The sequence below is a fragment of the Cupressus sempervirens genome, chromosome 8 (genome assembly GCF_028749045.1).
Source record: "Cupressus sempervirens isolate cs-2001-9-10 chromosome 8, ASM2874904v1, whole genome shotgun sequence".
In the NCBI taxonomy this organism is placed as follows: domain Eukaryota; kingdom Viridiplantae; phylum Streptophyta; class Pinopsida; order Cupressales; family Cupressaceae; genus Cupressus; species Cupressus sempervirens.
Genome location: NC_143125.1, coordinates 845,347,399 through 845,491,577, shown reverse-complemented (window position 1 = coordinate 845,491,577; position 144,179 = coordinate 845,347,399). Strand labels below are relative to the sequence as shown.

The 144,179-nt window shown below is 33.4% G+C and overlaps 1 protein-coding gene and 1 pseudogene across 1 annotated transcript; both read right to left on the bottom strand.

The window, feature by feature from the left end:
* Positions 1-54,552: 54,552 nt before the first annotated feature.
* Positions 54,553-103,775, bottom strand: LOC149545063 (serine--tRNA ligase, chloroplastic/mitochondrial-like; annotated as a pseudogene).
* A 1,740-nt stretch (positions 103,776-105,515) lies between these two features.
* Positions 105,516-108,469, bottom strand: LOC149545062 (uncharacterized). Its single transcript, XM_089796493.1, has 4 exons — positions 108,230-108,469; positions 107,477-108,013; positions 107,052-107,273; positions 105,516-105,824 (listed from the first exon to the last, which is right to left on the bottom strand). Exons 1-4 carry the CDS (start codon positions 108,278-108,280, stop codon positions 105,561-105,563), a joined length of 1,074 nt encoding a protein of 357 aa, XP_089652619.1. The 5' UTR covers positions 108,281-108,469; the 3' UTR covers positions 105,516-105,560.
* Positions 108,470-144,179: the final 35,710 nt, after the last annotated feature.

The window sequence follows — 144,179 nt, the reverse complement described above, 5'->3', positions numbered from 1 at the left end:
CCATAGCCACCACCAAGCAATCCATGTGAACAAGCATGAATCCACACATCCCATGCCATGCTTCCAACCTTCACAAATGCTCCCTTGGCTAACTTGTCAAGCCTTATCTCGCTCGACTCTTGCCTTTTTCACTCTTTCTCTACAACAACTATGCTTGTGGCTACTTATACAGTAGAAAGTCCCACAAAACCACTAAGTGGTATTACATAAACCATGTGCTAAAACCATGTGCTACCTAACCCGCTGACCCCACATTTAATATTGGGTATTTAATTCTTTTTCACAATATTAAATAATTACATGAAATATTTTTCACAATGTTACAATGCAACTCATCAAGAATATTCCATGGGAATCTTTACATGTTGCATGTCCATCTAGGCACAACATTACATAATAAAATATAATAATAAAATATAACAATATTATGCAATGTGTGCAACACCCATTATCTCAACATACATGGATTCACTTCTTTGAGATGTTGTGAGTGGTTTGATTAAAGATTTGACCTTATCTTTCGCAGTGGAAGCTTTTTGGTATATATGTGGTAGGTATTGCTCTTGAGGCTTATGATTGCAGGTTACAAATTGGATATGTTGATGATGTGAAATTCACTTGGTATACCTTTGGAGGTATGGATAGTTGGATGGGTTTGGCACTTGTTGTGGGTGTTATTTCAGCTATGAATATTTTGATAACTATGGATACATGTGATTACCTTATGATCAGATTTTTGTGCTTGGCATTTCAGTTGGTACAAGATTTTATGATCTTCTAATGTGACAGGTTGGGTGGTTTTATCTTTGGATGACTTCTATGTATGTTCGGTGGCAGTAGCATAATAGCAGGTGAGATCATTCATGTTTGAGATGCTGGATACTTTGATTTTTTTGTGGGTACTAGGATGGAGCACATGGTGTACTTTGATCCATGATGGTGGATGTGCTAGGAGGGATTGTTCCATTGTTCATTTATGTGGCTACAATTTGACCCTATGTAATGTATACAACAAGTGGGAGATTGTTGAGATAATGGGTGTTGCACACATTGCATAATATTGTTATATTGTATTATTTTATTTTATTATATAATGTTGCACCTAGATGGATGTGCAAAATGTAAAAATTTCCATAGGATATACCTAATGAGTTGTATTGTAACATTGTGACAATATTTGATGTAATTATTTAATATTGGAGAAAAGAATTAAAATTTCAATATTAAATGTGGGGTCAATGGGTTAGGTAGCATATGGTTTTAGCACATGGCTTATGTAATACCACTTGGTAGTTTTGTGGGACTTGCTACTACAGAAGCAGCCACAAGGGTAGTTGTTGGTGTGACAAGAAAGAAGGTAAAAAGGGAAAGAGTCAAGCAGGACAAGGCTTGATAGTTTACCCAACGAAGCAGTTGTGAAGGTTGGAAGCGTGACATGGGATGTGTCGATTCATGCTTGTTCACATGGATTGCTTGGTTATGGCTATAGCTTTTAAGGCTTCCATGGTTGTATTGAAATGGTATTTTTGCTAAATAATACATGGTGATGGATGTTTTTGAAGGCTAGGTTTTTTCCCTCAATAAAGGTTTCCTAGGGTATATCTTGTGTCAAATTTTTGTGGATATGTTGTCTTTTCTCTTGTATGTGGATTTCAATTGCATATTCATTTCAGATCTATTATTGGTTATGTGGAAACATTTATATTCTTTGTTGCAAGTTTTCTTACAATTATGAGTTTTATTTGCTTTATTTTCATGTTTCTTTTCTTTGTTTTTTTGGGGAAACTATGAAGGGAGAGTGTTGGCATTACTCACCTTCAAATAGGGAAGAAGTGGCCATGTATGGGAGAAGGGCTTTAGTTGGACTCCAGGTCAATGCAAAGTCTCTTCTCATGTTGAGAGGGAGAAAGCAAGGTGTTATGGGCCCTTGTTTGTCAATGCAAAACTGAGTTTTTTTTAGGGAAATAGGGAGAGAAATAAATGGAAGTTTATGTGATTCGGTAGTCTTGGAAGAGACATATGATTTTTGTTCTTGACTGACCTCTCCTACCTGAAAAAATCCACCTTCTCCCTAGTCATAGGTTCATTTTGAAACTTGTTGTGCATACCTTGGATGGGAATTATATGTTGAGTTGTGTCATTGTGTTTAAATTTTGAATTTTTTACCTGGTCGTATTATTGGTTTTCCTAGATCAGTGGGTGGTCTTTCGAGGCCTAGGATTTGAAGTGAGTTCTCCATGGTCATTCTTTGTATTTTTTAGATTATCTAGATAGGTTCTCATGGTGGAGCAATCCTAGTTTTCTTGGGGCACTAATGTTGTTCTTGTTGTCATGCTATTGGAGGTTTCTCCATTGTAATACCACCTGTTGTATTGTATCTCCAAGTTAAGAATTATCATGAAAGAAATGGATTTAATGTTGTAATTTCAATATTGATAAACTAAAAATTTATTTATTGTGTGAAATAAGCAAGTTATGTGATCAAGTGTTATTAAATTTTAAATCATACCTTACTTTCAATTATATTGATTTACAAAAACTTTGAGTTGAAAACTCTCTATCTTCTCCATGAAATCTTTGCTTTAATTCATTGTATTTGAAAGTTCTTATTATAGAATATGGATATATGATTCATTTAATAGATAGATACAATAGGTCATCCTTTAGATCATGTGATAAAATCAATGTTCGATTTAGATACAATCATCTTAATTGCATCTTAAAACCTTAGCTTGTATAAATTTATTCAAATCAATGAATTTTACCTTATGTTTTAATATATATAAATCATCTAAACTCACTCCTAACTTGATATAAAATTTATATCAATATTGCATTTTCAAATCCACTCAATAATATGACTAAACATTATGACACTATGCCACTATTAAAATTCCTATGGGAAACCTAGCACTTTGAAGGATAAAAGAGAACTTATGAACTTTATCTCTTTAAGAGAACCAAAATGCTCTCCAGAAAAATTGTATGACAAAATCTTTTCAAAGAAAAAAATAGCAAAGATTAGTACTTAAAGATACTCTCTTAAATTCTTTTTAAAAATTCAAAGAAAAGAAAATTAAATACAAAAAAAAATATATAAAATAATAAAAATCAAATTTATTCTTCACTCATCTCTCTCACAACACACACCTATAAGTCTTTATAACATAACTACTCCCCAAATCCCTATGCATTGGACGCAACACTCCACTCACTATATCATCCCCCAAAACTCACACAGGCCTCCATGGGAAAGAGGCAAAGTCAACTTAAAACATTAATGGAGAACCAAGAAGATTTTGAATTGATCAAATTATGCCCCAAAATTTATGTATTAACTTACACATGAATAGGGATGAGTGGACTCCACCCCACCCATCCTTCCCTTCCATTCCCACTTCCCACATGAGCTAAAGTGTTGATCTGAAGAACATATTTGAATGTCTTACATGAGGGCAGGGAAAGTTAAATGTTACTTATTTTTAAAGAAAATTACTAATCCCCCTTTCCACCTCACTCAACCTCATGTGTACCTCACCCTTTTATGGGACAGGGAGACTTGGGTAATGTGCAGACTCCTTGGGTAAGCATGAGAATACCTTGGGGAACGCAAGGAGGGCTTAGGGTAGTGTGTAACAAGTAGGTGAAACCACTTGCCCACTTGGCAAGAAAGTAATGTTAGGGGTAGTTTAGGATTAGTTAGAATATTTAGATAGATTTTAGTTGTAATAAAGGTAAATGGTTTTAGTTAGTAGTTAAGTGGGTTTAGGTTCTAAATATTAAAGTTAGTAACGTTATTACAGGTTGTGAGATAAAAGAAAGAGATTATATTTAAAGAGTTTTGTTTATAGGATTATTTAGGTGTTAAATTTATATTTCTTATATTAGATTATTAAGCAAGTCATTTTATCAAGGAAGGTATATTATGTTAATTAGGTGAATAATTGTAGTATCTTATTTTATTTAATATTTTATAATGTTTAATTATGGTTTATTTAACTCGAATTGTTAAGATCATAGCAATCAAAAGCAAAATTAAGAGGCCTTAAGTAGGTGACCCGTTAGTGAAATAAGAAGGTTTCTTAGATATAAAATGAATGTCAAAAGTAATTAAATAGTGTATCAATAAGTTAAATTAAAGGATGAATCTAAACAAGAAGTTTCGAATCACCTCCTAGGAGGTGCATAACTAGATCACCTAAGGAAATTGTCTGACTTAACAAATGAACATGTGGAGTCATAACAAACCTAATGTATCTTATGTAATTAGTCAAACATATTAATTCAACTTTTAGGAACCATGGAACCCTAATGTTTTCTCAAATATGATGTCACACTTTAACTAGAGTTTTATCGAACCGAATTGTGTAACCTGAATTAGGTGTACCTGTAGCAACATAACCTAAGGTTTTGTCATGGTGCAGTAGGGTCAAAATGTTGACTCTACATCATGATGAATTACAACTGAAACTCACTTCTATCCCATTTAAAATTTCTGTAACGTATTCAAATTTGTATCAATTAAATATGGTGTTATTTAACTTTTAAAAAATAATTGTTGTTGTGTTTCTGCCCAGATTTTTGGGCATGACAAAGTTTAATTCACTTTTTACTAGAGATACATTGACAAATTTTTGGTTCCATGAAATAGAAAGACCCCCAAAGCAGCCAAAGAAGGTACATGTAAAGAGTTCCATCTCTACCATTTTGTGATTGGGCTAGTAAATGTTTGTTGTGACAATTTAGTCTTGCAATAAACCAACATCTGCTCCATTGACATCAAGTTGTTTCTTGGTGTGAGCACATTTTTCAAAGGTGTTAATGCCTCTGACATTCGAGGATATAACCTTCATTGCTTTTGAAAAGTGCAATTGGCGCTCCTCATCCTCTTGTTAATTGACATGATACTATCTAAAGTAGTTTGGATTATATTATAGACTAGAGACCATTTGAATTGAAAATAAAATGATCATTGTGTTTTTATGTTTCTTTATTATTATATTCTAGTTCCTATCATCTCGAGAGTAGGGTTGTTTGGAATTTTTTAGGGTTGTGGAAGTTGTCCCCTGCAATAATATATATGATTTGCTAAAAAGTACACAACATAATCATCATTACTAGTCCATTGCATTATCTATAATGCAATCTCCAAAAGAAGCCTATATATCCATTCTTTTTGTTGGTGTAAATAAGTATTTACTTATTACACTTACTTAAGTTTACTTAAGTTAATGCATTATTTAATTATTTTGCATTATTTTATTATTATTTGAGGTGAGACACTTAGGAGTTTGTGTACTCTCATTGAGTTACACAACTCTAATTATGCACATGTTGTCTACAACATAGGAGTATGCATCATTCACTCAATTCTCATGATAACAACACAGTTATCCGCACTCCTTATTTGGCACATGTTGTCTACACCACTAATTTGCATGCTACACCATTGTAGGCTTATCCTCACATCATCATACTTAATCTCGTGCTCAATGGAGGATAACCCATATCTGGTGGACATGTGCCTGGTTGTATGACTTATCATGTTGCTAACTTCTATGCATTCTAGAAGCTCTCCTGAGGCCTTTATATACAGGCACTCCTAGTGCACTCTCAAGTTGGATCTGTTGAATATTGATGAATATCATCATTCTGATCATACTCTATCTATTTTAGTCTACTGTTTGCTTGTATTGAGTTCCTTAGTTCTTGGGTGAATTCTAGCCTAAGCCAAATTCTTACACTTTCAACTACATATCTCCTTGGTGAGAAAACTTAGGTCATACCAATACACACCTTACTTTTTAGGTTTTCCATGTGTTCAATGATGGCTTTTCAACGTCATATTCATTTTATATTAGCTTTCTTTTATTATCGTAGAGACATAATTTGGTTCCATATTTATTTTTATCTTTATATGTTTTTGAAATTAAAAGCAACCAAAAAAAAAGGAACTGACCCATGAAGAACAAACCATCATTTATCTTTACATGTTAACAATTAGATTCATTATTTATATCTTGAATATTATTTTTTAGATTTGTTTCACTAACAAAGTATTGCTCGAACTTTTATTAACTTGATTTTTTTTTTAATTATGTCAAATTTAAAGAATTATTTTAGAAAGCATGTGATGTGTATACACAAATTAATGACCCAAAGCCCATTTGTGAACTCTATAATAGGTGTTCTCGTACACTCCTATTTTTCCTTAAGCTCACTCAAACAAGGATTATTTGCTTTCAATGACAAATAATTAAACCTAGTTTTCCAAATGATTTTTAAAAATTGCATTTTATTCTTAATTATTTCACATTAAACATGTTTTTGTCAAGAAAAAGTTTTGAAGTTCTTAGAGTTATCTTCTCCCAATCAAAGAGCTAAAAAATCTTGAAACTGTAATATCTAAGTTAGAAATGCTCAAAAATTAAGCACACGCAACCAAAAGGGTTGAAATGCTAAAAATTTGAAGCAGCAAAATCAAACTAATTTTGAATGTTTGAAAATTGAACACTCAAACAAAAGGATTGAAAATGTACTTAATTAATACTGCTCAAAACTCAAAGATTAAGTTTAATTGTAGATATGCATGTAAATTGTGAAGTGCAAACATGGCATGTAGATGTTTGTTGAAATGCTTGAGAGAAATGTAGGATTCTAGAAAAGCCGTGTACATGATTCATATGATTGCATTGAAGGGAACTCCATCTTATTTTTGGAAATGATTACAAGATATTCATTGAATGTATTAATGAAAAGGACTTGGAAATTTCTTGAGAGAATGCAATTACTAATAGAAAAGACAAATTCCACAATCTTCGCAAATATATTCATCATAACATATGCTCTTGCCTATTGTCTATTAGTGTAATTATAATTGTCACTATGCAAAACAAAGTAACTTTAGCAATGTTTTCAAAATTTTCAACAAACTCAATGGGCCCTTGGTTTGCTAGTGAAGTTGAATAGCTCACAAAGAGCTCACCAAGAATCAATTTTTAGTGACCCAAAGAAATGATTGGATAATAGTTGAAAACATTTAAATAATTATTATGTAATGTCATGACAAATGTGAAAGTAAATAAAAGATATAGAGCAGCACTACTTGACAAGCTTTCCTCAAGAGGCACTATCTCATGTAATGCTATGATTTTAGGATTCTCCAATTAAATTGCATATAAAATACAAATGGAGTATATCATCTCATGATATGCAATGATCACAGGAGTAGCACATGATAAAATTGTTAAAATGGCTCTTAAAACTGTCAAGGAAATGTTTTTTGTAGGTGTCAATTCAATCCCCACTACTTGTACTCTATATCCCTTTTGTTAAGTGTGTGAAGTCCACAACAGATACGGAACCATTACTCTTCTCCTTGCTCTTTCATTTGCTTGATGTCTCTTCATATTTGAAAAATAAAATGAATTTGTATAAGAGATGAAAAAAGACTATGCATCTGTTGTAATAGTTAACGAACAAAATTGGGCTATTTTTCTTATTGATATAGATATACAATGATGAACCACATAATATCTTCTGTGTATTCCATTATTTCTTAATTCTTGTTCAGTTTTATTGTTGTATTTGAATTGCTCCACACCTGTGATATGTAAAATTATTTGAAAACATCAATTGTGTTACATTTCTATTTCTGTGGTCGTACAATGGTGAACCACATAATTTCTTCTATATGTGTATTCCATTATTTCTTAATTGTTGTATTGGAATTGCTCAACACCTTTGACATGTAAAACTATGTGAAAGCATCAGCTATGTTACATATGTGATAACCAGAAGTAACAAGAATGTTGAAAATGCATATCAAAAAAAGGGATGAAACCAGGCACTACTATATTTTCTACAAAATTATGTATTAAGGCTTTCTTGTAAAATTGAGAACTGTCCCTCGCTAACTAGTAAATCCTCTTGAAGTTTCTCTACTCTCATTTTAAGCATTTCCACTTCACCAATTAGTTTCATGTTTTGATGAGAAAGTCGTTCTGCATCTTGCTGAAAGCCATCCCTTTCTTCTAAAACTTTGTACATTTCAACTCTTAACAATGTCAGTTCTTCGAGGCATTCTTTGTAAGTTAGCTTGTAAACATTTGATTGTATTCTCCTTCCCTCCAAGCTGTAGATAAAATAAATATCATAACATTAGTGCTTGTGTTTTGAAAGGAAATGGTAATGCAAAATCAAATTTAGAAGCCACAACACAAATAATATAATAAAGTTGTAGATAAAATATGATTTGAAAGAAAATCTTAATTAAAAAATTACGAAATCAAATCTATTGTAATGTGAAAACAAATGTTAATGCAAGAGTCATGAAATCAAATCTGGAAATATTAATCTAAAAATCATGAAATCAAATTCAAAAGTAACAACACTAATGAAATCAAATTCAAAAGTGACAACACTAATAATAGTCTATAGAATTAATTTTTTTAAACCTATGAATCAGAATGTAATTTCTTTTAGGATTTGACTCTGTATGATTATTTGTTCTAAGTTTCCAATTATACTAATGATCATCAATAGAAAGAATAGGGTAGGGGTCCCATGGGAAGGGCTTGGGCTCCATTTGAGCAGGTACTTCCATGATAATTTTCTGGAGGGGGCTAAAGGTTTAATTAGAATTATTTCTTACAAAATAGGAGCTTGGACTTTTTAGTCATTTCAATTTGAAAGGGTGAAAATGGGGTGGGGCTATTTCTAAACCAAATATTTTTTTGCCACATGTCAACAATCTATTAATTATTTTAATAATTTAATTATTATAGTAATATAAATAATGATATCATAAATTTAAATTCTTCAAATAATATTCTAACTAGCTTCCTCAAATTTAGGAGCTAGAATTTTTAAGCTCAAAAAAATTAAGAAAAACCATGAAACCATTCCCCTTTAAATATTCCTAAAATTCTGAATAGCTACCCGCTCTATTTTTAAGGAAGTGCCTTCCATAGGACTCTAGCTTAATATGAGAAATTAAGCCTTCTAAAAGATAGAATCAAAAGAAGAATCAACACAATTAAAAGAAAAACTAAAAATCATTCAAACAATGGAAAGAAGTTAAAAGGCAATGAGCCAATGAGAAGAGTTTCAAAATGATTTTTTTAATGCATTTTAGAACTTTTCATTTTCCCTCATTGGGATTCTTTTCTAAATTTTGATTTAAAAATTTTCCTTCATTGGGATTCTTTTCTAAATTTTGATTTAAAAAAATCATTTTTCTTTTATCTTGATTGCTTTTATTGAATTCTCCTTTATAAGACATAATCTGCAATTCAAATTTTTCTGATGAATCATTTACTGATACACAATGCAATCCCGAAAACAAAAAGTAAATGTCATCTTGAAACTGAACTTTGACCTCCTAAAATGTAAAAGATACATACCAAAAGCTCCAACTCTCTCTCTTTTAGGCTTGAGCTACTCAGCCTACCCTGTAGACTTTCAATGTTACTTGTCAAAACATCTTGACTCCTTACCAAATCTGCAACTTCTTCCTCAAGTTGTTCTAAATCAGCCTCACTAGATGTTAATTTATCTCGTAGAATCTTGACAAGTAAAGTTTCCGCTTTAAATTTTTGTTGCAGTTGTTTGAAATCCTCCTCACTCTGAAACAGCAATGCAGAATATTAGTTGATAACCAAAGCATGTAAATGCATACAGAAGATATTTCAATACGTATTTTTTCAGTTAAAAACTGTTGAATTTATATCATGCACTAAAAAATCTGTGAACTTCCAAATAAAAATGCAAATCGTCAAAATTTATAGCATCAGCAAGAGAAATAAATACGTTGTTGAGATTCCCTCACCTGAAATTTTACATGAATTTTCTGGTTATTTAGAGATGAAACTTCTCTTTGCAGTTCTACATTTTTCTTTGCAAGATCTCTGGCTCTCTCTCTCATTCTCCTCTCCTCAGACCTAATTTTCTCCAGCATAGACGCCCATTCATTCGACCGCCTGTCTATTTCCTTTTCTAATGCTTCCTGCAAAGTATACTTGCTCATACAATAATTGAGAAGAGGAAGAAACCTCATAAGAAATGAGAGAGGAGTGTCATCTCTTAAATAGAGATGAGAGAGAGAGGAGTTAGAATAAATATTTGTCCTCACATATTCCACCAGATGACAAAATAAGATGTAGTGGAAAAAGGACAAAAAAAGAAATATATTAGGATACCTTGGCTTATATCATAATATATTATAACAATAAAGAAAGGAGGTCTAACTTTGGTTTATAAACATACCAAGGAAAGATTACAACTTCTAACAATTCTTGGAGTTATCTTCTCCCAATCAAAGAGCTCAAAAATCTTGAAACTGTAATATCTAAGTTAGAAATGCTCAAAAATTGAGCACACACAACCAAAAGGGTTGAAATGCTAAAAATTTGAACCAGCAAAATCAAACTAATTTTGAATGTTCGAAAATTGAACACTCAAACAAAAGATTGAAAATGTACTTAATTAATACTGCTCAAAACTCAAAGATTAGGTTTAATTGTAGATATGCATGTAAATTGTGAAGTGCAAACATGGTGTGTAGATGTTTGTTGAAATGCTCGAGAGAAATGTAGGATTCTAGAAAAGATGTGTGCATGATTCATATGATTGGATTGAAGGGAACTCCATCTTATGTTTGGAAATGATTACAAGATATTCATTGAATGTATTAATGAAAAGGACTTAAAATTTCTTGAGAGAATACAATTACTAATAGAAAAGAAAAATTCCACAATCTTCGCAACAATATTCATCATAACATATGCTCTTGCCTATTGTCCATTAGTGTAATTATAATTGTCACTATGCAAAAAAAGCAACTTTAGCAATGTTTTCAAAATTTTCAACAAAATCAATGGGCCCTTGGTCTACTGGTGAAGTTGAATGGCTCACAAAGAACTCACCAAGAATCAAGTCTTAGTGACCCAAAGAAATGATTGGATAATAGTTGAAAACATTTAAATAACTATTATGTAATGTCATGACAAATGTGAAAGTAAATAAAAGATATAGAGTAGCACTATTTGACAAGCTTGCCTCAAGAGGCACTATCTCATGTAATGCTATGATTTTAGGATTCTCCAATTAAATTGCATATAAAATACAAATGGAGTATTTCATCTCATGATATACAATCATCACAGGAGCAGCACATGATAAAATTGTTAAAATGGCTTTTAAAACTGTCAAGGAAATGTTTTTTGTAGGTGTCAATTCAATCCCCACTACTTGTACTCTATATCCCTTTTGTTAAGTGTGTGAAGTCCACAATAGATACAGAACCATTACTCTTCTCCTTGCTCTTTCATTTACTTGATGTCTCTTCATATTTGAAAAATAAAATGCATTTGTATAAGAGATGAAAAAAGACTATGCATCTGTTGTAACACTTACTGAACAAAATCGGGCTATTTTTCTTATTGATATAGCCATACAATGATGAACCACATAATATCTTCTGTTTATTCCATTATTTCTTAATTCTTGTTCAGTTTTATTGTTATATTTGAATTGCTCCACACCTTTGATATGTAAAACTATTTGAAAACATCAATTGTGTTACATTTCTATTTCTGTGGTCGTACAATGGTGAACTACATAATTTCTTCTGTATGTGTATTCCATTATTTCTTAATTGTTGTATTGGAATTGCTCAACACCTTTGACATGTAAAACTATGTGAAAGCATCAGCTATGCTACATTTGTGATAAGGAGAAGTAACAGGAATGTTGAAAATGCATATCAAAAAAAGGGATGAAACCAGGCACTACTATATTTTCTACAAAATTATGTATTAAGGCTTTCCTGTAAAATTGATAACTGTCCCTCCCTAACTAGTAAATCCTCTTCAAGTTTCTCTGCTCTCATTTTAAGCATTTCCACTTCACCAATTAGTTTCATGTTTTGATGAGAAAGTCGTTTTGCATCTTGTTGAAAGCCATCCCTTTCTTCTAAAACTTTGGGCATTTCAACTCTTAACAATGTCAGTTCTTCGAGGCATTCTTGTAAGTCAGCTTGTAGACATCTGATTGTATTCTCCTTCCCTCCAAGCTGTAGATAAAATAAATATAATAACATTAGTGCTTGTGTTTTGAAAGGAAATGTTAATGCAAAATCAAATTTAGAAGCCACAACACAAATAATATAATAAAGTTGTAGATAAAATATGATTTGAAAGAAAATCTTAATTAAAAAATTACGAAATCAAATCTATTGTAATGTGAAAACAAATGTTAATGCAAGAGTCATGAAATCAAATCTGGAAATATTAATCTAAAAATCATGAAATCAAATTCAAAAGTAACAACACTAATGAAATCAAATTCAAAAGTGACAACACTAATAATAGTCTATAGAATTAATTTTTTTAAACCTATGAATCAGAATGTAATTTCTTTAAGGATTTGACTTTGTATGATTATTTGTTCTAAGTTTCCAATCATACTAATGATCATCAATAGAAAGAATAGAGCAAGGATCCCATGGGAAGGGCTTGGGCTCCATTTGAGCGGGTACTTCCATGATAATTTTTTGGAGGGGGCTAAAGGTTTAATTAGAATTATTTCTTACAAAATAGGAGCTTGGACTTTTTGCCCATTTCAATTTGAAATGGTGAAAATGGAGTGGGGCTATTTTTAAACCAAATATTTTTTTTTGCCACATGTCAACAATTTATTAATTATTCTAATAATTTAATTATTATAGCAATAAAATAATGATATCATAAATTTAAATTCTTCAAATAATATTCCAACTAGCTTCCTCAAATTTAGGAGCTAAAATTTTTAAGCTAAAAAAAGATTAAGAAAAAACATGAAACCATTCCCCTTTAATATTCCTAAAATTCTCAATAGCTACCCACTCTATTTTTAAGGAAGTGCCTTCCATAGGACTCCAGCTTAATATGAGAAATTAAGCCTTCTAAAAGATAGAATCAAAAGAAGAATCAACACAATTAAAAGAAAAACTAAAAATCATTCAAACAATGGAAATAAGTTAAAAGGCAATGAGCCAATGAGAAGAGTTTCAAAATGATTTTTTTATGCATTTTAGAACTCTTCATTTTTCCTCATTGGGATTCTTTTCTAAATTTTGATTTAAAAATTTTCCCTCATTGGGATTCTTTTCTAAATTTTGATTTTAAAAAATCATTTTTCTTTTATCTTGATTGCTTTTATTGAATTCTCTTTTATAAGACATAATCTGCAATTCGAATTTTTCTGATGAATCATTTACTGATACACAATGCAATCCGGAAAACAAAAAGTAAATGTCATCTTGCAACTGAACTTTGACCTCCTAAAATGTAAAAGATACATACCAGAAGCTCCAACTCTCTCTCTTTTAGGCTTGAGCTACTCAGCCTGCCCTGTAGACTTTCAATGTTAATTGTCAAAACATCTTGACTCCTTACCAAATCTGCAACTTCTTCCTCAAGTTGATCTAAATCAGCCTCACTAGAGGTTAATTTATCCCGTAGAATCTTGACAAGTAAAGTTTCGGCTTTAAATTCTTGTTGCATTTGTTTGAAATCCTCCTCACTCTGAAACAGCAATGCAGAATATTAGTTGATAACCAAAGCATGTAAATGCATACAGAAGATATTTCAATACGTATTTTTTCAGTTAAAAACTGTTGAATTTATATCATGCACTAAAAAATCTGTGAACTTCCAAATAAAAATGCAAATCGTCAAAATTTATAGCATCAGCAAGAGAAATAAATACGTTGTTGAGATTCCCTCACCTGAAATTTTACATGAATTTTCTGGTTATTTAGAGATGAAACTTCTCTTTGCAGTTCTACATTTTTCTTTGCAAGATCTCTGGCTCTCTCTCTCATTCTCCTCTCCTCAGACCTAATTTTCTCCAGCATAGACGCCCATTCATTCGACCGCCTGTCTATTTCCTTTTCTAATGCTTCCTGCAAAGTATACTTCTCGTTCTCCAACATCTCTATGCGAGATTCCATCTCTCCCCTGTTTAACCTTAAAGATCTTTCAGAAGAAACCCTAAGTGCTAAGTTCCCTGTTTCTTCAGATACCTTGCCCTGTGTAGAGACTGCTTTCAACGGAAATAACTTCCGCATCGCTGCAACACTACCAATCATCTGTAAAATAAATAAAAATTTGGTGTCATTTTCTAACATAAAATTAACAAACGTGTTACCCTGTATGATCTTCTTCAAGATTTATGCTAGGGCATGTAAATATGCGGCTTAAAATGGCTCAAAATGCAAATAATATGAAGCTAAAACCTAAGAACATAAAATTCCTTCTTTTTTTTTTGTTTGACAAATATAGTGAGTCCTACTTTACAGCTAACCAGTAAAATCCACAGAGCCGCGTCAAAATAATCCTGCAAAATATTCTCCATGATGAACCGGAAAGCTTCAACAATACTACGAATACAAAACAAAGACGCCTGAATTTTTTGGACTAGATTTAAAACAAATTGTAATTGTTTACTGAACCTGATCAAATTCAAATCGAACTTTAAAGCTATACATCTTTCCAAAAAAATTGACCGAAATGTTTCCAAAAAAATGTAGCCGTTTTCGGAACGAAAATAGAAATCGGCTGTGGAAATCAGAGCTGTCTCCCAAAAGAGCGCTCCGACTATAGAAGAAAAATCCGGAGCTAATAAATTTCAAAATGTTCCTCAAATTAACCATCTGTTTCCGCGGAAACTTCTCACATCGTTCAAAAGCTTACAGCATAATTGGTGCCGGAATAGTAGTACAGTAAATGTGAATTATTTGAATTTTTAAATTTGTAGATGACAATTTTCCAAAAATTTGAAAATATGTTACATAGTTTTATATAAAATTTGTATAAATTCATTTTTAGTAATTAAGTTATTGATTGTAATTTATATAATTTGTTGAAGGCAAGTAAGTTGTTTTAAAATAATTAGAGTTGGAGGATTGAACTATATAGCTAAAGCCAAAATTCATAATTAACTATTGTTAAGATTGTTAAAATATTTTAAGCATAAAAATATATTTTGAATCAATATGTTAAAAAAATTAATTGTATTTTAACATGACTAGTATTAATATAAGTTGTGTATTTTAAAAAGTAGATAATATTTGGGAATCCAACACTTTCACAACTACTAAATATTTCAAGACTTAATCATATGCATCCAAAAATAAATAAACTAAAAAGTAAGGTACGCGACAATAAAAAATTCATAACTCCATGATTTATTTTCCCTGGCCAAGAGAAAACTCTGGTAGGGATGGTACCTACAACAATGTAATCTGAAAGTTCTACGTTAGGAGATTTGACCCTCTTAGGAGTGTTTACATACATTTCATTGTTAAAGGATTAGACCTTGTTAGAGGTCTCAACCCTCTTAGGAGTTGTAATACAATGGACTTACTACTCTTACAAGGATATTAGATCTATACAACAAGCAATAGATACTATACCAAAATGATTGTACCGATGTCTTTTATATTTGATTAGTCATTTGTATATCTTGCATATGATTTTGCCGATGCAACAATTGATCACATCTGACCAATAAAATAGCATCATAGCATCATACATAAAGTTTGAATAACACATGCATACACACTTGACACTTTGCATCACCAAGTTGTCCTTATTATATACCCTTTTAGTTATGTTATTTAGTCGGCCTTAGAGATGAAAGGTGTAAACACTTATCCAAAACTTAATACCAAAACTTGCTAACTAAGGGTTAACATCTATGATGTCATCCCCACATTGCCAATCAATTTAATTGACAAGACAATTCAATTCCTTGGGCCAAAATGCTTGATCTCTATCTCATATCCTAAACTCTGCAATATAGACCTATCTTCACATTTATCAATCAAAACATAGCTAACTAATATATTAACTTCAAAAAACATAGTTGCATCATATACCAACTCCATTATATCAACATCCAAAATTAAATGGTGTTTTAAAGGAAAAATTCCAAATTGTAGAGAGAAAGGGTTTAACATGAGCCCTAGATTTTCCTAATGTATTCAAAATTGAGTGGATACAAATTGTGTTGAGCCAAATTCATGATGGTTCCTTATGGCTAGATGGAGGACCTATCAAAATATCCAAGAGAATAATTCATAGGGTTACTAGTTACCCAACCCTATATTGGCCAAAGACACTCAGAAGTGATTTCAAGGAAGTAATTGAGAAGCACACTAAAGCAAAATAGAATAAGAGAGGCATGACTATAGATACAATCACTGATCCATTGCTAGACTTTGTTATAAGGGTAATCTCACATAAATTCTATCAATCTAGCAGATTGAATAGTGTACCCTGTATAGTTATGGATGTTGGGTACAAGATTATAAAGAAAGATCATACATATGATCTGGTAGAGCTACAATTGCAACAATTGATGGAGAAGCTTGGAGCAATCAGGAAAAGGAAGAGTGCACAATGCAAGTTTGGTTCTATATTGGTTTGTATATTCTTTTATGTGCAAAACACATTGCCCTCATTTGATACTATAGGATGGAAGACCTATAGATCAATTGTAGTGCAGATCAATGAGTACATTGAGTAGATGGGAGAAAAATTTGAAACCTTGATGATAAATTACTTTGAAGATTTCAAGAAATCAATGAAGGAAAGAATGAGGATACCTATTTCTTTAGTTGAGAAACATTATAATGATATATATTTTCTTGTTGATGTTGATTACACTTTTGTGCAAGCTACCACACCAAGGGTAAGATGGTTGAGACCACTTGGGTATGAAATTAATGTAGATGAAGCATCAACAGCTATAACAACACTACTAGTAGAGGAAATAGATAAGATTGCAAAAGTTTTTGGAAACTATGAGATGGTAAAGCCAAAGATTACCATAGAAGTAAAAATTGTATTAGCTATTAAGAAGAAGGACAAGATAGTGAAGAAGCTTAAAGCCAAATTCTGAGAAGGTGCCAAGAAGGAAGAGGAAGAAGAAGAAGAGGATGAAGAGGAAGAAGAAACACAAACACAGGCACCTCTTCCATTGACTGAAGGCATGGGAGAAGGCAAGGAAGAGGATGAAACTGAAGGTGTCGAGGGAGAAGAAGTCGAGGAAGCACCTACTCCTGCCAAGCCAAAGAAAAGGAAGGCTAAGGCACAGCTAGTGGCAAGGGAAAAGAAGATTGTAAAATCTCACCCAGCCAAGCCCACTCTCCTACCACTAGAGCCAACACATGAGTAACTACTCATAAGGTCAAGGAAAAGAAAAAGATAACAGATCAAGGAGGCCAAGAACAAAAGAAACAAAGAAGGAAGTATGTGGCATAGCCAGATTTTGATGAACAGAAGATTGACTCAGATGACAATAGCCAATTCAAAGTGGTGAGTCATAATCCTTTCTTAGATCTTGAGAACAGTGGATGCCAGGTGATTCAAGAGCTGAGTAAACAATGGATGCCAAGAAGTGCAAGTGTCAAGTCAGAGCAAAAATAGAGTGCATGTCGAGCATCAAAGACTTCATATGCCAAGTGACACAGTTTGGACATATTTGTTTGTAATGGCACAAACAACTATGTAAACCATTTTTGAGTTGACTTAAGGATAAATTATGATCTTTTCGAGATAAGGACGAATCTCTATTTGGATTCCTTATGCAATTACATGCATCCAACTAGAAAATGGGAAGGTTTAAATGGCAATATGGATGATTCTCAATCTTATATTCATACCTAACCCTAAGTCTCCTAGTCTTCTTAAGGAGGAAAAAACCCTAAAATTCATATGAATTTTGAATGAGTGTGTAAGGAATTGAAGGGGAGTATAGAGAAGTTTGCATGCACAAATAGAGCATTCATGGAGACTTAGAAGTTATGAAGAAAGAGTGAATTGTAGAATTAGTTACAAAAGAACAGAGCATAGAGAGAAGGATACAACATTGAGACATCTAATCGAGAAGGATCAAGAAGATAAGTGTTTAGAGGTGATTTCTCATTAGGCAAGCAAGTGTCAATCACAGGATCTATGCTAAGACATTTTAACAGGTAATTTTAGTCAAATCTCTTAACAAAGTAGTCCTAGCAAGTTGTATGAAATCCTTTAACAGGGTGCTTACTTAGCTGTAAGTTGAAGTCCTCTAACAAGGAACACTTCCAATAGGGTGTTGAAATTCTCTAACAAGTTGAGACCTAACAGTCTTTGTAAGCCTTTAATAGGGCAGACCTTTCACAGGGTAGATCATGATTCATGGTCAAAACATTGTAACTTTAATTGGATACACTTTACAACTACACTAGTGAAGATTTGTGGGTGTCATCCCCACCCCAATTCTACCTTATCACTTGGAGGGTTTTTGGGTAATCATATCTGGTGTTATGTGTGTGATTGCTTATGTGTTTACATGATTTATATGTATGTGCTTTACATGTTATTTCAGTTTATCTATTGAATGCATGAGATGGATGTGTAGTTAAAGTTTTATGGGTTCAAGTTTTAACTGTTGATTCACCCCACACCACCCCACCCCCCCCTCTTAGAAGTTTACCTTTCCTATTGTAATTCCAATAGAATGTATGTATGTTTTCAATATTCATATGTTAATTTCATAGATCATGTGTTATTTTGTGCATGTGTTACAACATTTAATCAATAAATTTAATACATATTTAAGAACATAAAGAGTACTAGTAAAGAATACATGTGTTACAACATTTAATCAATATATTTAGTATATATTTAAGAAAATAAAGAGTACTAGTAAAGAATACATGTGTTACAAAATTTAATCATTAAATTTAATACATATAAGAACACAAAGAATACATATGAACATAAAGAATGTAATACATGCTATAGAATCTAATAAGAGTGCATTTAATCAGTAAAGGGGTTGTCCTAATGGGATGTCATAAGTGGTTGTCTTAAGGGAATGTCCTAAGGGGAAGTCCTAATGGGATGTCTTAAGGGGTTGTCTTAAGGGGAGGTCCTAAGGGGAAGTTCTAATGGGATTTCTTAAGGGGTTGTCTTAAGGGGAAGTCTTAAGGGGAGGTCCTAAGGGAAGTAATAATGGGATGTCTTAAGGGTTTGTCTTAAGGGGAAGTCCTAAGAGGTTGTCCTAGCAGAGCATGTACATAAAAACATTAAATATTAAAGCATAAATTTAACATCTTCCAAAATACATATATACATCAAACCATACACAAAATATAAATAACAATACATGTTCATAATTTCTACCATATATCCAAGATCCATGATCAAATGTATATAAATTTATAAAACATATATCCAAAATGATGTGTATGTAGTAAATATGAAAGTAAGAGAGACGTATAGAAAATAACTACAAATAGCTAAACTAGAGCCCCACAAACATTGTATTATTATGATTCTCTCTCTTTTTTATTATCTCTAGAATATTTTCATGTTCTTCAATAGACAATTTCCACTTTTGATTTCCACGATGTCCTCTTCTTTGTATTGCATCAAATTGAAACTTTGTTGCTATAACATGGTTACTATATTGTAAAACCTTTTCTCCAAGCATGTATTCAATAAATTCAATACCACTGTTGGTTATCCTATTTTGTTGATAATATGTTCCTTCAACAACAATTGATCCAATTTGATATGACTGTCCATCAACATCTATAGTTCCTTCTAGCAACTTGTGTTTTGATTTTGTGCATCTTAGAAGATAATAGTCTGCATTTTCTACATTATATACTAAGGCTTGGACAACAAAACTATCTCCTACATGTATATAAAAATAGACATCTTTATAAAGTAAAAAATTAAATATATATAACTTTACTTTAATGAATATACATGTGCGTCATATATATGTACATATGCCACAAACTTGCCATAACTAAATAAGAAACACACTCATAATTGGCTAAATATATAGGATCATGAATATCAATGTCAATGTCAGCATCTTCAAAAGGAGGCATTCTGACTATGTCTTTCAAATCCCAATGTGAAACATATCCATTCACAATATTTTCACATACACTCATTGGATTGTCCTTCATGCAATCATCACAAAAATATGATTTCTCTCGTACTTCAATCATTGGAGGTTTGTGGTGTCTTGTAGCCACCACTTGATGTAAACTTCTAAGACCAAAAATTGTTTGGCAATTGTAAGGATTAGATCGACCTATATCTGTTACAAATATGGATAATTTAATTAATGATCATGTTTCAAAATTAATATATAATTAAAAACTTGAATTATAAGAATGTACACATGTGTGTTATATCAAATATATATAATATTCACCTTTCACTTCCCAAAAATAACACTTATTGTATTTAGTATCTCAAGTAGCAAATGATCTTTGCACCATTCAATAATTTCATTCACACTTTCTATCCTATTACCTGAATGTGTAACATGAATGTATATATAATTTAAATTACACTAAATCTCTCATTGTGTGTGTGTGTGTGTGTGTGTGGATCTCTAGAGAGAATCTATACATATATATGTTATAAGTAGATCAAGAAGACACTAAATGTATGTACATATGTACCTGTAAGTTCATGTTGTCGAAGTGTGCACTTTATACATGCTCCTACTCCATCATGCTCTCCTTTTCCATGTCCACTTTCAAAGAAGTTCCACAAAAACCTAACATTGCTTCTAACATGTTGCATGGCTAACCAATTAAATGCTTTTACAGAATTAAATTGTCCTATGAGTTCATGAAATGAGATTAAAAATAATTATATACATCAAATTGAAATACGTGTACAAATAAATATAAGTATTAAATAAAGTTAAATAAAAATGTACACATGTACACTAACCTGCACAACCATCAGACTAGATCCATTGCTCTAAATCATTTATTCCACGATTTCTAAGATCTTTAGAGAACATTGTAAAAAAATGAGCGACATAGCTCCTATCATGAACTCTATCAACACTAATATAGAAGTGAACCTTCTTGATATAATGTGTTCATTTTCCACTAAACTTTCTATCTCATCCACCACAAATTGTGCATGTCTATAAGTCACTTGCACAAATATTGCAACTTGTTCAGAATGAAAATATTTCCCTTGAAGCTCTGCTTGAGGTGAAAATGTATAGTTCTCAGAGAAATCTACAACTAAAAGAATACAACCAGGTGGAAACCAATTTTTTGAATCATAAAATTGTTTAGCTTGTCATCGTGCACCATGATAATGTTGGATATGTGGATATATCAAAGGATAGAACTTGGTCATAAATTATGCTCTAACCTGAGTAGCATGGGACATGTGGAATCCCTTGTGAATCAAAAAGAACCCACCTTGCAAGGCTAAATACTCTTGGGTGACCGATAGAAAAATAGTACCATGAGGGAAAGGTGAAAAGAACCCCCAATGGGGATTGAAATAGAATATGAAACTGTAATGCTTTTAAGAAGTGGGAGGAGTTGACCTGCTTTGATTCCTTATTTGACAGAAACAACAAAATAAAAAATGAATGCACTTGTCTAGAAGAAACAATGAACATGAAATGTAGAAAATTGTTTTGTTTGACAGAAATCGAATCAAGCAGGAGCCGACCACATGCCTATTGAAGAATGAGCTGGAAACTTATAAGTAGTTGTTGGAAATATATGATAGGCTAAGTTACTGAGAGGGGAGGGGTCAATCAATAACCAATAAAACTTAATATTTATTTACCAATTAATCCTTCATGTGTATTCTGATATAATTGCATGCATAAAAAACTAGAAACATTAAAACATTCATGACACTTTGACACACAATATGCTGACCCAAAAACCTTCCAAATAGAAAGTAAAACTTGGGTGTTGATGATACCCACAAGTTTTAGTACTTTAGTGTAAAGTTGGCCTATTAAGGTTTACAATGACCACTTCTAATGATCTGCCCTATTAGGAGAAATAAGGACTGTTAGGTCCACCTTGGAAAAGGATTTACAAACATACAATGAAGTATGCACTTGGTAAAGAGATTTACAAAAGATTGTTAAGTCTACCTTGTGAAAGGATTTAACTATTCCACCTATTAGGATGAACCAATGGTTGATCATTGATCTACAATGAGACTCCTTTGAGTGTAATGATCACCTTGTTGTGATAGATAAATCTTTGTTGCTCCTTATACTGTTGTAGCCTTTTACTACACACTTTTTCTCTTTAGTGTGTCTTCTTAATACTTTATATGTTACTTTGGATGTGATACAATACATTACATATATACCAATCCAATTTACAGTTCATCATAATTGACTACAATACAAGAACTCAGGTTCTAAAGAAAAATTGAATGAGGTTGAGATACTTGACATCCATTGTCAATGCTCAACATTGTCATGCACTTGGTAGATGTAGAAGCTCAGTCCATACTAATCACTTCCAAGTAGTCTAAACCTTATCTGTACTAGTGACTTAGTGAATACTGAGAAACTTAGCATATAAACTGAATCACTTGATTCACACTACATAGCTCAATCAATGCTATCACTATGAGCTTAGTATAAACTAAATCACGTGGTTGATAATGTGTGGCTCGGTCAACATTGGATTCACATCACTGTAATTTTGAACTTGGTAACCACTGTAGAACTCGATTTGCACTGAGAAACTCAGTAAACACTTAGAAGCTCAATTTACACTGATAATCACCAACCTGGTAGAAGCTACTCGGTGCAAACTCAATGATTTTCCTTGAACTCAATAGCAACTGTAGAACTCAGTAGAGTCTGGATTACTTGGTTAACACTGTTAACTATACAATAAGCTTAGTAGCTACTTACTAGCTGAATAAGTGTGTGTGTGTCACTAATAAACAAACTTGACTATAATGTCAATAGTAGTGGCTTGATTAAGGGAACCCACCATAACCATAGCAAGAGCAGGTCTTCATAGGGCAATTGAATTGTCACTATTTATGGACCTGAACCTAGGTGATCTCTCCAAATGTCATGAAATTTTCAAAATTTATTTCCTGCTTGTTAGTTTTTACTAATGATTATTCATTCACCAGCAAACTCTCATATTTTCAAATGTTTCAAAGGGTATGATATCTCTGAACTCATCATACCACAATTCACTCTCCTTCGATACAATTTTTTTTTATTCAACTCTTGTCTTATTTTGGTATGTCTTATATTCATATCTCATCCATGAAATTGGTGTTGATTCATCAACATTCTCAAATTGTAGTAGAAATTTACATAAATCTCCACAATCTAGACATTGATTTATGATGCATTGTACTTTGAACTCATCTGAATCTTCTAATTTATCACATATTTTCACATTTGAGAATTCTTGCTTGAATGTTTGAAATAATTTACTTTGTGTTATATCTATAAAATGTTGTGGATATTCAATTTTTACCCCTGTCTCTTGATCTTTAATTTTTATAGTATCACATCTATTGGAAGAAACATGAGATGATGTGGTCCAAAATTCAATAACCTATCTTTTTACATCTTCATAAATTATATCTTTTTGAGGAACTTTGTAAATATTCACCCAATTATTCTCAATGTTTTCATCTAGCATATTTCTCCTCCTGACGTATCTTTGAACAATTCTTCTAGACATATGTAGTAAATCAAAAATTGCATGTACTTATTTTCTGTGTCAACTTTGTACTAGATATAGTAGTCATCAATGCTCTACGTCCAATGCTCAAGTCGCCTCCTTGAGTTGTGTTGTCAATTTTGTTAGAAACAGTTTGCAAATTTTCAAGTATTGTTTTATTAACATTATGCGCATGGTTTTTCCTATTATAAACACCCAACAACTCCAAAATAGGCCTCATGTCTTTTCTCCTAAATAACTTGACAAATAATTGTGCCTTTCCAAATATACTTTTTTTTTTGAAATATTCATCCCACATGTTTTGGCAATGCTTTTTCATAGTATTCTCTTTTACCATTTGTGTAGATGGAATTTGACTAAAAAGTAGGTCCTCATCCAATTCCATCAAATTTCTTACACCTAATAATATGTTTCTATCATTAGAACTACCAATTTGTTCATCTTCTTGAATCTCACCCTCTTCATGAATCTCGTCCTCTTCATGAATCTCATCTTCTTCATTAACTTTAGTAGATTATTTATTTTTCAGTTTATTCAAATATCCATGTTTTATGATTATAAAAGATATCCATAGTTGGAAAAAATTTGTGAAATATTGATTCACCCCCCTTCCCCCCAGTGTTTCCTATTTCTAACATTAACATGCCATGACTTCAACTAAGTCACCATACTCGTCTTAACTAGTACACTATTCTACTAGTGGTTGCACTTACTTGTAACATATTCATCTTCTACAACTGATTGTATATCAATGACAACACTCAAAGTCTTATTCAAAATACTTGTGATGTTAAGCATTAGTCATTGCCATTTTCTGGTTCACGTGCCAATGTGACTACATAAATAAAAAAAATCCCTGATCTGATTTGTCCATGTAAAGGAAGTATTTTTAGGAGGAATATCAAACAATGCATGATTATTTGTAAAGTCCACAGAATATGTCATAGTTTTAGGGGGCAGAAGAATACCTCCATGCTTCTCACTAGGAGATCGAATGGCCTTAAAATCCCTTGCTAAAAGGAATTTGTTTTTAGTTACCAAAAATATTATTGAGGATAAAGAATCCCATAGAGTTTCCTTGTCATTGCTTGAACATGAACCACAGACATTAAGCAAATAGAAGTTGAGATCATAACTAGATAGTTTACTTGTTTCCAATTCAATTCACTTTTTACTACAAATATTGGCAGATTTTGGATTCCATAAAATGGAAAGACCTCCTAAAGCACCCAAAGAAGGTACATGTAAAGAGTTCCATCTCTACCATTTTGCAATTGGGCTAGTAAATGATTGTTGTGATAATTTAGTCTCTTGCAATAAAACCACATGTGCTCCACTCACATCAAGTTGTTTCTTGATGTAAGCACATTTTCCAAAGGCATTAATGCCTATGACATTTTAGGATATAACCTTCATTTCTTTTGATGAGTGCAATTGGCACTCCTCGTCCTCTTGTTAATTGGCATGTTACTATCTAAATTAGTTTGGATTACATTATAGACTAGGGACCATTTGAATTGAAAATAAAATGATCGTTGTGTTTTTATGTTATTTATTATGTTTCATTATTATTAATCATCATTACTAGACAATTGCATTAGCTATAGCACAATCTCCAAAACAAGCCTATGTATTCATTCTTTCAACTACATATATCCTTGGTGAACAAACTTAGGTCATACCACTACACACCTTACCTTTTACATTTTCATGTGTTCAATGATGATCTTTCAACATCATATTAATTTTCTATTAGCTTTCTTGTATTATTGTAGAGCCATAATCTGGGTCCATATTTAACTTTATCTTTATTTTACATGTTATTGAAATTAAAAGCAACCAAAACAAACAAACTAATCCATGAAGAACAAACCATTATTTATCTTCACATGTTAAAAATTAGATTCATTATTTGTATCTTGAATATTATTTTTTAGAATTTTTTCACTAACAAAGTATTGCCCAAACTTTTATTAATTCGAATTTTAAAAAATTATGCCAAATTCAAAGCCTTATTTTAGAAAGCATGTGATGTGTGTACACATGTTAATGACCTGAAGCCCATTTGTGAACTCTATCATAGATGTTTTCATACATTCCTAATTTTCCTTTAAGCTCACTCGAACAAAGATTATTTGTTTTTAATGGCAAATAACCAAAACTAATTTTCCAAATTATTTTAATATTTTTACATATTATTTTTAATTATTTCACATTAAACATGTTTTTTTTTGGCAAGAAAATATTTTAAAGTTCCTCGAGTTATCTTCTTCCAATCAAAGTGCTCAAAAATCTTAAAACTTTAACATCTAGAAGTTAGAAATGCTCAAAAATTGAGTACACAGCCAAAAGGGTTGAAAATGCTAAAATATTGAACAACCAAAATCGAACTTAAAATTTTGAATGTTCAAAAATTGAACACTTAAAAAAAAGGATTGAAAATGTACGTAATTAATAATGCTCAGAACTCAAAGATCAAGTTTAATGCTAGATATACATCTAAATTGTGAAGTGCAAACATGACATGTAGATGTTTGTTGAAATGCTTGAAAGAAATGTGGGAGTCTAGAAAAAAATTGTGCATAATTCATATGATTGCATTGAAGGGAACTCAATCTTATGGGTTGAAATGACTACAGAATATTCATTGAATGTATTAATGAAAAGGGCTTGGAAATTTTTTGAGAGAATGCATTCATTAAGAGAAAATACAAATTCCACAATCTTTGCTATCGTCCTTCCCACCTACATTCAAGATGGAAGGCTTGGAACAATGCAACAATATTCATCATAACATATGCTATTGTCTATTTCATGTAATGCTATGATTTTAGGATTCTCCAATTGATATGCATATAAAATACAAATGGAGTATTTCATCTCGTGATGTGCAATGATCGTAGGAGCAGCACATGATAAAATTGTTAAAATGGCTTTTAAAACTGTCAAGAAAATGTCTTTTGTAGGTGTAAATTCAATCCCCACTACTTGTACTATATATCCCTTTTGTTAAGTGTGTGAAGTCCACAAAAGATAAGGAATCATTACTCTCCTCCTTGCCTCTTTCGTTTACCTGATGTCTCTTCATATTTAAAAAATAAAATGCATTTGTATAAGAGATGAAAAAATACTATGCATCTGTTGTAACAATTAATAAACAATATTACCCTATTTTTCTTGTTGATATAGCCATAAAAAGATGAACCACCTAATATCTTCTATGTATTCCATTATTTATTAATACTTTTTTATGTTTGTTGTTGTATTTGAAATACTCCACACCTTTGACAGGTAAAGCTATTTGAAAATATCAGCTGTGTTACATTTCTATTTCTATAGCCGTACAATGGTGAACCACATAATTTCTTCTGTATGTGTATTCCATTATTTCTTAATTGTTGTATTGGAATTGGAATTGCTCAACACCTTTGCAATGTAAAACTATGTGAATGAATCAGCTATGTTACATTTGGGATAAGCAGAAGCAACAGGAATGTTGAAAATGTATATCATCAGAAAAAGGGATGAAAATAGACACTAGTACTATTTTTACAAAACTATGTATTTAGGCTTTCCTGTGAAATTGATAACTGTCCCTCCCTAACTAGTAAATCCTCTTGAAGTTTCTTTGCTCTCATTTTAAGCGCTTCCATTTCATCGATTAGTTTCATGTTTTGGTCAGAAAGTTGTTCTGCATCTTGTTGAAAGCCATCCCTTTCTTCTGAAACTTTGGGCATTTCAAATCTTAACAATTTTAGTTCTTCGAGCCATTTTTGTAAGTTAGCTTGTAAACATATGTTTGTATTCTCCTTCCCTCCAAGCTGTAGATATATGCAAAGCCAAATTTAGAAGCCACAACACAAATAATATAATAAAGTTGTAGATAAAATATGATTTGAAAGAAAATGTTAATGAAAATATTACGAAATCAACTCTGTTATAATGTGAAAACAAATATTAATGCAAAAGTCATGAAATCAAATCTGGAAATGTTAATTTAAGGGTCAGCCCCTAGTTTTGGCTGCTTTTAATTCAAAAACAACACTAATGAAATCAAATTCAAAAGTAACAACATTAATAATAGTCCATAGAATTAATTTTTGTAAACCTATGAATCAGAATGTAATTCCTTTTAGGATTTGATTGTGTATGATTATTTGCTCCAAGTTTTACAACCATACTAGTGATCATCAACAGAAAGAATAGGGTAGGGGTCTTATTGGAGAGGCTTGGGCTCTATTTTTATGAAGCAAGTACTCTGTGGTAATTTTTTGGAGGGGGCTGAAGGTTTAATTAGAATTATTTCTTACAAAATAGGAGCTTGGACTTTTTAGCTCTTTCAATTTGAAAGGTGAAAATGGGGTGGGATTGTTTTTAAACCAATTTATTTTTGCCACATGTCAACAATCTATCAATTATTTTAATAATTTAGTTATTATAGTAATAAAATAATGATATCATAAATTTAAATTCTTCAAATAATATACTGTTAACCAAACATACACCAAGAATGGATGTACCAAAGTAGAGCAAAATGTTAACCAAAATACACCAACATACACCAAGAATGGATGTACCAAAGTAGAGCAACCGTGTGATTGTTGCTAGAAAGGATTGATAGAAGTGGAATAAAGGGAAGAGTGTACAATTTGATAACTTGGAGGATATGTATGTGATCAACCAATTTGGAATGTTGTGTTGAATTCCACAAGATGTTCTTCAAACCTCTAAGAACATCTTGTCACACCTGGGGTGAGTAAAGTAGGAGCATCCTAGGGAAGTTTGAAATCTTGCATGATGGAATTTTTTTGACCTTGGAGTTTGATGACATGATCATAGGAGAGGTGATGCTATATCATTATTGGGTAGTTCTTGGATGCAGTATTGATCGAGGAGCTTAATCATTGAAGAAGATCGATTGCTAAAGTTTCTCTATTAACTGAGGGAGATTAGAAAATATTTTTTTCTCATCTTATTCTACATTTTTTGGCTTGTGTTACATGCTTAGCATGTATTATTTCTCGATGATGGTTGGATTTTTCCTAATTCTTGGTAGTCTAGCACATCGTATAGAGTTCTTGCAAATTGGATTGGCCGACTTGTTGCATTTAATATGTACAGTGTGTGATCATGATGTGGATCAAGCATTAGGATGTGTGTGGACCTATTTGGATCTTGTTTATTTTTCCTTTGTGTATTTAATGATTGATGTAAGCCAACTTCTAGAATTTTATGTTTAGTTTGGTTCTAGAGTGTTCTATTTACAACAAACCAACTTGTGGTCATGCAAGTATTTAAGGAGGGTGTGGGTAGAGCTGTAGGCATTTAATCAATGGTATAGGAGAAGAGATTCATATTTTGGATTTGAAGTTGCAAATTTTTTAGTAGAGCTAGTAGTTGGGTCTTGTGAAATGAGGAGATTTCTTACTAGCTTGTGAGCACAAGCTTAGATCTTGTTGGAGATTTCTACCAAAATGTTGTTGTGTTATAGATTTGGGCTAGCTAGGGTTTAGCATTAGATCTAGAGGGATCTTGCAGAACTATTACTTTCTTTGTATTCGGTAATGACTGCGAAGGCCTTACAGCCCAACACATTACATGTAATTAGTTATTTTATGAATAAATAATTGAGATTGGTATGAAATATTTTGTTGTGTTTCTAATGTATGGCTATTTTATGGAGGTTAGGACATCTCCTTTGTGGATTCTCCTATCTTGCACTACATCAAAATGAAAGCCCTAGGCCCTATATGAAGAGATTCTTTCTTAAATGTGTGCTATTTATGGTGACACAATTTTGAAGAGATTGGTGGAGAGTGTATAGAGTAGATAATGTGGCTATTATATTCTATTTCTAATAATGTGTCTAAATTGGAAAACATGGTTGAAGGCTAGAATAGTATATTAGACTAGATGCATGACTAGCAGACTATAAGGTTGGCACTATGAAAGATGAAAAATAAGAGTTATAAGTAGTTGTTGACAAATTTGTCTGGAGCCAAACTTGATAAGATTAATGAATGGATATAAAGATAGGCACCAAGAGAAAGAAGATGGTTGAGATATTTTTAGAAATCCAAAATGTTGGAGAGAGGGAAATCAATAAAATTGTTGAGGTCAATATATTTCTTAGCAGAGAAAGTCTAGAGATTTTCGGTAATGACTCTAGAAGAGACTTATTTCTAGTCACAATGATGGTGCAACAATTTTGTGCCTTAAGGGAGATTGTATTTACTAAGAATGACTTAAGAAAAGTATTTAAGGTTGAGGAAGCACTAAAGAAAATGGATAACAAAATAGAGAGTTTTGAGGAGACTCGTAACAAAGTCTAAGCATTCCATCATAAAGTGGAGCAAGAACTGAAGCCACTTGACATGTTGGATAACTTTGATGTCATGGAAATTTTTGAAAGGTTCAAATCAACATACCTAAGAATAATTTTGAAATAATATGCAACAAATCCCAAATCTTCATTTCTTTGAAGTTTGACTTAGAAGTGTTTTTGCAATTTTGGCCTAGTCAACTATGTAGGTGCACAACTTTGAAGTCAATCCACAGGCCCAAAAATTGTCACTTTTCAACTTGGTAAATGTGCATCCTTTTTGAATCATGTGCCAACATCCAACGATTCTAGACTTTTTCATGAATTTGCATGATTCCACTATTAGATCCAAAATTAGAGACTTTATTAGTGTGATTTCATGTTTTTTGAGTTTGTTGGGAATTAATCACATGATGCCACCAAAGTGAAGGAAGATTATATTTTAAGAGGCTTTTGGAGAGAAATGTTTAAGTCCACTTTATTATAATACCTTCTTCTTCTCCTCTTCTTCTTAGTTTAGAGGTTTCACAACCTGTAAAGGTCCATGCACATTATATTAATGAAAAATAAAAGTGTTGACCTACTTAACATCATATTAGGACTTAGTTTTCCATATAATAAGGTAGAAATACATATTTTTACACACTTTTTTCATTGGAAAAACCCTACCTCTAAAAAATTTATTTTGAATAGGGTTTCCTATATAAACCATATAGTAACATACATTATGGGTTGATATTTTATGAAATAAAGTGTATTCAATTTAGTGCTCTTATTTTCTATCTATTTAATACTTATTGAATATCCATCTTCATGAATTTTTTGTGTGAATTATAATAGAGCTTCTTTTTTTTTATTGTACTAAATATTTGTACAATCTTTAGAAGTATTGGAGTTTGTCACAAATAGTTGCATAACACCTCTATTTTGACAAATCAAAAAGAAGAATTTCTATGACATGTCCGTAGCATTTTTTCTTATGTGTCTACACATCGGTGTTGAAAATAGATAAATACAACTATGATAAATGTGTTTTAATCATTTTTTTGTCACTAATGTCAAACCTACTACTTGTTGGTAAGACAATTGCTTATATGATTTAAGTACTATCATTTGTTTGATTGATGAAGAGGATTTGATAAAATGAGGTAACAATAGCACCTAGAGGAAAGGTTGAGTTGTGATATGGAAAAGGAGTACAAGAATAAGTTAAGACAATGATATTATAGTGGCTAAATAATCTACTTATGGTTGCAAAGGTTGGATACACTGATTAAGTTTAGAAGAATAAGTTAAACAAAGTTTGCCTGCCAAGCTTGACGATTTGCACAGTAGGTGTTGAACAAAGCTAGTGTGAGCTGAGTAGAACATTAATTGGAGCTGACCAAAGTCCATTTTAGTGTAAGCCAAGTAAAGTTTAGTTGATGTTGAGCACTAGTAAACTTTAGTTCGTGTTGAGTGATTTGATAGTGGATGTCATGGAATGTAGTATTTGTCGAGCTTCAGAAGAAAATTAATGGTGTCAACATTATGAGAAAGATCAAGAATTTCATGAATCTGAGCTGACAAGTTTGATTTCTTGGATTGTGTGAACCGTGTGGAAGATAAGGTTGATGAGTTGGTGGCATAGAATTCATGATGAACCATTTTGAGGAAAATTCAAAGAGTATTGAAGGAGAAGTTTATAGAAGGAAATGAAATGAAATAAAGGGGTAGATTCATTGAATCCTACATAATCTAACCTAACCGTAAAATGGAAGTTGGAGGATGAATGGTAAAATAACTTAATTCTCTATTTATAGAGATGGCTGGTCAAAAGCAAGTGTTGTCATGTGTGAGAACCTTATGAAGACAAGGAGTCTAGGGAATTGCTTCATTCAATGAACTAAGAGAAGAGACTACATTGGAAAGAAAAACAAGAAGGCTTAAGGGTAAGAAAGCTATTAGAGCTAAATTGTGTGAAATCCAAGTAGAATGGAGGACCAAAACATAGATTTTTAATCTATAAGTGTGTTGTAAGTTGTTACCAGATCAAGCCTTGTTGTTACTTTCTAATCATTGTATCAATCTACAGTAAACAGTTTGGATTAAGGTTGACCTAACAGTCATTTTTAAATCCTTTAACTAGGTGAAATTCCAAGTGAATGATCTGAACTCCTCTAACAAGGCTCACTCCTAATAAGGTGATTGAAATCCTTTAACTAGGTCACATTTAATAGTGTGTATTGTAACATTTAACAGGGTTGGCCTTTCATAGGGCATCACTTCAGAAGAGTGAGAATGAATAGCATGTTACTGGTGTTTTTTCCCAATTTAGGTTTCCACATTAAATCATTTTGTCAAATGTGTCATTGAATCTGTTATGTTTCATGTTTACATTTCTATAAATTGGTTTGATAGTAACCTACAAGTTTAAGTTATTGCATAATATAATAGATGCATGCATGATGAAAATGTTTTTATGGATATGGGTTCACTAAGTTCTGAAAAAATTTAATTGTACATCTGGACCTTGGATAACTAATTCAACCCCCCCCCCGGCCAATTATGCTAAAGGAATTCCAACAATTGGTATCAGAGCCATTTGCTTAAGAGGGCTAGTTTGAAGGTACTAGAAGCAACAAGATCAATATGTCAAAAAGAGAGGTGCCCAAGCCCAATAGAGATACCTTTCTTCATGGAAAAGTATGATGAAGCTACACCTAGGAGGACTTAGAGATCATGCACAATCTACCATTATTGTTGAGTGGGTTGATCCTACTAGAGCCCTAACTATTTAAGAATTGAAAAAGAAGAAAGAACACAACCAAACAATGTTGGATATTGTCTCTACCCTAAGTTATGTCAAGTTTGATGATATCAAAGATTGTGATAGTGCAAAGAAAATGTGAGATGCTCTACACACCATCTATGGAGGTGACAAGAATATTCTAAGAGCCAAACTTGAAAGTCTTAGAGGTAACTTTGATGATATGAGAATGAAAGAAAGTGAGAATGTTGTTCAATATTTTTCTAGGATAAAATATGTTGTTAATGTAATAAGAGAAGCTACTAGTAAAATAGATGATGATATTGTACTAAGAAAAGTTTTGAGAACATTGTTGCCCATCTATGCTATTAGATTTTTTGCAATACAAGAACTAAGATGTATGCCTGGGAATGATGTCACTCTTAAAGGTCTAGTAGGTACTATCATTTCTTTTGAGCTATTTAATTTTGATAATTACAAACTGGAAAATATTGAATCTGCTTTCAAAGCTAAGATATCATTGAAGGAACCTAATAAGAAGAAGAAAAAAAAGTTAAAATATGTGTCTAGTGACAGTGATACAAATGAGGAAGATGTAGATCAACTTGAAGCACTAATAGCAAGGAATTTTAGAAAAGATAAAGGCAAGTTAAAAGGTAATTTACCCATCATGTGTTTCAATTGCAATTAGGTTGGTCATATTGTTGCTAGATGTCTAGAGAAGAAGAACTGCAAAGGTGATGACAAGTACAAAAGTAGAAGAGACGAAGACAGCAAAGATTACGAAGATAAAGGCAAGAAGTCTTGCTACATTGTTGAAGAGGAAACAAAAGGTGAATCTGATGATCATGATGATGAAGTGGTGTATGTTGCAATGTAGGATAAATCTGATGAGGATAAGGCAACTGCACTAGTGTCTTGTGTGAACAAGAATGAAAAATGGATAATTGACAATGGGTGTTCACATCACATGAATGGAGATAAAAGTAAGTTCATTACCTTGAATTGTTATGATGGAAATAGTGTAAGGTTTGGTAATGAAGCACCATGTCTGATAAAAGGAAAAGGTTCTATCAAGCTCACATAAAAGATTTCATGTAACAATGCTTATTATGTGGAAGGACTTAACTATAATTTGTTGAGTATGTCACAACTAAATAATTCAAGATGTAAGGTTGAGTTTAAGAACAAAATTTCTAAGATATATGATACTAATGGAAAACTAATTGGAAAACGTGATAAAACTAGAGGTAATGTATTCTACCTTGATATAGAGGATGCTACTTGTCTAATTCTAGAATTTGATGATGTATGGCTATGTCACAAGAGGTTATGTCATGTTAATTTTGATAACTTGGTTAGTATCAATAACATGAGAAGAGTTAGAGGTTTGCCTAAGTTGAAGAAACTTGACAATATAATTTTCAAATAATGTCAATTAGGCAAAATGATAAAGTCAAGTTTTAAGAGTAAGACTCATACCTCTAAAGGAATACTTGAGATTGTTTAGACTGACTTGTGTAGACCAAATGAAGTGCAAAGCTACAAAGGAGATAAGTACATTATGTTATTTTTTGATGATTATTCTAGAATGATGATAGTTATGTTTCTAAAATAGAAATTTGATGTTTTTAAAACGTTTAAGTGGTACTTAGAAAGAGTTAAGAAAGAAGTAGGTAAAAGTTTGAAATGTTTGAGATCTAACAGAGGAAGATAATTTAAATCTAATGAGTTTGAGATGTTTTGTAATGATAGAGAAATCAAAAAATAGACATCTGCTCCCAAAACCCTCCAAAAAATGGAATTGTTGAAAGGAGGAACAAGTTTGTAATGGACTATGCTAGGACACTAGTGATGGAGAAGAATGTTGCTTTGAAATACTGGAGAAGTTGTAAGTATAGTTGTCTATACCTTGAACCATGTGCAAGTCAAGAAAGGTACTCATTCAACACCTTCTGAACTATGGTATGGATACTTAACCAATGAAAAATATTTAAAGGTATTTGGAAGAAAATGTTATATTCCCAAAGATTTTAGGAATGGTAAAAAGTGAAGAAGGTATATTCCTTGATTATTTTACAAGAAGTAAATCTTATAAGTGTTTAAATACTAACACTAACAAAGTTGTGGAAGGTACAAATGTGAAATTTGATGAATATACAAAAGTATATGAGGCTGAACCTATAAAGGAACTAGAAGAATAAAGATCATTTGTATACTTTTATGAAGGTATGCCTACTGAAGAAGATGTTGTAAATCAAGTTGCAAACCAACAACAAGTTTTACTGACTGTCAAGTCACATACTATGAATGTCAAGTTGCATTCAAGAACCAAGCTATATTCAAGTGTCGAGTTACAGAATGAAGTTGAGACACATTATGATTCTCAGATGTACATGAAAGAGATGTTAAACTACCTAATAGAGATGCACATGGTGATTTAGAAGTTAAAAGACCAAATGAAGAAAATAGAACAGAACCAAGATTGTCTAAGTATGTCAAGAGACATCACCCTGCTGCACAAATCATTGGAGATAAAGATTTTAGACCAATGACAATGAACAAGTTGAGAAATGATACATATTTTTTGAGCACGCAAGAACCCAAAATAGTGAAAGATACCTTAGAATATGTGAACTAGAGAAAAGCCATGGAATAAGAGATTGGACAAATTGAGAAAAATACAACATAAACTCTAGTTCCTAGACCAAAAGAAAAAAATGTGATTGGTACCAAGTGGGTATACAGAAACAAGTTAGATAAAAATGGTGAAGTCACAAGGAATAAGACAAGATTAGTTTGTAAAGGATATGCACAGGAAGAAGGGATTGACTATGGAGAAACAATTTCCCCTATTGCAACATTGGAAGGAGTAAGAACTCTTCTTGCTTACTCGGCATATAAAGGCTTCAAAGTTTATCAAATGGATGTTAAGTTTGCACTTCTAAATGGTATATTGGAGGAAGAGGTTTATATTGAACAACCAGAAAGATTTGTTGATGCTAACAAAAAAAGCATGGTATGTATACTACACAAAGTTTTATATGGTTTGAAGCAAGCACCAAGAGCATGGTATGAGAGGCTTCATAATTATCTTGTGAAGATTGGATTTGAGAGGATCAGTGATAAAAACAATCTATACTTGAAGATAGAGAAAGGCAAAGGTATTTTTTTATCAAAAATTTTTGTTGATGATATCATATTTGGAGGTCAAGATACTTTATTTAAGGCTTTTGCAAATGAAATGAAGCAAGAATTTGAGATGTCTATGTTTGGAGAGATCAAGTTCTTTGTGGGTTTGTAGGTACATTAGATGAAATATGGTATATACATAACTCAGTCAAGGTATGTTAAGGAGATACTAAAAACTTTTGGATTGGAGGATTTCAAGCCAGTAAGTACACCTATGGTGATAGGACATAAATTGTCAAAGAATGATGATTTAGTTGAGGTGAATCAAACATTATGTAGGTCTATGATTGGAAAAATGAAATATGCAGTACACAGTAGACTTGAAATTGCATTATCTGTAGGGATAGTTGCAAGATTCTCTACTAATCCTAGGGAGAATCATTTGATGTATGTTAAGATCATAATGAGATATCTAAAAGGAACAGAGGAATATGGTCTATACTACAAGAAAAATGAGAAATTTGAATTGAGAGCTTATATTGATGCTAATTGGGTTGCAAATATTAATGATAAAAAGAGCTCTAGTGGAGGAGCATTTTTCTTAGGCAAAAGGCTGGTTACATGGACTAGAAAGAAACAAAACTAAATTTCTCAATCTACTATTGAAACTGAATATGTTGTTGCTGAAGTAAATTGTACAAACATTGTATGGATCAAACAGCTACTCAAAGGTATGAAGGAAGAAATTAGAGAACCTATGATACTTTATTGTGATAATACAAGTGCTATAAATATATCAAATAATCTTGTGATGCATACAAAGACTAAGTAGATTGCAATTAAGTATAATTAGAGAATTAGTTCAAGATAAAGAGGTGAAGATGGAATATGTTAACACCAAAAAGAAAATTTATGATATATTTACAAAAGCACTACCTAAGGATGCTTATGAGTATCTAAGAGGTGAAATAGGGGTGATACCCCTATCAAAGGCTATCTAAGAATCATGAGGAGTGGCATGCATCAAACAAGCTTGATTGACATATGTTACACATTGATGCAGTGGATCTTACTTTAGGAGCGACCTAAAGTAATCAAAGACCTGGAACTACAAATCAATCACAATCAAGGTGATAGAGGGAGAAAATGAAAATATTAATATTTGCATATGAATATGGTATGTCTTTGGCATTGTTGTCAAAGAGGGAGAAAGTGTATTGAGTTTCATGAAAGTTGAGGGAGGTGAAGGAGAAATCTTGATTTGCCTAATCCTAACTGTTGAGGGAGAAAGTGTACCTTCTCATTACATCTACCTAGTAAGAGGGAGATAATTTTCTGGGAGATACAAGAAGTGATCAAGAGGGAGTCATAAGGATGAGTTGATTGTATGTTGATTATAACAAAATTTTGTAACCTATTCAAAGGATGAAAGTTGTTGATAAAGGGAGAGATTTCAATACAAGGAATTATTTTCTTTTTTTGGTATTTTGTTGATTATACTGATTAAGTTTGGTTAGTTTGTTTTGTCATCAATGCCAAAGAGGGAGATTGTTGAAAATAGATTAATACAAGTATGATAAATGTGTTTTAATAATTGTTTTGTCACTAATGTCAAACCTGCTACTTGTTGGTAAGACAATTGCTTATATGATTTAAGTAATATCATTTGTTTGATTAATGAAGATGATTTAATCAAATGAGGTAACAATAGCACATAGAGGAAAGGTTGAGTTATGATATGGAAAAGGAATACATAGGAGTATTTAATATTTTATAATGTTTAATTATGGGTTATTTAACTCAAAATGCTAAGATCATAGGAATCAGAAGCAAAATGGAGAGGTCTTAGGTAGGTGACCCATTAGTGAAATAGAAAGGTGTCGTAGATATAAAATGAATGTTGAAAGTAATTAAATAATGAATCAATTTGTTAAATTAAAGTATGAATCAAAACGAGATTGAGCATTTACATTCTGGATCACCATGAAACCCTATTTTTTTCTCAAATATGATGTCACACTTTAACTAGAGTTTTATCGAACTGAATTATGTAACCTAAATTAGGTGTACTTGAAGCAACCTAAATTTGCATCATGATGAATTACAACTGAAACTCACTTCTATCTGATTTAAACTTTCCATAACTTATACAAATTTGTATATGTTAAACGTGGTGTTATTTAACTTTTTCTTTAAAAAATTTGTTTTTGTGTTTTTGTCCCAATTTTTGGGCATGACAGTTTGTTATCAGAGTGTAGTTTCAACACTAGGAACCTAAAACCATTATATTTCAACATATTCAAACTTTAAACTTTTATGTAGGATGCCTCCTATTACAAGAAATGTTGACAAGGTAGAGGTCATAGAGTTGCAGGTGTTGGGGCAAAATAGGGGAAAGGACCACCACCTCCACCACCACCACCATAGAATCCTAATTAGGATATTTTTGATGCCCTTCAAACCCTGATTGGATTAGTCCAATAAAGGCTACCACCCATAGTATATCCCAAGTGGAAAATTCCTAAAGGGGAAGCATAGGTACCAAGAGGAGGTGGGGCTGATGATAGAGAGAGGAGTAGGAGTCCCCCACCAAGGTAGGTTGAGGGATGGGACAATCATGAGGGTGATTCAATGCATTAGTTAGAGCCATTACCCAATAGACCTCCTAGATATATAGGAGATGAGATCAGGGAGGTTATATGAGTCCAGCCACCATTATTTTTGGGTTCCATACATGGGGTAGTAGCAGAGGCTTGGTTATAGAGTCTGCAACGATGCTTTGGATTATGTCCTTATGGGAGCACTCTAAAGGGATAACTTATAGTCCATCTACTATGGGAGAATGCCTCCAACTAGTGGCAGTAGGAAGAGTCCATAGGAAGAGTGAGGATTGACACCCTCACATGGGAGACATTTTTTGTCAGATTCCATGAGAGGTATCTTTTTGAGCACTTTAAATAGAAGCAGATAGATAAATTTCATTATCTACAACACAAGGGCCTCACAATAGACTAATATAAGATTTAGTTTCTTGAGATCCTTCCTTATGTTGAATACATGAAGGAAGAGAAACTATGGATCCACTATTTCATTATGGGTCTTAATTTCTCTCTTTAGGGTGTAGTCTAGTTGGCATTCCCTACTACTTTCAAATGGGTAGTTGAACTAGCACTAGTTGCTTAGGATACTTGAGGTAGATGGGAGTCTGAGGATCAATCTCAAAATTGAAACTCTACCCATTAGTCGGGACAACAAAGACCCTCTTGGAAAGGGAATTAGAACAACTCAGCAGGGTCCTCAAGGACCAATAGTTTCAACAATAGTCTTGGAAGAAACTATCATAGGGATATCAGGGCTCTAAGCTCAAGCAATCGCAGTCATAGGGTCCTAAACAAGATCAAAGGATGTAGGCCCCATAGTCATAGCTAGAGAAGACTCTATAGTCCTCTAGGAGTGATTATAGTGGATCTAATAGAACTAAAGGTCCATAATAGTCTAGATTTTAGGGTGTACAAGCTTATACCCAGGGACTATGATACACTTGTGGTGGCATGGGTCACCTATATAGAGAGTGTCTATAGGGAGAGTCATTCGGTGGTCAGAGAGTGGCTACCTCAGAGCCTACAGTTGGTGATATCAGTAGATCCGACAGAGTGTTTGTAGTGGTTGATAACCACCACGCTGAGCATCAAGCCATAGTTATTGAGACCATAGGGATTATAAGAGGCAGTATGATTACTATTTTATTTTATTTTGAAGATACTAACTCCTTTATCTTTCCATCTCTAGCAGAGCATTGTAGTCTAGTGGCAGATAGACAAGATGTCAGTTAGGAGGTAGAGCCAATGTCAGGAGCTAGGGTTTCAGTTAGTTCCATGGTACAAAATTGTCAGATCTAGATTGGAGACATGTCCATGATGTTTGATCTCCACATTACCCCTCTAGGTTCATATGATGTTCTCCTTGGCATGGATTAGATTTATTCCCATAGTACCAAGATGGATTATCAACAAAAGAGGGTAGAATGTGTGGATGAGCATGAGATTTCTCAAGTGACCTTTAGAGTTAAGAGACCAATATCTCTTCATATAATTTTTGTTGTGCATCTTAGATGGTGCATGCAAAAGGGATGTTAGTTGTTTGCTATCACCATTAATGACAAAGAGGAGGATTTAGAGGGGGAGAAATCACTTAATGATTTTCCTATTATATAGGAGTTTGCATATTTTCCTTGAGAGCTCCCTGGTATGCCTCCACCTAGAGTAGTGGATTTTCACATAGATCTTATGCCAAGATTCAAGCCATTATTGAGAGAACCATATAGGATGATTACCCATGAGCTTAGTGTGCTAAAGACCTAGCTGGAGATATTCTTCGAGAAAGGGCATATTCAACCTAGTGTGTCACCTTGGGGTGCACCAGTAATCTTCGTGAAGAAGGATGGACCACTTAGGTTGTGCATTGATTATCGGGAATTGAACAAAGTAACCGTTAAGAACAAATACTCGCTTCCTAGGATTGATGATTTCTTTGATCAGTTATAGGGTGTTTGAGTATTCTTGAAGATAGATTTGAAGTTGGATTATCATCAGTTGAGGATTATGGAGAGTGATATCCATAAGATGATATTCCATATGGGGTATGGTCACGACGAGTTCACTATCGTACCATTTGGCCTAATGAATGCTCCATCTGTATTCATGAGCCTCATGAATGGAGTTTTTCATACCTTTTTGGATAAGTTTGTGTTGGAATTCTTTAGAATAAGTTGGGAGGGGGGGGAGAATTAGTTATCCAAGGTCCAGATGTATAAATAAAACTTTTCACATCTTAGCAAACTCATAAAACATTTATCATCATACATGCATCCATAAGATTATGCAATCTCTTAAAACTTGTAAGTTACTGTCAAATCAATTTACAAAAATGTAAATCTGAAACATGATAGATTCAACAACATACTCGACACAATGATTTACATGGAAACCCAATTTGGAAAAAACCACCAATGACATGCTACTCTTTTTCACTCTTCTAAAGTGATGCCTTGTGAAAGGCCAGCCCTGTTAAAGGTTACAATACACACAATTAAATGTGACCCTACTAAAGGATTTCAGTCACCTTGTTAGGAGTGAGCCTTGTTATAAGACTTTAGACCATTCACTTGGAATGTCACCCGATTAAAGGATTTACAAATGACTTTTAGTTCAACCTTAATCCAAAGGATTTACCCTAGACTAATACAATTATTAGAGAGTAATAAGAAGGCTTGATCTGATAAAAACTTACAACTCCATTTATAGATTATAGATCTTTGTTTTAGTCCTCCATTATGCTTGGTTTTCACACATTTAAACTTTGACAACTTGTTCACCCTTCAAGCATCCATACCCTTAAGCCTTATTGCTTAACATGCCAATGTAGACTCTCAATTAGGTCATTGAATGAAGCAATACTCTTGAATGATTATCTTCCTTAGGTTCTCGCACATGACAACCCTTGCTTCTAACCAGCCTTCCCTATAAATAGAGAATTAAGATCTTTTGTCATTCATTCTTCATCATCCAATTGAGGTTTAAGACAAATTAGGTAAGATTAAATGAATCTACCCCTCATTCCATATCACTTCTCCTTCAATCCTCTTTGAATTCACCTCAAAATGATTTACCATGAATTATGTGCCACTGGCTCATTTTTATATTATCTTCCACCTAGTTCGTACAATCCAAGAAAACAAACTTGTTAGCTTAGATTCATCAAATTCATGATCTTTCTAATAATGCTGGCACTCAGCATTAATTTTCTTCTGATGCTCAGCACATACTCCATTGCTCAACATCCTTTGTAAAATCACTTGGCATGAACTAAAGTTTACTCAAAATCCACTATTTTTCTCAGATACACTAAAATAGAATTTTACTTGGCTCCAATTAATTTTTTTCTCGGCTTGCACTAACTTTTCTTGGCACCTACTATCCATTTTATCAAGCTCGGTAGACAAACTTTGTTTAACTTGTTCTTCTAAACTTGCTTAGTGTAACCAACCTTTGCAACCTTAAGTAGATTATCAATGCACTATGATATCATTGTCTTAGTTAATTCTTATACTCTTTTTTTATATCATAACTCAAGATTTCCTCTAGGTGCTATTGTTACATCTTTTGATCAAATCCTCCTCATCAATCAAATAAGTGATAGTACTTAAATCATATAAGTTGTTGTCTTACCAGAAAAAAGAAAGTTTGACATTAGTGACAAAATAATGATTGAAATGCATTTATCATACTTGTATCAATCTATTTTAACAATCTCCTTGTCAATAGTTTGTAGTCATATTCCTAGATGATATTTTGATATATTCTCATGATGAGGAGCATAAGGAGCACCTAAGACAAGTGTTGTGGAAGTTGAGAGAAACTAGTTATATGGTAGCTTGTTGAAGTGTGCATTTTTTAGATTTAAAATACATTATTTAGGTCATGTTATATTAGGTGATGGAGTCTTAGTAGATCCATCAAATATTAGACCCATCATGGATTTCCCAACACCCACCAGTATCACTGAGGTGAGGAGTTTTATGGGACTAGTAGGATATTATTGATGCTTTATTGCAAGATTCTCTAGATTGCTACACCTAATCACATATCTTAAAAGAAAGGGGAAGAAGTATGAGTGGATAGAGAAGTGTGTGAGAGCTTTCCAAGAGCTCAAGAGAGCCCTCACAAGTGCACCAATCCTTGTAGTGTTTGATCCTTCTGTAAATTTTTTGGTGTGCACAGATGCATCTTTCGATGGTATAGGGGCATTACTTATATAGAATGGACAACCTATTTTCTTAGAGTCTAGGAAGTTGTAGACTCATGAAATTAATTACTCTATGCATGATCTAGAGCTGGTAGTAGTGGTACATGCTTTAGTGAGGTGGTGACACTTCCTTCTCGATGATAGATTCTAGCTTCATTCTGACTATTAGAGCTTGCAGTACATATTCACATGACCAAACCTTAATGCTAGGAAAATAAGGTGGATGGAGTTCCTTTGTGAGTATGATTTTGATGTTCATTACATCAAGGAAACTCAGAATGTGGTTGTAGATGTCTTAAGTAGAACGCGTCATGAGCTTTCATCTATGACTACTTTCACCAATCTGAGAGAGTGTATCCTACATCATTTTCTAGAAGATGAGCTATATGAAAAAGTTAGTTGGTGCATTCTTAGAGACCCTTAAAAGGGAAGTACTTAGAGTATTCATTGGGTGTTTGTGTAAGCTCATTGTACTTGAGGCTCAGAAAGCACCTTATGTAGTGCACCTCGATGTTAAGAAGCTACATACAGACCTAAGTCAATTATATCATTAGCCAGGCATGAGAGTGTAGGTTGCTAGTATTTTTGTGAGATGCCTCAAATTCTAGAGGATAAAGGCAAAAAACTATCATCCTGGTGGGCTTCTTCAACCTCATGAGATCCCATAGTGGAAGTGGCACACTATTTCTATGGATTTTATTGTTCATTGTCCCATATCTTTTCACTTCCATGATTCCATTTTGGTGATGGTTGACATGTTGACCAAGGTTTCCCACCCATGTGTACTACTTTCACAGCATGAGACATAGCTCAAGTTTTCTTACAATACATTAACAAACTTCATGGAATTCCCCATAAGATCATCTTAGATAGAGACTCATTGTTCACATCATCCTTTTAGAGAGAGCTGCAAGCAACATTGGGCACTAGGCTCAATTTTAGTACAGCATACCATCCTCAGATCGATGGTTAGACTGAGAGAGTGAATGAGGTATTAGTTAATCCAAGACTTGTTAATTAGTAACCTAAATTAGTTCCCCTTAATTAGGATTTAGTGAAAAGGTTACATCCTTAGGCCACTTGTAAAGGTCATAAATTGACCCTAGAAGCCAAATTTAATGTAATTACAGGTCCCAAGTGGTATGTGTATGGGTTAGGAACCTTTTCCACCCTTCTAGAACTTCCTAGCAACATTTATGACCCCTAAAATATCTCAATTTCCCTTTGTTGCGAAAATGGATCATCTCCAAAAAAATGGATCATCTCCATGAGGTTACTCAAGTTTTTACTCTTTCCAAAGGTTGTCTTGATGATGGGGACAAGTGGGAAGACCATAGGAGGGTTAAAGTCAAATTTGGAGTTACTGTTATTTTGGGTAGGTAAGTTTTGAGGCTATTTAGAGTCCCTTTGAAGAGTTGAAGGTTGTTCACTCATTCTCTACATTTAGAGAAGTAAAGTTTAGAATTAGAAGGAAGGTAGGTTCTCTATTTCCATGTTTATGTTCTTCTTTATTGCTTGTATGTGTTAAATTATTGCATAGTGTAGCATCCATGTGTTTGTATCATGTGAGGGATGGCTATTATTGTTGAGATAATGGGTGTTGCATGCATTGCATAATATTGTTATATTGTATTATTTTATTTTATTATGTAATGTTGCACCTAGATGGATGTGCAACATGTTAAGATTCCCATGGGATATACATGATGAGTTGTATTGTAAGATTGTGATCATATTTCATGTAGTTATTTACTATTGGAGAAAAGAATTAAAATTCAAATATTAAATGTGGGGTCAATGGGTTAGGTAGCACATGGTTTATGTAATACCACTTGGTGGTTTTGTGGGACATGCTACTATATAAGAAGCCACAATGGTAGTTGTTGGTGTGACAAGAAAGAAGGGAAAAAGGGAAAGCGTCAAGTACGACAAGGCTTGATAGGTTAGCCAAGGGAGCATTTGTGAAGGTTGGAAGCATGGCATGGGATGTGTGGATTCATGCTTGTTCACATGGATTTCTTAGTTGTGGTTATGGATTTGAAGGCTTCCATGGTTGTATTGAAATGGTATTTTTGCTAAATAATACATGGCGATGGAAGCTTTTGCAGGCTAGGATTTTTCCCTCAATGAGGGTTTCCAAAGGTATATCTTGTGTAACATTTTTGTGATTATGTTGTCTTTTCTCTTGCATGTGTATTTCAATTGCATATTTATTTTAGATCTATTATGAGTTATGTGGAAATAGTTATATTCTTTGTTTCAAGTTTCCTTACAAGGGGTATCAGAGCTATGGTTGTGTTATTGTAACACTAGATTGAATCCATTAGAATGCATGAGAGGATAAAAGAAAGGGCAAGATATATGAGTTAATTATTGCAAATTTGAAAGTTTTGGGTTTGATGTTATGATGAGATGTTGGTAGATTTTGGGCATGTTAAATTGTTGGACAAAAGGGTTTTTTGGATGTTTCATTTAAATGAGGGTTTTAGGGGAGCTTGCAAAAATGACCTCCTGGGTAAAAACATACCTCACCATTGGATCTAGGTCAATATTTCCATAAATTTTAATATATAATATGCCCTAGTTTGGCCATGTTCTGAGGAAATGAAAAAGGTTATTAGTTTCAGCTTATGATGGCCATCAAATTTAATCTCATCATAATTTTCATCACAAAAAAATAAAATTAAAAAAATCACAGTGAAAATGGTAAAAAGACTATTTTAGTAAAATAGCCATAACTTTCTCTCAAGATATCAAATTCCAAACTTCTTATAGGCATTGGAAAGCTAATTCAAAGCACTACAACTTGGTGTACATTTGGTTTTTTAATTTTGAAATTTTGTTAGGTTTTAAGAGTTTGAAAGTTAGATGTTGTTTATTTTGAGAACAAATTAAGGCATAACTTGGGCATACGGAGTCAAATTTTGGACTTCGCATAGTCAACAAAAAGCTATTGCAGAGCTCTACACATTGGTTTAGATTTGGTGAAGGTTTGGTATGTTTTATTTAGTGATATATTAATTTGAATAGTTTATGATATATTTTGACTATGCTAGCATTGTGAGTTTAGGACATTGTATATTTTGGAGATTTGAATTTGATGTCATTGTATACTCAATTCATATTTCAGATTAGTCTCATGATGATATGGTTATCAGTGTTTGATTTGGATATGTATGATGACTTGTTGGTACTACAAGTTGTGCAGTGTTATAAGCGGTCTATACTTACAAGTTGCATTTATGGCTTGGATATGGGTTGTCTTTGCCCATTAATCTTTTATTTTTGATGCATATTTAGATTAGTGGCTTGGATTTGGGTTGTCTCTTCCCTAAGTCACATGGTTTGCTGATTTTTTCTTCATGTAGAAGGGATTAGATGTTATTACCAGGTATAGTCATGGTGGAGGACTGTTGACTATTTTATGCTAATAGGTTGGACATATTGAGAGTCAGATGTCTGGTTCATGGATGTGATCATGGTGCCATGAATTTTGGCATGACATGAATGGATATACAGGTACATCCTTGATGTTTATTGGCTTGGAATCTTGATTTGGTTATGGTGGTATATTTTCTTGGTTGAGGATCGTGGTTATTTTGTTTCTTTTGAGGAGCTCATGATGTGCACTTTGAGTTCTTTGATGGTTTGATGTCATTGCTTGATTCTTATGGTTGGAAATAGTTTTTCATAATGATGTCATGGATAGCTTGGATACACAATTTAGTGGGAGCTTGTTATGATAGTAGTGAGGTGATAGTGCAAGATTAGTTCCTAGTTTGGTTTGTATCTTCTTGGTTTTGGAGATCTTGGTTTCACTTGTTGCTGACATTTTGGTTGTGTAAGTGTAGACCTAGAGGATATATTTATTGAGTGTTTGTAGATGTTGGAGATTTTTCTTAGATCCTGTTGCTACAGAAGCATCTTTGACATTTGCATGGTGCATTTGTTATCTTCATGGTGTGTGAAGATGGTTAGATCTTGAGGACTCATGGGGTTCTTGGTTATCTTCATGGTGTGTGGAGATTGTTCTTCATGATATGTGGAGATAGTTTTTTTTATGGTGTGTGGAGATGGTTACATCTTGAGGACTAATGGAGTTCTTGGTAAAGGTGTGGTTTATGCTTTCATTTGACATGTTATCCTTGGTGTAAGGATGGTTTCATAATTATGTCATTGTATACTCTTGATACATATTTAGAGTTTTGACATGTTATAGTATGTTCATATGGAGCATGTTATCTCTTTGGTTAAGATGATTTAGATCATGTTGTCATGTTTATGTTCTTGAGGCCATGGTTGGAATTTTGGCATTGATCTTAGTTTAGTTTCTTGGTATTGAGTACATTGATCATAAGATGGATACTTCATGATATTGTTATGTTGCATTTGGAGTTCGCATGGATTGATTGGTTACAAGTTCTTATTGATATTGAGATATGGTGGTGATGTTATTTTCTCTTGGATTAGAGAAGTATTTGCTGGGACGGTTGATGGTTTCAGCAGGAGAGTATGAGGGGCATTCACTTGATATGGACTTGAGAGGAGATTGTTCTTAGATGAGTCTTGGTTGGAGACTTGGATATCTTGATGAGCATTCTCATTCCCCACTCTTGGTCTACTTGGTGGTTTGATACTTGAGAGGTATAGTGCATTGTTTCTCTTAGGTGCATTATGTTTATGCTTATCTTTCATGGATATGGATCTTGAGCTATGGTACATGAGTTAGTTCTGGAGGGTTCATTTGACAGACAATTTAGCATTGGTTATCTCCATTGGCATATGTTGGTGTTATGCTGGTTGATTTTGGAAGATGGTTTTCTATTGGGCATATTCCTTGGTTTAGGAATGGTTATTCCTTGGATTAGAAATGGGTTTATGAGTTTGACCTTCTTGTGAGAGGCTTACATCCATGATTAGTTATTATGGTTTGGGTGTTGTTGTGTCTTCTTGTTGGGGTTTTATGGAGGAGATCATACTTGCATAGTTTACATCTAGAGGTGTGTGTAGACGAACATGATATAGGTTATGATTTTCATGGTTTCTCTTTGCTCTCGGTTATCTTCCTAGATGTTTGGTTTCACTTACATTAGATTTGAGATTGGTTAGAGATTGTGATTAGTGGTTTGTGCTCATTTATGTCATGTGAGAGATGACATGGTTATTCCTTTATCTCTTTCCTCTATTAACTTGGAGATTTATTTTTTTCTAAGAGTTGTTCTTGCAGGTTATTGGTTTATGTGTTGCGGATGTCCTTGAGACTACATTGTAAGGAAACTTGACAACACAGAATATAACAGTTTCCACATAACCCATCTCATAGATTTAAAATAAATATGGAATTAAAATCCACATGCAAGAGAATAGACAACATACTCACAAAATTGTGACACAAGATACACCCTGGGAAACCCTCATTGAGGGAAAAAACTCAGCCTCCAAAAGAATCCATCACCATGTATTATTCAGCAAAAAACACCATTGCAATACAACCACTAGTACATTTTAGATCAAATTTTGACCTTTATTTTTGACGTAGCTCTTAAAATGCTTGATGAATTAAAAAAATTCATTTTAATGCCTGAGCTGGTCAAAACTTCGACCAACTCAGGTTCACATAACTCATTTTTATGCTCGAGTTGGTCAAAATTTCTACCAACTCGGGTTCACATAACAAAAAATAAAAATGTTTTCGTCATTTTGCCACCAGATGAAGGAGGGTTTATCTACATGTGCACCACACACGAGAGATCTTTGAGGTGAGGTAAGTCCATGTTGTTACCTCTGGTAGCATATACATTGTTTTTTAAAGTGATAGGCTACATTGTTTAGTAAAACCCTCAATATTTTCATGCTTTGGAGATATAGCACTGGCCATTGGGGAACATTTTGAAAAATGTTTAGGTTATGTGATGCCTATGCTTCAGAGAGCAACAAAGTTGTCTATGCATTCTATTGATCAAGAGGATGAACTGATTTTAGTATACAAATCAGCTGTGTAATGGAATTCTAGAAGCATATTCAGGCATTTTTCAAGGTTTCAAAAGCTCCTCTAGAAAAGAGTTACTGATTCATTATGCAGGTCATATTTTGCAATTTCTTGAGCGTATCTACCAAGACAAAGATAGGGACAAAGTTGTCACAAAAGTTACAATGACTAAATAATATAATATATTCCAAGATAGAGTGAGTATATGGTTCTTTGTTATTATTTTGTGATCCAATCCATTTTTATTAACTGCAGGCCTACTAATCATTGTGTTGGTAGGATTGGAAACTATAAATGCTTATTATTTGAGGATGCTTGGACGGGTTAAGAATTCAAGCCAGGTCAACATACATGAATTGCCCTCCAACCAAGCTTAAGGTAATAAAAATTATGTTAATACAACAATACATATATTGTAAAACAAACAGGTTGTTGCAAAAAAAATAGCACAAGAGTCAAAATTTGTAATCCATATCACTTAGTCTGATTCGATTGCTCTGGAAATTCTGAAGTAATAGGTGGCTTCTATCCTCAAATTTTTCTTTAGATTGTTTTATAAACTTTTTTTACAATACAACTCTTTATCTATTTGAATATTTATCTAGATATGGTAATTGTTGTTATTGCCCTTAAGCTTACATACAGAGAACAAATAGAAATAGAATACCAATAGATTGATTACCTATCAAAATTACATAGCAAAAGCAAAGTGTGAAGTATACTAACAGATATGATGAGTCTTGTATCCAAGGCCTTCATGGTGCATATATCTCTTGAAAAATTGATTGAGTCAATTTTTGATTAGTTAATGTTATTGAACCCTCTAAAAAATTATCAGGCATCCCACTTAATAATTTCTCTATTGCAGCTTATTTTGAAATTAGAATCATTGCATGAGTGCAACTCAAACTGTTGTGCTACATAGCAAATATTGTAGATTCTAGTGGTTCTATTGCTCGAAAAAAAACTTGGACTAGGATGAGCGAGCACCAATAGCATTGATTTATGGTACAGAAGTGAATATAGTAAACTGTCTAGGAAGAATTCATTAAGTTTTACTTTCAACTCTAGGGGAATTAATTTGTAAGCCCTTTGATATTTGAAGATGAGGAAAATGCTTTTGACAATTGGATATGTAATCAAAGCTTTAGTTCTTTTTGTTTGTCTTAGAAATAATTTTCAATTTAAGAGAATGGCAATGAGGGAAGGTGAAGCATGAAGCATGTTTATGTCAAAAACTTTGATTGTGGATTTCTTCAACTTTTATATTTTGATTTTCTATAACTTTTGGAGCACGCTTTTTATTCTTATGCTTGAATTTGCAATTCTTCTATGGAGAAATTTTGCATCTCCAAGCATTTTTTGCCAAATACCAAGTTACACATAACTAGAAGAGGAATCAATCCATCCTTGTGACACCTAAAAGTCACATCTCTAAGTAAACAACAATAGGATTTGCGACACCTAATTAGGCAACATTTTGATGTAAAACTTGGCCTGAACCATATCATACTCTTTAGTGTCTTTTTAATTAATTTTCCTATATCTTGGGAAAGAATGATGTCACCAATAAATTACACTTATATATAGCTACTAGGAGATGTTAGTAAACCCTGAACCCAATTGTCTTGGTGGCTATTTGATACCACATTCTTTAGCAATGAGTAATTATTATTGTTGTCTTGATCTTATCCATTATTGTATACTAGGTGTGTTTTTTTGGTAGAAGGGTGCTATTGTAACTCTGTTTCTTTTTCTCTGCTTCATTTTACTAAACATTACCTATCAAAAAAATATTGATTGTGTTTCAATATTAAAATGTACGAGGGTATGTGAAGACTTTTCTTGATATCCATAGAAATTGTTTGAGAAGCACATGAAGTTTTGACAACTCATGCACCCTGTCCTCCTCAACTAGTTTTATTTTCAAGTAACAGGTAAAAAAATTTATCTCATTCTCATTGTGCTTTATATCCATGGTAGAGGTGTATTTCACTAGTCGAGCACAAATTGGATGTAGCATAAATGCTTTGTCTTTTATTCTAGACAAAGTGGGTTGCATGATGGCAACTCACATTGGTTCCTATAAGGGCACTAACTCTGTCTTCACAAAAAATTATAGGATATCCAAATTTAAGAAAGGATACTAATTTAGAAAAGAAAAATTGTGTTGTTTTCATTAATAAAAGAAAAACATGTGATTCAATGTGGTAATAATTGGTGAACATTATCTTCAGCAATTAGTAGCCGATAGTTGTTTTCTAACTTCAAACATACCTGACTATAAGATTTATTGTGTGCACTAGAAAAATCATGTGCATTTGCACCATTTTTCTGAAAATCATCTTCAAATCCTCTATTAGTATCTTTTAGGTCTATGTTAATTAATTAGACATATCTTTTGTCTTCATCTTTTTTGGATCTAGATTGCTTTGCATATAATATTGATCTGTGTGATTTAAATATTTTCTTTGAAAAGTGTCATAGTTTGTATCATGTTCAGACCTCATATATGATGCTTTTGCTTGGCAATCCACATAATCTATTTGAGAAACACGTAAAAATTTAACAAGCCTTGCACCCTTGCCTGCTGAAATGATTTTATTTTCAGCTAACAGGTAATAAAATTTCTCCCAATCAAGGTTGTGCCATTCTTTCATTTTTAGGTGAATTACAAAACAAGCTCAACACAAATTGGATGCACCACTAATGCTTTCCTTTTCCTTCTAGACAACATGGATCTGCATGATAGCACCTTAGAATGATTCTAGTTAGGGTGCTAATCTTTTTTCTGTAAATTAGTAACTAGCCATTCAACTTCATAAAAGAATGCTAGTTTAGAAAGAAAAACTTGCATTGCTTTGGCCCCCCATTAATAAAATCTAAACTTTTTTTTAATTTTGTAGTAATTGGTGAACATGATCTCTGGTAGGGAGTAGCTAATAGTTGTTTTCTAGAATCAAGTGGACCTGAGATGAAGAATTCTAGTGCAAATTGGCAAAATTGTGGGTGTTCGCACTATTTTTCTTAGTAGCATCCTCAACTCCTTCTTGATGATCTTTTAGGACTGCATTTTTATTTAGGCACATATTTCCTCTTCATCCTTTTTGAATCTAGATTACTCAAGATGCAATGTAAATCTTTGTTATTTAACTCATGTCTATTTTATCTTTTCTTTTTAAAAGTAACCTACTTTGTTTTATGTATAGACCTAATCTATGACCTATTTTTCCTTCAAACTACCATTTCAGACAACCTAAGATCTAGTTTTAAGTGTAGCACTAGAGTATTCCTTATTAAAATCTCATATTGTTTTAAAGTGTAGTGGCACTAGTACATTTGCATCCATTTTTCTACCAAAATTTTTTTTAAATGCTATGAATCCTCTTTATTTTTTGTTTTATCATTCCCACATTGGTCGCAAAAAAAAAATTCCCCCCCTTTGGTCAAAATTTTGACCAACATCAAATTACACAAAGTCGATGCAAAGACTATAAATGCCAAATATTTGCCCGTGTTTTCTAAACTTTGGTGAGTGCATGCCAAATGTGTTTGCCCACATTTTTTGATCTTGGATATGGTTGGGAAGGCAGGATGAAATTGTGTCTTTTTTGCTCATGTTTTCTAGAGTTTGGTGAGTGCAGATATCAGATTGGCATTTCTCATAGGGTTTTCCCATGAAAAATTTTTCTTACAGGTGCCCTATGTCAACTTGGCCCAGTGTGGAATCATTCTTTCAATACTAGCTATGACCGACTGGTGAGAGTGAATAGCATTCGGGTGGTTGACCATAGCCTACGTCAGATACTTATTTATCATTCTCATCAACATAGCACACATGAGATTAGGATAACTGGTCCTCAAGCTGCAATGCATTTGCTTCTGAATGAGAATGAATTAGGCCATTGGGCATTCTTTTCTCATATAGAGGCCCTTGCCTATCTGCATACAAGAGTATTGCATCTGCTTTCGCTTTTATTAAAAGGTAAAATAGTGTAGTTGTTGTGTTTAAATCATCCATTTAATGTGAAAACTCCTTGTTTGGAAGAAGTCTATTTAGCTTAAAGAAGTTCTGACATAAACTCTTCCAATATTGTATATAAAGCTGGATAAGTTGCTTCAAGATAGTTCAAAGAGTATAAACATAATTCATAAAGTTGATTTGGTCAAAAAGTTCTTGAATTAGATGCAAACAAACAAGATTGTTTTCCTAAATTAGAAGTAGCAATCTAGAACAGTAGTTGAAGAGAGCTTAACTTAATGGGTGTTTGTAAATTGATTATTATAGGGTTTACCAGGTGATATTGAAAAGTGGGTCCTTTGTCTTAAAGGAGAAATTTTGCATTTTTACGGCACATCACTCTTACTAACCTAGTTAAGCATTCGTGAGCCATCAAAGATGATTATTCAACATAAAACAAGTGAGGCTTTGGCATGGGCTTGTTGGATAAGGTATGCATAGTTGGAAGACAAGGAGCTCTTTTTATACTTTCTAATTTATGATTCCCTTCAGTCATCCATATTAATTAAAACTACATAATCAAGTGAACATACCATCCTACAACATATTTTGTAAATATACTTTTTTATACATTTCCTAAACACTAGCATAATACCAAACAGTTGTTAGTTGCTTTTATCAATGTTTTAAATATGTATCTAGCTCATTTCAAACATATTCTTATCATATTGTTCTTTTAGACCCTCTGATAACATGTGTTGGTATTGATAATCACCTTTTCTGCAATTAGAAAACATGAAAGCAATTAACTATTAAGGTCACTCAATAGTCACTCTTTGAACATTTAACAAGAAATGGACTTTTCATAAGCTTCCTTGATAAATAACTTGACTAGTTCTTGAGAATAGTGCATACTAAATAGAGAATGAGTAGTCCAATCTCTTGAACTCCATTGTTAAAAATTACTATCAAGATCACAAATAAAATCCTAACCATTCCAATGTGAATTTAACATATGTGCACCTACATTATTCTTGCAAATATAGTGTTATTCACAGGATTGCCTCTTATTCCAAGAGCAATTTTCTGTTTTGATTTGACATTATTTGATTGTACCTTTGGACATTTTGTTGTTTTTCACTGCCATCATTTTGACATCATTAGGATTCTTGGCATTTTCATGAGACTCTTTAACAAAAATACTACCAACTCTCCCTTGATCTTGTTTCAAATTATTTTGTCTCAAACTATAATTATTTCTTACCGAACAAACAACTATTACAGTAAAATGGCCTCCTCAAAGTATTTTGCCTTCCATATAAATCAAGAATATTTATGGAAGCAGTATGTTGACTTTCTTCACATAGGCTTGAAGTCATGGGTCACCCTCATGGTCTTGAGTTTGATTCCACCTCCGGGTTCAAATGGTGAGAGTGGCTTGCCTACGGCTACCCTACACCTATGGGGGGCTAGTCTCACCCTAAGCTCACACCGATCACTAGTCATCATTGGGCTAAGGTCACGAGGACACCCCCATGTAAAAAAAAATAAAAAAATAAATGAGAACTTGCTACTGTTAAATATCCTCATGTTGTTTGTGCGATCTGCTATATCATTATCAATATGATCTTTTGAAGAAGAATGCCCTCTCTTTTCAAAGTGTGATCTAGTACACAGCATATTGTATTTACATCTTCTCTTATTTATAGTTTGTAGTATTGGGATAATCTCCCCTCTAAATTTCATTTGAACAAAATGAATGTTGAAAGAACACCATTTTACACCTTTTTGGATCTATAAGTTACCAACAGATCAAGTAAGCAATGCAGAAATGTATTTAAGACACCTACCTACAACTTATCCCAATAAATGTATAGTCAACCTACCATTTGAGGATTACTAAGGTCAAGAAAGATGAGTACTAAAATGTATGAGGTGGAAAACATTTCATACACTCAGTAGCTAAATCTGAGGTCCTGCTCAGAAACAATGGTTCAAAAACCTATCACAAAATTATCTTCACTTCTAGGAAATTGCTTTATTGTTTCGACTTTGCATATATGACTTCAACACCACCCATGAATGGTTTCAAAAAATTTGGAACAATTACAGACCCATCTTCCTGCTAAAAATTTTCAAGTATGGATATAATCATTCTAGGTACAACACAAGGTGTTGCATTTAATGTATGTACGAACTGCAATGGTGGCAATGGGGTTTTCCCTTTCTTGGGCTTGATAGCCACTAAAAGAGTTGATTTTGCACTTATAGGTTGAAACCGAATATTAAGTCGATGACTTTGGTAACCTGTGTAGTTTGATGCACTGGATATCTGAAAATAAGAAAATTTGTATAATTATTATGGATATTTGTAGAGGCATTTTTTTTTCCTATCTACCAATCAAATATTGTCCTTGTTGAATGGCATTACAGTTTAGGGTATACCTCACCATACCACCCTAGACTTGGCATCCATGCCTCCACATCATACTTGCTGTATGCTGGTGCACCTAAGTCTTCAAAAGGCATGTCTAGAGTCCTGCTTAAAATAAAAAATTGTAAAAAAAAAAAAAAAAAAAATTATGCTGTATAATCAATTAAATAGCCAAAGATTTCCAACTCACTTGAAGTGTAATCCAAGTGAAGAAAAGAGATCTTCCTCAATGCTAATTAGCTCCTCAAGGAATAATTTACTTTCCTCTGGATGACATATCACAAACATTTCAACCTTACTAAACTAATGGACATGGTACAAACCCCTACCCAACAACCCAAAAAAAATAGCTATACTTTAGGCAATAGAAATTCAAAAAAAACTCAGTTCACTAATCACTCACTAGAAGGAGCTGAGAAATCTATATAACATAGATCTATTAATTTTAGTTATGAATCATTTCAAACAACAAAGCAGTACGCAACCATGGTATCTTTTCATCATTATGGCTTGGAGTCTCAATCATCTATCACCAATATTCTATTTGTGGATAGTGGGCACAACTTAGTATATAAAGAAATAAGAATGAAGGCATAAAACATAGTATGTCTAATTACAAAAATAATTGTTTTCCCTAAAATTGAATGACTCATATATCCAGACAGGTTAAGGGAAAGTGATGAATGAAGAAATCATCTTGCACTTTTAACAAGTTATAATTGCAAGAGAGGATCAGGCTCAAACTCAATGAATGCACGTGCCATGTAACTATAAGAGATTTGGAACACATTGGCGCTCTCCTCCAAGCACTACTATTTTAGTCTACTGGAGTAGAGGCAAGTGAATGGAATCATGAAGTTTCACTTCACAGGCTAAGAATCCATTTCCATTGCCTTTGTCCACACATTAAAGAAGCTATGGTGGAACTATGTATGGGGGATGAGCTCACAATGACATGCACACAATGATGTAACCATAAAAAATCCTACCCCACTAGAAGATAATAAGTCATGGTAGAAAAAAAAGAATAACAATTCAGACCAAAATGATTGCATTAGTATATAACAAATAATGCCTTATTCCAGAGGTTTCCATTTACAATGCAAGTGATATAGGGAGTGTCTTTCATAAATGTTCCCTTTTTGTGATAGCATTAGTGCCATTTTAAGGACCAATAGTTGTCAATTTAAACCTAACTATTGCATTTAAAGATGTATAGTCATCTGATAAAATACCTTAGCCAACAATTAAAATAATAAAAATAGTCAGAACAACATGTATTAACATAACAAAGGTCACTCTTGAAATTGAGTGAATATATTTGACAACCTTAATGACTAATGAAATACACACATTACAGGGATATACTCCCCAAATAATGAGCTCAAATCTTAACATGAAAAAAAATATTATTGACACTCATCCAAAAGTACTACCAACCTCCATTAAAGTATACATGTAAGGGTTCATGAAGAGGGAATCAAGTCCCTTACAAGAACTAGGGACCTCAACCTATCCTACCAAGAGAGATCAGACCTTCAGCCAAGGAGGTTTATTGACATTTACTAACTTGAAAGCATGTTCTATTTTCCAATATGAAATATAGTTTCCTTTGAGCATGCATTTCTTTTCAACTTGACATAGTTGCAAGATATTAGTAGAATATAAGCTGACCATACATTTTATGTGGTATTATACATATCAAAGTACTCAAGAAATTGTTGATTCTACATGTTCAATGGTCTCCATTATGTAGATAATAGTGACTTTACCAAACATTTTGGACACCATTCCACATAGCGTTATCAATCCTAAACAGCATTAATCAGTATCTTGTAATATACTGAATCTAAACATTGGCTCTTTCAAGAACCTCAAACCACATTTATTATTAGAATAGAGTGCATACAAGTTACACACATTTTGTTTAGTTGAATAGTTTTTTCATATTTCAAGAAATGCGTGTTGGATGGAATAGATTACCTTTTATTTAATGCAATCATAGTTTCCAACGTTGATGTAATGCAATAAAAACTAATATAGCAAAAAACATGTGCACTTCCATTTACTCAAGAGAGTGACACTTCCATAAAAAAAATGCAATCATACCTTGTTGCATAGCCTCCAGCACCAGCCTCTGTGTGAAAGCAATGTGAAAAAGCAACATGTTTTATCGACAAGAGTGTGTCAGCTACAATGAGATCCATGTACATTCCCCCTATTGGGATCTCTAAGGTTCCTGCTAAATAATGGTTTGTTCCATATATAGAATATACTTGCTCAAAACAAAATTAGTATATCTATATCATGGTGGTTCAAATTTTCAAATGCACCATCTTATCTTTAAACCTTTGATCTTCTTGTAACTCCAATGATTTATGACTTGAAACTTGGAACATATAAAAAGGACAACTAAGAAAATAAATTATTAATGATAGAAATTGTTCTATCAATCAAATTTTGTATCATAAAAGGATTTAACACATGGGTATTCTCTGCCCAGGGTTGAAAGCCACACTTTTCAAGAACAAATGCCCAAACAATATCAAGGGTACTCAAAGGCACATATCCTATTCTTGTGAGTTCTGACAGAGCCCAATTAATGAGTCCCATCTCCAATAAAATAGCCTCATTTTTTAGGTAATAGAACTTTGAGCCACTAACCTGCACCATAAATACATGGTCAACAAAAGTTCCATTTTCTTTCTGAGCTATTGCTAGATATTTGAGGGATCTAAAAATTACAAGCATAAAAACCCACCTACTTGTTAATGAATGATCTGAAAAACTCTATAATCAATGTTTTATAGGACCCAACACTTTATGAAGGTTTTGCAAATGAGGTAACAAGCTAAGTTGGCTTGTTAATTGCACTTGAATTAGAGTATTACTGTCATAGTTGAGCTCTCAAGAAGTCATAATGTTTCATTTCTGTGAGCATCACCTAGATGTAGTGAGTGTGAAGTAGATTATTTAGGCTTGTGAGAGATGGGTATTCTTAACCACTCCTATTCGAAACTACATGATTAAAAATCTTGATAAGGAACAAAAATTTTAGACCAAAATTTTTGACCATCTATTAAAATATTTTAGATTGGTCAAAATTTGCAAGGAGAAATAGCTTCTTTTTTTTAAATCCATGCTTGTGTTGGTCGAAATTTTGACCAACACAGGCTTCATATGTTAAAATGTAAAAAGGTCAATTTTGTGCCCTACTTCATTATTATGAGAAACTTCTACAAAAATGTGAGAGGGACACTCAAGAATTGGGAATCTACTATGTATGGTCATTGTGGATGAGCCAAAATATGGTAAGGGTAGAGATGATGGTTTTCTTTGCTAATTTTGGGATCTCTTCTAGTTGTTTCAGTGCTAATTTTTGTGGCTATACTGGACATTGTTGTTCCATCTCTTTTTCTTAGGGTTTTCAAATCATTCCATGGATTGGAGGTGGATTGGAATACCTATAGTTTTGTTCTTCTTTGGTTGACATTCCTTTCATTTCTCTGATTTAGTCCATCATTATAATCTGCAAGTTTGTCTCTGTATTTCTCCTACAAGTCCTCACAACTAATTTCTTTTTGTATTCTACTAAAAAAACCTGAACATTTTGGAGCCCATTTTTGGGCTACAAAAGGCTTTAGATTTAATTTGCTAAAAATTTGGGAAAAATAGTTTTTGGACAAGGTTTAATGATTATTGAGATACTCTAAATGATTTATAGCTTCATCGAAGGGCTTGACTTCTTGAAAAATTCAGATACAAATAACAAAGTGCCGACTTTGGATTCCAAAAACTTCCAAATTCCTTTCAAGATTCAACATTTTGTATATTATCAGAATAGGGTTACAACAATATCAAGATCTAAACATCAAAAATAGTCATGCCCAAAGATAAAGTAAGGGGTTATACACATTAAAAAAAACCTACTTTGGAGATGTAAAACATATCCATTGACAATTCTACCATAATCATAGGCATCATTGGTCATTTAAATATGTTAGACTCAAAATATTGCAATGGCCTATGTGCTAGTCTTAGCCTGAAATAATTAATATTCTAAAGCTACCATCATGCACTGTCACAAAGAACTAAAAAATAATTCTTTTGAATCCATACGTGCATTCTAAAGGATGATCAAGGCTTAAGTTTGGGCTTAGCTTTGTCTTTTCGCTTGAAAATTCTTCATCTAGTTATTTATTTTATAGTTCTATAGCATTGGTGTTTGGTATTAAAAGCATTTAGTTGGAGTTCCCTGCAAGTTAATTCTTTGATTCTCTTTTCTTTGGTATCAAATCAGTTCTGAATGGCTTTGGTTGACTCATTTAGGTGTTTAAGTTTGATATCTTCCACAATACTATCTTCTTGAATAGCTCTGAGTTGATTCTTTATAAGAAGCTTGAATAGGCTGGAATGCTTCCACAATGCTATCAAATTAGTTAAGCCTTGCATTTCCTTAACTATTATTCCTCTTTCAGAGACAAGCTTATTGTGCCTTATCAGGTTGCTGCTCTGAGTTGATTCGGGCAGGCATTTTCTTCATAATCAATGTTTACATCCAATCTCCATTCAAATTATCTTGATAGTAAGGACCATTTCAAAATCTATCTCAATAGAAGATATATGAATTGTTGGAACACCTAGTTTATTATTAAATTTTAAGGCAGTAATGTAATCCCCATGGCTCAATTTCTCAGGATAGGAACTTCTGCAAGTATTCACTTAATTAGAGAGGCAAGGGAGGACGTGAAAGGGGATATCTACTAAAGAGGGAACAACATTGGTTGAGTTCTCTTGAAATTTGAATCAGGACACAAGTGTTTCTTGAATACATTTCTTGGTTGGTTCAACTAAATTCCTTATTTGAATACATAGAAAGAGAAATATTTTATTTGTTGCAATCAATCAATTGAAAATTGGAGAATCCTGTGTGCAACTTAATACAGGGAATAACCATCATTGATCCTATATTTCTTCAAGATTAGCTAACACCCCCCAATGGAACCACTAGTCAACACTGCACACCAAAAGACACTGAAGCATTTCGAACTTGGAGGATCTTGTGTGCAACTTAATATAGGGAATCACCATCATTGATCCTATATTTCTTTTAGATTAGCTAACACCCCCAATGGAGCCAATAGTTAACACTACACACCAAAAGACACTGAAGCATTTCCAACTTTGCCAAAAATAACTTTGTTACTATTGTCAACCAAAGCCAATTTTAACCATATCTTGAGTGTCAATATGCTATTTCCTAGCAATAGAAAGCAAAAAGTATTTAATTACTCATTATGCCTTAAAATATTTTAATTAAAGACACACTAATCCTGAAGACAATGAGTTTGTTCTAGAAGGAAAATCTACCCATTTGTTATCTCTTTACATAGTAGAAGTGTAGCTGGGCAAGGATGTAATGCAACAAACTCATAGTAATGATTCAAAAAACTTCTTAAATAAGGTATGCTTTTGAAATTTTACTAGATTATCACAGTGCTAGCAATTGTAATATATTAGGAAATCCAACTGCAACTAGACACATAGCATTGATCAAAACCACACCAAATATATTTCAAGAAAAATATTTTTTTTTTAATGTGCTACTAAGCATCCCTATAAGAGTAAATATACAAAAGTAGCACCAAATTTTAGAAATCTAGGTTCTAATGGAAACCCTGGCCTTCGTTGAGTCAATGGCCCTAAAATTTTAATAACCATTTGTTATCTATGCAACATATATTCCCATCGTAAGGATAAAAGGAATCGATACATTAGAAATGTTGAAAATGTATTTATAGATTTGTTACATTCAATAGAGGGCTGGATTGGTACACTTGAAGCAGATGCTATATTACAAAAATTATAGAAGAAAATGGTTTTGCATATGAGTGAACAAATTTCAACCATTTCGCGGAACACCTTTCTAGAGTCCATGCAAGGTGCAGAGAAAGTGTTGTACTTTTAAGTCAATTTTACACTTTGTTGATGTAGAATAAAAATATTGTAGAGTCGTGGCATGTCAATAGATGTGTAGTCATGCACAAAATCTTCAGCTGCTACTACCAAGAACATAATTTGATGCTACAAGTTCTCTATGATTCAAAATTGTGATATGGATGATTGTGGGTTTTGTGCCAACTCCCATGGCTTCAGAGCTTAAACTGGTAGATGTTTCTATATAACCCCAATTTCATTTTGCACACAAGCTTGATCATATACATTTATGGGTACTTTCTCATGATGACTGATAGGTTTTTCAGTAGGACAAAGAATGAAATAGAGATTACAGGATCTTTTTAATGATAAATTAAAGTATTTACTACTTATATCCAATTTACTCAAAGTTCTGGCTGGTTTCTCTATTCAAAATGTATTTATCATTGTTCAGATCTTGTTCATATCAAAGCATAAGCTTAAAAAATATTAAATTTTTGTATTTGATATTCCTGAAGTTGCTAATATTTTTATCTAAGTGGCCTCTGACCATAGGATGAAAGTACTAGCTTCAAGAATTCTAAGAAGAACAATACCTGAGAGCTTAATTTTAAAGAGCATATAAGGCTCACCATTAGCACTAATTTTTTATGGTATAGGATAATTTGGAGGGACTCATATATGAAAAAAATCAATTTCATAAACTATACGTAGGGTAGCTCCCAAGTCATAACAAGTACGAGTAACTTTATTCTTGCAGCGGTTCCCCCTTTTTGATGCTGATGATATGACCAAGCTTTGATGTGTATCTTAAATGCTTTATGGCTGAAGTCAAGAAATCTCTTGAAGTATGGAGAAACTTTGGAAATGTAAAAAATATTCAATTTATAAGTAATATATAGGAAAGATAGCTACAAGTTGAATAAAGCACAAGCAAGTTTGGTCTTGTAGTAATCTTGCTTTAGAATGCTGATGACATTATTATGCTCTAGGTTGCAATGTAATGGTTTACGGCCCATGTCAACAAACCTCTTGAAGTATACAAATGATTAAAGTGAGAACATCAATTTTTGTATACACTATATATGAGAGTATTATTTTTTTTATTACTATATGGTAGGTAGGAAAAGGAGAGGAATATGATTTCTAAAAAGAGCCTTAATTTGATATTAATATTAAGAAAATATCAATTTCCAGAGTGTAATATGTTTGCAAGAATCCTTTAACCATCTTTGGGTCACTATGAGCTACTTTTATTTTCTTTTAAATCTTGCAATGAACAAATTGTGCACAACATGGTAGCTTTGCTTTGAAAAAGACTAGAAATGAAAGTGTCCCCTCACTGCATCTTAAAAGAAATATTTTATAAAGTAAATTTAGAAAAAGGGAAAAAATGGTGTGGATTTTCATATAAGCGATATTTTTGTGAAGTATTGAATTGTATTTATTGAGACAAATCTCATGAGTAGTAGGGGTGAAGCACAAATGCTTCTTTAGAGGTCACTCACGCTAGCACTGTTCTTTCTCAAATATGCATTGTTGGGTGTTTTAAAATGTAGTAAAACTACTAAGCGACAGAATGCTTAATACCAGGATGATAGTGCATATACAATCTAAAGACTAGCCAATTTTTATTAACAATTGCATATGCAAAGTACTTGGACCCAACTTCAACAAAACCACAGATGGTTTTCTACTCTTTTTGCTCTGCAAAACCAGGGTGGGTATACCCAGGGATGATTCACAACTAGAAAAGACCATAGGAGGATTATTTTAGTTTCATTCTGATTCTCATCTCAAATCCTCAAATACATACATAATTCATAACAATTTGCTAAATACATCCCACATAACATATATGGCCAAAATTTCTTCTATAGATCTGTAGATGTTCTTAACAATATTGGCTAACTGAAGCTAAAACATTTCATTCAGACAAGTACTGGCCAGCCTTTGAAGATCTACAGGAAATAAAAGTAAAGTTTGATTGGATGCTTCATTTTGATAACCATTTATGATATATTTCTCTTTCAGCTAAATCAATTTGATCAGTGCCTAATCCATTGGGGTTCAGAGTCTATAGAAAATTCTTAGATCTAATTCATTGCCTTACAACAAATTCTATGAGCAATTCTTATCAGAATTCATCATTCAAAATCCTTTCCATTACTAAAGAAACCTCATCACATTCATCAAAGCTTTTATTTAATCCATTGAATTAATAGCAGTGATAAATAGATATACAACCTAACTAGATTGCATTCAATTGCACAAGCCTTTACTTATACAATATCAAGATAACCATGTAATTAGAAGGAGACAAGATTCAAAAAGAGTTGATATGGGGACAAATCACAATTTGTATTCATTTTCTTTGAATATGGTATACCATTTACAATAAACTCAGAATGACCTTCAGAAAAAGACACAGTTCATTCTATATTCATGTATTCTCAGAGAATTGACAGAGAAAATACATCATGGATTTTCTTTCAAAATTTTGGACCAAAGATAGACTAAGCATATTACTTAGAAAAATAGAATTCAGACCATTTTTTAGCCTTGAAATCTCACTTAAATAGTGTGAGATGCAACAAGCTTTAGGCTAAAAGAAAGTGACATGTGTCTTCTAAAATATACTAACAAATGTCTACCACAAAAGACAAAAGCTAACAATAGAAAAGCTATTACATAGAACATTCCTTGGTGGGTCCCTTTTTGTTATGCTTCTCAGTTGTTGAAACAAAAGAATATGATCTGATTCTTCATTTATTCTTCATCCTCAAAGTAAGTGGCCATAAGGTTAAAAATTGATGTATCATCTTCAACTACCTACAAACTTACTTTGATCTAGGGATTTTCCATGTCTTCATTACTGATTATGAGGGTAACCTTTACTTTTGCATCTTCCTCATCATCATCTTCTGACATTTGTACTAAAAATTGATTTTTCCACTCATTATAAACAACATCATCTAGCCAATTAAAATTTAGAGCCTCTCTTCATATGATTACTAAAGAATTTTCCAATTCCTCTAAATCATCAAGCTCTTTTCTGATGGCATTATAGAATGATTGTATCTTTACAAACTCTTCATTTGTTCTTGCCCAAAACTAGTGACTAGTTTCATTCATGATATTCTTGATCCTTTCGTGAAATATTTTGTCTAACTCTTTTTTCCACTTTTCTTTTTCCTTTATTGTGCTAACAGATTCTAAAGCACAAGGAAATAAAATGAATTTTTTAGAAATATATTTGGGAAAACAATGTGTTAATCTTTTTTGCAAAGAATCCCTCTTATCACCAAAATCTCCTAGCTTATTTAATAAATCAAAAATTTTCTCTACTTGATGACAAGGCATTTGGACAGCAGATATACACATGAATGTGATATCATTGTTTCTCTCCCTCCACTTCTATGCCAGAGGAGTTAAATTAACCTCATCTCTACTCAACTCATCCATGAGAGCTATAACTCTTGTCAACTAATCAAAGAAAGTTGACCATTGTATTTTATCCCTTAAATACATCACACCCTGCTTCAATTTTCGTTCATATTGATTCTTTAATTCTACCTGCAACTCATGTAATTTGGTTTTTTCTACTTCAAAGTACTCTGCATTATAGAATTGAGGTCTTTCAAGGGTGTCTAGTATTTCAACAATAGGGGTTGCTCCAACAAGTGATTGTGAAGGGTAGGTCATCCTATGTGCACTAGATTCTCCTACTTTTCTCTTCCCAAGTATCTTCTCCATTTGAGACATTTTGTTTTCTACTGACTATATTTGTATTCCCCTTTCCTCATATGCTTTTAAAACTTATTCAAATCTAACATTGAGTTGGGTAAATCTATCCTCTTCCTTGCCAAATACAACACCACCAAATTTCAGCACTTCTGAGGCCATCCCCATTATTTGCTTGCTGCTTACTTCACTAGCCCTATATACTGTCAATGTACTAGTATGTTCTGCAGTAGATATTTCCTGCATCCTAGTTTTATCCCTTTCCTCAATTGACCAAATTAAAAGGTCTTGGTGATCATCACTAAATTTAACTCCTCTATGAGCCTGTAAAATTTCTTCTTCAGTTTGTAACTAGACATCCTTTTGTTTTCTTATTGAATCAAAAGCCATAGCATTCACAATATCCCATTCAGGTAAGATAAGAACTCCTAACTATTTAACTAATTGCCTCTCGGCCTCAGGTGTAAATTGGGCAAAATCATTCAAAAATTTAGATTTCACCTCTTCTTTGATAACAGAGTCTAGTTTATCTAGTTGTTTTGCTTTTATTTTGTTACAAGTATTTTCAAAATTGCCTATATTCAGCCTCCACAAAAATTGTGCAAATGCTCTAGACTTCATAAAATTTTCATCATTTACAAACCTCTCAGAGGCTTGGGCAACTATAGGATCAATTTCCTTACCTTTATAGTCAGCAACAGTAAGCTCCAAGGAAGGTGCACGGGGTTCTTGTGGTTCCCCAATCTCCAGATCTATGGAAGTAACAATTATATCCCCTTCTCCTCAAATTTGTCTTAATTGTTCCCCTAAAGATGCTTCATCATCTATCATGATTGGGGATTGGCTTGGGGAATATTATTCTGGCAGAGAAGAAAAAGATCCTTGTTCTAATTTCTGTCTTTTTGGAGCACTAGTTGTAGATGGACTTCTTGGTCTTTTTCCTCTATGAGGAGGACATTGTTTCACACTTTGAATCATTACATAACCTACCATTTTTTGCAATGTATATTGGCCAGGAGCTACTATGTTTTTACTATTAATCCTTTTCTACACTTCTGCATCCTTGTCTAGGTATGCCTTAATATATGTAGCTCTTTTTTCATTCATAACCTATGTTATCTTAGGAAAATTATTCATCAAGGCTTGCATCTTGGCTCCCCAGTATTTCTTTTCTTTCAATGGGTCATAGTGGGGGTCAAAAGCATTAATGAATTCAAGAGTTTTGCTAAACATCATTCACTTTTCTTTTCTCAATTCTTGTTCTTGTAAGGTGAAAATGTTTCTAATCACATCTTCAAGATAATAAACTCATTGGACCATGTGAGAAGCTTTTATTCTCTCCCTGAAGATATCATAGAAACCTTCAGGATCAATAAATCTAGCATGAGATTCTGCCATGTTATATTTGTCTTAAAAAAAGTTTAGGTGTTTCCAACCTTTCCTCACAAAAACAAAATCATGGGCCACCGTGACAATTGGAAAAAATGTGTCCTTCCTAGTCAACTCCCTCTCATCTATGGTACCTGTCTGCCATAACAACTCAACAACTCCTATCTTCAATGGCACATGAAACGGTAGCACATGAGGTTTTCCCAAAAAACCATACACTATTATTACTGTTGAAACATTGTAGGTTATTATATCCTCCCAGTTATGACTGACAAGTAGCCCTTTAGCATAGTCCTTGGGTCTGACCAATTCTAACAATGTTTGTGGGATTCTAGGGCTATCTCCTCTTAAAAGAAATCTAAGCTTTGATGCAAAATACCTATCAAACCTCACATAACTGGCACTTGTGGCTTCAGAGGTCATATATACACTCCATAACTATATTGGATTCTTCTCCCCTTCCCTAGTTGTTTCCAATTCCATACCTGTGGAGAAAAAGGAAAATCCCTTGTACAAGCACATATACATAAGGAATGAGTACCAATAGAATGGTTTATTTACTTTTCCTTTTGCTATCCCAACCAAACCATTGTGAATTTCTTTTGCGAGAAATGTTGCAAAATCTAGGATGGAGCTCATTCCAAATTGAAGAGTTTGTGCCATGATGAGGACAATTGGGCCTGAAATTTTTTCTACCTCATCTATTCCAAAAATATTACAAAGGGAAACATATAATGCCTTAGCCCTAATGTTAAAATGTCCTTTTAATAGTGGCTCTGGGGTGCTAATAGTAATTACAGATAAATTACCAACCTTAGCAGCATGCTCCTGCAGCAGCCCTGTTTTCAAGTAGACTTTTTGTGCATCATACCTTGCTTGTAGGTTATCCATGTCAATGGTTTCATGCACAGCATGGTTAGCTTTAAGATTGAAAACTTCTCTAATTAGTTCAGGGAAAACCCTAAAGAGGTTTACTCCAACATGATTCTTTATCCACCCTATAATTGGGTCATACTTCTTGGCCAAATCCATTAATAAATCACTGTCAAAGAAAACTGTAGGGACTGTCAAGTTTCCAATATCAAACTCCCAAACATTGCTCAGAGGATTATCCAATTTTTTCTCTGAAAACCACTTTTTGAATAATTCCAAACCTCCCATGGATACCTGAGCACCTTGTACCTAATTGGCCTTGTCATAAAAACCCTCTACTATAGCTACTCTAGGGTTTTTAGGAATTAACTCCCTCCCTTTTGTTATCTCATGTACTGACAAAGGAAATTGTTCTAGAAAATCATCATGCACACCCCTTTTTGAATATTCAGTTTGCCGAGAAAAATCCTTTCTTGGAGGCATCTTTAAGAGTTCAGGAAATTTATAACAGCAAATTATTATTTCTACTAGTTACAGATCACTTACCCACTAGATTTTCCCTCCTTTCTCTGCAATGTCTTTTGTGAATTGCGTTGAAACCCTTGAAAAATTCTATGTCCTAGCTCTAGAAATCCTCTCATACTACAAAAATCTATAACTATGCTTCAACAAAAGCAAATTCATGTGCTATATCAAAGTATTTAGGTCTCACGAAGGAAGCTCTATATCATATTTATTTCTGCAACTACTATTTTCAAGTTGTATCTTGAATTTGAATTCTACCCGTTGATCTCCCATGCATTGGACAGCTTCCTTTCAAAAACAAGAAGCCTTTTAAAACTTTAGGATCCCTAGACACATGTTGGAAACCCGCTTGCTCACATTATTTAAAACCCTCACATCTTGATAATGCGAGAATGTGGGCACCGTCGATTTTACTCTGATCAATGGAAAATTAAGATTTCTTTATTTGGCGGCCCACTAGATCAACTTGACCAATGAGAACTTTCTCTTTTGTCAATGTGCTTCTCATAGCAATTAAAGTTTCGGCGCCCATGACATTGCCATTTTCGACATGGCATACCTATCTCCCACCACCAATGGTGTGTTCATTTTCTTTTAGTCTTTTCCAACGTGGCATGACTCAACATAATTCTTAAAGCTTTGTCCCTGTCCCACCATGCTTGCTTGGCCACATTATTTAAAGATTGCACATTTCGATAATGCGAGAATGCAGGAACTGTTGATCTCGCTTTAATCAATGCTGATCAAAAACATGTAATGACTATACATTCATTCAATCTGAATGGATCAATGAAAAGTTTTCTATCCATTCCATGTCATTTGACAAATGCCACAGAAGACACACCGTAATTACCTTTCTGCAAAAGGTGGGCCGATGATATCACCATTTCCACGCATCGTGAGCCCACTTTCTCACATTATTTAAAGATCACACATTTTGATAATGCAAGAATGCGGGAATTGTAGATTTGAACTAGATCCACGGTTGATGCATATTGATCATAAGGTGAAGCTTTATTGATTTAGACCATCAATGACAATACAGGAAAATAAAATGTGTCCTAGCAAATCTGACAAATTTGCAGAAGTGTCTTGACCCATGCTGACATACCAGACCTTTTGTGGCGCACTGTATCTCAAAAAAAATCCGAGGCTACGTGTCACAAGTATGCTTCCCTACATTATTTAAAAACCTAGCACTTTGATAATGCAAGAATGCGGGAACCGTAGATTTGAAGTAAAATCAACGGTGTTGAAAAAAATTTCAACTTGGCATCCTTTTATTAATAAAATATCCAATTAGAGCACATAAAAGGTTTATCATAAGGAATAAAGGTATTCTGATGCAAACAAATCTTTAAGATAAAATACCACGCCAAAATGGTTTTGAAACAATAACCTTTTTGAAAATTTTGAAAACTAGGACAACACAAAACAAAGGTATAAGGGATTTCCAGGCACTTAGGTCATTTTTGTGGATAATTTAGAGCCAAACCCTAAGAAATTGAAAGGAAGATACAACTTACATAATAGGGCATAGTTAGGGTAACCTAATTGTTTTCAGGATTTCACAAAATAAAACCCTAATCTGCAAGACTAAAAAAAAAACTTAATTGATTTTTTACCCCAAATATCAGAATATTTCTATATTGTGAAAAGTCACACCAGCATATCCATTGATTTTTCCTCTCAATCAAAACTACTTGGTTTGCTACCTTGTTTGTAGAAGGCTCAACAAATTGTGTCTTGTGAACCATTCCTTGTAACTTCTTGGCATGTTACCACTTTGGCTAAAGCATATTAAACCATTGAATTTTTCCTGTAGTCAAGCCCCCTTAGCTTGCTACCTATTTGTAAAATGTTTAGTGAGGGTGTTATACCCATTTATATTAAGTGAAACCCAGCTGAAACCAAAAATCAAAACCTTCAACAAGTTATGTGCCTTATTGCAGAATTGCAAGGTTAATATGTGGGATTTGATGTAATAAGACCCTGTGAAGGTCCTTTTTGATATGTTTTTAATCATTAAAGTTCAAGTTGTAAGCCATTCTTGGCATCAAGATGAAAGGACAAGGGTCATTTATGTAATGTAGTAAAATGTCATGGGCAAAGGGAGTCCTAGAATGTACTAGGTTGAATGGGGTCAAAGAGTCATAAAATGCATATCAAACGGAAATAAATGCAATGTAATTTGGAAATATGACAAAATGTTGCCAAACAAGCCACATATGGCACTATGGTAGAGTCATGGGATTAAGTGAAGGTTTATGAGTCTTTTAAGCATTAGAAAGGTCAATTAGTCTCAAAAATGTCACAAGAATTGAGTCCTAAAGCTTGAGGTTATCATAAAGGATTGTTATTAAAGACATTAAAAATTATTCTAAACTATCCCAAGATAGTTAAAGGGAATTTGGTTGGTTTTAGGGTGTGAGGAAATTTGAAAAAGGAAAAAAATAATCTTATATGAACATGATAGATGAATGTGTAAAGGTGTTGAGGAGATTTCAATGTGATAGCCCTTGAAAATCAATAAAAAAACTCTCTATTTCGCTGTTAAAACTGTCACAGAACAATGACTATGCAATTTGGTTGTTTTTAATTGGTGCAAGTTTGATTTCACTTCAAAGCATTTCTTTGAATATGAAAATGATTAAGAAGGTTATTCTGTAAGTTGATTTTATTTTTGAAAATTCATTTGTAAAGGATTTTGCACAGGTAATAAGAGATTGTCATTGTCACATGACAGAACTTGACTTTCTAAGGAAAACTCAATGAATTTGACCCCTCTTACCGTTGTATTGTATATGTAACTCATGGAAGAGGGGTTACTAATGTATTATGCACCTATTTGATATGATTTTGTGCAGAGAAATGAAGGGAGATTAGAGACAAAGATCTTTAAATGTGACAGGGTGTTGTTTAAGGGTCACTAGCTGAATGGGACAGTTATGAGTTGGGAGATTCCATCCACATGAAGGGTATATTTTCTTGCATAGAAGGTTAGGATTGGACCAAGAGAAGGTGTTGGATCCATTGTAAGGATTAAGAAGTGCTTGGAAGGGTTGATGTTCCAAATAATTTCAACATCCAACATTTATAGATGTTTGAGTCCTAAATTCACGTCCCTTGATGTTAACCCAAATGGTTTAAGGATTAAGTTTTTTAAAATTGTACAACCACCATGAGGCCAAACTTGCATAAGCTAATTGATTTGTAATTAAGTGAAATATGAATTCTTCTTTTGACCCTTAGGCCAACCCACTTAGGCCTATTTTTCAACAAATTTCAATTGCAATTATTTCATGGCTGAAATTGTAATGATCTTAGGCTCACGAGTTTTTGAGATTTACCCATCTTTTGAGCTCACATGTTCTTAATTAAAGATTGCATTAATATGTTTCAATCTTTTAGTCATCTTCATGTTCCAATTTATTTGCAAGTATATTTTCCTATGAAGAAAGACCACGCCTAACAATATGAACAGAAAACAAAATAATGAGACAATGGCTGCATTTTGGGCTTAGTTTCGAAGAAAACTTGATAAATGTTATTGTCCTTGCAAAAAGTGTAAGGGCTTAAAGAATCAAAGAATTCTAATCACAACAGCCCAAATTCATTGTAGGGAATATGGTCATGTTGAAGGAGGCCACGATTTTTGTCCATTGCTGAATGTGGATTTCCTACTGGAGGAACATGGAGGTGTGAATATCCAAGCTAAAGATAACACTTCCATGGAAGAAGATGATAATGTGCCAGAGGACATGATTGAAGAAGATGGTATTCGGGCAGGTGATGAAGAGGCTCATAATGATGGTACTAGTGAATCTGATGATAATGATGAAGATGTTCTTGACATACCTTTACTTGAGAAGGCACACAAGCCCTTATACAAAGACTCCCAAACAACTCTACTATCGGCTATAGTGTTGTTGGTGAACTTAAAGGTTATGAATAGTATATCCAATGTAGCAATGTCACGTATGCTAAGGTATGTCATTTTTGTCATCTTCAATGTTAGCATAAAATTACTATTCATTATATTAACAATGCATATTTGTTGTTGTAGGTTGATTAGTGAGTTTTTTTTACCACCATCAAACATTTTGCCTCGTTCATACTGAGAATTATCTAACATTATGGATCAGATTGGAATGAAGTATTAGACAATACATGCATGTCCCAATGATCACATTTTATATCATAAACAACATGAATATGCAATAGAATGCCCTGATTGTCATGTTATTAGATATTAGTCAGATCAAATAATAAAAAATGTGCCTCACAAGGTTTTTTGGTACATTCCCATTATTCCACGTCTTGAACGATTATTCAGGTGTGCTAGCTTGGCACAATTTATGGATTACCATGCACGCAATAGAAGTCAAGATGACATTATGTGAATGCCTGTCAATGGTTCTGCATTTAAAGAGATAGAAGAAACATGGTCACACTTTAAAGAAGAACCTCATAATCTAAAACTTTCATTGGCGGCAGATGGTGTCAATCTATATGGAGATATGAGATCTGTTTACTCAATATGGCCTATTTTTGTTATTAACAATAACATTCTTCCTTGGATGTTCATAAAGAGGGAGCACATAATGTTGTCAATGATTGTGCCAGGTATTTTTTTATTTTACAGTTATCTAAATTAATTTATAAATAGTGCATGAAAATGGTTATAATAATTACGTAATGTTTATGTTCATTCAATTTCTAGGTAAGTACCAAGTTAAAGATATGAATGTGTATATTGAGCCCCTAATTGATGAGTTGTTGAAGTTATGGAATGGCATCACTATGTATGACATCTCTAGACTGCTAGGACATCAACAATTTCAATTCCATGCAATGCTTGTATGGACAATACATGATGCCCCTGGGCTAACTCATTTTTGTGTTATGTTATATTGTTAAGATGAAATGTCGTCATTTGAGAAGTTTAGGATAGCAGGTTTTTGATGAGTTTAGACACTTTCTCCACAATAATCATAGGTATCGAATTGCTAAAAAACATCTTTTCAATGGGAAAGAAGAGACATCATCAAGGCCACAAAGAATGACACCTCATTTATGAAAGTTGGAATAAGATTGACTAAATCGTTGAGGTAATGTCATATTTTCATCTAAAGTTTAAAATTTGTATTTTGATATTGTCTTATATTTATTAATGTTGTAATTGATGCTCATCAAGGTCATCAAGGCATCAATGACCAACTTTTTAGAGGAATAAAAATTTATCCTACTCAATGTAGTAGGTTACCATACTACAAGGATCTCCCAATCGTGAATTTGTTTGATGCTATGCGTATTGGAAAGAATGTAACAAAGACACTATGGAAAATGTTGGATGGAAGGCATGATAGAGAACAAATTGCTAAAATTTGTACTGACATTCACGAATCCAATCATGCACTAAAATTTTTCATTGAATCAAATAGCAATGGAGATCGCATAAACACAAGTGCCCTTCCTTGGTTATTAACAGAGCAACAAAGTGATGCATTAAAAGAAGTTATCAAAAAAAAAAAATTCTAACAAGATTTGCTGCAAATATAAGAACTCTTCTATTGAAAAGAAAGGTGATTTTGGGCTAGGGTTGAAAACACATGATCGGCATACCTTCCTCAAGGTAAGTCATGTTTTCTATTTACAGTATATTTGTAAGATTGAATGTTGTACCAGTTGCATTATTTAATAATATATTGAAATGATCATTTTTTAATGATTGCAGTTTGTCCTACCTCTATCCCTTCCACAACAGTTTGACAATAGTATTAAACAAGTTATATATGATATTGGAAAATGCATGAGGTTAGAAGTGTTTTTTCTTAGATTTGTAGCTTTTTATCTGAAATCTATTGTATAATTTTATTTGAAATCTCCTTTATGTATTTTTTTAGTGTTGAATCTCTTTTAGGTGGTTATCATCTAAAGAAATTGATAAAAAAGATATAAAATATTGGAAGAGAAGAATTCCATATCTTACATGTGAAATGCAAAAGTGTTTACCTCCAACATTTTTCAATGCTCAAGAATACTACCTCATACATCAAGTTGAGGAGATTGAATTGTGTGGACCTGTACAAGCTAGATCAATGTGGATGGTTGAGAGGCACTTGAAATTTATGAAGGGCTTGGTTCAAAAAAGAGAAGATCCTGAGGGTTCTATGATAGAGGGATATATGATATACCAGACCATGGTGTATATTAGTGAATATCTTTCAAAGTTCGCAGTAGGTATCCATGTAGATTGCATTTGGAATCCTAACTATAATGACAAATTCAAAGGGGAGTACCTGATGGGGAAAGGTAGATTGAGGAGGGTGAGAGGTAATTATAAGCTTATTTTTGTAATTTAATAATTCTTATCCATCATAAATATATATAAGTTGTTTCTAACTGGTCTAATTGTCTTCTTTATAGTTGGTTGTGAGTGGGATGCACTACACTTGTATATTGCAAACAATCTTTGATTGGATGAAAGTATGGATTGAACAGACTCAAGAAAATGGCCGCTCATTAACTTGGAATGGTGTTGCATCATTGGTTAAAGAAGCTCATCATAATGGAGATTCCAATGTTATGCCAATGGTACTTGATCTAATATATGGCTTAAGAGATACAAAGGTATGCATAAGATTACTAATCATGAGACATAATTTTAATATCAACTCACAGATCAATGAGAAGATTCCTAACATGTTTGAATAATTGCAGGTCAAACACCACAAAGCTATGTACTACCATGGCTATAAATTTGGCACAAAAAAGTTAGATTAAATGAAGAAAATGTGTGATTCTGGGATAAGTGATGTCTTCGCGGTCACCAATATTTCATCTTGAACTGACATACATCCTCAAAAATCTGAAAATTGATACTATGGCATTTCGGATGATATACTTGAGTGTGACTTTAATTCATTCAAAATAGTTCCATTTGTTGTCAAATGGTTTAGGTAACGACTAAATCAAAATGATCTAGATAGGACTATTATTGAACATGATAATGGATTTACTATGATTAATACAAGGTCATTTGAGCCAATCATATTATTATGCTCTTTTATTTATGGCTTTGGAGTTATTTTGATGAAAGTATATGAATATTTGATGTCACAAATGGTAGGAAAAAGCTACAATGATCGCTAATCAAATGCAATCTAAAATACGAGCGTCATATCTAATTGACATTAGCCTTAGTACTGACTCTGTATTCATCACCCAACAAATTATGCAAAGATACACTGATGAACTTGTTAACATTATCATCAAGGGTGACAGAAGTGAGGAGAAAGAGGCATTGAGAATAGAATTGGACCGTAGAATCCAATCTTTGAAGGTAAGCAGTAATTTGACTAAAGAAGTAATGGAAGTTCAATAGATATTAATATTTTATAGTATCTTATGGATCATGATCTCTAATTTTATGTGTTCTTGTATAGACATATGTGCTAGTTGGGACATCACATGGTGAACATTGTCAGTGTTGTTGCGAAGTACCTTCATGTAACACTTTGTTTTGATCAACATTATAACACTTACCTTTTTTTTGTGGACGTTTCTCACTAGTATCCCATTTGATCTTTATCCATTGCAAATGTCTTTGCTAAAAATATTGTATTCTTTAGCTCATGATGAAGTGCGGACTCCTGCTTCAGTTTGTTGTCCACTATTGTTTGTTGCATTATCAGTAATAAGGACCATGCAAACATCATCGTCTGTGCCCACTAGAATTGGTAAAACTTTGTTTGGCTATATTTTGTAATGTGCTATATTTTGTAATGTATTTCTACAAGTTGATGAGCAAATAAGTAGCATATCAGTGCTTAAATGATGTCTACAAAAGCCTGCATACATAAAAACACATGCATACACACACAATGCATACATACATACATATATACATATATACATATATACATATATATATATATATATATATATATATATATATATATATATATATATATATATATATATATATATATATATATATATATATATATATATATATATATATATATATACCCACACATAGAGAGACATGGACATAGGCAGGGAGGTAGACCAATAGAGAGCAGCACTAAAATTGTCATTTAATTGTTATGATGTTTTAGTCGATAGACCAATAGAGAGCAGTACTACTAAAACTGATCCATTTTCTGGAGCAATTCATGTGATTAGTACTGGTTCATATGAAGGGACATTGTTGCTGAATAAGAAAACTTTTTTTTCATTAATAGAACGAAAGCTTCTAGGTGATTTAAAATTAATATTATTTAAAGTGTAAATTTAGTTTACTTTTACATTACTCATTTTGGACTGATAAATCCTTTATGTTGTTGTAGGTAATAATGCTTTCTTTGAACATCTTTTTCATATGAAATTGAGACTATTTGGACCCACCATACGTAAAAGGTACGTAGTTTCATATCATTGCTACATAAATTTTCTTTTCTTTTATTTATTGTAATATACTAAAGTTATTGATCTAACAATCTATTTGTTTTTAAAAAGGTGGAATTTACAAGCTGTGGAATTAAAAAATTAGTTGATTGCATCTATTGGGGAGAAATTTGGGAAAAACATTTTTGACAATGGCCTACTTTTGAAAAGAGCAGCAAAGCATATAAAGATTGTGACGGATCAATATAGAAGGGCTCTTAAGGATAACCCAAAGTATGACCATCCTCCTATGATTCCACTAATGGAGTGGAATGAAATAATAGAAGATGGAAAGGAGAAAAGGCTATGTGAAGATAGAGATAATGAAGCAGCATAGTGCAAAAAGAGGTATGTCATTATAGTATTAAGTACATTGTAATCATGCACTAATTATTGATATTTGTAAATATATAATCTAAGATGTTTGAAAATGTTCATAGATTGTAGGACCCATCTGTGGCTACAAAAGCAAGAGTAGAAAAGGTTGGCCAACACAAACTTGGCTCTGGTGGCTATATGAATCTCTAGTCTCGACTTGTAAGTAGAGCAATGAAATTATTTTTTTTTAATATAATGTTACAAACAGTTTTGTTTAATGAAACCATACATGGAAAATTGACATTATCAATAAAAAACCATAGGGCACAAATTTCAATGTGGAGGTCACAGATGAAGATAGAAAAATTGCCTTGAAGGAAGGCTATAAAGTTGTGGTTGCACGCCTACATGAAGAATCTATAAGCCTTGCCCAAGAATCCAGTGCACCAAATGATATCTCATAGGTAAATTGGTCAGATGAAAAGTAAATGAAATTAAATAGTTGAGAAGATTCTTTTTTGGTATTAGTTTTAAACATAAATTGACTACATAAGAATGTGCATAACATTTTACTGTATCCTTCATATCTTACCATAGAACCTACTTGTGACGAAGGCCATGATGTGAATTATAGTGATGGAGGTATTAATCTACTATTGGAAATTATTTATGCAATTATGAATACAATTTAACATCTTCAATTGGAATTTGACGTGTATCCTTTTTTTGAATATTTCAGAGCATGTTGAACATCGTGCTGAAGGAGTGGACCATGTTCCAAGTGTTCAACATGTTGATGCAGTGGCAGATCAAAATGTTAATATACATGATGTGGCATTTTCAGGTAAGAAAAATGCATTTTATGTTGTACTCGTACTTAATTAAAAACTTGTAATAGTTAGAAAAAGAAAAAGAGTATGCCAATTTATCCCATTCACTTGTTCTTGCAAGAGAGCCCCCTTTAGTGCAGCAATCTCCTACTCCTCCAAAGAGAAGGAGCCATCGTAATTTGACATTACATGTGCCAGAAGAGGAGGAGAATGATGCAAATATGGATGCTCCTATGAGCACTTTTCTTAAGAGAGCTCAGAAAACAAAAAAAAGAAATGATGTTTTAAAAATCTTCTTTGATAAACCTTGTTGGATAATGAAAGAACTTTGTTTTAAGTAATTATGCATGAATGATGCGTATTAATACAGATTTTTATTTTATGTTAATGAATATTGTTATGTGTTAATGAAGTTTTGATTAGTATTGTGTATTAATGAATTTTATATCATATTAAAGAATGTCATGTCATTGTATTGATTGAATGTTATAGTTCATAAATGGATGAATTAATGAATGAAGTATGTAATTAGATGATAATGGGTACTTTAGATTGATGTTAGGGGGAGGGGGGGTGAGGCCAAATGAGCTTCCACCTTCACGTGGTTTTCCTTGTTAAGTAGAGAATATTATAGTATTCTTGAAACCAAGTGAAGCTCAAACTAACATAAAATGGACACTTTGCATGCCGTTGGTCTAAAATGATCCACAACTACTGTTGCCCATAACATACAATGCAAATGTGATATGGGATTTATGTGTTGCTACCTACAATGTTTGATATTTGATCATTTTGTTCCCTTTATATATTTACCCTTTTTTTTTCCCTCAGCAATAGTTGTCAATAATGATATTCTGAACTATGCATTAGGTGACTTAAATGACCATTATGGGAGGGAAATCTGCTTTCATTTTCTTTCTTAACATTATAGATTTCCATTTGCTTTCATGAATTCAATTGAAACCCTTCATGGGAGTGAAATCTGCTTCAAATCCAGATAGCTTGAAAAGTTAAGAACCAAGCTCTCCAAGAAGCTAGCTAATATTGCATTCAATAAAGGTGGAGTGATGCACATATTATTCCATCCTTTGCCAAATTTTGTCACTATATTTCTCTTGCCACAGGACCATGCACAGTTGCCAATGAACTATGATGAAGAAATTGACCAGATAGTCAAATCTAGAAGCTATCAAGACAAGAATTTCACTTGACATAAGATATGTGCTAGGCTATTGCTCCATGTAGACCTAGTAATGGTACTCATAGCATTTCATTTTTTTCTCTAGCTCATAACATCTAAGTCTAGGAAATTTTATTAGGCTATTTCAATTGATTTCTATTGGTAATTAAATAATTCATAGTTGTAGCTTCAATAAATGTGTTTGGATCCTTATTTTAAGGTTTGGATTAGAAAGCAACACACTAAGGTGAATGCATGATGGTTTAAAAAGATTAGGAATTTGATGTAGAGTAATGCAGTAACTACTTCCACAAGCCAATAAATGGTTGTCACAATCCAACTTAGGATTCTAGGACTTCTCACAAGTCCTCTTACCCACACCGGGAATACTCAACCACAAACCAAACCAGGCAATCCTATTTCAAAAGCTTCACCAAATGTCACCAGAAATGGAGACAATCATGGACATACTATTTCAACCCAAAATCATCAATTTTTTTGGTTCCACCAAACTCACCATACACCTTGGCACATCTAGCTCTACAAACCTTGTAGCCTTTTGATTAGCTTCTTCGCACTTTTATCCCAATATCCCTTAATAGCACAGGAACTTCTCCATAGGTTAAAACACCCTTCTTGTCACCTACTAATAATCCAAAAGCTTTTGGGCAAGTCTTGCTCCAGCACCCTCCAAACTGCTGCTTGGTACCTAGGCCTAGTTGATCAAGTTAGGCTAGGGCTTCAAGGAAGAATGGGAAAGGTGGGTTCCCAAGACCCCAAACACTTAAGGAAATCTCCAACACACTCAATACACTCAATTTCAGCACTCAAACTGATCATAGGTTCCTACAACCATGACTATCACCATTTAACTTGCAAAATCTAGTCAAGCACATGGGCTTGCTTGACCTAGGGCTGGCTTGAAAAACTACTTACCCTTCTCACCATGCCTCCAACTTCTGAAATCATTGAGATAGGACCCTTAACTTGCATATCCCTCGGTTTCAGAGCTTTCCATCAATGGGAATGCAAGTTAGGGCTGCATTTGTGGAAGGGCCTAGAAAATAAGGCTTTTCAGACCCCTTGCTACTAAAATGCAGATAACTTTTGAACCACAACTCCTTTTTGAGTCAAACCAAAAGTTTCCTAACACACCCCTAAAACTATTTCATACACTTAGCAGTCATAATAGTGTCGTATAGATCCATACAGTCATAACAACCGAGAAATTACTAGTAAATTTCTAGAAGATTGAAGTTTGTATTGCTTTTCCTCCAAGCCTCAATACAATCTGATCTCCTCCTACCAACTAAGATCGTATATAAAATTTATAAAGGTCTACATGACCATTGGAAAAACCATATAGGTGTTTCCAACCATAAAACAAACAAACAACCACTTTTTGCTAATACCGATCAGCAATTTTTTAAAAGTTGTCAACAACTTTATGCAATTTTTGCATTTTTTGCAAATAGGTAAATGTTATGAACCAAACAAGTTCCTCTACATCCAAAAAGGCCTATGTAGACTCTTAATTCTCTATTCTAAGTCCTTTTTGTCCCATGGAGTCACTTGGTTTATAACCACACCAAAGTGCTCATGGGCCTTACATGTGCCTTATTACAAAATATTATCAAACAAAAACTAACTTATTAAAGTATGGACCAAACCTTGTTAAAACTTCCTAATCTACTTGAATCCTCCCTTTCCTTGAGTGGTGAGGTGTCCTACAACTTTTTCCCCTACCTCCTTGGTACTTGTTCCCCTCCTTCCTAGGTTAGGTGCCTTGCACTAGAATTGACCTATATGGCAAATACATTATTATCTATAATGCAATTTTCTATCATCTTTTATGTTGCAGCTAAAGTAGCCTTGATTTTGATCCATCACAAGGAGTCATTATGGAATGAGAAAATTATTCACTGGGTGTGTGGATGTACCCCTAACTCAAAAAGGAGTAGAAGTGGTTGTTGATGCTAGAAAAAGGATTAGCAACATTGTAGTTGATATGATATTTAATTTTGTATTGGTTCAGGCTCAGATGAATGCTATGCTTGCGATGAATCAGCGCCACAGGAAAAAGGTTTTTTAGTCAAATCTTTACTTTATGTTTATGCCAACATTAACTACTTTTCTTCTCCATATATGAAAGGGTAGGTGTTTAAATGGTTATTACTTGAGTTCAATATCAATTCTCATGAAATTGGAATTATGTATCTAGCAAGAGTTGACAAATGCATAGATGGAGTTTTATTCATTGAGAAAAATATTAGATTCATTTCTTTGGAGGCAGTTGTGAAATGACTATCCTAGGTAGGCTGAGGTGTTTAGGATGTCGTTCTAGTTCTTAAATTCAAATTTATTGTTGTGGTTTCTGTAGCACATCTATAATATCAGTGATTAGGTTTGGATTTCAACATTTATATAATGACTTGTTAAATAGGACTAAAGCTTGAAGTTGAATTCCATGTGATGCAGGTACCAATAATAATACATAATGAGAGTGATTAGGCCAAGGCATGGAGTAGAATATTCAGTGAAGATAATCAAAAACACTCTATTCCAATCATAACAGCTTAGCAACTCAATACATGCATGTAAAAGGTTAATGCTAACAATTCTTGGATATTAATAGTTTCAAACTTTGTATAATATAATTTTATAATGTTTACTACAATGCAAGTATGGAGAATTGTTATGACATTCCTCCCCCAAATGGTGAAAGCGTTGAAATGTGCACAGAACGTGTTGTTGCCTACTTTAAGGAACAGGTGTGGTACATTTTTATGAATTAGATATGTTGCATTTATTTTTTTATAAATGTGCTTTTTGTAGTGGTGTGTATATATGTTATGATTGGGTTGTTTGCTAGGCTTTCAAATTCTATATGATTGCTAGTCACAAAACCAGTAACTTGCAAATATCCATCTTCTAGATCTGATACGTTCAGAGAGGTATCAAATCCTTATGAAAAATTATCTTTTCTTGTTTACATTTATTGTAAAGACTAATTAAAATATGTTATACTACACATGTAGCTGATGTTATACAGAAAGCTTTCATATACTTTTCATAGTGCTACTTTCTTAGGAAGACTTTGATTTATATGGTTGTTGTATGTAATGTCCCCTTTCTGTAAATGCTTGAGTATTTGCTCTAAATCAAAGATTCCAAGTAGAAAAATAAGTAGAATAGAATGTGTAACATCATGTACTTGGTCCTACAACATTTTAGGGAATCTTTGAAACATAATCCAAAATAGATCTTCCTTATTTGCGATATTAAAGCATATATAATTCCAAATAGGATTAGGACAATTAATTTAATCATATGGAATACTGAATTTATTAATGGAGTTCAACTATAGGAGAGGTAGGATAAGGGGAATATTAGGGTTCCTTAATCAATTGTCTACCCTAGGTCTAAGAGAAAATTCCACCACTCTTGGTTTCCTGTGGCCGTTGCCATCCATACAAGTGGGTGTACCTAGTGAAAAATCCATATCCAATTATTCCTCTACCTAAGGCCCAAGAGTGGATACCATCCCTTGTGGCCTCATGTGGCCCTTTACTATCCATTTGAGTGGGTGTACCTAGTGAGGAATCCATAGCCATTCCCCTCTTCCATAACCACCCTTATCCTTCTTCCTAGGATTAAAGTTCCTTAACGTAATGGCCAAAATGGTAAGGATATGAGAAAACTGCAATAGGATTTTATGCTCTTCCTTTCAGACTAAATAAGTTTTTCCCATCTATCTGAAGAATTAGCTCTATTATGTTAAGGTTGAGAATACCTTTGTTATGGGCAGGTAGGAAAATAATAATTTTTTATTCATTCGATATAATTTCATAGTAAGAAAGCCTTAGGTGTTAATATTTTACTACTTTTCCCCATATAGGGAAAAGTTTTGAGAACTTCCTTAAATAATTCTATGCCCTAGTCAACAATCATTTAGACCTTTTTGATGGCATGTGCTTCATACACAACATTAATAGTGGTTACATATAATGTTGCAAGAAATGTACTCGTTGACCATAATAGGTTTATGAAAAGGGTAGAAGATGCTAGGAAAAAGTGAAAATAGTGAAGCAATGGATGAGATTGATGAAGATGATGACTTTGCCTATGGAGATTTTGAAGATCTAGAGATAGGAGAGAAATATGGAGATAAAGCTAACGATAGCCTGGAGGACAGTAAAAATTTGAAGTCTACAGAAGAACAACAAATACTAAAAAAGCTGGCACTTCGTGCCAAATTTTATTCTCAATATCCTTTTGGATATTTTGTTTTCCAGTCATACAATGCCAACTTTTAAAGTTATTTAGTTTCCATGGTTCATAACATTGTGAAAAAAATTTCTTGGATAGCACTGTGTATGAAATCCATCCTTAGGATATGATGCAGGATTAGAAGTCTAGAGTTTCCCTTGCATGGGTGACTACATTGCAAGAGTTAGAACAAAAGAGCAACTAAAATTACCACCAAATCTTCTACAACCTCCACAAGGTTATACAAGGTTTTACTCACCTTACAAGAAGGACCTTACTGAGGTTTTTTGCTGCTGCTTTAAGTCATAGACCCAACACTTCATGAAATGTTGCAACTCTTCTTCTTCTCACTTGTACAACCCAAGCATCATAAACCAACCTTTGCACAAGGTGATCAAGCAACCCCAACCTTCCTAACATCCAAGGGAACTGAAAAAAACATCAACACACCCAAAAAAAATTAGGTATATGGTAGATTTGATGTTACCAGTCATAAGCTAAATTGCAACACTTGACTCTTATACCATACACACAACCAAGAATGCAATTGGATCCTCCAGAACTCCCAAGCACCAAGGATAGTTTGGAACAACTCCTATATGACCAAAACAAGGTGTAAAAAAGGTTGGAAATCCTGCCAACCACTTACCAAGCAAAGTGTTGCAACCAACCAAATAAGCGCTTAGGTTTCTTAGCATTGTTTTCCACCAATAACTCAAAATTTTTACAAAGGACTAGGCAAAGAAAAGAAAAATTCAAACACCCTTTTCAAAGTGCCAAAAGACTCCAATATTTCAAAACCTAACTCCACTCTAGCATACCCTAGCCTTAATCTTGCACACAGGCCTAATTAGCAACTTTAGGCTTGGTCTATAATGAAAAGGTTAAAAATATGGGTGCATGGATCAATTCTTCAACTTCAATGTGTCCTCCTGATCAAATTTAAGATGCCTTGCCTCCACACCAAGTCCCAAGTTCCTTTTATCACTCTAACTCATCAAATTGCAAAAACAAGGTCTAATACATGGGTCTTATTAGACCTAGTGCTTGCTCTTAAAAATTCTTGCTGCAATCTCTTGGCTATAGGCTTTTGACATTTGATAATACAATGCCCTAGTTTGCTCCATACCAAATTGGAGAAAATTCCAATGGTGGGAATTCAAACTAGGACCATTCCTTTGGCCAAAACCCTTGTTTTGAAGGTTTCATAGGCAGCAAGGAAGAAAAATATATAACTTGCAAATGAAATCAGATCTCTCCTTGAAACCAATGCCAAAACTTCATAAAATTTAACCTCCAACTTTTCAATGCAAAACGGCCACCATAAAACCTTCAGGCGTCCGTATAGTATGCAAAAAATAGTCAAAAAGGCTTAGAAATAGTAGATTTTATTAATTTCAAAGAAAGTACAATGGTTCTCTTCATCCAATGGATGTTTAGAGCCTTTATAGGCTTGTACAAAGTGGGTAGAACCACCCCATGGCAGTTGTAGCCATTTGGGAGTGGTTTCTATTAAGAGTTATTAATTTTGCAAAAAGTTGCTAATGCAACTTTGCAACTTTTGCATTTCCTTTTGATATTTTAACTACCCTCCAAACAAAACAAGTTCTAAACCTTCCAAATGTTTATTCTAAGACTCTAGACCCCTAAAACAACCTAGAAAAAAAGGTATGAATCTAACTCCACCCTAGGACCAATTGATGCCTAGGTTCATATTGTTACTTGGGGTCTTGTGTCCATTACAATGGTGGTTGGACTTTATTATTCCTAGGCCTTATGACATTGCGTAATGAAAAACATAAAACAAAACATTAGATTAGGTGCTCTGCACCATTCTCCCCTGCATAAAAGAAACTCCAATCTCTGGAGTGGTGTCAAGTGAGGGATTAAAACCATGTGCCTTAAGGTCCTTTCTTGATATCTATGTTGCATCTGTTGTTGGTTGTCCCTTCCACTATACAAGATATTCAAAATAAGTCCCCCTTCTGGTCTACTTATTAATCCTTTTGTCTAGGATGGCTTCCACAACCGGTTTGGGCTTTGGTGGAATGTTTTTCCCCAACTCTTCCTTGAGGTCTATTGTAGTACCTACATCATCTATAACAGCACATTTAAAAGAATACAAGTCAGATACATTAAAGATGGGTGATAAATTAGATCACAAGGAAAATCAATTTGATAGGCATTATTGCCACACTTTTTCACTATTTTAAAGGTGAAGCAATGGATGAGAGTGATGAAGATGATGACTCTGCCTATGGAGATTTTGAAGATCTTGAGACGAGAGAGAAATATGGAGATGAATCTAATGATAGCCTGGAGGATGGTAAAAATTTGAAATCTGTAGAAGAACAACGAAGACCGAAAAAGCTTGCACTTTGTGCCAAATTTTATTCTCAATATCCTTTTGGCTATTTTTTTCTAGTCATACAATACCTACTTTTAAAGATATTTAGTTTCCATGGTTCATAGCATTGTGAAAAATGTTCTTGGATAGCACTATTTATGAGATCCATCTTTAGGATATGATGCAGGATTAGAAGTCCACAGTTTCCCTTTCATGGGTGACTGCATTACAAGAGTTGGGAAAGTCTATTTCTAAAGAATTAATATTAATTAGTACAAAGCCAACTAGGCACAATAAATATGAGTGGGAAGAGCTAAATGACCATCTACTTTAAGGTTGTGAATTGGGATAGATAAATGACCATCACCTTGCTATTGGTATCTAGTGCAACAATAACAATATTTTCATACATTTACTTACCTAGAATGAATCATCCTTACTCCTCAAGGATGTTAAAACTTAAATCTTTTTTATTTTCTTGGCTAAGATTTTAGTTATGAATTTGTCAGATAAATTGCAAAGAGAAACAGACGTGAACCTATTGAAGGTGAGAGTGTTCTCTTCTTTAGGTACCAATGCTAAGGCAGAATTGATGGCTTCAATGACCATACCACTTTGTGAACATCTTCAACCAGTTGGAGGTCAACCACAATGAATTCAAAAAACCAATGGCTAAAAGAGTCTGAGATCTCATCAGGTTCAGGTGTCTTGTCTTATAGCCTTATTCAAAACAAAATCCCTGAGCTCCTTCATGGTGACCATTTGACAATATAATATTTTTAATTTCTTTAGTGATGATATTAGGAATTTCATTAAAGGAGAGAAGCTTGAACAACAAGGTCTCATTTGACTTGTGATAAAGATCTTTTTAATTCCTTTTCTATTAAAAATCAATTGCCATTGCCTAACACAATTTTTTTGATCGTGTTCCTTTCACACCTTTGATATGATTTGAGGTGAAAAAATATATTTTATTAGCATCTCCTTCATAGCGTGAAGTTATGTAGAATTTGACCCTCAAATGCTCTTCCTTCCTAACTATTTTATGCAACTGGGCAAGGAAAAAAAATCTCTTTGATTTAAGAGCTTTAGTTATGATCAACAAATACATTCAAAACATTGTCATAAGATGTGGTCACAAAGAGCATGTTGATGTTGGCGAAATATGTAATGTCGTGCCCACCCAAGTGTTAACTCTTACCCTGATTTCATATTTCTACCATAGGATTAAAAGTTATATTAAGTTCATTCTGATATGATGTAATTGTAGGATGGATATGTGCCTTCTAGATTGCAATCACCTGTTCACAATATTATGATAGTTTGGCTGTGATTTCAGTTATCAGATTTGATGCTTCACCTCAAGTGTGTATAATGTATATACAAGTTTATGGCTAATGAATGTATATGGAAAGGAATGACATGGGTTCACTAACCCTTCTTACTGTACCTAGTTTGTGCGGTCAAGTTAGTGACCTTGTTACTTAGGGTATGTTTCATTACTTCACCCATCATGTTTGGATACAAATAAAAGGATGTTCTTGTCTAAATTGCCAATACTCTGAACTGTTTGTTATTTTGAACCCATGTGTTGTGGATGATTACTATGAATATGATTCCATTATTTACTATTATTGTGAACTACTTCATTTTTCCATATCACCAACTGACAAAAGACATATGAATAGGTTTTTGAGGTATAGTTGTGTAAATTGTAAAATTTGCACATTGTTCCTAAAGCAACTTTATAATATGTTAACATTGACTTAGTCTTATTGTCCTCCAAAAAATAGAAAAACCATAATATGATTACCATAGAGATGAGGTCATATACTTTTTAGCATTTCAATAGTTTATTCATGTGTTTGATATCGAAGTTGGTGTTGCAGCTGCCTTATATGAAAATGTTGGATATTCTAACTCCAATATATTTATTGCTTTAGCTCACCCAGGATGCAGTTCAGCAGCCCTCTTTAATTAGGACCTCTCAAAGTCAACATGCTTGATTTTTTTAAGTTGCCCACCTGTTAATGAAGATTTGATTAGTAGTGCTTCAAGGTACTATTCTTCTTGTGTGTGTATGTAACTGTTCACAATTTCATGATTCTATAATCTACCTGTTTGGCCTAACTTTTTTGGATTCTACAGTAGTATTTTTGCTCCAATAGTATAGACAATGAATTGTGTCATCAGTATTCTGAAGCCTGTGTGCAAGTCTACAAAGAGATGGGTTTCAAGCTTATAGATTCATTACTACACTCAGGAATGGGCTCATCTTCAATCTTCAAAAGATTGAATATCAGCCCATTCCTAACTGTGGTAATGAATCTCAAAGCTCCTTCAGCCTGAGCATATCATGTCCTTCGGACAATCTTTTTAAAGCTGCTTCAACATTGTATCCTTCAGACTTTAGTTTATACCTACCAACAACAAGACTACTTTGTGTCATTAGAATCATGAATACGGAATGCAGAGGTAAGCTTTTCTAGATTTTTGCTGAGAAAATGTTGATATTAAAGTAGTGGGGCTGCTTGGCATTTTATACAAATTTGTTTGGTGTAATTTAAGATTTGAAGAAAACTATTGAAAATTTTCTTGTCCTTCCTATTTTATGCAAATTAAAGATGAGATTCATTGTTACTTGACTCCTCTACAATTTTCAATAACCGTTGAGATACTAAGAGCATATCATCTTGAAATATTGGTATCATGGTTGTTTAACAAGGTTACATTTAATGCTAAGTGCTTAGTAGAACATAATTTTGTATCTCTTATAATCTAGTTAGGTGGCTAAAGGCTTTTTTTTTTTAGTGCAGGATTACACACAATACATTCCCCTATCAGTTTATGAATTAGAATCATGGTTTGGGACACCCTTAATTTATGTGTTTGATCATTCTACTACTTGTATGATTGTGAATGCATTTTTGGAGATAAGTTTTACTCAATAAATTGTGAAGTGCATGGAATCTTCTATGTTTAATCCAAAGAAATACATATGCCCCTTTATAAGTTAATTATTTGTTTGAGTATATATAATATATTTCTTGACAGTATCTTCAGTTGATGTGCAGCATCAAGACTTGGGTTCTGGTATTTCTTCTGCAGTCGCAATGAAGGATTGTATATTACTTGCAGCTTGTGGAGTAGATGAGATTCTTCCTCAGAGTCCTGAATTTCCAGCTGATATCTTCACTTCATGTCTCACAAAACCTATTAAAATTGCATTGCAATGGTATTATCTTATTCTCATACCTCTAATCATCTCATTATTTTTACACATGATTGGGAAAATGCAATTTGTGATGCGCTAATAGCTAGCTCCTTTGCTGGGTACAACTACTGGTCATAGAATTAATAGGATGGTTTCTCATACAAAATCAATTTAATATAGAGTTTTGGTAATGACTATTTATCTATGTTGTATCTTAAATTATTCTTATTTCCCTCAAATATGTGTCACGATGGATATAGTGTTAACATGTATCATAATATTGAAATGATTCTCTAAGGCAAGGCAAAGTTGTTTACTATGCACAAATAGCTCACTTCTAATGGAATGGAACTTAAAAACATTGGGATACTAAAATTAGTGATCCTTTTATTCCCATCACGTGAAATTTTTGGTTTTTGCAATGTATGTTACTAGTTTTGGATTTCTGTTTGCTAAACATGGTTACATCTTTATCTAACAAGACATAAAGAATTACCAAAATACTTGTCACCCATCCTTGTACTAATTCATCTACATCATCTGAGAAAATCCTTTATGCTTTGATGGATGCCTATAGCTTATCCCAAAGCTCTCATTCAATAGTTATGAGATGATCAATCAAGAGGAAATAGTTGACTAGAGCTTAGAGTGGCACAATTTTTAGATGATCATATGAAATGAAATGGGCATGCGAGTAGAAAGAAACTAGAAAGACATTGTGTAAAAATGAAGGCATGAAATGGATCATTTTGGAGCACTCAGCACAAACACTTAGCGAGATCAAATGGGTGTGTAGGATTATACACATAGTGAATAATAAAGGAGGGAATTGAAACCTCCTTGAGGCTCACACTTGTTGAGGTCCACTTCAACAATGACCCTTCCTGTGAATTTTTTATGTAAAACCTTTCTAATGAGATAATGTGTTATGAGCTCTTCATCAGTGGGATGGAATGTGAATCTAGGAGGCAGTTGTGCATCACCCATATCATGACTGTAACTAAAGTTAAGAGAATTCAATAATAGAGGCTCTTAACGTTAGTTACAGTCATGATATGGGTGATGCACAACTGCCTCCTAGAATCACATTCCATCCCACTGATGAAGAGCTCATAACACATTATCTAATCAGAAAGGTTTTACAGAACAATTTTACAGGAAGGGCCATTGCTGAAGTGGACCTCAACAAGTGTGAGCCTCAAACTTTTTTTGGACCAATTCCCAGTAGTTTTCTACCAAGCATTGGTCAAAATTTTGACCAATGCATGGCTATTTTTAACCAATCATTGGTCAAAATTTTGACCAAAACTTGACAGTTTTCAACCAAGAATTGGTCAAAATTTTGACCAATTCTTGGCAAAACTTGTGCCAACATTTTTGAAAGGTTTCAACAAGACCAAAAAAATTTTGACCAATGGGTTGGTTGAACTTGGTCAAAATTGGGTCAAAATTTTGACCAATAATGGTTGAAAAATGACCTCCAATGTACTAGTGAACCATGGAAGCCTTCATAGCCATAGCCACCACCAAGAAATCCATGTGAACTAGCATGAATCCACACATCCCATGCCATGCTTCCAACCTTCACAAATGCTCCCTTAGCTAACCTATCAAGCCTTGTCCCGCTCGACTCTTGCCTTTTTCACTCTTTCTCTACAACAACAACTTTTGTGGCTACTTATATAGTAGCAAGTCCCACAAAACCACTAAGTGGTATTACATAAACCATGTGCTACCTAACCTACTAACCCCACATTTAATATTGGGCATTTAATTCTTTTCCCCAATATTAAATAATTACATGAAATATTTTCACAATGTTACAATACAACTCATCAAGAATATTCCAAGGGAATCTTTACATGTTGCACATCCATCTAGGCACAACATTACATAATAAAACAAAATAATAAAATATAACAATATTATGCAATGTGTGCAACACCCATTATCTCAACAATCTGCCACTTGTTGTATACATTGCATAGGGTCAATCTGTAGCCACATAAATGAACAAGAGAACAATCCCTCTCAGCACATCCACCATCATGGATCAAAATACACCAAGTGCTCCATCCTGGTACCTACAAAAAAATCAAAGTATCCAACATCTCAAACATGAATGATCTCACCTGTCACATTAGAAGATCATAAAATCTTGCACCAACTGAAATTCCAAGCACAAATAACCTGATCTAAAGGTAATCACATGTATCTGTAGTTGTCAAAATATCCATAGCTAAAATAGCACCCACATCAAAGTGCCAAACCCATCCAACTATCCATACCTCAAAGGTATAACAAGTGAATTTCATATCACCAGAATATCTAATCTATAGCCTACAATCACAAGCCTCGAGAGAAATACCTACCACATATATACCAAGAAGCTCCCACTGCAAAAGATAATGTCAAATCTATAACCAATCCACTCACAACATCTCAAAGAAGTGAATCCATGTAGTATTAAGGACATCCACAATACATAAACTGATATCCTACAAGAACAACTCTTGTAACAAGTCTCCAATAGTCTCCAAAATTCTCCACAACCAACAGAGGAAAGAGATAAAGGATTAACCATATCATCTCTCACATGACATACATGAGCACAAACTAGTGATCACAATCTCTAGCCAGTCTCAAATCCAATATAAACAAAACTAAACATCCAAGAAGATAACCAAGACTAGAGAAACCATGCAAATCATAACATATATCATGTCCTTCTACACACACCTATAGATGTAAATTGTGCAAGTATGATCTCCTCCATAAAACCACAACAAGAAGCCTCAACAAGACCCAAACCATACCATATCACTAATCATGGATGTAAGCCTCTCACAAGAAGATCAAACTCATAAAACCATTCCTAAACCAAGGAATAACCATTCCTAATCTAAGGAAAATGCTCAATATAAAACCATCTCCCAAACTCAACCAACATAACAACATATGCATGTGGAGATAACCAATGCTAAACAAATTCTCAAATGAACCCTCCAAAACTAACTCGTGTACCATAGCTCAAGATCCATATCCATGAAAGATAAGCATAAATATAATGTGACTGAGAGAAACAATGGGCTATACCTCTCAAGTAGCAAACTGCTGAGTAGACCAAGAGTGAGGAATGAGAATGCTCATCAAGATACCCAAGTCTCCAAGAAAGACTCATCTAAGAACAATCTCCTCTCAAGTCCATATCAGGTGACTACCCCTTGGACTTCTTGCTGAAACCATCAACCATCCCAACAAATACTTCTCTAATCCAAGATAAATCAGCATCACCATCGTCTCTAAGTATCCATGAGCACCTATAACCAATCAATCCATGCCAACTCCAAATGCAACATAGCAATATTATGAAGTATCCAGCTTATGATTAGTGTACTTAATACCAAGAAACTAAACCAAGATCAATGTCAAACTTCCAACCATGGCCTCAAGAACATAAACATGACAACATGATCTAACCTTCTCAACCAAAGAGATAGCATGCTCCACATGAACATACTATAACATGTCACAACTCTAAAAATGTATCAAGAGTACACCATGACATAATAATGAAACCATCCTCATACCAAGGATAACATTCCAAATAAAAGCATAAATCACACCTTTACCAAGAAATCCATAAGTCCTCAAGATGCAACCATCTCTATACACCATGAAAAAAAACCATCTCTACATACCAGGAAGAACCATCTCCACACACCATGAAGATAACAAGTGCACCATGAAAATGTCAAAGACGCTTCTATAGCAACAAGATATAAGACAAACTTCCAACATCTGAAAACACTCAATAAATATATCAATGCCAACAACTCCCACTCAATCGTGGTACTAAGTCACGGATAGCATCATAAAATCCATCTCCTATATGAAGATCCAAACTAAACTAGGAACTAATCCTACACTATCACTGTCACAAGCTCCCACTAAATTATGTATCCAAGCTATCCATGACATCATGATAAAAAAATCCATCCTCTAACCATGAGAATCAACCAAGTCATCAAACCATCAAAGAACTCAAAGTGCACATCATGAGCTCCTCAAAAGAAATCAAATAACCATGATCCTCAACCAAGAAGATATACCACCATAACTGAATTAAAAAATCCAAGCTAATGAATATCAAGGAAGTACCTCTATATCCAATCATATCATGCCAAAATCCATGACACCATGATCACATCTATGAACTGAGCATCCGGCTCTCAATATGTCTAACCTATCAGCATAAAATAGTCAATCGCAATTCTCTACCATGATTGTACCTAGTAGCAACATCTCATCCCTTTTACATGAAGAAAATAGTAAATCATGTGACTTAGACCATAGACAACCCAAATCCAAGTCACCAATCTTAATATACATCAATAATGAAAGATCAATGGGAAAAGACAACCCATAACCAAGCTATAAATGCAACCTATAGGTATGGACCGCTTTCAACACTGCACAACTTGTAGATCCAACAAGTCATCATACATTTCCAAAACAAACACTAATAACCATATCATCATGAGACCAATCTGAAATATGAATTGAGTATACAATGACATCAAATCTTAAATCTCCAATGCCATAAACTCACAATGTTACCATAGTCAAAATATATCTATAAACTATTCAAATAAATATATCAACAAATAAATCATGTCAAACTTGCACCAGATCTAAACCAATGTGTAGAGCTCTCCAAGAGCTTTCGATTGACTACTCGAAGTGCAAAATCCAACTCTGTATGCCCAAGTTATGCCCTAATCCATGCTCAAAATAAACAACATCTTCCTTTAGGGCTCTTAAAACTTGAAAAATATCAAAATCATAGAACCAAACTTACACCAAGTTGTACTGCTCTGAATTAGCTTTCCAATGCCTATAAGAACTTTGAAATCCAATATTCTAAGAGAAAGTTATGGCCATTTTACTAAGACAATCTTTTTACCATTTTCACTATGATTTTTTTATTTTTTATTTTTTTTGTGACAAAAGTTCCAACGGGATTAAATATGATGGCCATCACGGGCTGAAACCAAAAAACTCTTTCATTTCCTTTGAACATGGCCAAACTAGGGCATATTATATATCAAAATTTATGGAAATGTCGACCTAGATCCAATGGTGAGGTCTATTTTTACCCAGGAGGTCATTCTACAAGCTCCCCCTAAAACCCTCATTTTAAATGAAACATCCAAAAAATCTTTTTGTCCAAAAAATTTCACATGCCCAAATCTTTTAACATCTCATCATAACAGCAAATCCAAAACCCTTTGATCTGCAATAAATCATTCATATATCTTGCCCTTTCTTTTATCCTCTCTTGCATTCCCATGGATTCAATCTAGGGTTACAACAACACAACCATAGCTCTAATACCACTTTTAAGGAAACTTGACAACATGAAAAATAACAATTTCCACATAACCCATCTCATAGATTTAAAATAAATATGGAATTCAAATCCACATGCAAGAGAATAGACAGCATACCCACAAAATTGTGACACAACATATACCCTAGGAAACCCTCATTGAGGGAAAAAACCTAGCCTCCAAAAGCATCCATCACCATGTATTATTTAGCGAAAAACACCATTGCAATACAACCATGGAAGCCTTCATAGCCATAGCCACCACCAAGCAATCCATGTGAACAAGCATGAATACACACATCCCATGCCCTGCTTCCAACCTTCACAAATGCTCCCTTAGCTAACCTGTCAAGCCTTGTCCTGCTTGACTCTTGCCTTTTCACTCTTTCTCTACAACAACTACCCTTGTGGCTACTTATACAGTAGAAAGTCCCACAAAACCACTAAGTGGTATTACATAAACCATGTGCTAAAACCATGTGCTACCTAACCCACTGAACCCACATTTAATGTTGGGCATTTAATTCTTTTCCACAATATTAAATAATTACATGAAATATTTTTCACAATGTTACAATGCAACTCATCAAGAATATTCCATGGGAATCTTTACATGTTGCACGTCCATCTAGGTACAACATTACATAATAAAATATAATAATAAAATATAACAATATTATGCAATGTGCGCAACACCCATTATCTCAACATACATGGATTCACTTCTTTGAGATGTTGTGAGTGGATTGATTATAGATTTGACCTTACCTTTCATAGTGGAAGCTTTTTGGTATATATGTGGTAGGTATTGCTCTTGAGGCTTATGATTGTAGGTTACAAATTGGATATGTTGATGATGTGAAATTCACTTGGTATACCTTTGGAGGTATGGATAGTTGGATGGGTTTGGCACTTGTTGTGGGTGTTATTTCAGCTATGGATATTTTGATAACTATGGATACATGTGATTACCTTTGGATCAGGTTTTTGTGCTTGGCATTTTAGTTGGTATAAGATTTTATGATCTTCTAATGTGATGGGTTGGGTGGTTTTCTCTTTGTATGGCTTCTATGTATGTTCGGTGGCAATGGCATAATAGGAGGTGAGATCATTCCTGTTTGAGATGCTGGATACTTTGATTTTGTTGTGGGTACTAGGATGGAGCACATGGTGTGCTTTGATCCATGATGGTCGATATGCTAGGAGGGATTGTTCCCTTGTTCATTTATGTGGCTACAAGTTGACCCTATGCAATGTATACAAGTGGGAGATTGTTGAGATAATGGGTGTTGCACACATTGTATAATATTGTTATATTTTATTATTTTATTTTATTATGTAATGTTGCACCTAGATGGATGTGCAAAATGTAAAGATTTCCATAGGATATACCCGATGAGTTGTATTGTAACATTGTGACAATATTTCATGTAATTATTTAATACTGGGGAAAAGAATTAAAATTTCAATACTAAATGTGGGGTCAATGGGTTAGGTAGCACATGGTTTTATCACATGGCTTATGTAATACCACTTGGTAGTTTTGTGGGACTTGCTACTACATAAGCAACCACAAGGGTAGTTCTTGGTGTGACAAGAAAGAAGGTAAAAAGGGAAAGAGTCAAGCAGGACAAGGATTGATAGTTTACCCAAGGAAGCATTTGTGAAGGTTGGAAGCTTGACATGGGATGTGTTGATTCATGCTTGTTCACATGGATTGCTTGGTTATGGCTATGGCTTTTAAGGCTTCCATGGTTGTATTGAAATGGTATTTTTGCTAAATAATACGTGGTGATTGATGTTTTTGAAGGCTAGGTTTTTTCCCTCAATAAAGGTTTCCTAGGGTATATCTTGTGTCACATTTTTGTGGATATGTTGTCTTTTCTCTTGTATGTGGATTTCAATTGCATATTCATTTCAGATTTATTATTGGTTATGTGGAAACAATTATATTCTTTGTTGCAAGTTTTCTTACAATTATGAGTTTTATTTGCTTTATTTTCATGTTTATTTTCTTTGTTTTTTTGGGGAAACTATGAAGGGAGAGTGTTGGCATTACTCACCTTCGAATAGGGAAGAAATGGCCATGTACAAGAGAAGGGATTTAGTTGGACTCTAGGTCAATGCAAAGTCTCTTCTCATGTTGAGAGGGAGAAAGCAACATGTTATGGGCCCTTGTTTGTCAATGCAAAACTGAGTTTGTTTTGGGGAAATAGGGAGAGAAATAAATGGAAGTTTATGTGATTTGGTAGTCTTGGAAGAGCCATATGATTTGTGTTCTTGATTGACCTCTCCTACTTGAAAAAAGCCACCTTCTCCCTAGGCATAGGCTCATTTTGAAACCTGTTGTGCATACCTTGGATGGGAATTATATGTTGAGTTGTGTCATTGTGTTTGGATTTTGAATTTTTCACTTGGTCATATTATTGGTTTTCCTAGATCAGTGGGTGCTCTTTTGAGGCCTAGGATTGGAAGTGAGTTCTCCATGGTTGTTCTTTGTATTTTGTAGATTGTTTAGATAGGTTCTCATGGTGGAGCAATCCTAGTTTTCTTGGGGCACTAATGTTGTTCTTTTTGTCATGCTATTGGAGGTTTCTCCACTGTACTACCACCTGTTGTATTGTATCTCCAAGTTGAGAATGACCATGAAAGAAATGGATTTAATGTTGTAATTTCAATATTGATAAATTAAAAATTCAATTATTGTGTGAAATAAGAAAGTTATGTGATCAAGTGTTATTAAATTTTAAATCATACCTTACTTTAAATTATATTGATTTACAAAAAGTTTGAGTTGAAAATTCTCTATCTTCTCCATGAAATCTTTGTTTTAATTCATTGTATTTGAAAGTTCTTATTATAGAATATGGATATATGATTCATTTAATAGATAGATGCAATAGGTCATCCTTTAGATTATGTGATAAAATCAATGTTCTATTTAGATACGATCATCTTAATTGCATCTTAAAACCTTAGCTTGTATAAATTTATTCAAATCAATGAATTTTACCTTATGTTGTAATATATATAAACCATCTAAACTCACTCCTAACTTGATATAAAATTTATATCAATATTGCATTTTCAAATCCACTCAATAATATGACTAAACATTATTAAACTATGCCACTATTAAAATTCCTATGGGAAACCTAGCACTTTGAAGGAGAAAAGAGAACTTATGAACTTTATCTATTTAAGAGAACCAAAATGCTCTCTAGAAAAATTGTATGACAAAATCTTTTCAAAGAAAAAATAACAAAGAATATTACTTAAAGATACTCTCTTAAATTCTTTTAAAAAATTCAAAGAAAAGAAAAGTGCATACAAATATATATATATATATATATATATATATATATATATAAAATAATAAAAATCAAATTTATTCTTCACTCATCTCTCTCACAACCCACACCTATAAGTCTTTATAACATAACTACTTCCCAAATCCATATGCATTGGACGCAACTCTCCACTCACTAAATCATCCCCCAAAACTCACACAGCCCTCCATGGGAAAGAGGCAAAGTCAACTTAAAACATTAATGGAGAACCAAGAAGATTTCAAATTGATCAAATTATGCCCCAAAATTTATGTATTAACTTACACCTGAATAAGGATGAGTGGACTCCACCCCACCCATCCTTCCCTTCCATTTCCACTTCCCACATGAGCTAAAGTGTTGATCTGAAGAACATATTTGAATGTCTTACATGAGGGTAGGGAAAGTTAAATGTTACTTGTTTTTAAAGAAAATTACTACTCCCCCTTTCCACCTTATTCGACCTCATGTGTACCTCACCCTTTTATGGGACAGGGAGACTTGGGTAACGTGCATACTCCTTGGGTAAGCATGAGAATACCTTGGGGAATGCAAGGAGGGCTTAGGGTAGTGTGTAATAAGTAGGTGAAACCACTTGCCCACTTGGCAAGTGGGTAATGTTAGGGGTAGTTTAGGATTAGTTATAATATTTAGATAGATTTTAGTTGTAATAAAGGTAAATGGTTTTAGTTAGTAGTTAAGTGGGTTTAGGTTTTAAATATTAAAGTTAGTAATGTTATTATTTAATTATTTGTCATTGAAAGCAAATAATCCTTGTTTGAGTGAGCTTAAGGAAAAATAGGAATGTACGAGAACACCTATTATAGAGTTCACAAATGGGCTTTGGGTCATTAATTTTTGTATACACATCACATGTTTTCTAAAATAAGGCTTTAAATTTGGCATAATTTAAAAAAAAATCAAGTTAATAAAAGTTCGGGCAATACTTTGTTAGTGAAAAAAAATCTAAAAAATAATATTCAAGATATAAATAATGAATCTAATTGTTAACATGTAAAGATAAATGATGGTTTGTTCTTCATGGCTAAGTTCCTTTTTTTTTGGTTACTTTTAATTTCAAAAACATATAAAGATAAAAATTATGGAACCAAATTATGTCTCTACGATAATAAAAGAAAGCTAATATAAAATGAATATGACATTGAAAAGCCATCATTGAACACATGGAAAACCTAAAAAGTAAGGTGTGTATTGGTATGACCTAAGTTTTCTCACCAAGGAGATATGTAGTTGAAAGTGTAAGAATTTGGCTTAGGCTAGAATTCACCCAAGAACTAAGGAACTCAACACAAGCACATAGTAGACTAAAATAGATAGAGTATGATCAGAATGATGATATTCATCAATATTCAACATAGCCAACTTGAGAGTGCACTAGGAGTGCCTGTATATAAAGGCCTCAGGAGAGCTTGTAGAATGCATAGAAGTCAGCAACATGATAAGTCATACAACCAGGCACATGTCCACTAGATATGGGTTATCCTCCATTGAGCAGGAGATTAAGTGTGATGATGTGAAGATAAGCCTACAATGGTGTAGCATGCAAATTAGTGGTGTAGACAACATGTGCTAAATAAGGAGTGCGGATAATTGTGTTGTTATCATGAGAATTGAGTGAATGATGCATACTCCTGTGTTGTAGACAACATGTGCATAATTAGAGTTGTGTAACTCAATGAGAGTACACAAACTCCTAAGTGTCTCACCTCAAATAATAATAAAATAATGCAAAATAATTAAATAATGCATTAACTTAAGTAAACTTAAGTAAGTGTAATAAGTAAATACTTATTTACACCAACAAAAAGAATGGATATATAGGCTTCTTTTGGAGATTGCATTATAGATAATGCAATGGACTAGTAATGATGATTATGTTGTGTACTTTTTGGCAAATCATATATATTATTGCAGGGGACAACTTCCACAACCCTAACAAATTCCAAACAACTCTACCCTCCAGATGATAGGAACTAGAATATAATAATAAAGAAACATATAAACACAATGATCATTTTATTTTCAATTCAAATGGTCTCTAGTCTATAATATAATCCAAACTACTTTAGATAGTAACATGTCAATTAACAAGATGATGAGGAGCGCCAATTGCACTTGTCAAAAGCAATGAAGGTTATATCCTCTAATGTCAGAGGCATTAACACCTTTGAAAAATGTGCTCACACCAAGAAACAACTTGATGTTAATGGAGCAGATGTTGGTTTATTGCAAGACTAAATTGTCACAACAAACATTTACTAGCCCAATCGCAAAATGGTAGAGATGGAACTCTTTACATGTACCTTCTTTGGGTGCTTTGGGGGTCTTTCTATTTTATGGAATCAAAAATTTGTCAATCTATCTCTAGTAAAAAGTGAATTAAACTCTGTCATGCCCAAAAATCTGGGCAGAACCACAACAACAATTATATTTTAAAAGTTAAATAACACCATATTTAACTGATACAAATTTGAATACACTACAAAAATTTTAAATGGGATAGAAGTGAGTTTCAGTTGTAATTCATCATGATGTAGAGTCAACATTTTGACCCTACTGCACCATGACAAAACCTTAGGTTATGTTGCTACAGGTACACCTAATTTAGGTTACACAATTCAGTTCGATAAAACTCTAGTTAAAGTGTGACATCATATTTGAGAAAACATTAGGGTTCCATGGTTCCTAAAAGTTGAATTAATATGTTTGACTAATTACATAAGATACATTAGGTTTGTTATGACTCCATATGTTCATTTGTTAAGTCAGACAATTTCCTTAGGTGATCTAGTTATGCACCTCCTAGGAGGTGATTCGGAACTTCTTGTTTAGATTCATACTTTAATTTAACTTATTGATTCACTATTTAATTACTTTTGACATTCATTTTATATCTACGAAACCTTCTTATTTCACTAACGGGTCACCTACTTAAGACCTCTTCATTTTTCTTTTGATTCCTATGATCTTAACAATTCGAGTTAAATAACCCATAATTAAACATTATAAAATATTAAATAAAATAAGAGACTACAATTATTCACCTAATTAACATTATATACCTTCCTTGATAAAATGACTTGCCTAATAATCTAATATAAGAAATATAAATTTAACACCTAAATAATCCTATTAAAAAAACTCTTTAAGTATAATCTCTTTCTTTTATCTCACAACCTATAATAACATTACTAACTTTAATATTTAAAAGGATTATTTTCTTTCAATGACAAATAATTAAAACTAGTTTTCCAAATAATTTTTAAAAATTGCATTTTATTCTTAATTATTTCACATTAAACATGTTTTTGTCAGGAAAAAGTTTTGAAGTTCTTGGAGTTATCTTCTCCCAATCAAAGAGCTAAAAAATCTTGAAACTGTAATATCTAAGTTAGAAATGCTCAAAAATTAAGCACACACAACCAAAAGGGTTGAAATGCTAAAAATTTCAACCAGCAAAATCAAACTAATTTTGAATGTTTGAAAATTGAACACTCAAACAAAAGGATTGAAAATGTACTTAATTAATACTACTCAAAACTCAAAGATTAAGTTTAATTGTAGATATGCATGTAAATTGTGAAGTGCAAACATGGCATGTAGATGTTTGTTGAAATGCTGGAGAGAAATGTAGGATTCTAGAAAAGCCGTGTACATGATTCATATGATTGCATTGAAGGGAACTCCATCTTATGTTTGGAAATGATTACAAGATATTCATTGAATGTATTAATGAAAAGGACTTGGAAATTTCTTGAGAGAATGCAATTACTAATAGAAAAGACAAATTCCACAATCTTCGCAACAATATTCATCATAGCATATGCTCTTGCCTATTGACTATTAGTGTAATTATAATTGTCACTATGCAAAACAAAGTAACTTTAGCAATGTTTTCAAAATTTTCAACAAACTCAATGGGCCCTTGGTTTGCTGGTGAAGTTGAATAGCTCACAAAGAGCTCACCAAGAATCAAGTCTTAGTGACCCAAAGAAATGATTGGATAATAGTTGAAAACATTTAAATAACCATTATGTAATGTCATGACAAATGTGAAAGTAAATAAAAGATATAGAGCAGCACTACTTGACAAGCTTGCCTCAAGAGGCACTATCTCATGTAATGCTATGATTTTAGGATTCTCCAATTAAATTGCATATAAAATACAAATGGAGTATTTCATCTCATGATTTGCAATCATCACAGGAGTAGCACATGATAAAATTGTTAAAATGGCTCTTAAAACTGTCAAGGAAATGTTTTTTGTAGGTGTCAATTCAATCCCCACTACTTGTACTCTATATCCCTTTTGTTAAGTGTGTGAAGTCCACAACAGATACGGAACCATTACTCTTCTCCTTGCTCTTTCATTTACTTGATGTCTCTTCATATTTGAAAAATAAAATGAATTTGTATAAGAGATGAAAAAAGACTATGCATCTGTTGTAATAGTTAATGAACAAACTTGGGCTATTTTTCTTATTGATATAGCCATACAATGATGAACCACATAATATCTTCTGTGTATTCCATAATTTCTTAATTCTTGTTCAGTTTTATTGTTGTATTTGAATTGCTCCACACCTGTGATATGTAAAACTATTTGAAAACATCAATTGTGTTACATTTCTCTTTTTGTGGTCGTACAATGGTGAACCACATAACTTCTTCTGTATGTGTATTCCATTATTTCTTAATTGTTGTATTGGAATTGCTCAACACCTTTGACATGTAAAAATATGTGAAAGCATCAGCTATGTTACATATGTGATAACCAGAAGTAACAGGAATGTTGAAAATGCATATCAAAAAAAGGGATGAAACCAGGCACTATTATATTTTCTACAAAATTATGTATTAAGGCTTTCCTGTAAAATTGATAACTGTCCCTCGCTAACTAGTAAATCCTCTTGAAGTTTCTCTGCTCTCATTTTAAGCATTTCCACTTCACCAATTAGTTTCATGTTTTGATGAGAATGTCGTTCTGCATCTTGCTGAAATCCATCCCTTTCTTCTAAAACTTTGGGCATTTCAACTCTTAACAATGTCAGTTCTTTGAGGCATTCTTTGTAAGTTAGCTTGTAAACATTTGATTGTATTCTTCTTCCCTCCAAGCTGTAGATAAAATAAATATCATAACATTAGTGCTTGTGTTTTGAAAGGAAATGGTAATGCAAAATCAAATTTAGAAGCCACAACAAAAATAATATAATAAAGTTGTAGATAAAATATGATTTGAAAGAAAATCTTAATTAAAAAATTACGAAATCAAATCTATTGTAATGTGAAAACAAATGTTAATGCAAGAGTCATGAAATCAAATCTGGAAATATTAATCTAAAAATCATGAAATCAAATTCAAAAGTAACAAAACTAATGAAATCAAATTCAATAGTGACAACACTAATAATAGTCTATAGAATTAATTTTTTTAAACCTATGAATCAGAATGTAATTTCTTTTAGGATTTGACTCTGTATGATTATTTGTTCTAAGTTTCCAATTATACTAATGATCATCAATAGAAAGAATAGGGTAGGGGTCCCATGGGAAGGGCTTGGGCTCCATTTGAGCGGGTACTTCCATGATAATTTTCTGGAGGGGGCTAAAGGTTTAATTAGAATTATTTCTTACAAAATAGGAGCTTGGACTTTTTAGCCATTTCAATTTGAAAGGGTGAAAATGGGGTGGGGCTATTTCTAAACCAAATATTTTTTTGCCACATGTCAACAATCTATTAATTATTTTAATAATTTAATTATTATAGTAATATAAATAATGATACCATAAATTTAAATTCTTCAAATAATATTCTAACTAGCTTCCTCAAATTTAGGAGCTAGAATTTTTAAGCTCAAAAAAATTAAGAAAAACCATGAAACCATTCCCCTTTAAATATTCCTAAAATTCTGAATAGCTACCCGCTCTATTTTTAAGGAAGTGTCTTCCATAGGACTCTAGCTTAATATGAGAAATTAAGCCTTCTAAAAGATAGAATCAAAAGAAGAATCAACACAATTAAAAGAAAAACTAAAAATCATTCAAACAATGGAAAGAAGTTAAAAGGCAATGAGCCAATGAGAAGAGTTTCAAAATGATTTTTTTAATGCATTTTAGAACTTTTCATTTTCCCTCATTGGGATTCTTTTCTAAATTTTGATTTAAAAATTTTCCCTCATTGGGATTCTTTTCTAAATTTTGATTTTAAAAAATCATTTTTCTTTTATCTTGATTGCTTTTATTGAATTCTCCTTTTTAAGACATAATCTGCAATTCAAATTTTTCTGATGAATCATTTACTGATACACAATGCAATCCCGAAAACAAAAAGTAAATGTCATCTTGCAACTGAACTTTGACCTCCTAAAATGTAAAAGATACATACCAGAAGCTCCAACTCTCTCTCTTTTAGGCTTGAGCTACTCAGCCTGCCCTATAGACTTTCAATGTTACTTGTCAAAACATCTTGACTCCTTACCAAATCTGCAACTTCTTCCTCAAGTTGTTCTAAATCAGCCTCACTAGATGTTAATTTATCTCGTAGAATCTTGACAAGTAAAGTTTTCGCTTTAAATTTTTGTTGCAGTTGTTTGAAATCCTCCTCACTCTGAAACAGCAATGCAGAATATTAGTTGATAACCAAAGCATGTAAATGCATACAGAAGATATTTCAATACGTATTTTTTCAGGAAAAAACTGTTGGATTTATATCATCCACTAAAAAATCTGTGAACTTCTAGATAAAAATGCAAATCGTCAAAATTTATAGCATCAGCAAGAGAAATAAATACGTTGTTGAGATTCCCTCACCTGAGATTTTACATGAATTTTCTGGTTATTTAGAGATGAAACTTCTCTTTGCAGTTCTACATTTTTCTTTGCAAGATCTCTGGCCCTCTCTCTCATTCTCCTCTCCTCAAACCTAATTTTCTCCAGCATAGACGCCCATTCATTCGACCGCCTGTCTATTTCCTTTTCTAATGCTTCCTGCAAATTATACTTGCTCATACAATAATTGAGAAGAGGAAGAAACCTCATAAGAAATGAGAGAGGAGGGTCATCTCTTAAATAGAGATGAGAGAGAGAGGAGTTAGAATAAATATTTGTCCTCACATATTCCACTAGATGACAAAATAAGATGTAGTGGAAAAAGGACAAAAAAAGAAATATATTAGGATACCTTGGCTTATATCATAATATATTATAACAATAAAGAAAGGAGGTCTAACCTTGGTTTATAAACATACCAAGGAAAGATTACAACTTCTAACAGTTCTTGGAGTTATCTTCTCTCAATCAAAGAGCTCAAAAATCTTGAAACTGTAATATCTAAGTTAGAAATGCTCAAAAATTGAGCACACACAACCAAAAGGGTTGAAATGCTAAAAATTTGAACTAGTAAAATCAAACTAATTTTGAATGTTCGAAAATTGAACACTCAAACAAAAGGATTGAAAATGTACTTAATTAATACTGCTCAAAACTCAAAGATTAAGTTTAATTGTAGATATGCATGTAAATTGTGAAGTGCAAACATGGTGTGTAGATGTTTGTTGAAATGTTGGAGAGAAATGTAGGATTCTAGAAAAGATGTGTGCATAATTCATATGATTGGATTGAAGGGAACTCCATCTTATGTTTGGAAATGATTACAAGATATTCATTGAATGTATTAATGAAAAGGACTTGGAAATTTCTTGAGAGAATGCAATTACTAATAGAAAAGACAAATTCCACAATCTTCGCAACAATATTCATCATAACATATGTTGTTGCCTATTGTCTATTAGTGTAATTATAATTGTCACTATGCAAAACAAAGCAACTTTAGCAATGTTTTCAAAATTTTCAACAAAATCAATGGGCCCTTGGTCTACTACTGAAGTTGAATGGCTCACAAAGAGCTCACCAAGAATCAAGTCTTAGTGACCCAAAGAAATGATTGGATAATAGTTGAAAATATTTAAATAACTATTATGTAATGTCATGACAAATGTGAAAGTAAATAAAAGATATAGAGTAGCACTATTTGACAAGCTTGCCTCAAGAGGCATTATCTCATGTAATGCTATGATTTTAGGATTCTCCAATTAAATTGCATATAAAATACAAATGGAGTATTTCATCTCATGATATGCAATCATCACAGGAGCAGCACATGATAAAATTGTTTAAATGGCTTTTAAAACTGTCAAGGAAATGTTTTTTGTAGGTGTCAATTCAATCCCCACTACTTGTACTCTATATCCCTTTTGTTAAGTGTGTGAAGTCCACAATAGATATAGAACCATTACTCTTATCCTTTCTCTTTCATTTACTTGATGTCTCTTCATATTTGAAAAATAAAATGCATTTGTATAAGAGATGAAAAAAGACTATGCATCTGTTGTAACACTTATTGAACAAAATTGGGCTATTTTTCTTATTGATATAGCCATACAATGATGAACCACATAATATCTTCTGTGTATTCCATTATTTCTTAATTCTTGTTCAGTTTTATTGTTGTATTTGAATTGCTCCACACCTGTGATATGTAAAACTATTTGAAAACATCAATTGTGTTACATTTCTATTTTTGTGGCCGTACAATGGTGAACCACATAATTTCTTCTGTATGTGTATTCCATTATTTCTTAATTGTTGTATTGGAATTGCTCAACACCTTTGACATGTAAAACTATGTGAAAGCATCAGCTATGCTACATTTGTGATATGCAGAAGTAACAGGAATGTTGAAAATGCATATCAAAAAAAGGGATGAAACCAGGCACTACTATATTTTCTACAAAATTATGTATTAAGGCTTTCCTGTAAAATTGATAATTGTCCCTCCCTAACTAGTAAATCCTCTTGAAGTTTCTTTGCTCTCATTTTAAGCATTTCCACTTCACCAATTAGTTTCATGTTTTGATGAGAAAGTCGTTTTGCATCTTGCTGAAAGCCATCCCTTTCTTCTAAAACTTTGGGCATTTCAACTCTTAACAATGTCAGTTCTTCGAGGCATTCTTGTAAGTCAGCTTGTAGACATCTGATTGTATTCTCCTTCCCTCCAAGCTGTAGATAAAAATAAATATCATAACATTAGTGCTTGTGTTTTGAAAGGAAATGTTAATGCAAAATCAAATTTAGAAGCCACAACACAAATAATATAATAAAGTTGTAGATAAAATATGATTTGAAAGAAAATCTTAATTAAAAATTACGAAATCAAATCTATTGTAATGTGAAAACAAATGTTAATGCAAGAGTCATGAAATCAAATCTGGAAATATTAATCTAAAAATCATGAAATCAAATTCAAAAGTAACAACAATAATGAATTCAAATTCAAAAGTGACAACACTAATAATAGTCTATAGAATTAATTTTTTTAAACCTATGAATCAGAATGTAATTTCTTTTAGGATTTGACTTTGTATGATTATTTGTTCTAAGTTTCCAATCATACTAATGATCATCAACAAAAAGAATAGGGCAGGGGTCCCATGGGAAGGGCTTGGGCTCCATTTGAGCGGGTACTTCCATGATAATTTTTTGGAGGGGGCTAAAGGTTTAATTAGAATTATTTCTTACAAAATAGGAGCTTCGACTTTTTACCCATTTCAATTTGAAATGGTGAAAATGGAGTGGCGCTGTTTTTAAACCAAATATTTTTTTTGCCACATGTCAACAATTTATTAATTATTTTAATAATTTAATTATTATAGTAATAAAATAATGATATCATAAATTTAAATTCTTCAAATAATATTCCAACTAGCTTCCTCAAATTTAGGAGCTAAAATTTTTAAGCTAAAAAAAAATTAAGAAAAAACATGAAACCATTCCCCTTTAATATTCCTAAAATTCTCAATAGCTACCCACTCTATTTTTAAGGAAGTGCCTTCCATAGGACTCCAGCTTAATATGAGAAATTAAGCCTTCTAAAAGATAGAATCAAAAGAAGAATCAACACAATTAAAAGAAAAACTAAAAATCATTCAAACAATGGAAAGAAGTTAAAAGGCAATGAGCCAATGAGAAGAGTTTCAAAATGATTTTTTTATGCATTTTAGAACTTTTCATTTTTCCTCATTGGGATTCTTTTCTAAATTTTGATTTTAAAAAATTATTTTTCTTTTATCTTGATTGCTTTTATTGAATTCTCCTTTATAAGACATAATCTGCAATTCAAATTTTTCTGATGAATCATTTACTGATACACAATGCAATCCCGAAAACAAAAAGTAAATGTCATCTTGCAACTGAACTTTGACGTCCTAAAATGTAAAAGATACATACCAGAAGCTCCAACTCTCTCTCTTTTAGGCTTGAGCTACTCAGCCTGCCCTGTAGACTTTCAATGTTACTTGTCAAAACATCTTGACTCCTTACCAAATCTGCAACTTCTTCCTCAAGTTGTTCTAAATCAGCCTCACTAGAGGTTAATTTATCCCGTAGAATCTTGACAAGTAAAGTTTCAGCTTTAAATTCTTGTTGCATTTGTTTGAAATCCTCCTCACTCTAAAACAGCAATGCAGAATATTAGTTGATAACCAAAGCATGTAAATGCATACAGAAGATATTTCAATACGTATTTTTTCAGGAAAAAACTGTTGGATTTATATCATCCACTAAAAAATCTGTGAACTTCCAGATAAAAATGCAAATCGTCAAAATTTATAGCATCAGCAAGAGAAATAAATACGTTGTTGAGATTCCCTCACCTGAGATTTTACATGAATTTTCTGGTTATTTAGAGATGAAACTTCTCTTTGCAGTTCTACATTTTGCTTTGCAAGATCTCTGGCCCTCTCTCTCATTCTCCTCTCCTCAGACCTAATTTTCTCCAGCATAGACGCCCATTCATTCGACCGCCTGTCTATTTCCTTTTCTAATGCTTCCTGCAAATTATACTTCTCGTTCTCCAACATCTCTATGCGAGATTCCATCTCTCCCCTGTTTAACCTTAAAGATCTTTCAGAAGAAACCCTAAGTGCTAAGTTCCCTGTTTCTTCAGATACCTTGCCCTGTGGAATCTCGCCCCTGTTTAACCTTAAAGATCTTTCAGAAGAAACCCTAAGTGCTAAGTTCCCTGTTTCTTCAGATACCTTGCCCTGTGTTTGCAACAAAAATCCTGCATTTTGTTCCAATTTATTTGCCACAAAGATGGGAGAAGCTGATGAATTCTCCTTCAGGTAATCGCAAAAGAAGACTGCTTTCAACGGAAATAACTTCCGCATCGCTGCGACACTACCAATCATCTGTAAAATAAATAAAAATTTCGTGTCATTTTCTAACATAAAATTAACAAACGTGTTAGCCTGTATGCATCTTCTTCAAGATTTATGCTAGGGCATGTAAATATGTGGCTTAAAATGGCTCAAAATGCAGATAATATGAAGCTAAAGCCTAAGAACATAAAATTCCCCCTTTTTTTTTTTATTGACAAATATAGTGAGTCCTACTTTACAGCTAACCAGTAAAATCCACAGAGCCGCGTCAAAATAATCCTGCAAAATATTCTCCATGATGAACCGGAAAGCTTCAACAATACTACGAATACAAAACAAAGACGCCTGAATTTTTCGGACTAGATTCAAATCGAACTTTAAAGCTATACATCTTTCCAAAAAAATTGACCGAAATGTTTCCAAAAAAATGTAGCCTTTTTCGGATCGAAAATAGAAATCGGCTGCGGAAATCAGAGCTGTCTCCCAAAAGAGCGCTCCGACTATAGAAAGAAAAATCCGGAGCTAATAAATTTCAAAATGTTCCTCAAATTAACCATCTATTTCCGCGGAAACTTCTCACATCGTTCAAAAGCTTACAGCATAATTGGTGCCGGAATAGTAGTACAGTAAATGTGAATTATTTGAATTTTTAAATTTGTACGTGAAACAACTTAGATGACAATTTTCCAAAAATTTGAAAATATGTTACATAGTTTTATATAAAATTTGTATAAATTCATTTTTAGTAATTAAGTTATTGATTGTAATTTATATAATTTTTTGAAGGCAAGTAAGTTGTTTTAAAATAATTAGAGTTGGAGGATTAGACTATATAGCTAAAGCCAAAATTCATAATTAACTATTGTTAAGATTGTTAAAATATTTTAAGCATAAAAATATATCTTGAATCAATATGTTAAAAAAATTAATTGTATTTTAACATGACTAGTATTAATATAAGTTGTGTATTTTAAAAAGTAGATAATATTTGGGAATCCAACACTTTCACAACTACTAAATATTTCAAGACTTAATCATATGCATCCACAAATAAATAAACTAAAAAGTAAGGTACGCAACAATAAAAAATTCATAACTCCATGATTTATTTTCCCTGGCCAAGAGAAAACTCTGGTAGGGATGGTACCTACAACAATGTAATCTGAAAGTTCTATGTTAGGAGATTTGACCCTCTTAGGAGTGTTTACATACATTTCATTGTTAAAGGATTAGACCCTGTTAGAGGTCTCAACCCTCTTAGGAGTTGTAATACAATGGACTTACTACTCTTACAAGGATATTAGATCTATACAACAAGCAATAGATACTATACCAAAATGATTGTACCGATGTCTTTTATATTTGATTAGTCATTTGTATATCTTGCAAATGATTTTGTCGATGCAACAACTGATCACATCTGACCAATAAAATAGCATCATAGCATCATACATAAAATTTGAATAACATGTGCATACACACATGACGCTTCGCATCACCAAGTTGTCCTTATTATATACCCTTTTAGTTATGTTATTTAGTCGGCCTTAGAGATGAAAGGTGTAAACACTTATCCAAAACTTAATACCAAAACTTGCTAACTAAGGGTTAACATCTAGGATGTCATCCCCACATTGCCAATCAATTTAATTGACAAGGCAATTCAATTCCTTGGGCCAAAATGCTTGATCTCTATCTCATATCCTAAACTCTGCAATATAGACCTATCTTCACATTTATCAATCAAAACATATGCTAACTAATATATTAACTTCAGAAAACATAGTTGCATCATAAACAAACTCCATTATGTCAACATCCAAAATTGTGGCCAGTAATATTAATCATGCTAAGCTTGTTGATCAAAATAATACATCTGTTGACAGATTTCTTGAACTATACTTAGGCAATTTTGTCATCAAAACAAAACCAAAACTAAATGTACGTATAAGAGACCTTATCATCTCATAATGTTTCCATAAATGATAACATTTGTGCATTCATAATTGACTACTTTCCAACAGTCTCCCCCATTCGCATTGATGAAAACACTTAGTGAATTTATTTGTTATTTATATTATTCATTTTGCACTGATATAACTCCCCTTTGACATTGATAATGGAAAATGCAAGATCTTAGATTACCATATATTATTTACAAGTCCAAAAATATTTTCTCTCCAACAAAAGATTTATACAAAACTTCGGACAACTGCAAAATTTCTCCTTAAAGTAGAAAATTCGGTATCTCATGGTTTATGCCACTTAGATTACACTACAAATTGCATAGGCTGCAATTTCTGCCCCATACAAGTCCATAGGTCTAAAAATCTTATAAGTCTTCTTGGAAAACTCAAACAATTCCAACTACTTTTGTATTAATTCTAACTTAGGTGATAGTAGACTTTGAAAAAAGGAAAACCTACTAAAAACTCTATAATTTTCCTTCAGAAGAACACTTATTACATCAAAACTTTACTTATAGCTTTGTCCATATTAACAACACTTTTCTCTATCTTAGAAAAGAGTAGCTAGATGGGGAAGTAAAATCAATCCTTGTTCATACATAGGTTTTTCTGGTACAAAATGAGCCACCTCAAATAAATTCATTGCTCCAACCCAGAATACAATTAATCCGGCATGAGCCACATGAGCTCCAAGTAATTTTCCTGACAAATTAATAAGTTGAGCATTACCAACCCACCAAGTGAAACCAGTGGTTTCTTGGTCACGACCAACTAAAGTTAGAGTTCCATTAAAGAGTGTTTCTATGGGGTAGAACCTCCTCAGGTAATATAAGATTCTTATCTATTTAGATGGGATATACATAGATCAATACATATAGATCTATGTTTACGTGGATAAACTCTTTTTTTAAAAGTATGTTTCATTTTTCTTTTCTTTTTTTTTGCACTCAATGAGAATTTTGTATTTCATAAAAATTAGGTGCAATATTCTATATATTATAATTATATATATTCTAAAACAATATATTTATATATATTCTAAAACAATAAAATTTATCAATTTCAATTCCATTCTATTATTAAATGTATAGAAAAATAGAGTTTTGATATCAATTTTTCTAATCTCGTGCTTTATAAATACCTCTACACTACATTTGTCCAAGTTTATCTCAAAAAATAAAATAAAGAATGTTTTTTTGATGAATAGTCCTTTTCTATCAATAAATAATATACTAAGATTACAATTCACAAAAAGGGTGGGGGAATACAAGATCACCTCGCAAATAAGTTCACATGGCTGCAATCGGAATCAGACACTATTCATCAAAAATATATATATAAAGCAACCTCAGGTAGCCAAAGTAGTGCTTGCTGAGGGTACTGGTTCATCATGATCATGAAAGCCCCAAACATCTTTGGGATTGGGGGGTGAGCTAGGAACAGTCAAGCCATCATCAACAAGAGGATCAGTGGTAACCTCTGCATCTTTTATCTTTGGCCACAAATTGTCAGATCCAGGCGAGGTCATTTCCCAGAAAGTGCCCAACGAGTACTAGGAGGAGGAGCCAGGGACTATCCAGAGCCACCACAGGGTGGGGAAGCTGAGTGGTGGCTCCATTCATTATCGCCACCGCTGGGAGAGCAATGGTGGGAAGCCTAGGAGGGTGGGGTGTGCAAGTGGTGACCTGAGGAATGGCACTGCTAACGGTCGCCAAAAAGCATCGAAGTATCTTTCGAGGCATCTCAAGGAACTCTGGAAATAGTGCAAGGGGCATTGCCCTAGTGATTTATTAGCTCTTGCAGGTGAGCCACCTCCAGGGAAACTTTTTTTGCTTGCACCTAAATCTACATGATTACATTATTACAAATGCATGCCTTAGTGTACATGGCAATATTAATATCTAGAAAATTGTGTGTGAAAAGAACAGCATTCCTATCTTTCCACAGAGTAAACAAAATTTCCATCCAAAAGGTATCCCAAATCTAGGTGAATTTCTGAGGGATTCTGGGGGAATCCCCCAAAATAACCATGTGCCAAGAAAAGGGTTCAGGCCTGAATGGCTTGAAAAAATCATGAATCAAGTGCCAATAATTTTGGGCATGCCTACAAAACCAAAAGATATGAATGAAAGACTCTAGTTCCCACAAAAAGAGCATTTGGGATCAGGAACCCCAATATGCTTGAGCTGAGGCCCTAGGGGAAGACCTTGGAAGACAAGGCACCAAGAAAAATGGGCAATCTTGGGTTCTGTAATAGCACTCCAAATGGTATCAAAGTGTTTTCTCCATTGAGAAAGAGAAGATAGAAAATGTCATCTCTGATTGAGTGTATCCACCATCAAAAGATGGAGCAAAAGTCATCTATATCCCAGACTTGGCTTATAATTGGAAAAAGGAGTGGCAGGAAACCACTTCCAATCATGCCACCAAGGTTGAACAAACTGAATACCCACTTTATGAATTAAGTGAACTAGAATTGAAGAGAGCAATAGGTCAAAAGTCTACTAATCTAAACGGCTAAGGTGTTACTAGACTTGCATGTCTTCCTAGGATTTGAAACTCATGGCAATCCTCAAGAAGATATCCTTGGAAGTTTTGATGCCTCATTTGAAAAAATGCAAAGCACTAGCACCTTGAGTCTTGGCAAGGGGAGTACCCTAAATGGAAAATAGGGGAAACCACCAAATATTTTGTTGATTCAAGGAGAGGCCATTTTTAAACTCATCACCAACCCATCAAAGCCAAGGCTTGATTGTTTCCCAAGCCTTCCATATGCTCTTGATAAAAAATGAGCCCTGTATGGTCACTAGCTCAGACATGATGAGTAGGGTGTGGAAACCAATCCCTTTCCAAGCACGCCTATTGACAGGAAAGCTAGAAGATATGCAATGTTGAACCAAAATATTCCAAGCTTCATCTCTAGTGATGGTATGAATAATCCATTTAGCACAAAGAGCAAGGCCTTGTTTCTATGTGGAAAGCAGGCCAAGACCACTAGATTCTTTTAGGAGACAACAAAAATCCCAGGCAACTCTACGAAAGTCATGATAATTGGAACCAGAAGCCCAAAGAAAATCCCTGAGCAATCTTTCCAATTTCTAGTAGGAGGCTTTGGAGGGAGCCCAACAAGAAGAATAATAGACCTGAGTAGCCGCAAGAACCTTCGAGCAAATTTGGAATTTTCTAGCAAGGGAGAGCAGTTTTGTAAGCCAATAATCAAGCTTCTTGGTGATCTTGGCAAGCATAGGATTCCAAAGCTCAACAGGAAAAGCCTGGAAAGCAAAAGGAATACCAAGAAAGTGGAAAATCTCCCCATGAGTAACCCATTTCCATTCAAACTGGCTGAGCCAAGGTGGAGCTAGCAAGAATGACTGTCGAAAGCAGAGCATTTTATGCCATTGAATGGCAGATCTAGAGGATTGACAAAAGGTGTCCATGAAACTTAAGGCATTGTTGATGTTTTCTTCATCCTCCAAAAGTGTGAGAAAGGAATCATCTACAAAGTGACCATTGACTAACTAGGAAGATGATTCAGGCAAGGAAATACCACAAACCAACCCAGAAGACACAGAATGAGCTAGCAAATAGCCAAATCCTTCAACAGCAAGGATATAAAGCACTAGTGCCAAGGGGCAACATTGCCTGATTGAACGAAAAAGGCCAAAAACCTCAGATTGCAACTTATTGATGGTAATGAAAGAATTAGCATTTTCAAAGAGTATCTCCATAGACTGCAAAAAATTGGGAGCAAAACCCAAAGCCTGGAGCATAGCCAAGATAAAGAGACATTCAATACAATCATAGGCTTTAGCAAAATCAATTTTAGAAAAATAGCATTCTAATTGGACTTGTGAGCCCACTCCATTCCTTCCCAAATAGCAATAATGTTATCAAGAATATATCTAGACTTAATAAAGCCAGTTTGCTCAAGGCACACAATTAAAGGAGATAGGTGCCAGATTTTGAGAGAAATTGTCTTGGCCATAATCTTATAAGACACATTCAGAAGGGTAATGGGCCTCCAATTGTAGATGTCCTCTGGATTGCTAGCTTTAGGTATGAATTTGATATTTCCTTTATTTATAATGGCTCCTAAGCTTTTAGTATGATAGGCTTCAAGATAAACTTTGTGCAGGTCAGGACCTATATGCTCCCAGAGGTGTTTGTAAAATTCACAGGGAAACCCATTGCGCCTAGGGGATTTATCATTAGCCATGGAGTAGAACACCTTGTTAAAGTCTTGGAGGAAAAGAAGTTTCTCACAGAAAGCAAGTTGCTCAACTGCTACATGGTTTGGAGTAATAGAGATACACTTTTTGATAGCTTCCTCCTGAACAGTTGAATTTCCCTGCGAAGCAAAAACATTCTCATAGTGATGAACAAATGCTTGCAGGATGTCAGGGAGACTAGAAATAACAACAATTCCTTGTTTGATTTTTTTAATTCCAACATTCGTATGACAAGCTCGAAGAGCCTAGAAGAACTCCTTCAAAGATTTATCGCCAACCTGCAACCAGTGGGGAAGCCTTTGATTTGGGCTCCTCAGGCGGCATAGTTATCAACAACTTGTTTTTCATGGTGAAGCTTAGCAAGCTAAATTTGAAAATCCACACCAAATGGATTAAGGTTGAGAGCCTTAGAGGCTTTTTTGAGCAAAAAAGTGTTGGCTTTATAAGACTACTTTTTGAAAACTGCCAACTGATGCCCATAGATGTGCAAAAAATGAGCAGTTTAGGTAATGGCATCATTCCACCATTGAATCCATCCATTCTGAGAATTCAAATGTGGCTCCAGATTCCAAACACATAGGATATGTATGATGGTGGAAGCATGCAGATTAGCACAGATGTGTTGAGGAAGAACTATGACTTGACAACTTTAGGGATAGTTGTTTGTCATGAAATGACAAAATAAATGGGATAGTGGTTAGATAATGTCACATTTGGTAGGGGAATGACAAGTAAATTAGGATCCTTAGAAAAGGAGAAAAAAGATCGTGCAGTAATCATGGCATGATTGAAGCATTTTAAAATGCGATCAGAGCCAACTCAAAAGTTGGACCAAGTGTGCCATACCCCACTATCAGAGCAGTGGTTGATATTAGGATCATAAAGGCCCAATTTATTATGCATGTAGTACCAGGCTTCCCTTTTCCCAACTGTCCAATGAAAGGGTAGAATGTCATCTTCGTCAGAGGCCACTTCAACCATATTGAAGTCACCACACATAACCTAATTAGCTGGAGGCAAGTTATCAACCAGCCAACCCCACATCTGGGATCTTTCCATAGCATCATTAGAAGCATAAACATTAATGACTCCAACAGAATGATTGTTGATGGAAAGCAAGAGCCAAATAATTCTATGCGTGGGGTGAGAACCATATGAAATAATAGCAGAATGAAGATGATGTGACAAGAGAGTAACTACACCACCTCTACCAGCTTTGTGTTGAGAGGAAACCATAATGCCATCCTACCAAATGATGTGGCATGTAGAAGAAAGCACAAAACCATAAATCTTAACTTCTTGCAGACAGAGAATCTAAATTACCAAGTCTATGGCAGGTGTCTCGGACATAGTACTTTCTAGAGAGGTCTGTAAGACCTCAAATATTCCATGATCAAAAAATTCATGAAAATTCTTCCATATCATCCTCATTCTCAAGCAAGGAGTAGCTATTCTGCAAGAAGGTAGAAACCTGGTTGAAGTTAGAAGGAAAATCTTTTGAACTTATAGCCTCTCATTTCACCTCTGGTATCTCCACACGTCCAGGAGGACTGCAAGAATGTCATGTCACTTGTGGCACTATGGAAGAAGTAGCAAGAGGGGTGTGAACCACAACCAAGGCAAAAGCCTTGGTGGCCACCTTAATTCCCTATGAATTGGAAAGGTTTAAAACCTGTGAGACACCCAAAATAGGTGTTGTGGAAACTGCTTGCATCCCTACACTAGTTGGAATTGACACTTCTATTGGGATAGGAGGGACCACGATGATCATCGCATAGGACTATTTAGGGGCCAAGGGATTCAAGGTAACCTTTCCCTTGCACCCAACAGTAACCCATTCTTCTTTTTTCCCTTCAGTTGGCTTGGCAAGAGCTTCTTTAGGCATGGGCTTAATCCTAGACATAGCCAAAGAGCAATCCCTGATCTTGTGTTTCGCAGACTGACACCAATAACAGGTGTTGGGGAGGTTAAAATAGAGAACCTTCTAAGAGAAGGTTTGAGCCCCAATCTAGATTTCCACAGAATCCTTAAGATCTTTGGAAAAATCAACCTTGACTCAAATGTGTCTCTGTGGGCCAGCATTAAAAATTTTCTCTGGCTCCTTTGTGACAACTTTTCCAAGTCTTATGACCATTTTTGAAAAACAAGTAGAGATGAATGCACAAACCAAGGGTCGTTGTTAAAGATCACATCTACTTGCGATGGGTTGGTGAAGTGAAATTTAAAAATAACCTTTGGTAAGGTTTTGCACAGTGTCAAGGCAGACTCCATGAGGAGTCTAGCTCTTGTTAACCCATTCACGAAGCATAGCTTCAGGAGGAGTCCTACCCACAAAATACCCAATCAAGATATGTTTTTCTAACCAACCACATGCTGCATCAAATTCTTGTAAAGGAAGGATAATATCAAGATTACCTCATGAAAAACCTTTGGGATGAATTTGCGAGGGCATTTTTTCTGCAGAGGTGCCATGGCAATCCAAATTAGTAGTGTGAACACTAGTAGCAATTGGGTCACTGCTGGCTGGGGTCATTATAACCTAGCCTAAAAGATCATGCGGTAAATGTGGTGTGACAAGTGGAGACAATAGAAGGAAAGCTCAAACAGAGACCCATACATAAGAAAACTGAAAGTTCACATGAAACCCTAGTAGAGCAAAAATCTCTTCCCCCTCAGCCTATCTTTCATAAATAAAGAATGTTAGAGGAATAACTTTAATACAAAAGTCATATAATTAAAAAAGTCATATAATAACGAGACCTCATCTTTGATGCTTTTGTCAACATCTTCAACATACTTTATAGAATTTTCACAAGCAATATATACTTATTTTCCCTCATTAACACATTCCCTTATTTCCTTGATGCATTTATCGATTACTTTAAAATCATTTACAATGTTAACAAATATCTTGTGGAACTAATCTCTTTCAAATTCATATTCTGCCTTGACCTTGGCAAATTCCATAAGTGGAGTATAATGTGCATCAAAGTCTTTAATTAAATTTGTTAGATTCTCGACAACATTATTACCTTCAAAGGTTTTTATGCCTGGGAAAGGTCTTTTACAATCTATCCAAAGCTTGTTCCAATAGTCTTACATGCTTTTAGACTTCTTTGATATTTCATTTTCTTTCATAGATGTCACTAAAGATATTTTTATTAGAGAATCTTCATCCAAATCTTCTTTGACCATACTTGAGATGCCATGACTTATTCACTTTCCAACAATGTTTACAAGAATAAAGTGGGAGCGACTAGTATAGCTTCAATTACCTTATCATTTACCTCTGATAAACCTATGATGTTGCCTTGTGTTGATTTTACCTATTTAGGAGGTGTAACCAATTAAACATCACCTTGTGTATTAGTATATATCATGATAAATGAAGGTATTGTCAATGCAACCTCACATCCAACCTCCATCTAGTCCTCAAAGCTGATCATGACACTGGCCAATTACTATATGTCATACGAATGAGTTTTGAAGAGAGTCCCTGGGGAAAATACACTTGGCATTTGATCAGATGACATTGAGAAGGTCTTCTACTTTCCAACCTTAGACACTTATTATGATATATCATTTGGGAGTGCACAAAGATGGTACATGGAGTATAAGGAGGAAGTGGATGAATTGATACATAATTGGTATCTAATTAAACCAACCCCTCATGACAAACCTAGCAGGGTAGATATGAGCAGAGGTTACACGGTCACAAATATTAGTTATTGCATTGTGCTTTTAAGTAGGATCATGGGATAGATTATCTCAAGTGACTTGGAGATGTAGATGGTCCATTTTATCAAGAAGATAAGAACCAAGAACAATAAAATTTACTAGGCAACAATCTTTGGTAACTCACTGGATGAGCAGTTGACATTGATGAATGATTGACCCTAGATTTTATATGAGCTCCTATGTGGTAGCTCAAGAATTATCCACATTTGACAAAGAGAAGAACTTTCTAGGATGAGAAAGGTTGGCGCTACATAGTCTATCTGCAACTAGTACAAAAGAACCTAAAGAATGACAACTTAGAATTTTGCATCACCAATGAAGCATTTTTCTTTGCAATAATTAGATTTATTAAGAAAGATTATGTGAAGAGACTATTAATGGAGGCAACTACTAAAGGTATTCATCTTAGAGCATACTATATTCAATTCAAGACATTTGCCTCAGTTTGAGTGTATAGATCACTTTCAAAACTAAAGAAACTCTTGAGGTTCCCCCCATACCAATTAATCCAATTGGCAATCAGTCAATTTTTGAAGACAACTAATGAGAGATGCAGGAATAAGAATTATAATACTTTATATTGACCTATTCTATTGGGCCCTACACTATATTAGAATATAAGATCATTGGGATATTTAAATTAAAGTAAGAGCAATACCCATTAGAGGACTTCCTGATAGTCGAACCAAATGAGACCTATAAGAATATAATGGGAAGGAAGTTCACTCATGAGATAGCAATGGAAGATCATTGGGTTAATTGTATTGATGAATATGAAGTGACATTTAGATATTATTTATGTATGTGTCTCACATTGTCTTAAGCAACCCTTCATATACAAGTTCCCCCTAAAGCATGGAAGAGGAATTCACCAAATATGTTGGATCCACTCTACAACTAGGATAAGATTTATTAAAGATTGATTATGAATGATAACATGGATAAGTTGGAGAATGATGACATCTAATTCTAGGTACAACATGTGAAATATTTGACAAAGAGATGTGTTACAAAGCCTTTTCACCTAGATCCATTACTAGATAGACACCTCCTAACTATGGCTATACAATACAAGAAGAGAAAGGGGATCAAGTTTACAATTCTGACATGGGGAACTTATGTTACCATCAAGCCTAGGATAGTATTCAAACATGAGAGGGAATTTTCTCATGATTTCCAATTAGAGAAGGGAAAAGGAAAGAAGAGAATATATCCTATAGTAGAGGAGCCACCTATGTATAAGTAGGTCACTCCTAAATGACCAATTCCCAAGAGAAAGTGGATAGTACCTATAATGCTAAGTCTAAAACTTGTTAGAGGGGTGTACAAAAGAAAGAAGGGAAGTTTTATTCCATTCTCAGAGGTGAATTTTTCCATTGCAAAAAAGGAAGAGGATCCAGAGGGCAATGTACCTCTTATTGAGAGAACTCAGGCCCAAGTGGCTTTCAAGGAGGAGAAAAGAAGAAAGAGTCAAACTTAGATTCTCCCTACCACTTAAGATCAACCTATATACATTATAAAATAAATATACCTAGAGGGTGATGCCTTGAATGAGTGGGATTTTGAGGTATTCAACATCAAGAACTTTAATTTTATAGCTAAGAAGTAGGTGGAAGGGGGTATGTCTATCTATGGAGACTCCATTGGCAGGAGAGGGTAGAACCAATGTGATAGAGGAAGGAGAGATAAGGGAAGGACAAGCAATGTAGAAGCCTAAGGATAATGACTTCCAAAATATTTTGTGTACTAGAGAGACACTACAACCTACTCCTAACAAAAAATAGAGGTACCTCCTCCACCTCCTAGAAGGTCAAATACTTCACCGCTTCCTCATCCAAAGAAAGAAGTGGTAGTTTCACCTCTGCCTCCTCAAAATGAGCAAGATGAAGTAGTAGAAAAAGGGGAGGTCAGAAAAGAACAAACAATAAAAATTTCATCAATGATTTAGATTCCTTTGGTGCCATTACCACCTTCTCCACCTAACTAAATAGAGATTTTATTAATACCAATGATAGAGAAAAGGCAAGATAATGCGACTTAAGAGAAATATGTTGCTATAATTGCTCATGTATTACTAGAGAAACTAGAGTCATCCTCTCATAGTTTACAACCAAGGTGGTTATCTAAGGAAAATAATTTATACCACAATTGAGGACATGGATACAACTATGATTGGAGAAACATTCCAAGTTCCATATGTTGTAATGGAACCTTAAAAGATGGCATTTATAACTAGAGATCGGCAAGGTGCCAGGGCAACTAGAAGTAATGAATAGTTGTACCTCCCACACAAGGGGATGCATCCAACTTGGCTGCAGAGGACATTAAATTGAGGAAACTAACCTCACAAGGCCCACCCAAGAAGGTGGAAAGCATTAACAACCCTTGGTGTTAGGCATTTATTCCATGAGTTGGACAAGGATGAGGCAAAAATATAACAAGCTCTAAAGAAGCAAAATAAAATGTTGAAAACATTTGTGAGTAGGATAGTGGGTCCCATTGACCCTACTAATATGGAAGTTGCATTAAATATTATCCTTAGAACATGATGTTGGAGCATCCTATGGAAGTTATAAATCCTGCATGTTTTATTTTTTTAACCCTGGAGTGGGAGGACTCAATCATAGGAGAGGTGATGCTTGGTAATTATTATGTATTTCTTGGATGCAATATTGACTGAGGAGGTTGGTCACTGAAGGAGCTCAGTCACTAAAGGTGTTTAGTCAACTAAGAGAGCTCAACATACATTGTGTTGCTTAGTTTATTCTACATTTCTCGGCTTGTGTTACATGATCAACACGTATTGTTTCTTGGTGATGCTTGGAGTTTTGCTAATTCTCAACAATCTAGTGTATTATATGGAGTTCTTGCAAATTACATTGGAGACTTGGTGCTTTTAATATATGTAACATGTGATCATGGTAAGGATCAATTTTGGGGATGTTTGTGGACCTATTTGGGTCTTGTTTATTTATCCTATGTGTATTTAATGATTGATGCAAGCTAACTTGTGGTATTTTATGTTTACTTTGGTTCTAGAGTGTTCTATTTGCAACCTATCAAGTTACAGTCATGCAAGTATTTAAGGAAGGCTTAGGTAGACTTGTGGGCATTCAATTGATGGTGGAGGATAAGATATTTACATATTTGATATGAAGTTATGAATTTGTGAGCAAAGCTAGTAGGTGTGGCTTGTGAAATGAGGAGATTGTTTGGTGACTTGTGAGCACAAGTTTAGATCTTACTGGAAGTTTCTACGAGATTTTTGTTGTGTTATAGATTTGGGCTAGTTGGGGTTTGGGATTGGATCTAGAGAGATCTTGCAAAACTATTACTTTCTTTATATTTGGTCATAGCTGGGAAGGCCCTACAGCCTGAGACATTACATGCAATTAGTTGTTTTATGAATAAAGAGTTGAGTTTGGTATCAGATTTTGTGTTGTGTTTCTATTGTATGGTTATTTACTAGGGTCTAGGAAATCTCATATCTTGCATTGTGTCAGGTGGTATCGAAGCCTAGTTTGATATGGTTGGTTGATCTTATCAAAAAAAAGGTTGGATCTTGTTGATCTTTTGGATTTATTTCTTTGTGTTTATGATGATCTTGGAAGATGCCTCTGAGAAGATTAGGCCCTAGGGTGATTGATGATCTCTATGATGTTGTAGAGACCAAGATTTATAAGGAGGTTAGATAAAATTTCAAATTTCAGATGGAGTTGATGAAGAATGAGATCATGAGAGGTATTGTTGGTATTCCTAGGAATGTGGGTACTAAAGATGGTTTTGAGGAAGTTGAAGACATTCAAGTTGTTGGACCTAGTGGTGAAGATAGAACTAATCACATAAAAAAACCTATGGAAGGTAGGGTTGGTCCATTGGATAGAACTAGATCTCAATTGAAGTTGAAGCATAAGATGGATGTTTCTAATTTCTCAAGTACTTTTAATCTTGAAGACCTGATTTATTGGATTGGTGATCTAGAAGACTACTTTGAGTTAGAGGATATTGTAGATTCACTCAAAGTGAGGTTGGCATAAACTAAGTTGAAAGGATAATTTCTTTATGGTGGAAAGAATTGCAAAGAGATAGAGAAGAAGAAGGTGAAATGAAGATCACTAGATGACGATATATGGTTAAAAAAATGAAGGCTAAGCTCATTCCTATGTGTAAAAAATGTGGACAAATAGCAAACATGCTTCTATGAATCCTTACACTCAAGATCAATCAATAAAACTCCATGAAAATGCAAGATCTCAAGAATTGATTCATAGCTTCCTATCAACAATGTGCAAAGGTTTGTAGAGATGTGGCTCTCATATGAACATAGATCTTGGTATTCGCAAGTACATCAAATGAATGAAAGATTCAAATAGACATGAACATGCAAGATATTTCCAAGTCTTCAAGAAAGCTTCAAATTTCCAAGTACAATAGTAGCATCAAGTGTTTATGAAAATATGACCAATCACAAGAATGCTTCAAGTCCTCAAGGAAATCACATGAAAGCTCTAAAAACCTGTAGCATAATGGTGATAATAAAATTGCCTCATGAAAAATGAAGGAGGTCTTCTTATATATCAAAGCCAAGAGGCATGAGGAAATTGGAGGGAAATTGAAAATTAAATGAAAGAATGTGTAATTAGCATTTAATTAGTGATGTGGAGTGTAAAAATCCATAAAAATTATAAGATGAGAGGTATTTTAAAAATAAAATAATCCCTTTTCTTATAAAGTGAAGTGTGTGACATTTATTTAATTTATTTCTTTTAAAATAATAAATGTTGCACATAAGTTTTTTTAACTATGATTGTACCTAGAGGACCAACAATAGCATCATTGGAGCATTCATTGGCTATCTGGCAAAAGCAAAAGTTGAGAAATGGGATATGATAAGACTTTGTTATAATCTTTTCAACCCAATCTAGAATTTAGGCATGGAAGAGGCTATTTTGAGCATAGATGATAGAGATAGGGTTCCACTTCCAGAAACTTATATGGCTCATTCCCCTGGAAGTTCAGCATTAGCCTTTGTACCGAGGCGACTAGCTATTATCATTAGGGATTCTCTGGAGTTCTCTAATGTATGGCCCAAGATGGAAACCAGTATCAACTTCTTACTAAGATGGAGAGGAATTATAGAAGAACAAAACTATGTATGGCTGATGAATTATCTCAATATCTTCAACTCTTATATAGAGCCAAGTACTGATTTAAATAACCAGGCCAAATTGGAGTTCTATCTTCCCAATTATGACAAGTCCAGTAAAGATTGCACTTCTCTAGTTTTTCCACCTAACTGTGTGGCTGTAGATTCCACCAAAATTTTGAAAATCATCATGGTTCATGAAGACAATAGCTCCTAGATTTAGGGTTCTTCTTTTATAGTTAGTTTATGGTCAAAAATATGTCCTCTATGGTTTTGTGAAACTTCTTAGTTTATGGTCAAAAATATGTCCTCTATGGTTTTGTGAAACTTCTTAGCTCCAATAGCATGTAAATTTTTAAGACAATCACTAAAAGTATAATGTTTTAAGGAGAATACAGAAAGTAAACTTTATAATTAATGGACAGGTAGTAGTATTTTCTTATAGCATGGAAGTAATCATATTTTTCTTTAATATATTTCTTTTGGATAATTTAGAAAGTATTCTGAATCCTCCTTGTGGGTATTATATCCAATAACATACACAGTTGGTTTATAAATATGTGCTAATGTACCAAGGCTGGCAGGGCTATATTAACACATGTCTGTAAATACAGACTGGATATGTTTGCCTAACTTATATATATATGTGCTAATGAAACCTAAGGCTGGTTGGGCTTTATTAACACATATATGAAAGAACAGAGTGCTACTATTTGGATAAGATACTTAGAAGGAAATTAGGAAAGAACTCGTCTCTGTTAAGTATTCATTTCTTAAATATAATTAGGGCTTTTGAGGAAAGGACTCCCAACTTCAAATTAATGAGGCGTCTTTGATATAATCTCATTGCTCTATCATTATATCTTCCAATCAATGATTCTTTTTCATGTTTTCATGGATTTTTAGCTTTAATTGATTCAAGTTTTCAATAAGAGTTAAGATTGCTGATAATAGGGTTAAAATATAGTGTGATATACTTTAGGATTGGTCAGGACTTGAAGTACAGTTAAGAATTTGACAAGAATTAATAGTATTTATAATTTTTTATAGAATTCAATAATATTAAAGTAGTAAATGGTAAGATTAGGGTAGTACATTCTTTCAGATTCATTTGATATAGTTACTTCAAGAGACAATATTTTGCAAGCATGCATATGCCCTACTCTCTAAATGCCAAGAGTAGTTAAGGTGACTTCTGTAGCTGAGAATTCTCTCAATCCTTCCTGAAAATTTTCTAAAATCATAAAGGTTTTGATTTACCCCTATCATGGCTAAGCAATTTAAAGTTAAATAATTTTTTTTGAATTATCTAGATACATTTTTGAAAATAGAAATAATATGGTATTATCATTTGGATTGGTTGACAACTTACCTATAGATGTATGATGCCTATATCCATCCAGATGTGGACTTTAATAATCTAGAGAATGTGGAATTTTTCTTGTCAAACTATGACAAAACTAGTAGGGGAAGGTCAACATTCGAGTTTCCACCAAGTTCCACAGCCACCAACCTGCATGAAGCTACAGAAATCATAATGGTTTTCAAGATAGAATAATATAAAGATGTAAGTGGGTCACATGTATAATACTCTGACCCAAATTTTGGATTTTAGCAATTTTTAGTTATGGATGTTTAGTAGATAACAGATCTAGCAGATATTTGACCAAACTATTAGCAGGGCATATTTTAAATTAATGTCCTTATCAAACTTTTTGGAAAAACTTATGTTTCTATACATATAAATCTATAGTAATGGAATGACTTTTAGAAATAATCTGCTTTGATATCTGGATTGATTAGATCATGATATTTTTGATCCACCTTCCAATCTATGATTCTTTAAATTTAGTCTTTCATTTCCTAGTCTTTCATACATACATGAAGTTTGGGGCATAAAATTTCTAATATTGGGTGCCCTACTACAATATTTTTCGATCATTATGGTTTCCCCTCTAGATTCGAGTGAAAATATTAGACCTAGCTTTAATAAATTATCAAGTGTTAAAATCAATATTAATTTAACTTATGATTAGTTTAGATTATTTAATAAAAATCTAATCTTCAATCATAAATCATTTCAACCTTATATTAATTAACTAAAATTAGTAATTAACCTATTAAAAAACATAACCAATATGTATTACCTAAATTTAATTAATCTCCTGATAAGACTTATTTTTCAGTTAAAACTTAATATGGGCCTCCTGGTTGTATAATGAGAAATAATTATGTTTGTTTTGTTAACCCTTAACAACTTGATGTTTATGATGACTGAAGATAGATATTGTTAACATCTATACCAATTTGGAGCTTCGAGGGAAAGGCGAATTATAGATATGGATTTTATAATGAAGCTTTCACTGGGGTATGCCCCTTTTACTAATGTATAATAGAGGACTGAAGTCCTAGGCAAGACTAGAGGTTTTCTTAACCCTTTCTTTCCTACCAATGCCCGTTAGAACGAGGGATCTATTTGTAAATTATAAATTTAAATTAATAAAAAATAACTATGGTCATGGCCGTTTACTAATCAAAAAAAAAAAGAATAAGATAGATGTAATCAAATCAAAATAAAGGTTTATTGATGAAACTCTCACACATGGGACCCGAGGCATGAAAACTAACAGTCTCGCAATTCGAAACACCATGATGAAAGAACACTAATAATGATAAATAAGCACAAAGATATATGCCCCAAGACAAAATTTGACCTAAAAAAGATAAAGCATCAAAAAGAAAGGTCAAATCAAGAAGAAAGAATGAGAGGAAAGTGAATGAAAGACAAAGAAATGAAAGATATGAAAAGAAGAGGGAAAATGGCTCAAAGAAATATCAATTGTTAAAGATAGGAGATTTTGATTGAGATCACTTGAGATCACGAACTAAAGATGTGAAATAAAGAGCACAATGTGATCACAACTGATAAGGGCACACAAAAGATGAAGGAGACTTCCAAAAAGAAAAGGAAATAAAAATGCATGTTTATGTCCATATGACACTTCTGCTCATTTTATGTATTTGCTTATTTTGGCCAAGAATAAAGTCCTAGTTTTAATCATAGAGCCTAGATACACAACCTCCACTAGTCAAAACCATGAAGATATGAATTTAATTGCAATTGTATGGAAAATGCACAACCATCACTAGCCACCAAAGTAACCATGAAGATATGAATGCAATTGAAAGCATCACACAATGATCACTAGTCACTAAGATGACTATGAAGATATGAATGTGATTCAATTAGTATTGAAAACACTATGAGTCTTGAGATCAAAGCACACAAGTAAGAAATCAACCAAAAATGTGTCTCACGGTCCATAGTTCTCTAGCTATGCATCTTAGAGAAACCATGGAAACACTCAACAAAAAATAAATGTCAATCAAATCACACATCAAAAAATAAACTACATACCTCTAGTCCTCTAGCTATGCACCCTGGAGAGACTAGGTAGGGAATAAAAAAGTAAGCAGTGTAATAAAAAAGTATATATATAGCAGTGAATAGTCAATACACAAAGAAAATATTAAAGAATAGCTCAAGCATTAAGTTTAAAAATTTTAATGTGATAATCAACACTGATTTTTGAGGAAAAGGTCAAAGGCTCACAAGTAGGCAAGGATCTCAAGACTCCCAGAGTAGTGTTGAGAAACACTACTTGGGGTGGTGTTAAAAAAAACTATTGTGGTAATGAAAAACACCATTTATGAAGTGTGTCAAAGACTAACACATCCAAGAGACCTAAGTTGACACAAATTTATGCACCTTAGACAAAGACAAAGACCAATTCTAGACCAAGGAGTCAAAATAAGGCATGATGGAGAAATGGTTAAGTGTGAAGGAGATATGTTGATAGATAGGAGTTTAAAGGCCTCAATAAATGCATGCCACTTGGAATTATTCCATTTTTTTTATTTTTTTATTTTTTTGAATTTTTTTCAAGACCCATAAATACATACAATATATACTAATGCCCCCAGTGAGAATGTACATCAGGAGTATAACCTTTTTAGATGAAGCACATTGATAGGATTGGGTAGCTAATCTCCCTTAGGTGTAGATAAAAAATAGGCACCCAATCCAAAAGTAGTTTAAATAATGTAAGAACCCAACCAATTAGGCTCAAACTTTTCTTTTTGAGCTCTATTTTGTTGATTCTTAGAACAAGGTCTCCCACTAAAAACTCTCTAGGGTGAACCTTCTTGTTGTAAGTCATAGATAACCTTTTTTAGATAAAATCTCATGTGATTAAAGACAACCTTTCTTTTCTCATCAAGTAATTAAAGTTCTTGTAATCTCATAATCTTGTAATCTTCATCTATCACTAAACCTTTAAGAGTAACTCTCAATGATGGAATCTCAACCTCTAAAGGCAAAACACCTTCAGAACCATAAATCAGTGAAAAAAGTGTAGCACCAATAGCTTCACAATAAGTCCCAAAAAAATGTATCTTCTTTTGTTGGAAAAATGTAGTAAAAGTGTCTTTTTCTTTTGTAGATAATGACTGAGCTAGGTGAATAATATGTGGACTCTCAGTTGTCCCCAAATTTATGGGTTGAGTAGGCTTTATCAAAACTTAAGATCTATCTTGAAGATAATTGGGCAATCTACCAAGTACCTCATCTATGGATGATTCTAATACCTCCAGAACATGATTTTCACAATTAGAGTATATTTTCCTTTATTTTTCATTTCTCTTTATCTTGTGGCTAAGGTACTTGATATTTGATTCTATCATACTTGTAGTTGGTTCATTAGTGGAAGAAACTATGGGTTCAATGGAATTAAAGTAACATGAAACCTCATAGTCATTTTGAAATGTGGGTAATATAGGTGTTTGGTTTTGTATTGGCAATAAATAAGATTAGGGTGCATGAGAGATATGGATGTGGAAGACTCAATGTTAAAAATATGAATCTCATCTTCACTGGCAACTGAAGAGTTAGAATCTATGTGGTTTTCCTCAGTAGCACTTAAATAAAATATCCTTCTAATAACTAGAGATATAGGCTCATTAACTACACTAGGATAAGCATCATAAGTATGAATCACATCAATGCCCAAATCAACTGTAGAAGGTTCTAAAAATCAATCCCATTCATACTCATGTGAATATGTTTCTAAATCTCAACTAGGATGTTTACACCATGATGGTTTGGGACCTTTTGACATAGAAGCTTTATTATTATCATAAGTAAATCTCTCTCTTTCTGTTAAACTAACAATAGCCTTATGTTGGTGTTCTCTATTAGGATCTTCAATATCTAAGTCGTTATTTTCCATGTTTGTGCCATGTTGGGCTCTTTATGTAGAAGCTTCATTAACATGTTGGTTCCTGAAGTAGAAGCTTCTTTGTCATGATTAACTAGAGTAGGCCCACCCCTCTAAAGAAGGTTTGTGAAAGGGACCAAATCATCACACATATCATGTTGATTTGTAGTATCAGGTATATATGCTTCCTCATCTTTGTTATCATAAACATCAAAGATGGGTCCATCATCATAATTATTTCCAAATCCCAAACTAGTGATATCTCTAAATTTTTTGCCAACAAGCCAATCAAGGGGTTTGGAATGTGCATCAATTCTATGACTCAAAGGACCATGACCAGGATAGCCCATATCTTTCACAAAAGTATAACCCTTCCCATAGTTGACAGGACCTGGGGAAATTTTTTCATCGTGTTTAAACTTTTCATCCTTATTAATCTAGTTTCTAATAGAAATTTCTTCTTTCTCCTCCTCCATAGGAATGGAGGATATAACAAATGTATCAATTTTTGTCTTATTAGGAGAAGAAGGTTTCATTTCATATGAAGGTAATCCATAGGAATAAGGTGAAACTATAAGAGTAACAAAAAAATTGATCTTGTATTCTCACATTCCTATATCAAGATGTTTAAATTTGTCTTCACATAATTTTAAATGAGAGTATATCTCATTTGAAGAGTTTTTGAGAGGAGCATGTGACTCAATTGAAATCTTATTGATAGATAAAGTATTACCCCATGCAATATCGATTGTTTCCCCATAATAAGGAATCTTAGCACATTGATGATATATAGAGGGAACCTCTTGCATGTCATTTATCCAAGGTCTACCCAATTAAATATTGTATGTAAGAGGATTAGTGTCAACCACTTGAAACATAATGTCTCTCTTAATTGGTCGAATATGAACAAGTAAAACAATCAACCCTTTAGACTTTCTTGCAACTTCATCATAAGCTTTTATACCGATTTGTCTTTGAGTATCAATGAATTGCTCTAAATATCCCAATCGTTTGAGAAAAATAAAGGAACAAATATTTATCCCCATACCCCTATCTATCAACACACGCTTGACAATGGTTTATGGATCATGACTTGAATATTTAAGGCAGGGTTATGTGAATGACTTAAGGCTAGATCATCTTCCTTCGAAAAGGAAAGGTGGTGTAAAGTAGTGATAGGGTTAACCATGTTCTGGAATTAATCAACATCTAAGTTGTTGGAAACATTAGCTATGAGAAATGCATCTTCAAGGATGTACTTGTGTTTTAGAGACAACTCTAGAAGCTCAAAGATATAAATCTTAGCAGGGGTAGACTTCAGTTGATTTACAAGATCAAAATTAGGTTTATCGTTTCAAGTAGAAACAAGTTTAGACACAAAATGTTTAAATGGAACTTTCTTAGGTTTAGCCTATGGAGGAGTATCCTTAAGAACATAGGAGCTTAACTCCAAGTGACAACATTCAAATTCTCCGAGGTAGTAGAAGAACTAGAACCCCTAAGATTAAATGGATTTCTAACTTCCTCATCATTCAAACTATATTCATGATAGTAAGGATCTTTGAGCTTGAGCATGTTAACACTTTCTTCTTTAATTGCAAGCATGTTGATGACTTGATCAGCATTGGTATATCCATAATCTTTATTGGTGTATGTATAATTCTCTTGAATTTTTCCATTCTTAGGCTTCAATGATTCACCCTTTTCATACTTAGGAAAAGGATCTTTATAAGCTTTATGATCATCATTAGTAGTAGTTCCAACACCATCAATTGTTAATTCTCCATTATCAATCAAGTTCTAAATATCATGTTTTAACCTTTGACAATTTTTTGTAGTATGACTAGTCTTGCTCTAATGATAATGAAAATAACCATTGTCATCCCAACATGGGCCATTTTTATTGGATGCTTGCCAATTTTCAATCAAAGTTAACATCTTTCCATCAACCAATTCTTTCAAAATATCCTCATAAGGTCTATTAATCATTGTAAAAATCCTTCTTTCTTGGGGATTTTCATTATTGGAGCTAGAATTTCCTCTATTATTATGTTGAGAAGGTGCTTGAAGTTTCATAGCATGGACGCCACCTAATAATCTAAAAATAGCTTGATCACTAGACTTGGATGTGTCAACTACACCATCATTAACCATATGTTGATTTCCTTTATTCCAAGAAGTATTCTTGTTCTTATTTCCATTTTTGTTGTTATTCTTATTACCATTTACATTAGTCTTGAGAATTCCTTGATTTTTTAAAATATCTTCAATAAGAAAAGTAGTCCCTACCATAGCATGGAAAGTCTCAAAAATTGATTTGCCTAATTCATTTCTCATTTTAGGAACCAAGTTTCTCACAAGTATATCAATCCTTTCTTTTTAAGGTATTTCCCTAGAGTAATGAAAGCATAACTTTCTCCATTTTTGTAAGAAAAAAACAAAGGATTCTCCTTACTCTTGCTTGAGATTGCTTAGATCCAATAATGAAACAAACTTTTGAACATTGTAGGAGAAGTGTTGGATAAATTTCTGAATGAGTTCCTCAAAATTCTTAAGTGGAGGAGTAATATTAGTGAAACATCCCATAGATTGGCCCTTTAGACATTGAGGAAACAATTACATGAGGTAGGCATCTTTGCTTGAAAACTCTAGACTCGAGGTGAAAAATTATCTCACATGATCACTAGGTTCTCCATTCCCATCATATTTATCATAATGTGGAAACTTTGTCTTCTTGGGGAATTCAACCTCTAGAATACTTCTCTCAAGAGGTAGAGAAAAAACACTTTGGAAAGTGAATGGATTCTTAGGTGTAAGTTTATCCATCAACATCTTGACATTCTGTTATGTTTGCTCTTAAAAAGAAGGACCTTGTCTCTTGATATTTTTATCCATATGAAAATTGTAAGGTACTTGAACACCTTTTTTTATTAAATCCATGAATTATTTATCCTTGTTGAGTTCAACATATTGATCCATATACTTGTGGAATTCAAGATCTTGTTCTAGCTAATCATAATCTATACCAAAACCATGTGTAGTATACTGAGAATATTGTTGTGAATATTGTCTATGTTGATATCTTGGAGAAGGTGAACCTCTCCTAGGTGGAGGAGATGGTTTCCTCAAAGGAGGTGATTGTTTCTTCCTATTTCTATTAGGAGAAGGTGAAGATGACACATGTCGAGTAGCTCTATGAGGTCTTGGAGGAGTAAAAGGTGGGGAACGATTACCACCTTGTGAAAGAATATCATTAAGTCTCTTATGTGCTATATCATTAGCTTTCTTTTCAGCCTCACATTTTATGTATTCATCCATGTAGGCTCATCTTTCTTGCTCAAGATGTCTCTCTTTATAATTACATTTAGGAGAATCGAGAAGAGGAGTAGAAGACATGGAACCATTTACATCTTGTGAAAGTATGTCATTAATCATCTTATTTTCTATCTTTTCAGCTCTACGAGTAACATGGGCATCCAATTATTCCTCATTGACTTGTTCAAAATATTTAGGTCCTCCCATAACATTTTAGGAGAGAAGGGGACTCTAGAAGTAATATTCTATCTCAATTGTGTTGATTTAGCCAAACTCTTATCAATTTGTTGAGATGCTTGATTTTCATTTTTCTCTAAGTAGGTTATCCTTCCAACTCAACTTGTCTAGCTTTATCATCCATAGGATGGAAAGATCTATGTGACAATATAGGAGGAGTAAGAAATAGAGAGTAGTGGTCTTTTCCTCCATGTAAATCTCTATCAAAATCATTCATTGAGGTAGATCCATATAAATCTCCATGAGTTCCACGAGGCCTTAATTTCTCAACTCCACGTTTTCGCAATAGTTTACTATTAATCATGTCATCCATGCTTTTGTCTTTGTTTCTATTGATGTTACCCAAGTTTCAAGTTCATATCTTTTTTCTCTAGGGTTATGAGTCATGTCAAGTGTCAATGTCTTGATTCTGAGTCTAGATTGCCCATAGGATGACCTTTCTTTTCATCATTCCTTTGAGCTAACCTAATGCAAGAAATCATATGAGAAATGCACCAGTCCAATGGCTAGGTGATTAGGTTTTGGAGGGCTTGTTATGTGTTTCCCAGATGAGAAGGAAGTTTTTTTGAAACCCTAATGCTTTGATCAAGTGTTTGTGGTGAAGATAGGATGCATCCAAGAAAAAGATTGCAGGTATATTCAAAAAAATGGCAGCAAAGAATATGAGGATCAAGGTCAAAGACAATATGCAAATCATGAGAATGAGATAAAAGAAGGATCAGTTGAATTTTATGCAAAGTGAACACTGAAAGATGCAAAAATAGTAAAGAACCTGGTCAAAGGTGGTTTGACTCTCCTTGAAATTAAATCGATGACTCATATTTTGATCTAACTATCTATATTGCTCAAAAACTAAATCTAGATCATTGGATGAAGACCAAATCAATGGATGATGTTTAAAAGATAGAATTATAAGTATTCATGATGAGTCTCCCCAGCTGTCAGATCTTAAAAAATCCATGCTTGTCATTATGTTGCTATGGAGAGTTGTACAAAGAATAACAAAAGTGAGATAACAATGACTGGAGATGTAGAACAAATGGACCCACACTACAAAGGAAATCATTGAGTTAAGATCTTTAAATTATAGCCATTGGATCAAAAGAACATCCATGGTCATCTCTATATCATTATAAAAAAATGCTCTATCAATAATCATGGCGACAAAGCAACAATCATAGATTGGGCTTGAATTCAATTCTTGTCATTATATCACTATGGAAAGTTTCTCAACTGTTAATTATAGTAACATAACAATAGTGTAACATGTAGAACAAGTGGGACCTCCTTTTAGTCATATGCAATAATCAAAGAAAACAATGAAGATCTTTGATGTTAGGAAAGATCTACGGTTGTTGTTATGTCACCATGGAAATTTTCTCAATTATTAATCATAGCAACATAATGACATGTGACCTATGGACCATCACATTTCATGAGATACAATCAACCTAGTCACAAAGTGCCATGAAGCAAAGAAGGTCAACGTCAAGTTCTCTAAGCAGTGGAATAGTGTCACATATCTACCACAACATGCATAGTTGGAAAGTGGACCCGCATCACAAAGTAAACAAAGGGTTAATATATTTTATCATCATTGTTAAATCAAAAAAAGATCAACTCTCATCATTATGTCACTATAGAAAATTTCCTAAACATTAATTATAGCGACATAATGATGATTCGACACATGTACATGAAGGGACCCATAGATGAAACTACAAATGAAAAATAAGGAAGTCTATAATGTTTTAATCACAAGCATTGGTTTAAGATCAATGGTCAAAATTCAAAATTGTAGTGATTGTTGGAATATGAATTATAAAGACTTGGCGCCAAATAGCAAAATACAAAGAATTGAAGATTTCTATAGGATTTTCTGAAGTTGCAGGAAGCTAAATAGTCATCATATTTTTTTAGAAGTACCATGGATCTAGAATCATCGATTGAAAAGATGCCACGTGTTCATATCATTAGACAATTTCATATTTTATTCTCTTTTCTATTTTATGATGGTGTCTCTATTGAAATGAGGGATAATAGAAAACTATAAATAAAATCTCATTTGATAATATAGAGGTCAAAAAACTTGATGGTGAATTGGTCTATAATTCTATTTACCCTATTTGCTTGTCATGTTTTGTGGCCCTTGCATAGAGTAGTTTTGCATTAAGATTTGAAAGACAATCTATATGATTTTGTGAATAATCTAATGAATTCCATTTCACTTTGATGTTTGCAGTACTGTAATTCCATTTACTTTCTTCATATATGGTTTTGTTTCTTCTCCTCTTAGTTTCATAACATGTTAGATAGTTTCAGTGGGGAATGAAAGATTAATGTGTATGAATCTATTAGTTATTGGTTGGATTCTATTTCATTCAAAATTGATAGTGAAATTGTTAAGTATCAGAATTTGCACCCAATACTAAATTTTAAAAGTTTAGTAATTCTGACTTAACATGGGAATCACTTCACTTTGTGGGACATACAAATGAAATGAGACCTCCGAATTATAGGCCGGCTCCTATTGGATATTCAGTGATATTTCCAAGATCCTAACTTAAACTTAGGGAAAAGGGAAGAAATTTTTGAAAATGAACTTAAACTAACAGCCTAAACTAGGAGATGGTGATACACCAAAATGATGAAAACTCAAACACACTTAACAGAGAAGGATCAGATAGCTACTTGGAGTACATGCAAATCACTTCTTTCTATAAAGATCTACATAAATAATTTGTAATGAGTTTAGAAGAATGAATCAATTTCACCTTTAAGAACATGAATTACACCTATAGATAGACTTACTTTCCTACAAACAGGTGCTAGAATGAGACAGAATAGCAAAGAATAATGACAATTCATAGACTATTCTATCAAATCATTCTGACATCACACACAAAACTGTAGAAAGAAAGAAGGTTCAAAATTCACACCAAAATAACATGAACATAAATGTTGTCACCTGTATTGAATTTCCATAATGAATTACAAACTTCTGCAACTAAGAGTTAAGGACTCAAAAAAGTCACAAAAACCTCTATGCATAACTAGAACTGCTAAAAAATGAGTTGCAAAACCCATTAAGTACAAACCCAACACTTAAGTCAAATGCAGAAAGAAAGCCTAAAAATCAGGGCTTAGAAACTTCCAAAAATGAAGTCTCATAACTCATAAGACTTTACTAACCCATAACAAAACCTATGACTCATCTAAAACTACCATAAAAACCTCCAACAGTCAATAAAGTCCCTTCAACTGACCCAACAAAGTCAAATTTGACCCCAAAAGCTCTATATTCCCTCCATATGTTTCCCAACTGATTCTCACTTAAAAGATCATGACATATGCAAACCTCTTGCCTTCTTTTTGCATCAAAGATAGAAAAATATTTAATGACTTATAATTATGTCATGTAAATATTTATCTTGCAATAATACTTATGCAAAAGAAAACAATTAAAACAATATTCCCCTTATTTTTGCATATTAAAACAAGAAAATAATATTAAATGATTTATATTTATCATTTTAATATTATTTCTTTACAATATTAAACTATGCAAAAATAAAATAGAACTCCTCTCACAAAAACTCCTAAGGAAAAACATAAACCCCTCCCCCTCACACAACATAAAAACTTGACAAGCATTAAAATCCTATGAAAACCCTGCGGACATCAAAAATTATGCAAAATGAAATAGGGCACGTTTGAATACCCTAAAACCCTTTTCATTTTCATATTTGTCATTTTGAAGAAAATGTGGAAATTTTGATGAAGGAAATGAGGGTTTGTTGGGTTCTTCATTACCACCATTAAAGAGGGATTTGTTGTTTTAAGAATCACCATGAATGAGCTTGTTGTTTGGGTTTTGCTACCATCCTAAAGCCGCCATGAATAAGCTTGTTGGAACTTGAGTTTTTATTGATTCATGTTATCAAGATTGCTGATTGGAGGTATGGTTTACTGATATCTTCCTTGTTGGGTTTTCCATACGTGCCACCATGAAAGATTATTTATTGTTATGGTTTTGTTTGAAAACAACTTCAAGAATTTGTAGTTTCCTTTTCGTAGAAATACAAATAGGGTTTTCCTAATTTTGTAAATTAAATTTGCCACCATAATTTTTTAAACATTTCCATTTAGGTTTCAGTAGTTCCATTGAGAAAAGGATTTTTTTGTGTTATTTCTTTCGCTGCTATTATGATACCGAGGATTTAATGAAATCCTTTAACCCTTTGCTCTAGAGGAATTATCGTGGATGCATACTTCACAGTCAGATTTAGCACCACTTTGTTTGGATTAAACTGTACAGCATGAACAATTTTTTCCTTTTACCTAATACCATTAGATTAATTGAGAAGCATTAACTAAATAGCTTTGACGCCCTTGTCTTTCATTTGCCTTGTGTTTGATATGACAAATGAAAGGATATATTTTGTTGTTTGGTTTTAAATACCCCCTGTAGCATTTGCAAACAAACTTCAATTTTCTATTGGTTGCAATTGTAGGGTCTAGTTGTTTTCATAATTCTCAAATCAAATACCTTTGTCGTGCCATCATATGAACTTGTCAATACTATATATGGCTTCTAAGGATTAAAATCTATAGAGTTTATTCTTGTCTCATGTAAACTATATGAATGTGGAATACTTCCTTCTTTTCAATCCAGCATCTTCATTTCACCATGTGCTTCGGCAAAATAGAGAGATTGGTCACTGAATGGTGTAATGCAAATAGTGGAAAGAGTCTCGACACTATTGTATACCATGTTGAATACTTCTTTCTCAATGTCCATAGACCACCAAATAGCAAGTTTCTTGGTTGGTGTTGTTATCCATGTATCATTTACTAATGCAGCTCTATTAATAGGTGGTATACCCTTGAGAAAATGTTTATGCATAGTATAATTTAAAGTAATAGTCACAGTCTCCAGCTCCTCCTTATTGTTGAATGCTTTTCCATACTTCCATAATTTATTGCTCTATGATAATTCTGCTAACCTCTACATTTTTTCTAGCTTCTCAATGATTTTTGCTTGCTCATTTGTTCATGGACTGAAATACATGTTTCTTTACTTTAATTTGGCTGCTTTGGCAACTAAGAATTCAATAACAAAGCAATTATTGTAATGATTTCATCAATTTAGTCCATTTGATCTATGGCATTCTCTGTTTGTAGGGTGTAGTTCTATAATGTTGACATGTTGTTTGAACATTCTAAATAATAACTTGGGCCTCTTGAGATTTTTTTGTCTTTGATGCCTACAATGATTAATGACATGTTTCTAGTTCATTTTAATTAGCTGCATTTCAACATTCAACATTAAATCATCTCAAATGATTATTCATTTCAGCAATTCCCTATGACTTGTTTTCCACAATGCTTTGTTTTCCTGATACTTTGTTTACATTGGTTTTTGTATAGAAACCTCTTAACTTTAGCATTGCTCAAGGTATTTCCCATTAGTTATCTTTCATATTTTTCTACAATAAGTTATATATTTCAATAGTATCAATCATTTTTTCTTTGCTGTAATCTTTTGTATCCTGTATCAAAGAGTTAGGTTTTGACACCTTTTCACTTTTAGCCCAATCAAAGCAGATAGATTAATCTGACACACTAAACTAAGAGTATCTCTTAAAGATCTATGATATCAACTCCCAGTGATCTATCAACCTCTCCAGAGAAAGGATGCCTCAATCAACAAGTTGAAGACTTATCTATCAGCGAGATGCTCAAAGTATCCTCCCCACCTACAAGGAATCCATCATAGAGAGGGGTTTCACTAGGAACCCACTCTCTCAAGATCCACGAATAGTGTTCATGGGGCCTAATTGCTATGTGTGTACAGATGTTAATTCCCAAAAGAAAATCTATCCAAAAGAAATCAAAGAGCACAAGGTGGTACACTTAACGCTTTAACTAATGTGAGGTGAGTCCAAAGATGTGGAACATTTAACCCCTCACACAAGCCAACACGAGTCCACAACACATAAATTAGTGAGTTCTAGAAAGCACAAAAGGGTTGCCTAGTGGAGCATTTAATGCTTCTTTCCTATAGACCCCTCCCCTTTAACATGGTGTTGATCTTGCAACCCTAGGATGAAACGAGGGGCTGGCAGATTAGCGAGTCCAATAACCCAAGATAGCTAATTAGATCTATCACTAGTAACTAAGCCTACTAGATGAAAACTAATGGAGATCACAACCTAGTATCAAATTATGCATGTGTTGTAAAATGAGAACATGGAAGGAAACACACACAAGCTTGACATGAGAGATGTTTGTTTTAGGTCTAAATGAAGTGTTATCAGTCAAAGAGAATTACCTAGTAATCCTCACAATGCACTTAGTAGATGTTTTACCTATTTTTAACAACATTATCACAATTTTCCAATTGTCTCGCAAACCAATGTTATGTTGTTCCAAAAAATGAAAAAAACACAGAAAAACTACAAATAGTGAGCAGTTAGCAGAAAAACCAGAAAACATGAAAATCAATGCAAAAAATAGCTTCTGTCAGCAGACTCTCGCGCAAAATTCTTGACAATCCACGCAAAGAAGTTTTTCGACTCACGCAAAATTATTTTATGGCCCATGCAAAGAAATAGGTGTCGCATGAAGTTTTGCATGCTCAAGCACTTTCTCACAAGATACAGAAAGAATCTTCGCGTGAAGATTTTGGATCCTTGCGCAAAAATGAATAGTCTCGGACGAAGATTCTCAAATTTGTACGAAATAGTATGAACAAAGAATAAAAAAATGATTTAAAAAATGCAGAAAGAGGCCAAAAATTTTGATTTTCCCTGCCCCATAGTGGGCACCAAAAATGTATGCGTGAAAATGTGGCCTACACTAACACACACACTTCAACATGGTTCTTATTTGTGGATTCATCCTGGAATGAACATTGGATTGTTCATCCAAAAATCAGCTAGCAAGGCGACCTGTTGCCTTCTATCTAAAGGGAATTGCTTGCTACATATCCTCAGATTTGAGGTGTTAAGCAACCACACCCTTTACAAATGAAGTATTTAAAAGAAAATGTGACTAATCTATATGGAATGCAGATTAATCTAGAATGGAGTATGCACATTTAATCTAAGAACATGTAAAAGAAAGCTATGCTAAAATGTATGCATATTATGCTAAATGAGATTAAACTAGAAAATGAATATCTTATGAAAGTAATGAGCTCAAATGAATGCACAATCCAGCAGCAATTCGATGCAAATTCCCATTCAACCTCTCTTTTGAAATGAAGAGAGGAGGGTCTCTTATATAGATTTTTATGAAAACCTCTGACGGTTGAGATTGATTTCAATCAACGGTCAGGATTGAAGATGAAGTTCAGTCATAAAGGAAGATTCCCAAATTAGAGGAAGTTAACTGATTTAATTTGAGTAGAATAAAGAGTTAACTGATTTAATTTGAGTACAATAAGGAGTTAACTGATTTAATTCTTTTTTGATCAACAGTGAACTGGAAATTTCCCTTTTTCAACTGAAGAGAGATTTTGGTGAGATATTTAATTTAATAAAATGAGATATGCTCTCATAATTACCTTTTCTATTTAATTAAATAATCCTATTTAATTAATTAGAGACTCTTTTATTATTTAATTAAATAACTTCATTTAATTAATTAGGAATGGTTTCCTATTTAATTAAATAACTTTGTTTAATTAATTAGAAGTAAGTTCTTCATTAAATTAAATAATTTTGTTTAATTAATTAAAATAGGCACATTTATTAAATTAAATAAATTTAATTCCATAGTTCATTAGCCTTAGGATATAATTTAATTTAATTAAAGTATAAATACTTAGTAATTAAATTAAATATTAATCAATAGGTTTAATGTGACTGATATGAGTAAACACTATAGGAATTAAATAATAAGCATGATGAATGCAGATTAGGGTTTTTTGCATCTGACAATTAAGTCAAGTAGCGAGTAGCCAAGTAAGAATTTGCCTAATGGAATAGGACTTTAGGATTGATCAGAAATAGACTAGAATTGGTATCATGGCAATGAGCCAATTTTGGGGTATTATAGGGAGCTGTACCTAATCATTCAAAGGGCAATGATAGAATACATACACAGACCCATTTGTTGGTAAACATCCTTTTGTCTCTTGAAACATTGGGTATCAAAGAGTTAGGTTATAAAATATAATAGGAGGACAAACTATTAACCAACAAGTGAATAACATGTCTTTTTCAAATATTCTATGCTCAAGATGTGAGAAATCTCTAGATGTGTTCAACTCACTAAAATGACTAGAAGGATTAAACCCAAATTTTGTTTCCTCCTTCGATGGTTAATCAAAGATAAGTTCTTTTCCTTTACATTTTTTATGAGTTGATACTAAGGGTAATTGATCAAAGTTAACTTCAGGTCATTCATTGTGACTCACTTAAAACCTAGTCGTAATTGGCCTAAGAGAGAAAATGCTAGTAAATAGGAAGACTCCAAGAAGTGTTGGTATCAAACTAGGGTAGTAAAGTAATCACTTGTCTAGTTAATAAAATGTAATAATGTAACTATCTATAACTCTTATCAACTCAATCTATCTTAGAGGTCTCACGATTGGCCAACACAATATGCCTAGATGTCTCACAATTGTGGAAATATCTAGGAGTTGTAATGTAATATAAAAATGTAATAATATGAGATAAAATGATATGTTTAGATAAGTGAATACCCACAATCCAATGATGAGAACAAAAAATCTAAAAGAATTCTTTCTCCACTAGGGTAGTCTCTAAATTTTGCAAGTCTTGATTTTGGAAACAAGATAAGGCAACATTTGCTAACTCAAGGGAGCTATGAAACAAGAATCCAAATGACCAAAAAGTTTAGACATTTAGGATTAGATCCGCAATGGTCAAATCAACTCAGGAATGAGAAAAAATAAGGTAACCCTAGAGTCAGATCAATGACTTGAACTCTCTAAGCAATGAATGCTAACTAGGCAATAGGTTCACAATAAGCGAGGTAGTAGTAGGATAGTAAACTAGAAAGTTGGGTTGAGAACTCGAGGAACTCAATTTTTATTGTTCTTTTTAACCAACTATGATCAATTGTAGATTTATAAATGATAATCAAGCACATAAAATAGTAATTAGGGATTTCAAGAAAACATCTACAAGCAATGATCAAGGAACAAAGCAACCTTGTACATGAAAAAGAATAGTGGCATAGTATGAATCTAATCTCTAGAACCACTACTTGTGTATGTTTTAAAAAAAAAAATTAATCACGCACATAGACCTAGTAAAGAAAAAGTGGCCTCTAAGAGTGGTTTCTAATAATAGTGAATAATAACTTTTACAAGATCATGCATGTGATGTCCAATCCAAGCACACTAGGGTTTTGACACATTTTGAGAATTTAATCAATGGGAGATGCTAAGGATATCAATAACATAACATGACTTGCAGCCATGGAGATTTCTTCCAACAAGACATTTATATAGAAGTTGTTACTTTCAAATATGGCTATTACCACTTCGAAGTTATGATTAGCATGGTTTACCCAATAAAGGGAGTTTCCACTAGGGTTAACCCTCTCTTAAAGGTGACTCACAATATGGATGACATGGGGACTAGTTCAGATTCAACAGTTTTAAGTTTAAAATGCTTCTAAAGGGACTAGAGCATAATCCTCTTACCTCTTCACCTCACAAAAGCAAAACAAACAAATTCATTGACCTGCTAAATTGTTGATACCAACTCAACAAATTCTATCTACTAATGACAACAATATATGTTTCTCTCTAAAAGGGACCAAGAGAGAGACCATACTATAAATTGTCGAAGACTTGACAATGTTTGAACCAAGATTTGATCAACACCTTCCCTACCTATAAGTGGTTCTATCATAAAAAAGAGCTTTAAAGCCCAATCTCTCAAGATCCACAAATAGTGTTCATAGGGCCTGAAAGCCCTTATTTTCACTGTGCCAAAATTTTGGAAGTGTATTGTGAGAAAAAATTGAAATGTGTTGTATTTTTAGGGTTTGTTCTATGTTGTTGTTAATTTTCTAGTGAAAACCCTAACCTAGTAACATTTTTCCCTAGCCCTGTTTGAAAGTTTCCCCCTAAGATGGATATGTTTATATCCTTAAGACTATGTCTTTACCATGTCATGTAGAAATTTCTTAAATTTGTAATCAATTTTAACCTTTACCCTAGGTTTTGTGTTCAAGTGGGAGATCATATTTCATTTTCATATAATCCATCTTCATTACAATATTACAATTGGGGGTTTAGTGTCTCGTCATAAGCCCAGGTTTTCCCTCTCTTGATTTTATGAAGTAAATGCTAGTGGAGGATCGTAAAGGTAATGTGTTGAGTCTCCCAATCTTATGATATCCCATATAATTGTAGCATCTTAGGTGTGTGTTTTTGAGTTTTTGATCTTATGATCATCCTATTTTCTTGTCATCGTAAGTGTCTTATGGTAAATGGAAAGTGATATGATGTTATGATAAGCTAAAAGGCATATATGTGTAAAGACTGAGAAATGAACTCTCAACCATATGAAGGAAGGAGGATCATAAGATTGTAAGAACATAATATGCCAAAATTTTGAAGGGTTATGATCTTTACGATAATTGGAAGATCGTGTAAGAATAAGTATTCCTAGAGAGACTTTTGAAGCTATGAAAGTGAGGGGATCATAAGATTGTAAGTAAGGAAATATGTCAAAATGTATTGTCTAAATGACAAGTTCTAGTTGGTTGAAGGTACTAACTATAATAACAGAGTTTCAATTTTATAGTAACTATCAGATCTTGAGGATCTATGGTTGTCACTTTCTCACTTCTCAAAGCTGCACAGAGATTAGCCAAAGAGAGGAAGTGATGTGATGACACATGGATAAAATGGGGCCAAGCACATGAGCATAAAGAATTTGATACATGTGGCAATTGAATCTTCTGAAGATATGGAGAGTAGTAGATTGTAAGATCGTGAGGGAAAATCATGAGCTTTTTGAAGCTATGAAGCATTGCATAGCATAATATTGTAAAGGTAAAAGTTAGGGTTTCCAAAGCTATGATGAAATAGGTAACAACTAGTGTATGGTTGGGATTCAAATTAACAGTTAGGAGGTAACTTCCAAAGTTATGAAGAGTCTTAGTTAACTCTAATCAAGAGATCATAAAGCAAAAGAAGGTGAGATCTGATGTTATGCAAAGATATGATCATAAGATTGTAAGGGCTAAGATACAAGTTGGTGATGCTATGAAAAGGTTTATAAACTATTTAGCATAAGTTCATGACTCTAGAAAAATATATTATGTTACCTAGGGATTGGAAACCCTAAATATTTCCCTCCCATTCAAATATGTGAAAAAATATAAAAGGTAAGCTTCTAAAGATAATTTATTTATTATTCTACATTATTTAATATTTAATTATTTAAAGAATTAAATATTCAAATATTCAAATGCAAAATAATCAAATACCAAATGAATTTAAATAATAATTAATTCAATAAAGATTAATTATTATTGTATTGGGAAAAGAGATAAGGGAGGTAAGATAAAAGTGAAAAAAGAATTCAAAAGAATTAATTATTATTATGAGATGAGGCATTTATGAAAAACTTGTACGAGAAGAGATTATTGGAAATAAGTTAAACTGAAAAAGAATGTAAAAATAATAATTAATTCTTTAATAAGAATTAACTATTATAGTAATATGCCCAAGAAGACAAAGGAAGTGGGGTAAGAAGTTATGGTGGTTGCAAAATTATATAATGGAGGCAAAAAATTTGTAATGGGGTTCTTTCTTTTTCTGGTATACAAGTTCTACAGCTGCTTTAGGGAGAAGACATTTCTATTTTGCAATAGGGAAGGAGTTTTATTTTATGCATATTGATTGTAATAAAGGGATGGGACAACAAAATTGTTGTTTTATCATGTTTCTGAAATAAAGAAGAATATACATGTGCTTAGTCTTGTGATCTGTATATTTATATTTCTAATTTGGAAGGATATTGAGTCCTTTTATTTCTATTTTAGATGCAGTTCTATATTACTACATTGAATGTGGTGTATGTTATCTTGAAATTATATACTCATGATTTTGTATAAACATATTTTTAGCTTTCTCTCTCTCCTTTCTGTAATTTGAAAGATTGTTTAGGTAGTCCTGTGGTTGCTTATTCATCTTTCTTTTTCTATTTAGTTTATAAATCTTGAAATTGCATTCATTTCATGTCTATGGATGAATGTTAGAAAACCTTAAGTACCTTTAAGTTAAAGGTACAT

Coding starts and splice junctions, on each gene's coding strand:
- LOC149545062 (XM_089796493.1), bottom strand. CDS start 108,280: ATGGAGAATATTTTGCAGGATTATTTTGACGCGGCTCTGTGGATTTTA. Junction 107,274..107,476: donor AAATTCATGTAAAATCTCAG/GTGAGGGAATCT, acceptor TTGCTGTTTTAG/AGTGAGGAGGATTTCAAACA. Junction 105,825..107,051: donor AGAGAGAGTTGGAGCTTCTG/GTATGTATCTTT, acceptor TTTTATCTACAG/CTTGGAGGGAAGGAGAATAC.